This window comes from Mastacembelus armatus, chromosome 12, assembly GCF_900324485.2.
Source record: "Mastacembelus armatus chromosome 12, fMasArm1.2, whole genome shotgun sequence".
Lineage (NCBI taxonomy): Eukaryota > Metazoa > Chordata > Actinopteri > Synbranchiformes > Mastacembelidae > Mastacembelus > Mastacembelus armatus.
Genome location: NC_046644.1, coordinates 17181500 through 17320999, shown reverse-complemented (window position 1 = coordinate 17320999; position 139500 = coordinate 17181500). Strand labels below are relative to the sequence as shown.

Here is a 139500-nt window from a genome sequence, read left to right as displayed (position 1 = left end):
ATTGCATAGGTAATAAAATGTTGCACATCCTTTAAGCTTTGTCTAGAGAGGTGTCCAAGCCTAAACCTATGTGATTTTCTGTCAGGAGGATGCGGTTGATATATGAAGTGTCACCAGTAGGCCTCAGCCTCTCCAATCAATTTCCTAAAGCCCCAAGCTCTGCCGAGGCTCACTAAATCACCTGGCTGTCCTGTCCTCCAGGAGAAGAGTTGAGACGGCAGCACAGTCAGTCACTGTGTCTTTCTTACATATAAATAAGCCACCAAAAAAAGGCAGGAAGGTGTAGTGCATGTGCATAGTGTTAAACGATTGTCTTACCAAGTTTGATGAGCTTGTTGCAGCTGCGGAAACATAATTAGGAGAGAGACCCAGGTTTACTGTACGTCTGAGAGGGGAGAAAGGCTGCTTTCATTATGTAGCTATACAGCTGCAGTGCTGCTGTCATAGTCACTCTAAGGCCAAATGCAGAAAAGAGTCGATCCATGTGGCCTTGGAGGCCAAATGAATCTCTCAGGTTGATGAAACATCTGGACTCCTTGTCTCTGAGTGCAATACTTAACATTTCCAGTTTACAAATCTGCACAGTTACACTCCTGTAAACACTGTATTTATGTGAGCTTAGCAAAAGAGCCATATTTTCCATTTTCCATTCTTCCTCGACTTCATCTGCACTGGCTGATTGTGTTCAGATTTGTCAGACTGGTGTCAGTGGTCTCGTGTTCTATCATTTATCATTCAGTAATAAAAACTCCAGGCTACTGAAAAAGTATAAGAGCCAGAATTAAAACCAAGCTGCTTCACAGTGAAACATTGTTTTTTATATTCACAGATCTAATCTTAGCACATAGATGCATGTTTGTTTTTTTTCCTCATGCCTGTGAAATAGGGGCTTTCTTACAGTATGTGCTTATTTATGGATTTATTCTACTTTTCTTCTCAACCTTTTGCCCCAAAAAACAAAAATATACTACAGTACTTAGTTTTAGCAAGTAGTTTTTTTTGCTGACTGGATTATGTTCTGCAGCAATATATTTTTTAGTGGAGAAAGATCAAATGTGAATCATAGGGAGGTGGTTGAGGTGGAAAGTTGTTGGACTGAATGCACTGGAATTTGATACCAGAGACAGAAATTTGCATCCTAAGTCTCTTAGGGTTAGACTTAGTCAACAAAACCACTGTGGTTATCTTTAATATTAAGCAACCAGCTTCTAAACAAAACCATAATACAGATCTTTTATTTCCAGAGTGGAAATACTGTAGAGAAGATGAATTAAATACTTGGGGTTATTTACAGACAGGGTTGTTTATTTGTAGTGTTGTGCAAACCTGACCCTCACTGTGTATTGTCCTCCGTTCAGTGGCATAGAGAATCACATTTTGTGGATGGTGTGTATGAATATGCATAATTAAAACTGATTGCATTTCGCCAACTGATTCCAACTCTTCTGTCAGAGACGAAGAGCAGACACAGTTTGATCTACTTCTGAGGCGACGATCCACAGGACCCAAACAACAACAACACAGTACAAATGCTGTGAGGCAGTGTAGCTACCAAGGCTGTGAGACTGTAATGTTTTAGAATGAGTCACACTGTGCTGGGGGAGTTTTGGCTTAAGTAATGAATTAGCAATGCCTAATTAGAGTGGGCTATCTCAGATGGGCTTCATGAAATGAGAGTAAACAAAAGTTAAAATGTAATGGAGTGCCAAGAAACACAACAGCACAGACATGTCTGAAAAATATTCACACATTAATTGTGAAGGGTCATACTGGCGTTTAGTTTTGTGCTTTTCTTATTATGTGTAACACAACACAACTTGGCATGTGGTGCTCATTTGTACAGCCTTGATAGGTGGGTGTCAGGAAAGAAACAAAGCTTCAGGAAAATATGAAACTTTTTAAATCTAATTCATGCTGTAACTTCGGCTGAATTTTCTTAGTTAGTTATGCTTATAAAAAAGGTTTTGCCTCCATGGCTTTTAGTTTTACAGGTGCAAATTATCATATGCATTCCTGCTAATCTTAAAGAGACCACAACACCAAATTTTGTAAGGGGGTGATAACAGTGTATTTTTACTTTCCTAGGAAAAGTCCAATCCCATTCATGTGCTCACTGCAGATAGAACTTCCTGCTGTCTGATGTGCTTGACCTGCCGAGAGTCAGGCCATTAAAGTCAGAAATAGTTGAGAGGCTTACTGACAAAAGCAATCCATCATTTTTATCAAGACAGTATTCATTTCGCCTACCGTTTAATGGAACTATTTTCACTTGTACTGTCATCACGCATTATTCATTCTGGTGATGGTAAGGAGGCCAAACTAACCCTTCACTTCTGGGGAAGCAGTTGTCGACAGGACTGCAACAGCAGTCACTGTAGAGTTAAACTCTTTGAAAACATTACCACAAAGGTCATATCTGAAGTGATGGATTGCAGTTTCCTAGGCAGTAAGAAGTCTCAGCTATTTTGTGTTTTGAAATTAAAATTAGATTTCCAGCAAGTAAACTTCAGTAAATCAGACGGTGTCTTTTTAGGGGCGTTGGATTTTTTTTCTTTGTTGGATTTTTTTTAAGTCTGTGATGTTTTTGTTGATCTTTTGGTTTTGATCATATTTAGAAATCAAAAAATCAATGGAAAAAAAAAATGAAAGTGACTTTGTGGCATGGTGTGGTATGGTGACCCATACTTGGAATTTGTGCTCTGCATTTAACCAAAGTGCACACACACAGCAGTGCACACACACAGCAGTGCACACACACACACAGCAGTGAACACACACACACAGCAGTGCACACACACACAGCAGTGAACACACACACAGAGCAGTGGGAAGTCAATGCTGCGGCGCCCGGGGAGCAGTTGGGGGTTCGGTGCGTTGCTCAAGTGTCTCACCTCAGTCGTGGTATTGAAGGTGGAGAGAGTGCTGGCTATTCACTCGAGACTCGAACCCACAAATTTCAGGTTACAAGTCCATTAGGCCACGATTTGATATTGTCTGTGATGTGTGTGTTGGGCAGGCAGAGGAGATTTTCACATCACCACACATCAAAACAAAACATTGCATCCATCAAGAGCAGAAAAGCAGCAGAGGTTTAATTTTGTGTCCTCTGTTTTTTTACTCACACACACATACAGTTTCAGTCCTCTTCCTTATATCTTTGGCTTGTTGCAGTCTCATCTGGACATGTGTGTGACCTCAGTCCTAAGCTGCTCTGATTAGCACATTTGAGCCTTATGTGGGAAAAGAAACTACTCAGAAAACAAATTCATGAATGAACAATTGTCAAACTTATGGCTGAGGGTAAATAAAAAAAAGATTGTATGAGTTCACAGTGTTTGTGTGTGTTTTGTGCTTTGTAGGCTACAGACTTATAAGAAGCCTGAGCTCTGGTACAGTATGTATTGACACCCAGTGGTGTTACAACACCAGTGGCTCACAAGCTAATGTGTGAAATTTTGTGTGGAGGTGATGTGACAAAAAGCTGTGTTTTTACACCGTTTTATACTGAGAATTTTAATGATGGAAAAAGATTTTAGGAGCAGTGCCACAGTGGATGAAAAGAGGATTTTTTTTAATTTTTTTTTTTTCTGATTGCACACAGATCTTGTACAACTTTATTATTCTCAGCAGCCAGAAATGATTCTCCTTCAGAAGTCACAGTCTCCAGTTTGGATTGATTCTGTGAGCAGATCTAAATTGGGTTAGCAGATGAGAGCAACCCTCAGTCACTCTAGAGCACATCGGCAGTTCATGCCCATCACCACGAACCACAATCCTCATATCCACTAGCACTGTAGACCTCGTACAAAGCTTGTGAGGAAAAAAAAGTCCCTGTTTAGGATAGTGGTCATATAGACATAACGTTAGATCATCATAATGTGGCAGCAAACACAGTTGTGGTTCCAAATGAACCCTGATTCTGGTCTTATAGGCTCTGTGTTCGCTGTAGGGTCAGTTCAGTTTTTATGTGTTCAGTTTCAATACAGGAACATTAAAGTTTTATCTTATGTATTATTTGTTGTTTTGTTCTAATGGATTCTATTTACAAGCTGGTAGCCTGAGTGACAGACAAACGAAAAGGTTTACAACAAATTATTCATGATCTATCAGTAGGCTGGGTCCGATAAGAAGTGATTACTGTGGCAGAATGCTGAAGTAAAAGAAAATATAAGAAAGTCTTGTATGAGCCAAGACAACCTGGATGAGCCTCTGTGTCTCTCTTTGCCTCTCCCACATTAGTTTGATGAATAACACTGACACACACAAACATCAGGGGTCATCCATCAGTTTCCTACCAACTCACAGACAGAAAGGAGGACATCAAATATTAACGCCCACAATTCCTCCCTACGCACAACAGAACTCTGACACATATACTGCAGTGAATTATTGAAACTGTTCAGCAACTGTACATTTAAAACCACTGACGCAAACCCAGAGCAGTGGATGGACAGGTTAGGTAATCGGAGCTGTGGTCACACTCTGCACTGGCTTTGGGAATCCATCACAAAGTACAGTATGATGGTTAAAATACTGAGCAGTAAGTCAAGAATAAAAAAACTGTATTTTCCTACCAGGATAGTGGTAATTCTATTTTATTACAGCTTGTGTCTTACATAAGTTGTTTTGGCGACTTAATGTTTGTACTCGCTAAGATCTAGGAAAACAGTAACATCACTAAAATGAAGTTAGATGGCACAAAAACCTAAGTGGTCAGATGGTCAGGCAGGTTGAACGAGCCACCTGTTTCACCAGATTATCTAAAGCACTATATTTTTTGGTAGAACTAGAAAAAATATGTACACACATTTACAGATCACAGAAATGTACATGATCTAGAACATTTAGAAGAACGTTTTGGCACAGACGAAGAAACACATGCAGTTACTGGGAAAATGGGATGAAGTAGAGGGTCTGGCATCCCATCCCCTTGTGTTGTTCCCGTGAGCCCCCAAATGGTCACACAGCGGGGAACTAACAAGAAGATGACGGTGTGTCCCAGTGGGTGTCACCAGCAGCAACAAAGCCTGTGGGGTGAAGAGGTTAGGAGGAAGGGTGTGTCAGTGAGACGAGAGGTGAGAGAGCATGACGAGCATAACACTCTTCCAATTAAGTGGCAGCAGGTGGCAGAAGCTGTCACTGATGAAACTGGTTGTCTCATCAAAATGTGAGGCCAGTAAATTTGTTAGTTACTGCATCAACAACAAGCTTTAAAATGATATCCCATCATCCAGCACAATGACACACATGACCCCTGTGAGAAATCAGCACATGTATGAGTGTGCGTGATTACACTGCATTGTCTTGTATGTTTATTTTTATGAATGAACATTTGTTCAAGGTTAGAGGTGAGAGACATATTTCCAGTCTACACCAATCAAATGTCAGTGTTAAGCATCATATAGTGTGTCTGTTCTGTTCTGTTCTGTTCTGTTCTGTTCTGTTCTGTTCTGTTCTGTTCTGTTCTGTTCTGTTCTGTTCTGTTCTGTTCTGTTCTGTTCTGTTCTGTTCTATGGAGGATTCATCAGGAGAGCGTGGGTATGTTTGGGTGCCTTTAGAGGACGGCCTCAGGCCCTTTCCCAAAACATATGTGAGTGATTGTGACAGATGGGGCCCTTGACTGGGGCTGGAGGAGGGTGATGTAGGGCTTTAATGTCAGGTTGTAGAGGGCTTGCTTCAAGTGGGACTGTTGATGTTTTAGAACTGATGTATTGGTGTGACTAATTCAGCTCTGGAAGTCGCTTTTTCTCTGACAGTACATCAACTCTTGCGCTATATTTCTCTCCTGCCGCCCCCGTGCAAGCTTTTCTTTGTGACTGAGTGCTTTATGGTCTTATACATCTGGGCATATCTACAAGAGAGCGAGAGCAATGTTTTTCCAATGATAGCACTGCGGACAACTGTAATCCCATTAAAATACTGACTGCATTGTAACTCGCCTATATAATAATTATCATGATCTTTTTTTAATTATCTGGCCCAAATCACAGAAGAGAAACCAGCACAGTACGATATAATGTGCTTGTCCATCTACTACTTTTATAAACTACTTTTAAATGAATATTTTGACATATTGCAAAATGTGTTCATTTTATTTTATATATATACTTATATTTTGCTTTGTAGTCAAGTGTTAGATGAGAAAATCAGTCTGATTGTGTACTGAATGTGAAGTAGCTTTAGACATTGGTACTTGTCAACACAATTTGCTCTTGTTTGCTAGAATAGTCCCACTTTGTTCTTGTGTGTTTTAAAGAGATGTGCAGTATTGTTTTTCCTGTCATACATACAGCTTCAACCTGCCACCAGCATCTTTCTTTTTGCTGTCAGTCTGATGCACTGCACTGTAGTGTTGATGTATCTGCAGGGGATAACTCCTTATAATAATGACATTTAATTTGTGCTATTACTGATCCTCTGCTGCTTAATCACTGCAGCCCATCACCTACTCTGTCTTTAACCACATTTATTTAACATTACTGCTACTTAACTGTGTCGAGTAATATTTCCAAGACCAATCGAGGCATATAAACAACAAATGACTCTAAGCTAACCTGCCCACACTGCTGCACTGTGAGTCATTTTATCTCAGTGTTTAATAAGTAAACAAGGCATTATGTTACTGAGCCTTTTCTCGAAGCGTGAGATCCAGGCACAGAAGAATGATGCAAAACCAGCGGACAACCAACAGTACTTATTGTTATTCGCCATAAAGTTTTATTTTCTGGGGAATTGCTGTAGTTTTTCTCTATTCAAATATGGTGAGAATGGTTTCAAAGCTTTGGAGAAACGCAGTGGAAATCTCATTACTGTGTACACATGCTGGAAAAAATGTTGGCTCCAGGGCAAATTAAACGCCTTCTCCTGAATTGCAATAGGCTTGTTAGGATTTTAGTGTGGAAATGTAGCACAGAGGGGAAGAAATGGGCTGGCTAACTGTTTTGCTGCTACCTGACTGCTTTAACAAGCGATGTTAAAGTGTAACCCAGAGTCTGCTGTGCTCATCTCAACAGCAGCTACACAAAATGATTTGCATGTGATGTGACTACTGGAATTTGTTTCTCTGGACAGGCAGTATCGTGAAGCATGTTGGCAGATGTGTGTGTGTGTGTGTGTGAATGTATGTGTAGAACTGTTCTGCTCAACAGATAAACACCCAGTGATATTCGGGTCAATTCACATTCCAGTGTCATGTCCTCACATTCCTGTGATTCCCCCACCATGTTCAGACAAATAAGGGGAATATCATACATATCCAAACCTTTCACCAGATATATCAGCTATTACCGTGTGCTAACGAGAACAGTAGCGTAGTGACTGTATTCATGGTCTCAGATGGAGACACTCTTGGACAATTATTGAAAGTGTGTAACGATGCAAGAATAAATTATGAACAATGCCCCATTTAGTGGTGTCTATATTTTTTCCTAATATTTATACACAGGGGTTGCAGAATATTAAAAACATCTCTGAATACCACACAGTCCAGCGCAATACTTTTTTTTTACAATACTGTTTTTAACCTCCGAATACCAAAGATTTTTCTGAAAGGCTGAAACATTATGAGATTCATAAATATAGAAGTTGCATTCATTTAAACATTTTTATTAGCTGCAAAAGTCAAATGTAGGTGCAGTGAATATAGTGTATATGTATATATCTTCAAACAGAAAAACACCTGGTGATTTCTTGGTCAATTAACATTCCAGTGTCATTTCATAGAGGGTGACTTAGAGCCCCAGGGGCATTCTGGGATAACAGATGCTCATGACACAGAGCCATACTGTATCAAACTGGCTTCACAACCTGAAGATAAAACTTAGAAGAATGTCAGCCTTTGGCTCCAGGACATTTAATGACACTGAAAAAAATTCCAATTATCACAATGGCCAGGCAGGGAGACAGAAAAAAATTCACAGTATATGACTTACCTCAGGAAACAGAAATGCGAGTACTGAACGATGACCTTGAGTGAGCTTTGAAATGGCGAACACACTCCATCACACATGGACCAGTGCCAGGCCAGAGGCATCCGCGCTGGAACCAGTGGCCAAAGTGGGCTTATTTGAACTGGACCAGAGCCAAAGTGGTGCCTCAGTCAGCAGGTCAGCATTGCTTAGACATGGCCAAGAGACATAGGAAGAGAAGCAGCTGAAGTCTGACCCAACTGCTTTAGCACTAATGGTTTTATGATGCTGGAATAAAATTGGAGAAAGTTGTTCACTGTAGAAGTGCTCCATTAATCAGGACTTCTGCTCAGATAATACGTTTTTGTTCTCCATTGCGATACCTGAGACATTTGGGTTACAGTCCCAGATGGTGTGAGGTAAAGAAGTCAAGAGTTTGCAGTTTGTGGGAGGAGAGAGTTTGCAATGTTTTGGGACTAAAAGCTGTTCCAGCTGATTAGTCATGAGGGAGGAGTGGGCTTGTATGTCTCTCTGCATGTGATCTGATAGATGGAGAATTTCTGCTGCTGCGCTCACACAAAAGTCAAAAAGAGTTGAAAGGTGAAGGGGGTTGGCATCTCTTGAGAGGAGAAAATAGAAAATAGACAATGTCTGGCATTTTTTTGAAGTGGAGAGTAAAAATGGATAGTGAAAGAAAGGCGTTTGCTCAGTATGTCTAATACGTATTTGGTTTCTGTGAAACTGTGAAATGCTTAACAGTGAGTGCAAGAAGACGAGGTGTGAGACAAGTAAAACAAACTACAAACTGTCAGCGAGGAGATTGCAAATGAGCAACAACTAAGGAGCTTTACAAATTTTGCTGCCTTCCAGGATTTTTGATATAAGATGCTCTAGTTTCTAACTGCTGAGATTAATGGGTGTGAAGCTTTTGGGTAGGATTAGAATTGCAGGCTAAGGTGTTACACACCTTCAGACTGCAGACACACACCTACAGAAATACTGAAATTATTTACGTTCTTCTGATTCCCACTGCATCTAACCTAAGGCATAACCTATGGCTTCATCTTTTAAAGGATATCATAGACTACATGAACTTTGAAAGGCAATCATTTTGAGAATATGCTCATAACTATAATATGTTGTTTAGTGAACTCTATAGGTAGATGGAGGTGGATGTTTACCTTTGGACAGAGCCTGTTTCCTTATGCTAAAGTAGATGATCATCAGCTGACTGTAGTTTCATGTTTGGTGTACAGACAATTGTGTTGGTCTTTGACAAGAAAATGTATAAGTGTACTTTCAAAACTGTTGAACTATTCCTTTAAATAATTCCATTTTTGCTGTGGTGTGTTGACTCACAATGTCTTCGACAGGATTAAACATATCAAACATCAGGACACAGCTGAGAAATAGATGTTTGGGAGGACAGTGAGAAATGAGAAGCAGAGGGGTGGAAAGAGCTCTGGACAAGAGACAGTTTGTGGGGAAAAAAGAAAATAAGCAATATCAAAGACATTCTTTCAAGCACATTAACCCTGGCCAGCTACAGTATATCATGCTAAATCCCCCTCAGCTCTCCTGACCATTAGCCATTAGCACTGAGGGCCATGTGTTATCACACTCCAACACACTCTGACCAAGGTTATATCCCTACATGTTTATGACTGTGCATTTTCCAGCAGTTTAACCATGCAAGATTAAACCGAGTCCACTTTTCACCTTGGAACCATATGACAGTAGTCGCAAGGTAACGCCCTAAGGTGTGCATGTGAGATAACAGAAATAAAAAACTCTTATCTGCTTCTGTTTCAACCTGTGTGTGCTCGGTCTTAGATAGGCAGTGCTATTGACTGTTCACTTACTTTAATCTTTATCTTTGGTTCGTGGGCTGGAATATAAGATGGGAAAATGAATGCAAGTGCAATTTTATGATTTACAAACCTTTGCTGTTACATACAGAGAACTTCTTGGATTAGTTGAGAATCTGATGACACAGTAAATAACAAAACCTTCTGGTTTTACTGGGGAGTAATGTACTATTTCTTGGCTGAGGGCAGCTTTACAAGTAAATCACAATTGTTTCTTGAACATCAGTCACCAGGCAGGTAGAGAAGTCCGTCATTTAAATGCTTAATATATTTCCCTCTCCTTTCTTGGTATTATGTTTGTTGTTTCTCACTTCTCTCTGCTGACCATTTTTCATTCAGTAGTATTTTTCTGCTTATGATCTGACCCATTTCCGTCACCGCCTCAGGAATCCAGTGAAGGAATTGTGCCTGTGACTTTGTCAAAGGGCAAACTCATTTTGCACCATAATTGAAATTGTCTGTCATTTCTTTCTAGCTTAGGTTTTTTTTTCCCCAAGAAAAAAAAAACGAGAAAGATGGAGACTGAAGGAGAGAAGAGTCTCCTCAGCATTCCTCCAGTAGGTTCTCTTATTTTTTTTCTCTGCGTTGAGCATAAACAGATTTTCAGGCTTACACAGAGTACACACAGTCATGCCCACAGAGTGCTGCTAGCACCCTTTGCTGTCTGCCTCCCTGCAGACTCCGCAACTAAATCCTTCCACTAATCTCCAATTAAAATGGTGATAATAGGTGTTTGCCCAACTCAGTGCCCACCACTGCACCCCTGCTCCATCCTACCTCCTTGCAGCTTCCCATCAAATGTGTCATGGGGGACTCACACATAACACACACACACACACACACACACACACACACACATAAACCCTGTCACCCTCTTTCCAAAGTGCAAGAAGGATTGACCTACATTGAGCCCACTTCACAAACTAATTTCTGAAAACACAAAGGAGGATTAGCAGAGATTAAAATGACAAGGTCTGAGGACTGAGCTGTAGCTGGCATAGGCCAATTATAATTACTGCCCTGACAAAAAGTGGACTGTGGCTAATCCAGTCACCAGAGGCCTTGTGTTTGGATCTGCTCTGCTCCAAAACTGTTATTTAGCTAATACCTTTGCCACCAACTGTACCTTAAAAGCTATACATGACATAGTACTGCACAGTTTGTTCTGCCTAGACAGCAAAGGCACACATACACCGACTATCAGAAAATGAAATCCGGAGCAATCTAATGGTCCTGAATGGACTGAGATTTATCTTTTAATCATATTTTATGTTCTGAGCAATTTTCAGCAAAGCGTTAACTGATGAAGTCACATCACTTTGTTTTCCTGATTCTGTTCTTTTTGCTCACCCCTTGCAGTGTTGTGGCCCTCCCAGATGTTATGCATGTTTTTTGTACAGAGGGACCAGTTAATCACTATATTCGTCTGTTTGCTGTAATATACAACTGCTCTACAAGTGTGCTTCATTAAATCATTTGTCAGTACATTTTTGATATTACCAGTATTCCTGTAGACAAAAGTGAAATGAAAGAATTCTATTGAAGATGGGAAATTCAGTCCTCTCAGAATTACCTGAAAGCCGTAAATGTGTTATACCTCTAAGAGAGACTCTGACTCCTATTGCTGCTGGTGCTCAACTCTGGAAAGATTACTTTTTTCATGTAGATCCTCTTTTTTGCCAGTGCTGGGAGCACAAAAACACCCCAGCTCCACCTTTTTTTACTCACTACATGTAAAGCAAAATGTTAGAGAGGTGAAATGTCTGTAAGAGGCAGACAAGAATAAAAGTTTGATGTGGGTCACTTAAAGCCATCAGTCTGATAAAGCTCCTTTGAAATGCCAGGCACTTTTCATCATTTCTGACGCAGAGCTTTGGGTGTTTTGAAAAGTTTACACAGCATGTTGGGGACTGGGTGTCTGAGCGACTGTGGCTAACCGAGTGTGTCTGTGGGTGTTTGGAAGTGTGTTCAAGCACGTGTGCTGTGCAGTGTTTATGTACATGTGTGAGTGTGTGTGTGGTCCGGTGCAGAACAAAAGCGGACACTCATCAGCAGAGTTGGCGTGTGCACAGCACATTCGGAGCGGGAAGGAGAGGCAGACTTTCATCTGCACTCATGCTTGCTGAGACCCCAATGGGGACCACATGCCTGAGTCAGGCAAGGAATCCTTTTGTGTGATTAATACTAAAAGTTTAGGGGTCCCCTGCTGTTGAGGCCTGAGATGCGGCTTCGAAAGCCTCATCAGGGGGTCAGTGGAAGCCAATGAAATCTCTCTAAGGTACAGATAACAACCTGCCACGGGGGAAGGCAGGCAAAGGATAAAACAGTCAAAATCCTAAACAGCTGTCAGACGTCTTGCATTACTCTGCTAATTACAAACTCAGTGGGCTTCCTGACTCCCCCTCCTCATGCACTGCTGTCCCAGCCTTACCTCTGCTCCCCCAGTAAACCCTTCTTTAATTAAGGACCTCTTCTAATTGATGAAAGAGAGTGAGAAATGCAACTTCAAACCACAGTCTGACTTGAAGTGCTTATAAAAATGCCTGAGAAATTGGAGTTCTGCTCACCAATGGTGCTCATTCATTAGCTGCAGTGAGTCTCCCTTACATCAGCACACATCAGCTTCGTTGTGACCACGCTTCAGTAAACAGGATTTCCTTTCCTTCAGCAATGTGTTTTTTTTTGTTTTCTTTTTTTCTTGCTTTGGAGATTAAGGTCTTAGCCTGGGGTTGTTTGTACAGACATGCATGGCAGTGTGAAAGCAGAACTGACCTTTATCTGACAGGTAGTTTCAGGGGATCAGGGATGTTAGTCTGCTGTGCATGATGGGTAATAAACAAGTTGTAGCAATCCAGTCATTATTTAGAAAGTTAACAGAGAACATGTATTATTCTCAGTGTTAAAAGGTAACAATTTTGTACTACTTCTTACCTGTTTCCATTTTATGCTGTAGTTTGAGAAGGAAATACTGTACTTTTGTACACCAGTTACTCTTCACGTTAAGAGTTTCCATTTAAAAACTCAAGATAACCTACAGTATGTTCTAAAACAGTTTTTTTTCTTACAAATCAAGCCGTCTCTATTTGAGGTCCCATCAGGTTTTCTAAAAGACATTAGTAGCGTCACCAATCTTGGAAGGTTTCATTTAAATACAAGTTACTAATATTAAAAGTTTCCAGAATGTCAGAAAAATGTAAGAATTGGAAAAAAGTCCCCCAAAATGTGAATACAGATCTGTGTAGCAGATCTTTGTTGTTTATTTTCTACCCCATCAATAATCTCACAGTGCTTCCAGTTATCATATGACCTTCTAGGGCGATTCACTGGACAAAACTTAACACAGCAAGTGAAACTAGCTCCACCTCAACCAGCTAAGAGTGAAATGCTACTTATGCATGCATTAAAATGTAAGCTATATCAAAATACTACTCACAGGGGCCAGTTTTCGTATATTCTTTTGATACTGTTGCATATTGTTGGTACCAGTTTAGATCATTTGTCCCTTTCGTGGATAAAATCTCCAAGTAATCTTTCATAGCTGATTGTTTTGAAGTATTAAAAACATAGATCTTATTCGAATAACACACGTCAGCATGCTCAACTAGTTCCCCCCATTGTATTTTTAAAAGAGCTGACAAGAGTATGGAAGAAGACAACAGTGTTCACTTACACCCACCTCCTCTCTGGTAAATTCCCCTCTTTAATTAGAAGGCTGGAGTTAATTGGTTGTTTTGGCTTCCCCTTCAAGTCAATAGAGAATAAGGTTTATTGTTTAACAGACTTCACTCAAGCTGTTCTACTTTAAAGTGAAGTGAGTTTACCTCATCAACCCACCTAAACCACAGAGCCCTCCTCCTTCCCCAGCCTCATACCACACCCAAATGAAAATCCATATAACAGCAGAAATTGCAGGGCAAATGCCTTTGAGCCACGCTGATTAAAAGACCAAAATGGCCCATTTCAAAGAGAACGTAAACAGTGTTATGAGCATACCGCCTGCAGTGACTCACCCCAAACTGTTATTACATCTGCCTTATGAAGCTGTGCAGCGTTTTGTCTTTCTGCGGTTTTCAGCAGTGAGATAAGCCTGAGATTGCTGAGGTAAGCTAAGTGGCCTTAAAAGCAAACCTAAGCGGTTAATAAGTATGTACTAATGACCCTCAAACACATCTTATCAACATGAAAAAGCCTGATAAAGCTGTACCATACCCAAAGGCTGAAGTTGTGTTTTGATTCACAGGCTCATAAATCTGCAGCTGTCAGAAAAAACGAGTGTAGGTTTTCAGGACAGTTGCAACATGCAGGTATTGAGCCAGCTGTTGAACAAAACACATCAGCTTTCTCTTCTCCAGTCTTACCCCAGCACAACTTCATCCCTTGATCTGGCTCTTTTTGAAACCGTTAACCTCTGCATTAAGAAACCTCTGTTTTCTCTGCTCATCTAAACTGTTTTGGGTTAACATACCGTCTTCAGCTTTGAAGCAACATGACATGTCTGGATTCCAGCAGAGGAGGATTAAGCAGGATCCTCATGCTTCTCTCCAGTGATAACGTGTTTCAGCTCTGATAAGCAGAAGCATCAGATCTGTGCTGTTTTCTCCTCTCTGTTGCATGTCTACCCAAACCGACTGCATAAACAAATTATTTGAGCTTTTATATGTGTCACCTTTAGAAGCTGAATGAATAGTTTGCTATTGTGTGTTATTGTCTCTAATTATGTTGTTTTGTAAATTATAATTTCAGTCCGGATTGTGGTCTCAGCCAGTCTTTGAGAGGTGCTACATTTATGCATGGCACAAAAGGTGTAGGGAGGAGGTCAGTGTAGACCTGGGTCGGCTTTAGGCAAAAGCATTTGTTTGTTTTGTTTTTTTTACCACAGTGGAAGCATGTCAGTGTCCTGCTTTTTGGTTGAGACTGAAAAATCTCAACAGCCTAATGGATTGCCATGAAATTTTGGTTCCCAGAGGAAAAAGGCAGAATGACCTTGCTGGTCCACCTGTCTGTTCCTCTATAGTGGCAGTATCAGGGTTGCAGTTGTGCCTCTGAAGAAAATGCAAAAACTAATGACATTCTCAGCAGTCTCTTTATGTTTATGTTGAGTATTTATTAGCAAGTGTCAGCATACTTGTATTCACACAGACATCTGTCTTGTGTACAAAAAAATGTCTGAGGCCGTGGTGGAAGTGAGGTGCCGTTTCATGAAATACGATCCAAGAAGTCCCGTCGGAGGAATGATGTGGTGTCTGTCTCAAAGCAATCTAACTTGGTAAACTAACAAAAGAAAGGAAGCAACACCAGCACATCTAAAGCTCACTAAGTGAAATGTTTGTTGTACAGGTGTGAGTAGTATCAGTTCTCTTCATCTGTTTTCCAAAACAAACTTCTTTGTTCTTTTAAGTGAGTTTGTTGCCTTCAAAAGTTATTTCAAACAAGCAGGTAGTCAAGGTCAGTCACGTATTTGTGGCTCCCTGGTGTTCCATTAATTACACTGCTTTTCTAAATGTCCTCATCTGATGGGAAATCACTTCAGGTGATGTTCAAGCAGTAAATTAGCTCGTGGCCACAAAGCAACCCAATCAGCAGGGTACCTTTCTACAAATTTTAAAGATGTGGTCAACAGAATTGTCTAGGGAGGAGGCTGAACTAATGACACAAGTGAGAGACAAAGGCACAGGCAAAAAATGAAGAAGACAAAGAAAGCAGCCATTGTACATCTCAGCAGACCGCCCAGACTTAATTACCTCTTATTCATTTTCATTCAGCCGTCTCTCATTAATGCAAGAGGAAGAGGGCATGCTGTGGAGGATAAACAGAGGCCTAATGAAGATGTGTTAGTCATGGACAAAAGTACAAAATAGAACTAATTTAAAGAAATTTGAGACAACAGTAGGAATTTCACTTTCCGAACCCAGAAAACATCTGTGCTGTCACATATGTCTCTAGTGTATTGCAGGTCAAAGCACATTTAAGAAGAAAAGCTGGTATTCAGACGTTAGGGCAGGTTTTCTCTGGTATTAATAGAAGGTAGTTTTAGAAATTGTCAGGAAATTTAAAGGTAAATAAAAGATAACTTTGTCATAAGAAGGTGTTTGCTGTAAATTCCATTTCAGGACATCTGACAGCAACATGCTGGCCCCTGACAGTCCTCTTCCTGGAGGCAGCTTGGTCTTCAGCTCCCTGCCTGAATGCTAATGCAACTCAGAGGTCAGCGCGAGCACAGCCCAGTGGACTGCTTTCTTATTTTAAAAACATCCCTGACATGATCACAGTGTCTGTGAGTGCCTGGAATGGTTTAAACTAGCTCCACCCGGCATGGTATGAATATATTTTTTGTGGGTGGGTTCACCAGCCTTCTTCAGCTTTGTATCCATCTCACTGCACCTCCACCCATCTGATGAAATCCTCTGAAATCCTCAGGGAAGGTGGTGGATTTTGGATCTGAATGATCTGTGTGTGTAATCTTATGACAAAATATAAAAGCATGTAGTGTTTTTGTAGTACTGCATAATCACAAAGCTGCTAAGTAGTTTCAGCACGTATTGCTTGGCGTATATTTTCTAAATTAAGATGAATTGACTTATTCATACAGTATTACGAGACAAATGTTGCAACACTCGGTAATTGTATAAAAAAATAATTTGTTAAAGAAATATAAGACTCTCTTATTACAACTTTATTCACCAAGTGGTATCATTTTATATTTATAATCTGTGATTCTTTTTTTTTATAACACTGACTTTAATATTCTGTCGTCGTACCAGATATAGTTTAGTCGCCTGTGCCACAGAGCTCCAGAGGCGATTAAAAACACATCAGTGAGTCATATTATTACACTGGGTGACCTTCATTACCATGAACACCCACACTAGTTTATTTTGACTTAGTTCCACGTACCATCCTTCTTCTATTTGTAATGTGTTTTTAAGAGATTTAACAGTATGAATAATTGAGAATAACTTCAGTTATTCTGTATAATTTGGTCCGGAAACATTAATTATTGATTGGACTAATATTTTCTGGATCCTTTCTAGTTATTTCTCTTTCTTCTCAATGGTGGTAAACAGCTGGAAAACATCACTCCGTTTAGGTGTGTGTGTGTGTGTGTGTGTGTGCGCGTGCTTACAGGAGTTAGTTGTGGATAATGCCTGTGTTGCCAAGCGACTGGTGACATGTAGGTATATTGTTTTTATCGCACTCGGCCACACATGCAGACTGCCCACACAAAATAGTAGACTTTAGTCTGTTCAGCCCAGCTCTCCATAAGCTAACAGCACCCAAAGGATTCACAGCGGTGAAGGGTTGAGCCATCAGTGGTATGTTCTGGGATGGGGTCCAGGGGGGTTGGGGGACCTACTTCCTGGCTGACAGGAAATTCAACTTCCTGCCTTGATTAATGAGGGGACTGTTGGATCACAGAGGGGGCACTGAGGGGCCTCCCACACACAGATCTCCCACATTTCACCTACATGTCAACCTTTCTCTTCTTCCTGCTCCTCATTCATGAAGTGCTTGAGAAAAATGACTAACTTATGCTGAAAGACTATAGATGAGATCATCTCAGCGCTGTGGCAGTCAGAAGAATGTTTGTTTATTCCATTTGTTCCCCTTTCCCCTCACTGTATGGGCTTTTTTGCGAAAACATGAGGGTCAGGATCCAGTTAAACTGGTGTTTCTCAACCACATGTCACTGGTCAGGAATTGTGTCGGGGTGAAGAATGTAAACAGTGAACAGAACTAGACTCCTCAGAGCTGGAGCTGTAGTGCTGTGCAGTCTGCAATCACTCACTAATGGGATGTTAGACTTGTTACAAACAAGGGACCGTCAAACACAGGAGGGCTCCACCACTGGCGAGCTGCTTTGCAATGCATTTCACTGATGAAAAGTGTGAGACGGGGCGTAGGAAGTGAGGGGGGAGGCAGGCCAGGGAGAGAGGGAGGAGGAGACTAGAAGAGAGGTGCTTTTTAAGATTTCATGTTCTCCCCCAGCCCCCACAGTTTGCAGATAAAGGTTGCCGTTGCCAAGGTGACTTGACAGAGAAAGGGAAAGTATCTGGCTGTGTTTTGCTGTTCTTGTGCAGGAAGCTTAGAAGCCAGGGGCATAGATAAGATGATTTCAGTCCCTCCTCAACAGAACAAAAGCTGTACGCATGATATACTGCCTTAAATACCTCAGGACACTTTGGCCGCTGTATTCACTCCAAAGCTGCCTAAATATGTGAAACATGCAGTAATAAGAAAGGACTCTGTTCTGTGCTGAAGCTGCTTTTCCCTACTAAATCTGCACTATTACATTAATACATGTAGACAGACAAATTATCTCCACACAAAAAACTCCAAGGCCATGCTTTACAGTCAAGAGGAAAAAACTCTTATGTTTATTAGCCATGAATTTCACATTGTGAAAAAAATCACATGTACAAAATAATGCCATAAAAATAGAAATGAAATTCTTACATGACAAAAACAATGAAAGTGATGCACACTGACAGTGTTTTCTGTCTAATTTACATCATTATAGGAAGCAGGATATTGTGCTCCAGTTTGAGCCAGCTGAATTTCCAGATGCAACAGAAAATGAGAGGAGGCCAAGAGTAGAAATGGGAAATGCCACTCAGCAATTAGGTGCAAATTGAAGGGGCATTCATTACCCAGTGTTGCCAGGGAAACTTGTGTTCTATGGGAAAGAAATGCTCTTATCTGATTGGTGGGGCCAGAGGCTCTCTGTTCAGTGGTTGGAGGAGGTCAACGTGATGGAGCCACGAGGGTCTCCAGTGAAGTCCTGAAATTGCCAATAAAAGGCTGAACTTTGGGTGGTTTGAGGAGCTGAGCAGGAATTATGGGGCTGTTTGCAAGTTGGTTTCCACAGATTTGATTTGATTTATGAATACACATGGAAGGACATTTGAAAGAATACATACATATTCCACCAAAACATTACCTCTTACATTGAAATTCAATGTGTTCATTAATATTCAATTGTAAAACATTAATGTTCAGGTCACCTAGACAGGACACAGACAAAAACACTGATTAGAGTTACCAAATACCTCATATGCAAGCGGTGAAGACATTCTCTCTTTTTGGTCTTTAAGAACTTGCAGTATTTTTTCTTATGCGCATCGTTGACACTACGGTGAAAAGCACAGCGGTGTCTGCCCTTATCAGTGCACAGCTTTCTGGATTTAACTCTTTCTCAACCTAACACGAAGTAGACTGTAGTCCAACACAACCCACGCTAGCGCATGTGACCATCCTCCAGCTGTCCCAAGGACAGCTGCAAAGACAGTCACATTCTTAACCATGTCAGGGTTACTCTGTGATGTCCCTGATACTTACTGGGTCACGAACGGCACAATTCCAGGAACATTATCTGTTTTTTTAGCTTCTAGTTTTGATGGTACGACTTTGGCCACAAAGGGACGATTTAAGGCAAGTTTGGAGCCAGGTTGGAGCTTAAAGAGACACTTAGAGCTTCTTTTTTTTTTTTTTAGCTCCATTCAGTCTTCCTTGTGGCCTTAACTGCTTCATATCATCAGTACTATGAGCCATTGTTCTGCTTCACCCATACTCTGACAACTGAAAACCCTGGGAGAGGTTCACCCCTGTCTGTTTTAAAAGAACTGTGCAAAAAGCAGTCCAGCTGAGAGCAAATAAAACACCTGGCCTGACGTGCACAACATAACCCAAACGTACATTCACATATGAATGCAGGCAGAGAAGAAATAAATAGGATTTAGCATATTAACATAACAGAGTAATCATTGTCATATAAATTAAGACTACATTGCAGCAAGTTTAAAAGAGACTGATTAATTCTCAGTTTAGGTTAAGGTGAGAAGATTTCTGTGAACACAGAGAAGCGTTCATGCCAGTTTGAATGACTCGCTATGAGTGGACATGCTCTAAAAAGGCTTTAGCTATGACTCAGCGAGCGAGCTGCTGCTTTTACCAGAATAACAGAAGCACAGCCAGTCCTTTACAGCATTATGTGTACAGCTGAATGTGACAGTGTCTTTCTGAAGCGCTAATTCCAAACACTGAATACTGCCCCTGTGTACAGTGGGTTAGTTAACCGACACTCAACAGGCGTTAATGGGAGCTGTGAAACAGAAAGCATGTAGGGTTGTGACCCTAAGGTACCTTGACCATATACAGATGTCCTCCATCCTCCTCAACCTCAGCTGGTGTTGATCATCAACACCTTGTGGCTTGCAGTGACAGCAAACAGCCAAAGCCTTCATAAGAGGAACACTCAAAGGTTTCTGTGTTTCTGTGTCAGAGCTGATGGAAGCTTGTCTTTGACAGAAGGGAATAGGGTACAAGAGGTCAAACAAAAGAGCTTATTAGAGAGCAGAAGGGGGAGAGTTGCTCCTTCATTGTGCCTTTTATAAATCAGTCATTTTCATTCAAACTGAGTTGTTTTCTGTTCTTTAGCACACCAATCATTGCATTCTCCCCACAATCTAAATAGAGCATCCATCATGCTATGCATTGCAGTCTCAATGAAAAGAGTTTTTTTTTTTTCTTTTTGTTTTAATCGGAGAAAAACGTCTACTCAAATCCTCACAAGCTCATCGTGACTAAATGGGAAAAATGCAGGTTTTGTTTGCCGTCCTCATATGGCAGCATGGGAGCCTGGTATGCCAGATGTAGACAAGGTAGGAGTTTGTGCCTATTACAAGCAGCAGTTTGTTTGGTTTGTTTGTGTGAGCTACTGTATGTCTCAGCTTCTCAGAAAAGAGAGATGACACCCTTCCAGTAAAATGCCCAACTGTATGTGTCCTACGCCTCTTCACAACATTAAAATGAATGTGGCTGTCTGTACATCATTGCTCAGTGTCTCTTTTAGAGTTAGAGAATATGTGCTTCTTCACAGTTGGTGTCCAGTAGATGATGCAAAGCAGGGAAATCTGAGGAAGAAAAAAGAGTAACTTGTTAAACAGGATAAGACGTATGACAATACAGTTTAAAAGTGACTTTTTGAATTTTTCAATGCATTCAGGTACAAAGGAATCCAAAAGATTATACACGTTTCTAGGAAAACAAGGCTCAGGTATAAAACCCATAAAGAGCAGGGCTGTTCGGCGGGTGGATGAAATAAAATTAACACCTGTACAGTGTAATACAATCCAGTGCGCTGGTGGTTGACTGGACTCTTTTGGTGCTCTCATTTGTTAGCTCTGTTGTATTGGATTGCCGTGTATTCAACTCCTACAATATAATACAACACCAGTACAAAGTGCAGCTTCAAAAATCACCATAGAAATTAAACCGCCTCTCTCACACATTCTGAACAAGTCAAGCATCACAAAGTTTTTATTACAGAGCTACTATGTTACATCAGATTTACAGGTATTGCTAAAGTGCCCACTCTGTAGCTCCTGCTAGACTAATAGATTTGATAAATCCTCCTACTCTGTTTCCTCAGTACAGTCTGGCCTCTATCCAGCTTCTTATCCCTCCTACAACCTACTATACTTTTCACATCTGAGTGCATTTTACTCTCCAAATTTCTGACCTTTCCATTTTTAAAGCTTTTACTGAATATGTATATATCTGTATGGCACAGATGGTTAGATGAGAAGATTGACACCGCCCACTTAGCCAAACATTAAAAAGAGGAATCGGAAAAATCAGCTCCTTTAAAACTTACAAATGTAGCATTTATATGTAGAGTTTATAAGTTACTTTTTATGGACCTTAAAGAAGAAAAATGTGACTGCACAGTCAGCATCAAGGAACTCAGTCTAAATATATAAAGATTTTGCCAGTACTTTTTGCCTCCACTAAAAGCTTTGCAATGAAAAATTCAATCTAAAAAGGAGGATTGTGAAACAAGTTAGAATTGTTCCTCTGGGAAAAACTCAAAGAACATTTAATTTCTCTAAAAATACAATCTCATTCTGTGAGGCCTAACATATCTCTTTTACTCTTTTATTCCTAAACAGTGAGCTTTCATTTCTTTTCCTCCACATTTTGTCTTTTCGACACCTTAAATGAGTAGACTGTCAGTTGCCCTGACTGGCAGGCACACAAAAAGCAAATTCCGCATTAAATTAGGGGCAGGATTATGTCCTTCACTGAGTGCTACGTTGCACTGGCTTCAGAATAGTCTTCCGTTTTAGAGAAGAGTCAATGGAAAGAAAAGGAATAATAAGTCTTAAAAAAAATATTTCATCCTGTAGAGAGGAGGAACATCACATTATTGCAGTAGTAAAGCTGCTCTGAGCCTTTTCCTGGCATTGTCGAAAGATGCTGGTCAGCTGAGGATTTGCTCCTCTTCCTCACTACCTCTGGAGCTGAGGGCTGCCAGCCATTTCAACAAAATCAGCTAAACAAATACGACTGCCTGCTTGGGGTATGTGTGGGGTGTAGGGTCTGCGTGATATGATGTGATTGTGACCCTGCAGCTTCCAGGATACAGAAAGATAGGGTTTGTCAGCTGACTACCCATGCTCCACATACGTCTGGCCTGTTTATCGTCAGAGCAGGAGCGCAGAGTTAGATGGAGGTCAGGAAGACAAAGACAGATCCAGAAGAGACCGCCACGTTCAAGAGTAAATTTTCAGAGCGAGACCAGATCTATTAAGGATTATGTATGTGTCACTGAGCTAAGGGGGGAGAGCTGACACCTTCCAGCCCTGTAAGTCCTCCTCCTCACTTCTCCTGCTGCCACTATCAGTCACCTTTACATCTAACTGATGATGAATAGTTTCCGACACTCCATGAGTCGCTGGCTGCCTCCGTTTCTCCCAGTGTAAAGACCATAACCTCATCAAAGGAAGGCGACAGAGAGTGGATTAGCCTCGCCAGCCTGCTGTTGCCTGCTGGTGTGTGACTTGTCTAATTGGCAGACCCCCTTTTCCCTCTTAGAGAGATCTCCCCCACAGGAGCAATAAAAGTATCCTATTCTCTTTCAATTACCCTCTCTGTCCTTCGGCCCATCCCCACAGCTACATAACTCACTTAACTAACGCACACAAGGCCTTATCAATCCACCCCAATGGTTCGCCATCCTCCCTCTAAATCTTCCTCCTCTCTTGTGCTGAAAAGACTCTGCCTATATGGACAGTATTTCTTTCTAAAAACCCAATACTGGGTGTAAGGACTGTCAGCAGGCAGCATGTGTTGGCAGAGTTGCAGGTTTTTTAGGTTGCATTATTTCATTTTCCCCATTCCTTTTCTCAAGTCATGTTCACAATCACTTTGTATTTGTATGTTTATTTCTAATGAAATACTTGTATTAGTATTTGCCTCAAAAGTGTTTTAACTCATACAACTAAATATCAGTGTTTTATAGATGGTTTGACTGTAAAATGGTTCAATGGCTACTTCACCAATTATGGATTGCTCTCCATAACATTAACAGACTCGTTATATATGGTTTAGAAAACAAATCAGTATTGATGCTCAGAACCTGAGGCTTATTTTTTTATTCTATACAGTCTCCTTCCTGGCAAAAACTGGTGCCTGCATTACCTGCAGTGCAACTCAACCACCAGCAACTTGGACAGGGCGCAGACATGAGACATTAGAAATTAAAATTACCTTATGAAAGGGTGTAGGTGCAGGGTTTGTTGCTCAAGCAGGCAGATGTTTCCAGGTGCTGACGAAAGCAGTAGGAATGAGTGAGTATGGCACAGTAGTGATGCTGTTCCAAGCATCCAGTGTGGGGTCATAGCAGTCCAGAGTTTTACACCGTTGTGTACCAAAGTATCCACCCACCACATACAGTTTGTTACCAGATGCTACAGCCTGGCAGCTCATCCGCTTTGCTGTCACATCGCCCACTTTAGTCCACTGGTAGGTCTCACTGCTGAACTTATAGGCCGAACATGCTGAGAACTCTGTATCCCCACCCATGACAAAGATCTGGTTTCCTAGCACAGCAGCAGCTGTGTAGCGCCATGGCTGCGGGCAAGATGCTGGCACAGTCCATCGATTCTCCTGTGGATCATAGCACTGCACCTTAGGCAGCTTGTCATGGGTGACACTGGTTCCACCAAAGGCAAACAGCTTGAGCTTGACACTAACGACTGCTGCATTGCTCACACCTTCTCTTAGAGGAGCCACCATGGTCCACTTGTTTGCCACTGGATCAAACTGCTCCACCTGTTTGAGTGACACTGATGGAGAAGCTGGGAGACAACCAGTTGCTGCCGTGTGACCTCCCACCACATAGAGGCAATGCTTCAGCTCTGCAGAGCCATGGCCAAACCTGGCGATGAGCATGGGAGCAGCTTTGGACCATTCCTCGTGGACAGTGTCATAGACCCATACATCTTTGGACACGCCATTCTCTGAGCCTCTACCTCCAGTGATGTACACCTTACAGCCAATAGCACAGGCACTAAACTCCTTCCTGGGACTGGGGATATCAGCCTTGGGGATGATCTCTTTGGCCTTCTGGTCCACCAGGTACAACTTGTCACACATGAAAGTCTGCCCTCCTAGAAGAAAGAGGGCATGACTGGTTTTTCTTGGTCGAGCACACGGGCTGTTAACAACACCATCGTTCTGCAGGATCTTCAGCTTACAGCGGATAGCTTCATCCACCAGCTCCTTGCTCTTGGCCTGGGCGTTGATCAGCTCTTCTGTTGACACATTCTCCATGAGAAATATGGCAGGCAGTAGAGCGAGGCGGACTGTTCTCAGCAGTTCTGGAAGCTGGCAGTGCCTCCTTTCTAGGTCATAGTTGATCCAATTTAGGGCAGCTTCATAAACCAGTCTCTCATCTTCTGTCTCAAGCTCCTCATGTGATAAAAGCTTCACTACCATATCTTTGGGCAGTTGGAGGAAGTCATCCGTCTTGCAAATAGCAGGGAAGTTGCTGAGGCACATACCCCAGGAGAGCTCTGACAGCTTTGTACACTGGTGGGCATCAGACAACAACAACATGCCAAGGCAGTTGGATGGGTGGAGGTTTCTCTCTAAGAATTCGGCGCAGGCATCTCGAATGTCCTGAAACTCCAACATGTCTCCAGCCTCCAGCAGTGACTCTGCGTTCTCTTCATTGATGACCACACGTGATGAGTATGCGTAATCCAGCAGGAGCTCTAAAACCTCTGGGTGGATGGAGTCACGGAAGTCGACCTCGCTGGCCTGGCTCTCCCTCAGCCCACCACTGAACATGGCCTCGAAGTAGCGACTGCAGGCAGCCAGGACGGCACGGTGGCAGGGGAAGGAGCGGCTGCCAGCATGAAGCAGGACGTCCGTGAAAAGCCTTTGCTGCCGTAGTGAGTTGAGGTGCATGAGGACACTGTCAGCATAGGAGGACTTGTGGAACAGGTAGATGTTCATAGAGCCGGTGCTGGCTCGTGATTTTCGGTTCTCATGGACGCACACGGACATTTTCATTGAATCCTGAAAGAGAAAAGACAGGGAAAAAAAATCTCTCTTGAATGTGAGTCATGGTTTAAGTCCACGGTTTTTCTTTCAATTTGCACCCACAGAAATTCTTTGCTCAAAATTGCTCCTATCCTGAAACTATGACAGCCAACTGAAGAGGCATTCTCACTATCGCTCAAACTATAGACAGTCTAATCAACAGCCCCGTTCCTTCTCAACATCAATGAAAGAATTTGAAATAAATAGTTGAGATTCAATACAGGGCTGTCGTTGATGTGCCAGTAAGACAGAAAGAGAATCGCTCTCTGATTAAAAAGTGACTCATCAATTATTTCTGCTAACCAGAGAACATTTTGAAGTTCTCTTTACAAGCAGTTCATACCTGAATTTAGCATCATAATGAGTTTCCCATAGTGGAAACAGTCTTTCAGTAATAACATGGGAGGTTGTTGCTGTCAAGAGACAGCTTAAGGAAAAATATAGATCACTAGAGTGTCGTAAGAATTTATCTTCTATTGTTCAATCCCAATCTAAATTTATTCCAGTTCTCCAACCCTGTCGTCTCCTCTTCCAATACACAGCTTTCCAGGCATTTAGCCCAAAAGATAATAACTTCTGTGCTAAACATGCAAAGTCATTTTTATACAAAAAAAGGTATGTATGCAGCTTTCTGTAGTTTCTATAGTTCCAAATGGAAAGACAAGGGAGAAGTGCCTGCCCTCTAACATTTATCTTTAAATAGCCTCAAACAGATGTAGCCACTTTTCATCATCATGTTTTTATCATGTCCATAAATGTTCATGTTGGATACAGAATACACACAAAACACTTGTTACCCTGTGGCAAAACTGTATGTGGTTATTTTAAATCAGAGTAAATGATGTTGTTTATCAGAGAGACTGGGCAGTTTGTCTTTAATATTAGACACAGAAAGAGCAGATTTCCCTGTACTTTCTATAAAGTCGTAAAATGGGACTGTTTTGCCTGATTGAATTGCCTCCTGATGTCAGTGCTGAAATATTGCACTGTTTAGCCATAATTTCCATAATATGATCAATGAGATCCGTTTGGAGAGAATATCGCAGTCATTCTCACAAGACAGATAGACATTTAGTAAGAGGTTCTGTGATTACAAGTTGCAAAACAGCATACACCTGGGAGTTATGAGGGTCAAGTAGGGACAACAACTGTCTTTTCTGCGGACGGCAGGAGACCTCTGCTTTCAACTCCAAGCAGTAGTAATCCTCTTCTTGTAGAGATACTGTGATTTACAAGTAAATGTCCCTTTGTGAGGTTTTTAGTGAAAGAGGAGTGAAAGAGACAGCAGGACTCTTTTAAGCCTGTGAGAAATTCACAGAATTTACTTCTCTCCTTTTGAAAAGTCACATCTTCACTATTCTTGCCTGTCCTCGCTCAGAACTCACTTTCATTCCATCCCATTTCACCTGAATCCTTGTCAAGTGCCTCCTGCACTCTGTTTCCTAAGGTAATGAGTCCCTGTCTCTCCTAGTAAATCCACAGCTGACAGATTTCTCAATGACATTTACAGTTCACTGAAATGATTTAAGGAGTGTTGCTTAATGATGATCTTAAAAACCTTAAGGCCAATTATGTTCCTCCCAAAATCTGTCTCTTTAGTGTGGAAACAGGCTTGAGGTGGCTGTAGAATGTCTGTAATTTACTCATTGACAGCAAACAGCTGCAGCTAAAGTCAGATTCATTTTTGTCAATTCCAATGCTTCCAGTTTTCAAGAAAGAATAAGTATGAAAATATCCATCAAACATTTTCAAAACAGAGGATAAGCCACTACCATTCATATGAGCAGCATGTCACAAACACAGTGAAATAACTGACTTCCTACACTGCTCCATAGCTTTAAGTGGGTTTGTGGCCCAGCACGGACATTGTGTATTAAGGATATTTTTATTTTGGAAGAATTATGAGCGGTTTGATAGAAAAGTGACTACAGCTGCCATTGTTTCTCTGTCGGTGAGGAAATGTTTTAGTAGTGAGTGTTTCATACACAAAACACAGATTTCTACTTCACGACTTAGAGAGTTCAAAAGTTCCTGGGTGTCAGAAATGATTCCCCCACAGCACAGATATGTAGAGGACAGGGCAGTTACCATTTTCCCTATGTTGCATCATCTACTTCAAAATGCTCAGAATACTGTCTCATGAATAGACAATCAAGCTTGAACCCTGCAGGTATAGATAAAGGTCCAACAGGGCTTCCTTGTAAAGAAGCAGTACCACTTTCATATTTGCCTTCAGGAGAAATGCATTGTTCCTTGTCCTAAGCTCCAAGGACATGATTGAATTCCAATTGAACTAACTCACAGAACCAGCTGCTCTGTGATTTTGCTTTCAAAACCTGGACACCCAGGTCGCCCGCATGCTGCTGTAATAATGCACTTGTACTGGATTCATCCTTAGCTTTTAACACTGGAGCCAAGGCTGTGAATGAGAAAGACAGTGAGGATGAGAGATAACCTCTTTTAACTGGAAAATAATTGTGTGACTCCTTCATAACAGAATGTTATCCATTTGGTTTCAAGTCTCCCTGTAAGCCAGTATAATGGTTTAAAAGAAACAGTTCACAGCAAAGGTGTTCCTTCTCTTTGTTGTCAGGTTTTAGATGAGAAGATTAATACCATTCCCATATCTGCACGCCAGATATGAAGCTACAGCTAGTTAGCCCAGCTTGGCACAATTAATGGAAACAAGGAAACCACATGCTTGGCTCTGTCTAATCAAAACTGGCACCATAGTCCTTACGCTAAGATAAACTAGCTTTCTCATAACTCAGGCTTTATATTTATCAGTTATTTCCCTACAAAAGATCCCTACAAAATGTGACACACTGGACTAAGCAAAAACAATAAACAGGCATTATTTAAAAGACTATAAAATACATGTAAATCACTTACTGAGAAAACTCTTGCAACCTTTAGGAATGTATTCAGGAATTCTCTTTAAATCGTTGGATGATGACATTCATATAGATAAAGCTTTCTGAGTCATATTTCGTAATCCTAATAAGGGGAAGAAAGTCATTTATCACAAGTCAATGAAATGCAAAACCAACTGCAACCTTGGTTCAACAGGATTTATTGCATTCCAACACTGACAAAACTGGCAACCTGTCATCTCCTGGCCTGTGGCTCAGCTATAATGAGAATATCCTAGCCTGCTCTCTCACCTGTACATGTCACCTCCTACACACACACACAAAAGTGCCCACAGATACACACAGTACTTACACTGCAGCTCGTGTTTTCTAATTGGAATTTGTAAGGGGATGGATTTGAATAAGTGGTGCTAATAAATTGGCACTAAATTGAAGAGGTTTTGCAGATGCTGGTAATTACCATGTTAATAAATATAACTTTCAGTCATCCGTGCAACAGTAGATGACATGTAGATAAACACTGTCATTAGTGTAACAGAAACTTGGCTGAACATAATAAAGTAAGATGATTAAGAACAATTCACCATTTTTAATATATATATATATATATATATATATATATATATATATATAGTATAGTACTTCTCTGCTCATAGTGGAGATAGGGACAATGCAATCATTACTATATATCAAAAACAATTCCTCATTACTAATAACAGTTAACTGAAGCCATGATTAAAGGGTAACTCATCTTAATAGTGTCCAAATAAGAGTCTGAGTCAAGTGTCTAAAATGCTTTAACTCATAATAGTATCTACTCATCTTCACTTCACAAGTGTTTAATCTTATTATAATAACTGTACTTGAAATAAATATACTTGAAATGCCTCAGTGTCTAATGACAATTAGGAGTATTACAGTTTGTACATGTCTGATTTTTCCTACCATATTCCCTTTAAATGATATAATATACCCCATACAATTAACAGAAGGGACATCTCATATAATCAAAGTTTTGCATTTCATCAAACAAACTTTTTCATGGATGAATGAGCTCATTCCTCCATAGAGTGAGTCTCAGTTTAGCTGAACAAAGGGGAGAGCAATAAACCAGATACCTAAACCATTTGCATATTAAAGGATAAAGCCTGGATTACCAACCAGGCCTGCAGGTCCTGAAACTCCTATGTTCATACATTTGTAATTTAAATGGTAATTTCTCCTTTGTTTGCATCCAGCCAGTAAGCATATTTTATAACTGTATATCAAACCTAATCAGAAAGAATTATGTTGTTCTTGTAAATGTTATCTTCCACTTCACAATCCCCAGTTTACACCAGACTTGATGTCATTTTTAGATGTTTCTCGTAAACAGCCACACATCCCCCTGAAGATCAATCCAACACATGTAAACACATGTTATTAAGTCAGATTACTCCAAGCCATAAAACCACTTAAATCTATTACTATAATCTGGTTTTCACAGTAAACAGGTTACAGCAAGACTATAAACATCCTGACGTTACCGTGAAATTCTGGTGTTTATGTAGACATAAACACCTCACTTTTCAAAACTTTTTAACTTTTAAAAACTTGACAGAATACTGAAGATTAAAGGGATAGTGTGCAAAGAAAACTTTTGAAACATTAGGATATTCTTCTAATCTGGCAACTATAAATATTGTTTTGCTGTAAATGAGAATAATCAAATGTTTTTTTTCTGCCACAACTTTATAATCTTACCTATGTAACATTTTGTCCAATTCTCATTTGCTCATAAAAGCCTCTTATTTCAGTACAAACCAATTAAAGTATTAATCTGAAGAAAAATCAACAGCTGATACTTTTCTAATAAAAATAGTAAAAAGCAAAAAGATGCTACACGTTAGTTTATCAATTGTTGCTGTTCTATGTGAAAACCTTTTAGGTGTTGGGCTGTTGGGTCTGATAAAACAAGCAGATTAATAAATGAAACAAGAAAAAATATTAGCAGATGAATCATTAATATTAATAAGTGTTAATTGTAGCCTGCAAGTCACCCACTATAATTACCAGTAATCACTGCTCATGGCATTTCCACTTGTCCTTGGGCTTTGATTGATTTCACAGCCTAGTTTCTGCTTCAGTCCATTCACACCAGCGCGCCCTGAGAGGCAGGAACGATGCCAGCAGTGCGAGAGCGTGTGGTTGGCTGGATGACTGCGAGAGTTGTCATCCTCATCCCCTCACAGAAAACAGATTCACAGGCTCAGAACCAGAAAGCGCACGCTACACGCCACACTCACAAAGCACACAGTAAAAAAAAAAGGCATGCACACGCAGCCTCTGGACTCCATCTGAGGCCTGGCTGCCTGCAGCCTGTTTCAAATCATTGCCAGGTGCTCACAGTCAACCATGGACTCAGGAAGAGGGATGGGAGGGAGAGACTTCAAAAGTAAACACCAGGCTCCTATAAGCCCCGTATACACATCTCCATTAGGAAAAAATGCAACAATACGCAAAGCAAGAGGCGAGACCAGCAGCTATTGATCCATGTCTGCATCGATCTTCATCTCTAACAGAATCAAACGCATAGACTCACGCCAGCTGCCCACAGCTACATCTGTTAACTCTGTTTAAAACCAACATCTGCCACCAAAAACCTCTTTCTAACACTGAAGAGAAATGTCAGAGCTGAAAACATGTCGAGCCTGCAGGACTATGTTGGAACAAGAGGCTGAAGCCTGAAACACAAAGGAGTGAAAGGAAACCTTTGCACGTTTCAGGAAAATACAGAAACAACTCAGTGAATGAACTGAGTGAATCATAGCAGTGAAATAATATTGACAACATCTAGAAATGTCAACATTATCTTTGTCCATTTGCCTGTTTCTGTTGCGCTCTCTCTGCTACAGCCTGGAGTTTTCCATCATCAGGTGATAACAGAGGGACGCATCAGTTGTTCTAATGTAACAATGTGATCATCAGCTTTAATAACATGTGTGATTTGTTTTTTGAAGGTACCTCTTTGGGTGAAAGCAGGAGTTCAATCGCGCCTGCAGTTTCCCTCGAACATGCCACTTCTGAAAGAGCCACGATGCAAAGCGCTGCGCTCGGGGACTGGATGGCTCCTTGGTTATTTCCGAAACGCTGGCGGATACTCGGTCAGGGTGAGCTCGTTTTCCTCCTCTACCTCGGGTGGTCTTCAAATTCACGAAGTAATATGTATGTTTGTATCAAGGCTGTGCGCAAAACAAGCGGACTTTAACGTAAAGGATGAGCTGAGATGTTTGGAGGCGTCACTCCAGCGCCGCTGCTCTGCTCCTGTGTGACGGTCCTCCTCCTGCGCTCCCAGACCTCACTGGAATCAATGGGTGTGTTTACAATGAGAGGGGGAGGACCTGGAGTCCGAAACCCGAAATGGAGTGTGAGAGAGGGGGGAGTGTGAAAAAAAGATGTGGAGGAGAGTTGATCTAAGGCAGGAGGTTCCCGCTAAACAAATGTGAATTCTTTAGCTCCTCCAGGTTAGGCCCTTTAACCTTTTCTCATTTTAAGCCCCTTTGAGGTCCCGAGACCACGGTTTGGGAACCATTGCACCAACGGTGTGAAGAAGAAGAAGAAGCCATTAGGCCTTTAGCATCACGTGTAAAAGTCTTCTACAAAAGTATTATCAGCTCAATGTATTTGCAGTATTAAAAGTAGAAGTATTTGTTCTAGAGGAAACTAGACCCTGTAAATGATGCATCACTGTGTGTCTGATGCCACAACATTAAAGGCTTAGCTGGTTTTGGGTTTTACTCTAGTACTAGTTCAGTCCAGTGGTTCCCAACCCAACAAAGACACCAACTGACTAAATGATAAATGGGAGAGAAAAAAGGGAAATGAAGTTCATATAAATTTATATTCAATGTTGGACTTTAATCTTAGAACTGAAGGGAAATGTGTTTTTGGTAAAACTAACTCAGACATTTCACATATGACAAACATCTGACAGTGATTTTTGAAGCCAGTGTTGGAAAGTACTAGTATAATCTCTAACAATCAATGTGTTGTCTTTTCTAACATTATTCTCTTTTATTAGTAAAGTCTTAATCAGGAATTGGAAATCTTCAAGTAAAGTACAGGTACATTTTGCCTAATTATTTATATCCCAGCTATGTTTTCAGATTTTTCATGAAAAGCATATGATCAGTTTAAAAATATGACGTATTGCAGCTTCAAATTAACTTATTATTCATGGTTTATTGTTACTGTTTCTTCAATAGAGACAGACTGAGCGCAGATTGTTTACTTGTAATTGAGTACAGGTTACACTGTTATAGTGGCAAAATCAGGCCAAATAACATCCAGTGTAATGACCGAAGCACAAACAAAAGAACAGTTTGTAAAATGTTTGTGTAGAGTCACAACTTTTAAAAACTATGGTATGTACATTTAAAAAAAAACAAAAAAAAGGAAGAGGAAATACCAGGACTGAATCAAAGCAAACCCACCAATGAGGGCCGTAAACACAATGTACGTACTATAGGATTATAAAGACATTGTGGTTTTTGGTTGGGGGACTTGGAAACAGGAAATCCAATTTTATCCCTGGACATCTTGTGTGAGTCACATCTGTGGTCCCTGTTGACGATACTTCTGGCTGTGACCTAAGTCTCCAGTGGACCCTCGAGGCTGTAATGTTATTATTCTGTTGGTTTTTATGTGCAGTGTTGATGTGTTGTGGTGATCAGAGAGCTGTTACACACTCACATCCAGCCTCCTTTCCCATCAACTGTTTTTATGACAACACAATAATACTGTTACTATTACAGCTTCATATTTAGGATCATAGAGCACAGGGTTCCTTAGAGAACTGTACGTCGTGAAGAACAAACTCATTCGGGCAGATGTTTCATGTGTAAGACATGAGAGACACCTAGTGGACAAAGTGTTCATACATGCGTACATACATACATACATTCTGTAATATGGAACCGGCAAAACAGAGTAGTATACCCCGGCATAGAAGATATATAGTCTAACAAATGTCACATCAAAAATCCCCAAATCTAAGGTGATGACATGAAAAACGCTTTTTTTTGCACCTCAGAAAACCGAAATCCCAAATATATTCAGTTTCCCGTCAAAAAAACACAGAAAGCAAACAAAAAAGCAGAAATGCTTCATGCTTCACATGGATCTGAAGGCATTTTATCACCAAAATCATTTTAATGGCCAACTGATTGTCTTTCTCTCTAGACTTTCAGAATCAGGTAGAGCAGACTTGTACTCAGGTATGTTCCTGGGACGGTTCTCTAAAGAACAGTATTACATGTAGGGTTTTTTCTGCTCCTTGTTTTAGTCAGGAGAGTGTAGACCACATGCAACTGGCTGCGTTAACAATCTGTACTTTACACAGTATCACATTCCTCCCCTTAGAAAAGCTGCTGAGTATGTAAAGCACCTAAATACACTCAGGGATAATGTCAAGACAGTGTCCTCAACATTATTGAGTTAGCTGCAAGATAGCACTCTACATGCTACTGTTACTGCGTTTGAATGTGCTGTTAAGTCCTCATAAAACATGTAAAAACTGTGACAGTCAAATGAATCTTGACACTGTAAGAGAAGGAAGTGTCCATATTAGGCCTCTCACTTTTTATCTTTGATTTCACTGTTCATTAACCAGTTTTAGCTGTTTTCACAGAGATTGCATGTGTGTTACATTTATCTAGTTGTTACTTACTCTGACTTCTCTTAACAAAATGATCACAGAGTGAAATAACATTAAAAACAGCATTTATGAGATTGAAGGTCGATGTTATTTAATTTTATTTAAGCCACTTCTTACTAAGTACTTGGCTTTTTTTTCACTTATGATTTTTATTTATTTATTTTATCCAGTTGAGATACATTGGTTTGTTTTAACAATTCATTTAACCTTCACTTACTTTTTTTACCCATCCGCTGACGTCACACAGCCTTTTCAAAATAAGAGTTTGGCATGTTACTTCAATGTTTATAGGCAGATCATGGATGTATTATAAGTGTCCGTAGTGTTTTCACTGTCTCCGCTGACTCTTAATGGCTTTAATGTTTGTACTTAGAAAATAAACGATAGAATTTCAATTTAAATAGTATATAAAAACTTAAACCAGCAGGAAAACGCTGCAGTTCCCCTTTAAATCCTGCAGAAAGTAACTTCCGCATGAGAAGTGCCGCCCAGCTCTCTCCACATATTTCTGCTGAGACCGACGGGTCTTGTGATTTTTCTGTCTCCTTCCACAATGATCACTGCTCTAAAGTTGACATTTCTGCTGCTGGGCATCGGCTTTTGCTACCGGCTGCAGCACAGCGACACAAACGAAGAGACACGGGCCGCTCAGCCTTCAAAATACGGCTCTTTGTGGCCGCTGCCGCAGAAAGTGCAAATATCTGAAGTTTCATTCAAATTAAGTCGCGCCAGCTTCCAAATTATTGACGCCGAACAGTCATTTGCTGACCCGACCTGCAGACTCCTGCAGGATGCCTACAGGAGGTGAGAAACTCCTTTGCCCAATTTTTTCTGTGTGTGTGTTTTTCTCTTGGTGTTTTAGCTGCCGTGCTGCATTCACGGACCAGCCTGCGCATGACCAACTCCGTCTGTGTTTACAGGTATTATGAATATATTTTTGTCGGTGCTCAAACGCACAAGTCGAGCAGCAACAAGCGAGCAGGCCGAGCTGAGCTGACGGAGCTGCAGGTGCGGATCACTTCACCTGACACCGAGTGTGGTGGCTACCCCGAGGTCACATCTGACGAGTCATGTGAGTCTCTTCCTCATTTTTTCTCTCTTGTGTCATTGTGGTGCTTCTGCATAGAGGTTGACTCTAACTGCATTAAAATAACAGTGTTTGTTGAGTTTTGATCACTTTCATTGAAACAAAGTCAACTATTGATGATTTTGATCATCCCTCTGAATATATAGAAGCTTTCCCCACAGTATAAAAGTGCATGTAACGCTAATACACACCTGTGTGTGTGTGTGTGTCCACAGATGAACTGTCAGTGGATCAGCCATTTGCTGTCCTGAAAGCACCAAAGGTCTGGGGAGCCCTGCGTGGTAGGGATTTTTCTTTTTTTTTCCCCAGTCTATTATTGCAGCAAACCAGCATTATGGAAAGAACAAAGTGTAATGAGACTATTTGTGGTTTTATGTTGGGTCATTTGCCAATTTCTTGCTTTGGGACCAGTGATATCTGGGCGTTTCTGCCTGTCAGACTCAAGATGAGAAGATTATGTGGGTCAGGTTGATACTTCCTGCAACACGTACATATTGTTATCAGTTTATTGTTCCTGATTTCACAACAAACAAACAAAAAAAGAAGCTAAGACCAGCAGGGACTGCCACATCACTTCCGTAGGGTTTGATCAGATATTGTCCAGAGAGTGACATACATTGTTCCCAACATGGGTCAGTCTCAAAGAAAAGTTTGCTCCTCATTTTAGGGCTGACGAATGAGTTCTTCTTCTATGCAACAATTCATCTTCAGAAATATTCACCTCCAGTTGTTTTCCCCATTTTTGTTTTGTGTGTAATGTTGTATTAACTCTGCTGAGTGTTTGTTACTGTGGAACTTTGCTCACATATCTAGGACAGGTTATCCGTTAACACAAATAAACTTTATAGCATCATAAACAGTTTCAAGGACTTCACATGACCGACTATAACGAGTTAATGTTTTTTTGCATTGCAAAATTTCCTTACACTGTTTTTAGGTCTGGAAACCTTTAGCCAGCTGGTGTATGAAGATGAGTATGGAGCTGTAAGTGAAAGACAGACAGCCTTTCTAACCTCTATCATAATTAGGACAATTTGTTGCAGTTGACTCAAACTTATTTTACCTCTGCATCCTTTCAGAAAAGCATCAATTCCACAGTTATCAGTGACTTCCCCAGGTTTCGACACAGAGGCATCTTACTGGACAGCTCTCGGCACTTCCTGCCCCTTAAAGTCATCTTGGCTAATCTGGTACACCAGTGCGACCTTCTTACTTCTTATTTACTATCTGTCTATTTACCATCTAAATGAGTGATTTCCTTTTGTTTTTTTCATAAGGAAACGATGGCGATGAACAAGTTCAACGTTTTCCACTGGCACATCGTTGATGATCAGTCCTTCCCATACATGAGCCAAACATTCCCCCAGCTGAGCAAACAGGTCAGTAAGTGATTGTCTGTGTAAATCTAAAGACAATAAAGACGAGAAGAGTTTTTCTTTGTCCCAATTCACCAAGAGAAGTTGAACTGTTCACAGGGAGCCTACCACCCATACACACACGTGTATACACCCACCGATGTCAAGATAGTGATTGAATTTGCCCGTCTGAGAGGCATTCGCGTCATCCCAGAGTACGACACTCCAGGACACACACAGTCTTGGGGCAAAGGTGAGTTTGTCCCGTGTTGGTTGACAGAAATCTAATTATTTATTTATTTATTCTTTAAAATAGCCCCGTACTTTAAACAAAACAAAAAAAAAAAGGAAAATACTTCATCCACCACTTCTTTCCCTCTCAGGCCAGAAAGATCTGCTCACACCCTGTTACTCTGGCTCCGAACCTTCTGGCACCTTTGGGCCAGTGAACCCCATCCTGAACACCACATATGACTTCATGAAGCGGTTCTTCACAGAGACCAGCAGTGTGTTCCCTGATGCCTACATTCACCTGGGAGGTGATGAAGTGGACTTCACCTGCTGGTGAGACTGAACAGTAGACACCTTTCAGCCTGAAACCGTTAAACGTTAAAGGCAGCATTTAATATCGGATGATGATGATGATGATGATGATGATGATGTTCTGCCTGCAGGAAGTCCAACCCAGACATTCAGAAGTTCATGGTTCAGCAAGGCTTTGGAGACGATTACAAAAAACTGGAATCATACTACATCCAAAGGTGTGTCCTTAGGTTGCTTGTTGAACAGCAAAGAGATAAGAGATGTGAATTTTGTTTTTATTTTTTTGTCTGATAGACTTTTGGATATTGTCACTACTACAAAGAAGGGTTACATGATCTGGCAGGAGGTGTTTGACAATGGTGTTACGGTAAGTAAAGAAAAATATTGCGAAATGCTATTATTGATGTTATCACCATGCTTGAGCTAAGAATGCAGGATTTTTTAATGATAAGCAATATGTTTAGGGTGAAAACTGAATAAGTACTTAAATAGTACTTATCTTGTTACCAAAGGAATCGTTTGGTAATTTGGTAAATAATTAGATTTCTTGCCGAGAGTTAGAAGAAAAAAATTTAGTGCAGCTGTTTAGTTTAAGTGGAGTTTCAGATTAACTGGTGACATTATCCTTCATAAGTCAGATGTATCATAGGTGTTTTTCAGGTCCCACCAATGAAAAACCAGGGAATTAATATTGTCTTTATATCACATTCACATCTTTAAGTATAGAAACAGAATTGTCTGCTAAATCATCCATTTCAGTCTCAGCAAATACCTGAAAAAAAAAAAAAAAAATAGCTCTACTTATAAAAATCTACAGAAGCGTCTAATCTCTTTTTCTGAGAAAAAAGTAAGTTCTGATTTAATAAGATAAAGTTCAGCTTTTCTGAGAATAAAGTAATAATTTGTTTTTATGAGGAAAAGTTCTCAATTAACACGATATCTTATTAAAAAAACCCTTTTTCTCAGAAAAACAAAACTTTCTCGTAAAAACCAACCACAATCTAAAAATATAATAATTTAACAACTTTATTAAATAAGTTTTCATTCAGATTAGACCAAAAAATGACAGTTTACATATGTCAGAAAAAGAAAAAAAAATCCCCTTAAATAAAAGTTAAATAAAGATGCTAAAAAACAGTACAATTACAGTTTTTTATATTTTTTTTATTTATATTTGTCAGCAATTATTTCTCACATCCTCTATGGAAAATCAGGAAACAAGTATTTTTCTGTTTGTGAATTTACAGCTTTGAATATGAAATTTTGCCAAGAACAAGGTTTTCCCTTTACAATTTAAAGAAAAACAGAACTTTCTCATGAAAACCAACCACAATCAAAAAATATGCCTTTATATATTAAATAACGTTATTAAATATGTTTTCATTCAGATTGGACAAAAAAATTGACAGAATGTTTACATATGTCAAAAATAGAAAAAAATAAGTAAAAGAAAACAAAGTTACAGTTTGACATTAGATGTAAGCACATGATCAGAAAAAAAAACAGGTGGTACCGCTTAGCTTAGTATAGTGCAGAAAGTGGAAACCAATTTATTTTATTTATTTTGGTAACTATTTTCAGATTTAGCATACTAAAACCCTCTAACTCTTGGCAAGAAACATATTTATAGTTCATATGTTTTTACTATTCCTTCAACCATTACCATCAGCTCGTAGCATAACATAGTAGCTTGGCTTGTAACAATTCCAGCTAAAGCCAGACACAGTAGTGCATGTGTGGATCGGCGGAGAGTCTAATGAAGAGATGGGCAAAGTGACGGGAGCAGGATACACCACCATCCTCTCCGCCCCATGGTACCTAGATTATATTAGCTACGCACAAGACTGGCAGCGTTACTACAAGGTTGAGCCTCTCAACTTCAACGGTCAGTTCTTAAATAATTTTGTGTTTGTAACTAATCAGATTATGTGGTGGGTTAAAACATTTTTGGGGCTCAGTTAATTGGGGCAAAAATTCTCGATTCTGTTCAACAGGCTTATGCTTGAAAACTGCACAGTTGTGACAAGAGATATATGACGTGAACATGGGGCAGTGTGGTTGATGGTTGCACATTATATTAGTTCATTAATATGGAGGACCAATCCTGATTCATTTGAAACAAACTAAAAGTAAATAAAATGGGAAGCGGCCAAAGTTAGTGAGGTTTGGTCCTCCATGGACTAATTCTTTTAACATACCTGACAGTACTTTAAGATGTTCCTGTGCGCATTGACGGCATGTTCTGCAAAATATTTAAAAGCAGCATAAGTAGAAGGAGGAACTGAGCTGAAAGAGTAGAAGGCGCTGGCACTATTATCCATATTTATTTTCCCCCTTGCTGACACTTATAACTGTATTTGTGCTGTGTAGCTGAAACAAGACACAGTTATCCACGTTTGGAAAGGAAACCAGCAGCAATACCAGGATGAGATGGCTAATATTACATCATCAGGGTACCAGACCCTGCTGTCCACTCCCTGGTACCTGAACCGTATCTCCTACGGCCAGGACTGGCAGGGGTATTACAAGGCTGACCCGCAGGATTTCAAGGGTTTGTGTCCACATGATTGATTCTAACTGGTCACTTGCTATGTATCGAGTGTTCCTTTTTCATAAGAATTAGGATGTTGCCTGACTCATGCTAGTTCTCTTATTGATCTGACTGAGACTGTTTAGCTGTACTCTTTGACTTTTGACACAGACCTATCGGGAAGTTGTTTGTCCCTCCTGTGCAAATATGTGTAAGCCTGTTGAATGAACACAAAATAATCTCACTATGCTACTATCAAAGGGGAAGAAATCATAATTGTAATTCAGCAAATTAGGTATGTTATTTCCATTCAGCATTCTGAATAGACTATCTAATCAAATCCAATACTACATTTTAAAACAGGCACTGAAGCACAGAAGAAACTTGTAATTGGTGGAGAGGCCTGTTTGTGGGGGGAGTACGTGGACGCCACCAACCTGACACCCAGACTCTGGTATGGCTCAAGTGATTCCTTAATAGAAAATGCACTTTGACCCTTGACCCCTGTGAAAGATTTTTGCCTTATTTATTGAAATTGCAATTTAAGAATTCACTTTTAAATTAAGCTATTTAGTATGCAAAGTAACAATTCTATCCTCAATCCAGTTTAATTTAAAATGTTAGTATTTTTAAATAATTAAAAGGTAATTCAGTTGCTTTTCATACTGTCACATTTTTATGGTCCCTTTATTCAAATGTGCTGGTGAAACTGCCTCCAGTCCATTGCATTTACATTAACTTAATTTACAATAACTCAAGATTTAAATAGAAATGCATACTGGAGTTTGATCTTTATTCAAGAGCATGGCCTTTCATTTCTTTGATTTCATGTTCAGATATTGCAATGCTTTCTCAAGCACCGTGCTGACACTAAAATAGTTCCTGCCTCTAAACTACAAGTTTGCTCTCAGATTTAAAGCTGCCTGCATGTATATTCCTTCCTTGTAGTCTGGCTGCTTGCAGAACATCTGCTCTTGGATTTTTGTGCAATGCAACACTGACTGACATTCTATTGACTGGAATATTTTGACAGGGTTAATCTAAGAGCAAGAGCAGAAATCTGAGGGTAGTGAGCACGTAGCAGCAGCCTGAGTGCTATCAGAAGGAGATAACTGAGCACAGGACATTTGTGCAAGCAGATTTATATCTGCGAAAAATGGTTTGAGACAGAGCAGAGACAAGTATTTTGGGTTTTTGAAAGCATTACAATATCTGAACACCATAACAAGAAATTACATTCTCAAATTAAAAAGATCATGCTCCTTAATAAAGATATGAAATCTGTCATTCTGCTCATCAAGGCGGAGCCTCATCTGTATCTGTTGTCACCCACCCCTACTCGTCCTCTGATTGGCTAACTTTAACCCTAAGACAAACCAACCTAATCAGTGAGAGCCAATCACAAGTAAATCCACACTCCCTTATCAGTTGAAACTGGTGAGGGGTGTCGACGTGCAGAACAAATGTTAACACAGCTTTCCATGTCCAGATAGGCCTGTGTTGGGCACTGGGACACTGGCTCACGGAGCCATCAAGGTCGATGTAGCTGTGCTGTCTGCAGGATGATGTGCTTGTCTAGGTTCAGATTAAAGTCAGGTTCATAGTATAGTAATGCTGCCAATTTACGGAGCAGAACCTCTGTGTTAGCAGATTCTGTTATTTATCGATAAGCAGTTTAACAAGCATTAACTGAAATCCTACAGACAGGTTCTGATTTGTAAAGTGGCAGCATTACTGTACCTAAACATGATTAAGCTGCTGTTGTGTGCATATTATACTGCAGACAGCACGGCTACAGAAATCTTAATGTTACTTAACCCGAGTCGCACGCACTCAGTGAGCTGAAGCCCCAGTGCTTGGCACAGGCCCGTCTAGATGTGGAGGAATAACGTTAGCATTACTTCTATTCTGCTCATCAGCCTTGGTGGCGTGTCAGAGGAGTTGAGCTGCAGATTTCACCATATTGTCTGAATAGAGGGGGTGTCAAGTTTATGTAAATGCATTGAATGGGAACAGTTTCAATGGCACAGTAAAATAAAAAGACCCCCTGGATTGCTAGTTTTTCCCTTCCTTCCATCACACCAGGCCTCGTGCCAGCGCTGTGGCAGAGCGGCTGTGGAGTGCCATGAATGTGACTGACACCACTGATGCTTTCAATAGACTCTCTGTTCATCGCTGTCGTATGGTGGAGTAAGTATCTGAGACCTCTATATACCATTAATTTAATCCGCATTATCATTATCTTAACTGTTCTTTCACTTTATAACTTTTCCTAAGGCGTGGGATCCCAGCTCAGCCGCTGTTTTCCAGCTACTGTCCCAGCGAGTACAAAGGCATCTGAAAACAATGAAAAAGGTGGACTTAAAGGCAATCAAATCTATTTAATGGCAATGCCACACTTAATTTTAAATTAAGAAATCAAATTTTAAATTGCTTTTTAGAAATATATTGCCACTCTTGATACTGTGAGTCACATTACCTTTTTTAAATCTGCTTTGTATAATTTTAATCATGCCTAATTTGTGTAAAACTCCTGAATTTATAGGTGCAGTTTTTATGAATGTTTTTATTATGAATTGTGAATAAAATGTAATTATGAACTGTTCTTGCATTTTATCTTAAAAACAAAGGTAGGAAGTGGGAATGCAAATTTATTTTGCATCTAAATAAGGACATTATTTGTCTTGTGAATTTTCTTAGCACAAATTGCCTTTTAGTCTGGGTTCTGGTGAGTGATCAAACCCGATACCTGGAAAAGTCTCTGAAGGCCAGTGGTTCTTTTGCTGATCCGCTGCATATCGTTGAACAGGGGATCACGAAAGACCAGCCATCCTTTTAAGGAGGGTGTTCTGGTCATGTGGGTTCATGGCCTCGTAGGTGTCCAGCTCCAGGGAGAAGGTTGCGGTGCCAGATGTCAGTGTTCGCAGGATGGTGGAATAGCCCTGTACGCAAGAACAGATTTAAAAACAAGCTGAAAAGCCCACAGACAAACTGTCTTCATTGCATCTCAACTTACCATCATCTCAGCCAACGGCACAGTTGCCAGCAGCACCTTGTTGTCATGGCGACTCTGAATATCTCTGACGGTACCCCGTCTCTGGGCCAAGTCCCCCAGCACAGAACTAAGGTGTTCCTCCCCGACTGTCACCTCCAGTGACATTAGTGGCTCCAGGACCTGACCTCCTGCCAGCCTCAGGGCCTGTGTTCAGAGATAGAAATGACACACATCAATTGGCAATCCTGTAGTTTACAGTGAAGACAGGAGGCAATGTTTTACCTTAAGCATGCAACGGGACACACAGGCAGACACCATAGCAGGAGATGTTCCTGGCACCATGCTGACACTTTGGATCAGTGTAGATACGCCCTCTAAAGGGTACCCTAACAATGGCCCTGTGTGGAGAAAGGCAGTGAAATCAATTAGGTTATCAACGATGGGACAACACAAAAGCAGCAGGATGTGTTTACTCTAATATTCACTTCCTTCTTTAAAGACCCTAAAATGACACAGGATGTTCTTGATTCTCATGATCTTAATGGGACATTCTTATTAAATAAAACTTGCTAAAAACAGATTATTGATCAAAAATAGAAAAACAGTAACTAATGGTTTAAAAACCCTTCAGACCCTTTACATAAATAAAAGCCGCAAGTATAAATCCAGCATTCAAGCCCTGCTTCACTAAAAATGATTAGAAAAATGTACAAAAGTAAAAGTACTAATTATGTAGAAAATTGATTTCTCTGAAAGGTAATACATATGATGTTTTTGAAGTATTACTGCTGCACTAGTGTATGATGTATTGAACTTCGCTGCTGGAACAATTTTAAATACATAAACTGAATAATCTGTGGCACTGGGGAATATGACATTCTAAAAAACATGTTTGAGGTTTTCAGTGGATGGAAGTTATAACTTAAAAAAGTAATCTCAGCTTTCAGGCAGATGTAGATGTATGTAAGTTGCATAAAATGCAAATATGCATATTTGTACTAAATTGAGTAAATGTACTTACATTCCACCACTGTTAGAAATAAATATAGCATGATCTGGGGAACTATACATAAGGGTTTTGAGAAAGAGAATAAATGAGGCAGAATTACCTTGGAGGTATGAGCTGTGCACTCCGTTCTCCACTGCCTCTTTAATTTCTTGTGATAGTTGCTCCTCCAACTCTTCTGTAAAAGCTGTAAAACCACCTGCAGAAGAGAGCTCCACAGGTCTGACTGCCAGCTTCACTGTCACCACATGTCTTCTCTCTCCAACTGTCCGATCCAGTGTATCTACATAAGCAGGAAAATTCACACAGGAACATAAGCTGGGATTCTTCAACAAATTCACTGATCAATAAATGTTTGCTGCTTGTACCTGTGGTAGATGCTTCATGGAGAATGGTCTCCCTGTAAGCCACCTGAAGTGGTCCAAGGTGAGTCTCAATGCCATACTCTCTTCTGATTCGATCGTGGATGATCTCAATGTGCAGCTCTCCCATCCCACACAAAATGGTCTGTGAATGAGGAATAAAAGGTATTAAGCTGCTTCGTTGTGGCAGAAACTCTTGACTAAAGCTAATCCAATCACTTTTCAGGTACTACCTGCCCAGAATCAGGGTCAACTCTGACTTTAAGACTGGGGTCTTCTCTCTGGAGGCAGTTAAGTGCATTCTCAAGATCTTTCAGGAAAGAGACAACTGTGAGTGACTGAGGTTTCTAGAGCATGTATAGCAGAAGCATAATCATTGTCACTGACCGGACTGTTTGGCCAAGGTGGGTGGTTCTATAGTGCAGAAGAAGACGGGATCGGGGACCTCCACTCCGGAAAGTACCACGCTTGCATGCTCCCCCTTCTTCTTCCCAGTCTCGCTCTCGTTTTGGGCTCGGCGGGCTGCGGCTGCTGCTGAAGCCTTGGATGAAACGATGGTGTCCCCTGTGACTGTCTGCAGTAAAAGCAGAAAACATATAAAAATTGGGGGAGAAAACCTTTAATGCAGCAAATAAAGAATGTTGTATGATGCCCTACCTGCTTCAGTCCTACAGTTAGTGCAATGTTTCCTGCAGTCATTGAAGGGATTTCTACATGCTGATCAGCAAATGGCACCAGCAGCCTGCTCATCCTCTCACTACAGACATGATAGGAAAAATTAAAGGGTTAACATAAAGTAATGATTCGGAGCAAAACATATCAACAGGTCAGAGGTTAATCCAGGCTGCATCACTACGTACATGCTGTTCCTGTTGATGTTGTGAATGGCAGTCTGTGGTTTCAGAGTACCAGAGTAGATCCTCACAAACACCAGAGGCCCACGCTGCTTGTCATGGAGAACTTTGAAGGCCAGTGCACACAAATCATCTTTGTACCAACGCCTGTGGGATGAGAAATGTTGAACAGGGCTTCTGGTCTGACAGTGATCAAATAAAAAAACACATTTCATAATAGAATTGTGCAGTATAGTCACTGAAGTGCAGCATGTGACTGCACTCAGGACTGTAATAAAGACTGCCAACATCATCTGATATGAACAATAGCCAACAACATTTAGTTGTTAAATTCAAGATAAGCAATAAATTATTCCTCCGCAACAAACCATAAAATGACCAGCGTTCTTTATAGCTCATGGCTTTGGTTGCTGCGCTCCTTATTTTTGTAAATGAAAAAACAAAATACATATTATGCCTTAAAACATAACATTGTAAAAACACTATAAAACTATCCACAGCATTGGAATGCAGAGCCTGGCCAAATACACACATGGTGGAATCATTCTTTAACTCAGTTTTATGACAGTGTGAGTGAATTGAATGTTAAAGAGTTCACTCACACCACATCATGGTGCCTTTCACTAGGGGCTGGCAGATAAGCAGTGATGGCATCTAAAAGAGGCTGGACACCTTTGTTCCTCAAAGAGCTCCCGCAGAGTACTGGGACGCCTTTACGGGTCAGAGTCACCCGCCGCACAGCCTCTCGTAGCTGAGGACACATTACCACAGTTTGCTCTGTATTCACAAGTAACACAGCAGCTTTATAGACATATACCTTGGAATCATACATTACCCACTTTGACTGAAGGGACTGCATCAAAATTGTCACTGAAATCAGTTAGCAACAGTTCAGCAAACTCATCATCCAGATCAGCAATCTGTGATTTGGAGCAGAAAAACAAACTAGAAACCTGGAACACCTTCACATTTTATTATTTACCAGTGGCCAATGTTATTGCATGTACCTGTTCAATTAAAGCTGCCCTGGCCTCATTGACCTCCTGTGAGAGTTCTGGCTCATCCAAATGGTCGAGAGGTTTCATTTCAAACACACGTCCATCTTCTCCCATAGAGCTGAGCTTCCATATGAGCTTCTGTTTGCTTAGTAAGTCGACCACTCCTGTGAAGTTTTTCCCACTGCCAATAGGAATCTACGAAATATGAGACATTTAAAATCCAATAAAATCCATGGTGCTGTACTCTCAGATTTCCTCCCTAGTATAGCCAGAATAATAAAGCAGAGAGGATCTGTGGTTGTTGTCTTTCCTGCATCAATGTGGGCCATAATATTTGTCCTTCATCAAGAGATTCATTACTTTTCTCTTTGTATTTGCTGTCTAAAGCCCTACCTGCAGGAGGACTGGATTGGCCTTGAGTTTCTGTCTTATGCTCTCGATGGAAAACCCCAGGCTATAAAAAACAAAACAAAGACATAGAGTTAACATATCCAAATATCTTACATATAGTAGGAGAGTTGCATCACTCACTTGGCTGCAGGTTTATCCATCTTATTCAGGAAACAAACACAGGGAACATGATGCTTCTCTGCTTGTCGCCACACGGTCAGAGTCTGAGCCTGTTGGTGTTTTCAGTACAACAGAAGAGCTCAGAGTCCACACAATTACAGAAAACAACCATGTTTTAAATAAACAAGAAGATGCAGGTTGAAATCAGTGGGCTAACCTCAACACCAGCAGAGGCATCAAACACTGCAACAGCCCCATCGAGAACACGAAGGGCCCGCTCCACCTCCAGAGTGAAGTCAACATGTCCTGCAATCGCACATGCACACACACTCAGCCTGGAGGTCTGCTGCTTAGAATTTCCATTATAATTATTTTTTTCACGTAATAATACTACCTGGGGTATCTATGAGGTTTATTCTGTGACTTTTCCAATCAAATGTGACTGCTGCTGACTGTATGGTGATGCCACGCTCCCTCTCTTGAGCCATAAAATCTGTAACTGTATCCCCATCATCGACATCTAAAGCAACATTGAAATAAACTTAGAAACCGAGACAATAAGGCAATACGTGGCTAACAACTATTTAAATGAGAAATATTCTCATTTTGTTTTCCTACACACCTCCTAGTGCCCTTGTATAGCCAGAGTAATAAAGCATCCTCTCTGTGGTTGTCGTCTTTCCTGCATCAATGTGGGCCATAATACCAATGTTTCTGATCCTGCATGCACAGCACACAGGTTAACATGGAGCATGAATCCACAGACTCTTTCAAGGAACTGACACAGAAAGCGATTACTCACTTGGATATATCAGGGTTGACCACAGCCCGCAATGACTTGACATCATCTAGGATGAATCGTTTTAGATGTCAAAAATAATGGATAGCACCTGTGACAACTGCTTGTGTTGATCAAACACCACCACAAAAGAGTCTGTTTAGTTTCAAACCTCATTTTTGGCCTTTGAAACAGAAGCTGGACAAACAAATTCAAAAGTATCTATCTTAATCTTTCTTAAGTATCTAATCTAGTCTTCATTAGCAAATCATTTGTCTAATCACTGATATGACCCAACAGGTTCTTTGTCAGATGGACTTCTCAGAAGGAAAACACCAAATGCAAACTTGAGGCTGTGAGACTGTGATTCAATAAAATATAAAACCGACTTAAAATAGTGAGAACATACCTGGAAAAAAGCTGTAATGTCTTTTCACATGACAACTCGCTCTGCATCTGAGGCCCTGGAGACCTGCGCTCAATAAACACCTGCCCTGTGAACGACAACACTCGTGTCGTGAAGTCAACGTGATAAAACACTCACATACATCAGAACCAGCACATTACGAACTAAAGTTTAACTTACCCACACCATCCTGCTAACCTTCCTTAACGTTCTTCACCTATCAGCCCATTTTACGACACGATGAACAGTGAAGAGAAGGGAGACAAGTCAACACCGAACATATCTAAGTCAGGAAGCGCTAAAACGACATAAAAACAAGAAAAGGAACAGACTATTCTCTGAAATTGTTTGCTAAAAGTCACGCTTTCCTTGTGTACAGCACACAATACATCCCTAGGAACCAGCGTGCGAAGCATTTAGTTCCGGCCTTGAAAAAAAAATTATGAAAAAAAGTTCAATTGACAGTAACAACTGTAAACTTGCGTTACATATTTAGATAATTTCTGTAAACATCTGTAAATATCTATTTAAATAACAATATCTATTTAAATAAACATGCCATTATCGCTGCCCCGGTATTTTTCTACTAAACCGACGCTTTTCATATTTACACCAACGGACAACCCTTTACGTCACGGTGACGTATTTCCTCTAAGTACTGGCTTCGGGGAAAACAACATCTGAAAGACCCCAGCCTTGATTAAAAACACAAAATACCCTGGATCTGTCCTCTCGACACCGTCCACAGAGCATTCACTGTAACATATAAGTGCTCACAAACAAAATGGTGAGAAAGCTACGTTTTTTTAAATCGCGTTGTTTGACTTTTAGCGAACAGTTTAACGCGTTAGCATATTGTGTTAGCAGCGTTGGTTCACATGTGGCTGCTCTGCTCAGGTGTTTCTATGAAAATTTGTTTCAAATGTGATATTTACTTCTACTAAAGGTTGGCTCTTGTAAAAGGTAGATTTCTTGTTTACACTATGATGTGCTTGTCAGTCCTGGATGTCTGTAGTAGTGATTGATTTTTTTTACAACTTTGACTTAAAAACAAGGCAGATTTAAGGCTGCAGTTAAGTTATTTTCATTATTTATAGAATCTGCCAATATATATATATATATGTATATATATAATTCTTTTTGTCTAACTAACCTGCCTAAACACGTTAATTATGGTAAACCAAGAGGACCAAATAATATTACTTTATAGTCTAATTCTAGATATTTGTTTATAAGCACTGGGAATGCACCACTTTGAATAATAAAAGTTTGTAAGTTGTTTGTTTCATGAGACTGGTTTAATACAATATTCTATCCAGAATTTAAATATATATATATATATGTCAAATATGTTTTAGAACTACTTGGCTGAAAACTATCTCCTGTGCAAAGCTTTTCCTAGAATTAGAAACTGTGGGTTAAATTCAATTGTTTTGTAGCCCCAGAACGAGCATATTGAGTTGCACCGCAAGCGCCATGGGTACCGCCTGGACCACCATGAAAAGAAAAGGAAGAAGGAGAGCCGTGAGGCCCATGAGCGGTCCCACAAAGCAAGGAAGTTGATCGGTTTGAAGGCCAAACTGTACCACAAACAGAGACATGCAGAGAAAATTCAAATGAAGAAGACGTGAGTACAGAAGCAGGAAGAACTGGGTTTGTCTTTTATAAATGCTGGCTGTTCAAAAAATATAAAAATAGACCCAATAAATACCTATTTTTTTATCGTTACAGCATCAAGATGCATGAACAGAGGAAGACTAAGCAGAAGAACGATGACAAGACCCCAGAGGGAGCGGTGCCAGCCTACCTGTTGGACAGAGAGGGACAGTCTCGTGCCAAGGTCCTCTCCAACATGATCAAGCAGAAGAGGAAAGAAAAGGCTGTAAGTGTCAGCAGAAATGTGTTTATCTGCAGGATGTGTAGTAACATTTCACAGAAAAGCCTTCCCGGTTTAATGCTAGTGTGAGTTTTATGGTAGTGACCCAGATTTTGTAAATAACAGCACTTGTGTGTAAACACGCGTTTCCTTTAGGGCAAATGGGAAGTTCCCCTTCCAAAGGTGCGTGCCCAGGGAGAGACAGAGGTGCTCAAAGTCATCAGAACTGGAAAGAGACAAAAGAAAGCCTGGAAGAGAATGGTCACCAAAGTTTGCTTTGTTGGAGATGGCTTCACCCGCAAACCTCCAAAATATGAGCGTTTTATCAGACCCATGGTAAGTCTGCAGTCTAGATTGACTTTAAATGTTTTATGTTTCATGTGATAGATAAAGTTAAAATCTGCATAGAGAATTTCTGTTTTAAATTAAGCACGCCACTCACTCACATTGACTTTGGCTGTGTTCCGCTTTAGGGTTTACGTTTTAAGAAGGCTCATGTCACGCATCCAGAACTGAAGGCCACATTCTGCCTTCCCATCCTCGGCGTCAAAAAGAACCCCTCCTCACCTCTTTACACTTCTCTGGGAGTCATCACAAAAGGAACAGTCATAGAGGTTAATGTCAGCGAGCTGGGCCTGGTTACACAGGGAGGAAAGGTCATCTGGGGTGAGTTTATTCTACTATTTTGGGAATAATTCAACAACACTTGTGTAAGCTTTTGTTTTCAATTTAAATGGTTAACCTCACTATGAGACAACATTCTGGATGAACTTGGAGATGCATGTATCCTCAGCTGTCAAAATCTTGTAAATAACGTACTGTCCTGTTAAAACTGCGAGGTCACTATGTATATTCAAAGTCTGCAAACCTTCCGAAATGTGTTACTTAATGTAAATATTGTAGATATAAAGGTGGCATGTGATAGTGTTGAACTAAAATTATTTCATTTTCCAGGTAAATATGCCCAGGTGACAAACAACCCAGAGAATGACGGTTGCATTAACGCAGTACTGTTGGTATAAGACTCCTGACCTTTTACAGAATGTGCCTAGTAAATCTCAATTTACATGAGATCATGGAAATACGAGCAGCGGACTTCAAATCTCTGGACTGTCAGGAAGATGATGCAGATGATGCACTTCACAAAAAGTAAAGAAATACGGGGCAATTGTGATAAATTTGATATAAATAAACTCAATTTAACACCAGATAATTTTTTAAACTTTTGTCCTTTTTTTTTTTTTAAACCTAGTTATAAAATACTCCAAAGATGTTACTACAAACATGCTCTTTTTACCCTGCTACATCTAACTCCGTCAACCAGTTTCTTCCTCTGCTAAGCTAACTTAAAGTTGCACTTTGCACAGTTGTGTTTTGCAAGCTATTTGGTTATTACATAATTATTTAAGTCCAAATTTTCAGCTGCCCCTTAGGCTTGTTGCATTTCCTGAACCAAGGGAAGCCAAAGCTGATGATTTGGGTTAAAGGGAAAGATAAATGTTTTTAGGAATAACAGCAAATTATCTGATTAAAAAAAACAATTCATTAGGCAGAACTATGTACAACTTAACACACCCCCCTCTTAAAAAAAAAAAAAAAAAATACAGTGCAGACAGCACTGTGCTTTGCTGGATTGGGGAACAACTTTTTACGTTTTTTTTTTGTAAAATCAAAGTTATTTACCAACCAACCAATATTAAACCCAATAACACAAATGTGTATTCTGCATTTTATAACAATAAAAACAAAAAAAAAATCAAGTTTTAGTGATTTTTGTGCTGCAATCAGAGCTCATGCACAGTGCGCAAATATTCTATAAGGCAAATTTACATCAGGGTATTTCAGTATTTTACTGTGGCTTATGTGTATATAGCAGACTATTTGTGAGGTTCTATGAACCTGTTATACTGTATATGAAAAGCATGTGTCAGCACAGTACAGACAACACATCTTGCTAAAGTTGGGTTTTATATAAAATGTGTTCTGCTTCATGTATTGTTGTACTTAGACTTTTTATAAAACGGCTCAGCTGACTGTTTAGAAACTCATGTACAGTGGACATTCCAGTAGATTTTAAAAAACTGAAACCAAGAATAAAATTAAGTGTTTTTAGTAATCCATCTATATGGATTATACCTTAAAAATGCAAACAGTTTCAGTGACGACACACCCTTAGCCATTAAGGCTCTCAGGAAAACACCATCTTAGAGACTCTCACCATAGTGTGATATAAAAATGGAGATCAACCCCCTTAATCAGTTAAAAAGGATAACATTCCACATTCTTTTTTCTATTCAGCTGACACTGTGATTTTATCAGCCCTTCATTTTTACTTTTACCCTTCATTCAGTGTAAGCTCAATGCAACACAGGAGGACCTGTTGATATCTTCTCAGTGGCCACAATGTCAGACAGAAGTCTCACAAACCTCTTCAGAGTTCAGCTTCAATCCCTTGCTTAGTCATTTGGCTGAGAGGGTTTTTCTATATTTAAAAAGTGCACAAAGTGGTGTCCATTACACGCAGATATTATGTGTAGTAGTCCAACTTGCTCTCTATCGTCTTGCAGCCTTTGACGGAAAACACTCTCTCAGATTTGGGAAAATAGACTAAATCTTTGGCCACTATGTCAGCCACCTCCTGGTCTGGTTTGAGGCCTCTGGCTTCCATCTCAGCCAGCACACATTGCACGACATGTCGGTACTCCAGGGGCAGGAACGGAACAAAGAAGTCCACCAGATGCCTGTCAATCAAACTTGTATGATAAAAGCCACCTAAAGAAAGAGATTAACAGAATAGTAAGTAAAACCATCAAAGCTAGTTTCTGGCTGATAAAGACTCAAGAATACATTTATACCCACTTTCGTTGTTGTTGAACACCGATAGAGACACTAATGTTTCCAGGTCTCTAAGCTCGATCTCTTCTCGATTTCGTCCTGCTTTCCAGAACTCTAAAGCTGTCTTTATGATGCTGTCACCTCCAGCGTTACTATGAGGAAGATCAAACAAAGGCAATTTATAGGAATTTGCCTGAAATTACCTGCCACACTGCTTTCCCCCCCATCCCCAGTACATGTTATTAAGGTAACCTCAGTAACAGAGAGACAGATCATAACGACCTACAATTTTAACTGACTTACAATGAATCACATGAAAACATTACAGAAATAAGGGTTCAGGACAGACCATCAAAACTGCATGTGAAGAAGCTTAGGAACCACCCTTCCAACATCGGATTAGGGGGGTCCTGTGCCCAACCATTGCTGTAATTGTCCAAAACCAACAATCCAACTTTCATACCTACCTCATGCTGTGACTTCACTCTACCTTTGAGTGTGGCCCTTCAGAAAAAGCTATAAGTAATTTTGATTTACTATAAGGTAAGACAACATCAGCATATGGCAACCCTTAGGAGATTCTTTCAGCTTTTAACCTGAGGAAGATGAAGATGGCTTTCCGATAAGAAACTCCATCCAGCTTCTCATAGTAATCCAGGTACGGCTTAATGCTGTCAATCAAGCCAGGATGCATCTTGTCCATCTCATCAAAGATAAACATGGAGCGTTCACAGTTGGTGACGTTGCCTTTGATCCACTGTTGCAACTGAGTCTGAGGAGAAAAGGTAGCAAACTCAATTCAGTCACTGAACAGTCACTGTGTTTAAAATAGAAGTACAACAAATGTACTAAGTTCCCCATACCTTGTAGGTATCATATTGACTTGGATGTGGGAAGTGAAGTGTAGATGTGAAAACATGAACAAAACTGCTGTCCATTCCCTCCTTGTAAAGGTTTTCAGCAATCAGCTTACTAACAAAGTTCTTCCCGGTGCCTGTCCATCCATGCAGAGACAGCACCAGCGGCTTCTTTGGGTTGTCATTGCTCATGAAACCATTCACCGCTTTTAAGATAATGCGTGATGCAATGTGCTGCCCAAACAGTTTGCGCTGCAGGTCAGCCTCGAGACCTAAAGAGAGCACAGCAGGAAGTTGACAAAATTAGTGGGAGCAAACACCCGACTCAAACACTTTCTCAGCATTTGGCTCAGAAAATTGTTTAACTGACGTGGTAAGGCTCAAAAATATACTGATCAATTTATTACACAACAGGTCGAAATAAAAATATTAATTCAACATATCAAATCAAATTGTGTGAAAGTGCTTCATCGACGACTGACAAACTGATGAGAAGATGGTACAAATATATACTGTAAACATTCTGTAAGCTAATGCTTACAAAAGATGAATCTAATGTCACACATCTTATTGGCATACACTGATTCTTATTAGTGTCACATCTTGTCATTATATACCAATAACGTGTGTAACCTATGAACGGCTTACTATATTCCACTGTTCACTGTCATACCAGTTGTGCAATACTTCATTATTACTGCATTATTTCACTTATGTAGCCAATAGACACTGCAAAGCCCATCAGCAAAAGACATTTCAAACCTACACAAACTAAGGGAGCCAACATGTCCAACTTCTCAAGTCACCTCGCCGACAGACCTGCTGACTTGTATAAATCATTTAAAGAGCAACAGGGTAGTAACTAGTGAATGTGGTAGATAACATTCCCCAAGTCAAAGGAATGTGACAAGTGAACTTTACAAGTTTTACAAGGAAGGGAAACTGTCTTAATTTAACTTCTTAGCTGTCCTTGTGATGAACATGATTTACTTGTTTTATGAATTCACATTCCCCACGTTACTGACATTGTCAAAAATACGTGCGTGCGTGGGTTTTCTCCAGGTACTCTGGTTTCCTCCCACAGTCCAAAAACATGTATGTCAGGTTGATTGGTGACTCTAAATTGCCCATAGGAGTGAGTGTGAGTGTGTGAGGTTGTTTGTCTCTATGTGGCCCTGTGATGGACTGGGGACCTGTCCAGGGTGGACCCCTGCCTTTCACCCAAAGAGAGCTGGGATAGGCTCCAGCAGATCCCTGGGACCCTGGTTAGGACTAAGCAGGTATAGTTAGATAATGCATGGATGGAATATGTCAATAACATGAGTGACACACTGTTTTGCAGACAACACACCAACAGGACGAGGGTGGCAAACAGGGAGCACTATTTGATCAGGCCTGGCTTCAGACGGGTGCCTGAAGAGTACAAACGTGGTAGGATTGAACATCCTTAGATTTCGTTTTTGAAAAAAAACAATAAAAGACCCAGCCTTGTCACGTCTGTTGACTTTCAGATTAGATGGATCATAATGTAAACGGTCACCTGCGCGGATGTTTTTCCACTGAACGTCGGTGTAGTAAAAACAAGCTGCACAGGCTCACCTGTTGCATTGAAGCCAATCCACTTTGCATCGCAACTTTCATGGAAATAATTGTAGATGGTCCGACCAAGGGCCGCGCCGACACCGACGAATACTGTTGTTGTGATGGGGTCAAACGTGTTGACAAGCACACCGGCTGTCAAAAAAACGTGTAAAAACAAATGTAGGCGAACGGTTCTCATCGTCGAAACCACTTCATCCCAGACATGAGACGTTTTTTTTTGTGCAGAACCGCAGGGCGAGCACGCTAATTACAGCAGGATAGCTAGCTAGCAAAGCTAGTCTTTACAACGCGGAACTTCCGTATACGTCACGAACACGTGACAGAAAAGGCGTTATGTTCAACACAACCCCAGAAATGTTTGACAAAGAAAATGTGTGAAAATTAACAATATTCGACACCTTCATTCATGATTATACACTTTAGCTGCGTGTATAGGTAACTTTTGATGTCGCAAATACGGCCAACGTTAAACCAACTGCTGATTCGAGCTGGTTTAAGGTGGTAAAACAGGTCACACAATAATCAGATGCGGTGACTGGGCCAAAAACTCACCTGTTCTGTTGAAAGAAATCCACTCAGGTCGACAACACTCGTGGAAATAGTATAAAATGTTCTGGTAACTGGCTAAAAACGCGGTCAGAGTTGCAGCCATGCCGACAGCGATGGTGGTGCTGATGGGCTCAATAGCCTGCGTCACACCGGCGAACACCAGCACCCAAAGGAGCAGGACGTGCCGCTTCTTCGGTTTCATTTCGCACAAATACCTCCACTTTCTCAAACCAAGTTAACTAAAAGGAGTTTAAAAGGAGTCTAACGGTTTAGCAGACTGGACTGGGTCAACACGGCGCTGGCACAAGAGGCGTTACGGTGGTCGTGACGTCAGAGTCCAAAGGTTCTTCTTCGCTTAATCTGAATTTTGACTTCAGGATAAAAATCTTTTATTTTATAGTAAAATGTATATTCACAATTATTAAGACATGGAGAAACATTAAATATCCACAAACAAACAAGAGGCATCATATAAGAGAGAACTTCTGATAATATTTATCCATCCCTAAATAAATAAAAAGATATGGGTTCAAAAGGTCAACACACAGTCAGACAGTTCTTTGTCAGCTCTGAGGGGAGACTTTTTCTCTTCATAAACCCAGAGCAGTGAAATGATTACCCATAAGCTTCCAGAAATTTGGCTTTTATTTATTTTTGATTAAATTTTACTGAAATATGAAATGTGAATGCTGAATGGTGAAATGTTTAGTCAGAAGTAGTGGGTTATTCAATACCAAGCCACTTTCTGAGCCCTGTAATTGCACCAAAGACTATATTTGCTATTATGAGAGGAACAAGAAGGTGGGTTTTTCACCATGAACATAAAGTCCTCTTTTTTTTCAATTTCAATGAACAGTGAGAGACTGGTAAATACTAAATAAGAAATAAAGTACAAAAAAGTAAAACAAGTAAAAGCAATTATTTGAGGTGTATTCGCCAGAACAAATATTATGGGGATTAAAGTCAAGAACCAATAAACTAATCACTAACATAATGTTAATCAAACCAACTTTATTGTTCACCTTCGTTTGCACAAAAGTGGAAACTGAACTCCAGCTTGTATGACAAAATCAATCTTATCATAAGTCAAAACATTGAAATGCACTATAGTAGACCAATTTAAGAAATATTGTGTTTAAAGTACTTTGTTTATATTGTTTTGTTTATAGGAAACTGATTCTTCATCTGATTCACAGATGCAAATGTTTGTTATTCTTGTAAAGTTAAAAGACAACCACTAATAGCTGAAAGCTGCAAAGACCAACAACAAGATTTGAATTTATTTTTGCAGTTCAACCACTTCCACACTGAAATACAATAGTAAACTAAGAGATTTTAAAATTCCTTATGATGATGTTACAAGACACTTGAATCCTGGGATAGCATAAATTGTAGAGCGAAGAAGTAAATTTAACACCTTCAAACCCTAACACAATGAACATATTATAACTTAAAGAAAATCACTGGTCTGGTTATGCATTATAACTCAAATTCTTCCAATTATACAATACTGTGTTTCACGTCATAATTTTTAGTGCAAATAGTGTTTCAGTTTCCATCAGATGTTTATATCATGTATAGAACTCCAACCTTGCCTCTACTGTCTTGCAGCCTCTGACAGAGAATGCTCTCTCAAATTTGGGAAAAAAATCCAAATCTTCGGCCAACTTAATTGCTTTATTCTGGTCTGGCTTTTGTCCTCTGGCTTTCATTGCAGCTATGGCACATATGACAACATGTCTGTACTCCAGAGGCAGGAATGGGACAAAGAAGTCCACCAGGTGCCTGTCAATCAGACTTGAATGCCAGAAGCCACCTGCAATAAGAGATTCAGAGGTACTGTATGTAAAATTGCTGATTAAAAATAAAATAATAAAAAAAAGTAAATACGCACTGTTGTTGTTGTTAAATGCTGTTGCAGAGATCAAGGTTTCCAAGTCTTTGAGCTCAATCTCTTCTCGATCTTTTCCTTCTTTCCAGAACTTTAAGGCTGTTTCTGTGATGATCTCCCCTCCTGCATTGCTAAGTGGGAGATTAAGAACAAGAAACATTTGAATCAGCCTCTTTTTGTTGTCAGTGCTTAGATGTATTGGACATAAAACAAAACATAATGATTCAAATCATTTAAAAGTCTCTTAGGATTTTTTTCCATTCAAAATCAATGTTGTATTGATATTAAACACTGATGGAAAGTGTTGTTACTGAATATCAGCAGTAGCAGCTCTGTAGTGTGGCCTTGTTAGCAAAATCTCAGCTACCACATAAATCTTAATGCAAAATGTTGAACACACCCCTTAGTGCAACATACTTGTAAATCTTGAAAGAGACCATTTACTCCCAGTGCACCTCCCTCTATAAAGACTGGAATTAATGAAAGTTTGATTATTCCGAGAATGTTTGGCTTTTAACCTGAGGAAGATGAAGATGGCTTTTCGATAAGAAACTCCATCCAGCTTGTTGTGGTAACCCAGATAGGGCATAATGCTGTCAGTCAAGCCAGGATGCATCTTGTCCATCTCATCAAAAATGAACATGGAGCGTTCACAGTGAGTGATTTTGTCTTTGATCCACTGCTGCAACTGAGTCTGAGGAGAAACACTTGCATATTTAATTCACATTCATGGCCAAACAGGACTGTTTGAATTGGGTTTAGTGTTCATCATACCTTGTAACGGTCAATGTTTTCTTTATGTGGAAAGTGAAAAGTAGATGTAAAAACTTTAACAAAGCTGCTGTCCATTCCCTTCTTGTAAATGTTTCCAGCAATCAGCTTACTAACAAAGTTCTTCCCTGTGCCGCTCGGTCCGTGCAGAGAGAGAACCAGGGGCTTCTGTGGGTTATCGTCACTCATGAATCCTTCCACAGCTTTCAGGATGATGGATGATGCAATGTGTTGTCCTATTAGTTTACTTTCCACGTCAGCTCTGAGACCTACAGTGTGCACAGCAGTTTACTGAATAATGACAAGAAGTCATTTTACAGTCAGACTGAAATCCTGATCTGACACAGAAAGGCTATGAAGGACACCTTAAGAGTTCAAACACTTATTGTATCTCACCCCCATCAGCTTAATTTCAGTCTTGAAGGTAAAAATATCACTTAATCCACAACACCTCACACCTCGGAGTATATGTAAATTAATTAAATATGGATGTGTGTTAATTTGATTCAAAGCATTAACACAACATGTCTGTAGATATTTCCATTCCTCATATTCTTACCTTCTGCGTTGAAGGATATCCATTTTGAATCACAGCTTTCATGTGAATTGAAGATCTGCTGCCACTCATAGTTGATTGGATCCAACGATTTTACCACCACACTGGTTATAAAAATAATGTACAACAACAAATATTTATTTCCTGATTTCATTGTCAAAGCTGCTTAGTTCCTGACAACAGCAGGTAAAACAGTCTTTACACAGTAGAGTGTCAGTGATTCTGCAGACTAATAGTTGCTTCTGGCAGTGACTTCCCACAAAGCAAACCAGTCAAGCAACTTTATATCAACTGGTATTAATATGACAGCATAATTGCAGAAGTTTCGCCATAGGGAACAGGAATGTTAATACAGGCTCACAAGCTCTTTTTTGCACCCAGGCCTCCCAGCAGATCAGTCTGGACCTTAAGGTCGATTGAGGAGGAAAGTTTTTTATGACTAGCCAACAAAAACTTCAGCACCTATTAGCCTGCAATTCACTTGAGTGACCACACTGACTCAGTGTCTACATTATACCCAGGGAAAAAAACGGTCAGTAGGTATGGATTCTACAACAGATTACTTTATTTTGTATTTTATTCATGGAATAGTTCATGAATAATAAAAATTTCTTCTGATTAAAATGTGTGAAATTGTAATGTTTCTAACAATCTTATAAGAGAATGCAATAAGTATTGCAGAGGGCAAGAACAAATTTAATATCCTCAACTTGTCACAGAAGAAACAACAGTAAATGGTGAAGGAACTGGAATACTTTTAATTTATTTAGAATATTTACCTCGACTTGCTCTCTTTATTCATTTGCTTCAAAGCATTGTATTTGTTAGAGGTGCTCATAGTGACTGAACAGTTTCCATCAGATGTTGACATCATGTAGAACTCCAACCTTGCCTCTACTGTCTTGCAACCTCTGGCAGAGAAAACTTCCCAAAACTTAGGGAAATACTCCAAATCTTTGGCCAACTTATGTGCCTTATTCTGGTCTGGCTTTTGTCCTCTGGCTTTCATTGTAGCCATGGCACATATGATGACATGTCCATACTGCAGAGGCAGGAATGGGACAAAGAAGTCCACCAGGTTCCTGTCAATCAGACTTGAATGCCAGAAGCCACCTACAAGAAGAGATTCAGAGGTACTGTATGTAAAATTGCTGATTAAAAATAAAATAATAAAAAAAGGTAAAGACGCACTGTTGTTGTTGTTAAATGCTGTTGCAGAGATCAAGGTTTCCAAGTCTTTGAGCTCAATCTCTTCTCGATCTTTTCCTTCTTTCCAGAACTTTAAAGCTGTTTCTGTGATGATCTCCCCTCCTGCATTGCTAAGTGGGAGATTAAGAACAAGAAACATTTGAATCAGCCTCTTTTTGTTGTCAGTGCTTAGATGTATTGGACATAAAACAAAACATCATGAGTCAAATCATTTAAAAGTCTCTTATGATTTTTTTCTATTCAAAATCAATGTTGTATTGATATTAAACACTGATGGAAAGTGTTGTTACTGAATATCAGCAGTAGCAGCTCTGTAGTGTGGCCTTGTTAGCAAAATCTCAGCTACCACATAAAACTTAATGCAAAATGTTGAACACACCCCTTAGTGCAACATACTTCTACATCTTGAAAGAGACCATTTACTCCCAGTGCACCTCCCTCTATAAAGACTGGAATTAATGAAGGTTTGATTATTCCGAGTATGTTTGGCTTTTAACCTGAGGAAGATGAAGATGGCTTTTCGATAAGAAACTCCATCCAGCTTGTTGTGGTAACCCAGATAGGGCATAATGCTGTCCATTAAACCAGGAGGACACTTGTCCATCTCATCAAAGATGAACATGGAGTGTTCACAGTGAGTGATTTTGTCTTTGATCCACTGCTGCAACTGAGTCTGAGGAGAAACACTTGCATATTTAATTCAAACACATAGCCAAACAGGACTGTTTGAATTGGGTTTAGTGTTCATCCTACCTTGTAAAGGTCAACGTGGCCTTGATGTGGAAAGTGATATGTAGATATAAAAATATGAACAAAGCTGCTGTCCATTCCCTCCTTGTAAATGTTTCCAGCAATCAGCTTACTAACAAAGTTCTTCCCTGTGCCGCTCGGTCCGTGCAGAGAGAGAACCAGGGGCTTCTGTGGGTTGGTGTCACTCATGAATCCTTCCACAGCTTTCAGGATGATGGATGATGCAATGTGTTGTCCTATCAGTTTACTTTCCAGGTCAGCTCTGAGACCTACAGTGTGCACAGCAGTTTACTGAATAATGACAAGAAGTCATTTTACAGTCAGACTGAAATCCTGATCTGATACAGAAAGGCTATGAAGGACACCTTAAGAGTTCAAACACTTATTGTATCTCACCCCCATCAGCTTAATTTCAGTCTTGAAGGTAAAAATATCACTTAATCCACAACACCTCACACCTCGGAGTATATGTAAATTAATTAAATATGGATGTGTGTTAATTTGATTCAAAGCATTAACACAACATGTCTGTAGATATTTCCATTCCTCATATTCTTACCTTCTGCGTTGAAGGATATCCATTTTGAATCACAGCTTTCATGTGAATTGAAGATCTGCTGCCACTCATAGTTGATTGGATCCACCGATTTTACCACCACACTGGTTATAAAAATAATGTACAACAACAAATATTTATTTCCTGATTTCATTGTCAAAGCTGCTTAGTTCCTGACAACAGCAGGTAAAACAGTCTTTACACAGTAGAGTGTCAGTGATTCTGCAGACTAATAGTTGCTTCTGGCAGTGACTTCCCACAAAGAAAACCAGTCAAGCAACTTTATATCAACTGGTATTAATATGACAGCATAATTGCAGAAGTTTCGCCATAGGGAACAGGAATGTTAATACAGGCTCACAAGCTCTTTTTTGCACCCAGGCCTCCCAGCAGATCAGTCTGGACCTTAAGGCCGATTGAGGAGGAAAGTTTTTTATGACTAGCCAACAAAAACTTCAGCACCTATTAGCCTGCAATTCACTTGAGTGACCACACTGACTCAGTGTCTACATTATACCCAGGGAAAAAAACGGTCAGTAGGTATGGATTCTACAACAGATTACTTTATTTTGTATTTTATTCATGGAATAGTTCATGAATAATAAAAATTTCTTCTGATTAAAATGTGTGAAATTGTAATGTTTCTAACAATCTTATAAGAGAATGCAATAAGTATTGCAGAGGGCAAGAACAAATTTAATATCCTCAACTTGTCACAGAAGAAACAACAGTAAATGGTGAAGGAACTGGAATACTTTTAATTTATTTAGAATATTTACCTCGACTTGCTCTCTTTATTCATTTGCTTCAAAGCATTGTATTTGTTAGAGGTGCTCATAGTGACTGAACAGTTTCCATCAGATGTTGACATCATGTAGAACTCCAACCTTGCCTCTACTGTCTTGCAACCTCTGGCAGAGAAAACTTCCCAAAACTTAGGGAAATACTCCAAATCTTTGGCCAACTTATGTGCCTTATTCTGGTCTGGCTTTTGTCCTCTGGCTTTCATTGTAGCCATGGCACATATGATGACATGTCCATACTGCAGAGGCAGGAATGGGACAAAGAAGTCCACCAGGTGCCTGTCAATCAGACTTGAATGCCAGAAGCCACCTACAAGAAGAGATTCAGAGGTACTGTATGTAAAATTGCTGATTAAAAATAAAATAATACAAAAAGGTAAAGACGCACTGTTGTTGTTGTTAAATGCTGTTGCAGAGATCAAGGTTTCCAAGTCTTTGAGCTCAATCTCTTCTCGATCTTTTCCTTCTTTCCAGAACTTTAAAGCTGTTTCTGTGATGATCTCCCCTCCTGCATTGCTAAGTGGGAGATTAAGAACAAGAAACATTTGAATCAGCCTCTTTTTGTTGTCAGTGCTTAGATGTATTGGACATAAAACAAAACATCATGAGTCAAATCATTTAAAAGTCTCTTATGATTTTTTTCTATTCAAAATCAATGTTGTATTGATATTAAACACTGATGGAAAGTGTTGTTACTGAATATCAGCAGTAGCAGCTCTGTAGTGTGGCCTTGTTAGCAAAATCTCAGCTACCACATAAAACTTAATGCAAAATGTTGAACACACCCCTTAGTGCAACATACTTCTACATCTTGAAAGAGACCATTTACTCCCAGTGCACCTCCCTCTATAAAGACTGGAATTAATGAAGGTTTGATTATTCCGAGTATGTTTGGCTTTTAACCTGAGGAAGATGAAGATGGCTTTTCGATAAGAAACTCCATCCAGCTTGTTGTGGTAACCCAGATAGGGCATAATGCTGTCAGTCAAGCCAGGATGCATCTTGTCCATCTCATCAAAAATGAACATGGAGCGTTCACAGTGAGTGATTTTGTCTTTGATCCACTGCTGCAACTGAGTCTGAGGAGAAACACTTGCATATTTAATTCAAACACATAGCCAAACAGGACTGTTTGAATTGGGTTTAGTGTTCATCATACCTTGTAAAGGTCAACGTGGCCTTGATGTGGAAAGTGATATGTAGATATAAAAATATGAACAAAGCTGCTGTCCATTCCCTCCTTGTAAATGTTTCCAGCAATCAGCTTACTAACAAAGTTCTTCCCTGTGCCGCTCGGTCCGTGCAGAGAGAGAACCAGGGGCTTCTGTGGGTTGGTGTCACTCATGAATCCTTCCACAGCTTTCAGGATGATGGATGATGCAATGTGTTGTCCTATTAGTTTACTTTCCACGTCAGCTCTGAGACCTACAGTGTGCACAGCAGTTTACTGAATAATGACAAGAAGTCATTTTACAGTCAGACTGAAATCCTGATCTGATACAGAAAGGCTATGAAGGACACCTTAAGAGTTCAAACACTTATTGTATCTCACCCCCATCAGCTTAATTTCAGTCTTGAAGGTAAAAATATCACTTAATCCACAACACCTCACACCTCGGAGTATATGTAAATTAATTAAATATGGATGTGTGTTAATTTGATTCAAAGCATTAACACAACATGTCTGTAGATATTTCCATTCCTCATATTCTTACCTTCTGCGTTGAAGGATATCCATTTTGAATCACAGCTTTCATGTGAATTGAAGATCTGCTGCCACTCATAGTTGATTGGATCCAACGATTTTACCACCACACTGGTTATAAAAATAATGTACAACAACAAATATTTATTTCCTGATTTCATTGTCAAAGCTGCTTAGTTCCTGACAACAGCAGGTAAAACAGTCTTTACACAGTAGAGTGTCAGTGATTCTGCAGACTAATAGTTGCTTCTGGCAGTGACTTCCCACAAAGCAAACCAGTCAAGCAACTTTATATCAACTGGTATTAATATGACAGCATAATTGCAGAAGTTTCGCCATAGGGAACAGGAATGTTAATACAGGCTCACAAGCTCTTTTTTGCACCCAGGCCTCCCAGCAGATCAGTCTGGACCTTAAGGCCGATTGAGGAGGAAAGTTTTTTATGACTAGCCAACAAAAACTTCAGCACCTATTAGCCTGCAATTCACTTGAGTGACCACACTGACTCAGTGTCTACATTATACCCAGGGAAAAAAACGGTCAGTAGGTATGGATTCTACAACAGATTACTTTATTTTGTATTTTATTCATGGAATAGTTCATGAATAATAAAAATTTCTTCTGATTAAAATGTGTGAAATTGTAATGTTTCTAACAATCTTATAAGAGAATGCAATAAGTATTGCAGAGGGCAAGAACAAATTTAATATCCTCAACTTGTCACAGAAGAAACAACAGTAAATGGTGAAGGAACTGGAATACTTTTAATTTATTTAGAATATTTACCTCGACTTGCTCTCTTTATTCATTTGCTTCAAAGCATTGTATTTGTTAGAGGTGCTCATAGTGACTGAACAGTTTCCATCAGATGTTGACATCGTGTAGAACTCCAACCTTGCCTCTACTGTCTTGCAACCTCTGGTAGAGGAAGCTTCCCAAAACTTAGGGAAATACTCCAAATCTTTGGCCAACTTATGTGCCTTATTCTGGTCTGACTTTTGTCCTCTGGCTTTCATTGCAGCCGTGGCACATATGACAACATGTCCATACTGCAGAGGCAGGAACGGGACAAAGAAGTCCACCAGGTTCCTGTCAATCAGACTTGAATGCCACAAAGTCCTGACCCTCCTTCATCTGCAAAACCTGTTAGGCTGTGACATAAATATGACCAAACGTGAAATGAAGACAGAAAGTAACTTATGAAAGCATGTGTCCAATAGTTTCTGAACGAGTCGCATTAGCTGCTGCCGAATACCAACTTAATTTATTTTTTCTACATTTTGAGAAAAAAATGAATTTGCTGAGAGTGCAGTGTCTTCAAGAAGAAGGCAATGTTACAATTGCAAAATGTATTTTAAATATTTATTTAAAAAGCCACAACTGAATATATTGAATGAGCCACAGAGATAGAGACCTTCCCTAGTCAATCAGGAATAGGAAGCTGCAGTGGCAACTACAAAAATAAATGAATGAAATATTACTGTCATAAACTTTACAGGAATAAGGTGAATCAGGAATCAGAGATAAGTGTAAAATAAAAATTTCACTCTTAGAACTCTGTAAAAGCACATACTGTGCTTATATAGGTTTAGAGGAAATTTTCATTAGGGATACAACTACTGATCTGCTGGACAGGAGAGCAGTGGAAAGTATGGAATAAAAGACATTTACAACACAGAACACTTCAAATCAGAAAAAAGTCAAGTGCTAACACATTAAAATTATACATGTTGTGGTAGGACGATGTTTTAGTACTTTGGGCATCTGTGAAGAGAGAGCAGTTTGGCTATATAGGTTTCCAGTTTTAACAATCATATAATCAGTTACCAGTTTTCAATAATCTGTTGGTAAAACACATCACCACAAGTTCCCTCTATTGAGGGTCTTGAATGATGATGGTGACCTTTTGTTCTCTGCCACCTTATGACACAGGCTCAACACAATGTTGGACTGCAACACCTCAAGGGGCAGGCTAAATAAGATAAAAGGCATGAATGCTCACCTTCTCAGGCATCTCTGCTGCACAGGTTTATTTAGTCTGTCAAATGAGAATGGTGGACGTCTATATAACGTAGAGCTTCACTAAGAGGAAAAAACAGAGAGAGCGTTATTGGCAGAGTCGTACTGAATTGCATTATGGTAAGAGGTGACATTTTATTTTATCCCTACTTACACACATGAACAAGGTAAAACCTTAGGAACACATCTGAACTACAACATTAACCCCTTTATCTACAACCTTAGTAAAATATATAATGGAATTTACACATTTATAGCAATGTCAACACCAAATTAACATTATAGAGGTGTGTTTGTGTGTGTATGTATACAATCAATGCAAAACATCAGCCCTGGTAAATCCAGTTGAACTATCTGGCCCGGTTCCATACCCAAAGCCCACTCAACAGTGGAAATTGAGCTATCATAAGCCAGTTACTTTCTGCCCACTTAATGCGCAGCAGAGACACTGGAGCCAAAGCTGCGTCTCATGGGGCAACATTGACCCTAATGTTAGTTGCAAAGTAAATGTGCAACAAGACCTGTTACCATTCTCTGGAGTGCTGTCATCCCAGTAACAGAGATCAGCTGTTCTTACATGGCCAAAGCCGTGCCTCCTCTTGCTTTGTATGTACCTGCATGAACAGAAATACATCAGAGGAAACATATTACAGGCACTCCAGTACTTTGTACCCACAAGACCAATCTAAAGGCAGCATCTATGAATGAGAAATTAACTCCCCCATATTACATAGAGGAGCACAGCCACAGCAGATTGTACCATCTATGCAATATTATAATATGCAGTATTTGGGTTTTGGACTGCCATTCAGACAAAGGTATGTCTGTCACCATGTGGTCTAGAAACATGTGATGGAACAGTCCACATTTTGTTGATATTTTATTAACAATGATTGATAAAACTGATTAACATTAATTAAACATTACTTCTTAAAGCACCAAATTGCTAGCTGGAGCCCAATCTCTATTTAAGCCATCATATTATATCATGGCATATTTCAGCCAGTTTATTAAGTAGGAAGCTTGTTGACTGGGTCATTTTATTCATTGTACTATTTATATTTTTACATTTCTGTAAACGTCACCAAAACGTTTGACTACAGGGCTTTATACTACAGCGAGGATATATTTCTGCTATCAAATTATCTCATTGTTATATTTCTCACTGCTGACAGCCTAACGTCACAAATGCCTGCCCCACCCAATCCCACACCCAATGCAATAGGAAAAACCTGCTGCACCTATGAAGTACAGTGTGCAAGAATTTGCAAACGCCTTAGACTTAAAATAGCCTTTTGCATAAGACATGCAGGGCGAAACACCTACGGATTATTAACCCAACGCCATAAATTCACGCACTTGCTACGAAGGATTAACGTTAAACTTCGACAATAACAAAACTGTTTACATTGAGCGGAAATTTGCAATAAAAAGTTCTTAATAGTGACACTAAAATTACGCAACGCGTAATCTCGGGTCTTTGCGCAATACGTGAAAACATATTGTAAAATACAACTGTTATTAAGGTATATATCGATTATACAATCAGACAATTTCCACTTACCGTCTGGTCGTCGAAACACATTTTCTCTTATCAGCAAAGGTCACTGGAGAACTTGCACAACTACGGAAGCTGAGAGCGCTCAAAAGACACGTTACGCACGCAAAACTAATATTTAGTGACACTGCAGCACCTCACTCATTTATGCAACAGTCCGACAAGTGTTAGTTAATAAATCTGTAAGATGATCACAGATGTTGTATTAGATAGAGATGTGCATTGCTACAGTATAAGAATTAACACCGTGTCCCAAAACACTGATGCAGTTCAAAGCCACAGCTGATATGTAACAGCAATGTGATGGGACTGGAAAACAATATTGAGCAAAATAAACCAACAGTTGTTCTAATTTTACTTATTTCTTTAATGTACATCACATAAACATATCCTCCACTCCTTTTACACTAATAATACCTCTACTTCTAATGGGTCTATCACAGTTTAGCAGTAAAGTGTTTGAATAAATCACCTTCTGAAAATCAAGTGACTGAAGCTTCGCATGTCATAGATATATGACGTTCTTCATTTGAGACAAGTGCTAACACGTTTTGAAATAATACGCTTTGCAGACGTGAAACAAGTATCAGCACATCAGTCTTATCTGTCCATCTCTAGTCTCAACACAAGAGAGCGCTATTGCCAATTTAACTCAACCTGAGACAATACCAGATATATTCCAGTTGCACATGTATGATAAAGCAGAGCAGCACCCAGTCTTGACTTTTTAAAATGCATTTTTAATGTCTGATTTCAAAGTATACTATATCAGACCATGAAGTAGTTCCATCTGTTTCCTTTTGTCTTTGGCGCGGTTTATGGTCATTTTGAACAAGCGACAGTACAGTTCTACGGCAGCAGGAGTGTCGTCATTTCCGGGCACAGGATAAGTCACCAGGCTGGGATTGCAATTTGAGTCCACCACTCCCACTGTGGGAATGTTCATCTTGGCTGCATCTCTTATTCCCACATGCTGCTGAAATACATTGTTGAGAGTGGAAATGAATATGATGAGGTCTGGTAAGCGGACTCCTGAGCCATACTGGATAGGGGCATTGGTAAGGAGGCCGCCTTGCCAGTACCGTGTATGGGCATATTCCCCACAATCTTTAGCTGTGCTCTCCACCAGGTGGCTGAATTGACGGCGGCGGCTCACAAACAGTATGATGCCACCACGATACGCTACGTGGGCAGTAAAGTTTAGGGCTTGCTGAAGGTGTTCCACAGTCTGGTCAAGATCAATTATATCTTGGTCCAAACGGCAGCCATAGAGGTAAGGCTCCATAAGCCTTAAAAAAATATATAAAGAAGGAGAATATGTCAGCAGTCACCATCTTCAGTTCTGATCTGTTTCTTAATTGTGGTGAACTAATGTTAATGTAAACTTGACTTAAATGAACCCTTTTACATCATAAATAGCAAGTCACTTTTATCAAGTAACGACAAGTATGTATATCAGTATCAATATGAACAGTCTCTTTCTACCTTGCAGAAATGTACATGCACATGTACGGAGGATCTGTACTTTGCTCCACTGCATTGCTTTTGAAGTGCGACAACTCATCACCTATGATTTTAAAAGTGCTGACTCCCAGCTTTAAGGGTGGTATTGATATTAAAATTTAGACCTGAGGGTAAACAACATGTGTTGTATGTGTCGCACTATTTCTGACTGCAAATGCAAATTTGCAAACAAATCCTCCATATGGTGAAATGTTTATGTAAATTTGTCCAATCACACTTAGTCTCCTTTAATTGCAGGACCTGGTATTAAATTCATAGGCTCCAGCAGATCCCTGTGACCCTGGTTAAGGAATAAGTGGGTATAGATGAAGGATGGATGAGATGGTATTAAATTCTTAAGCTCAACACCCTCAAAATCAATATGCTGGATGAGAGAACTAGAACAACACAAAAGCACATATAAGTACAAAGTAGTTTATTTCTTATATTTCCTCGGTGGAGGATTTACAGCTACTAATCTTTTCTCACAGTAAACTAAATGTCTTTGGGGCTTGCTGTTTAGATGAAATGTGTGAATTTATGGACATCATACAGGGCTTTTGGAAATTATAATTGCAAAACAATCTTTTAGTCATTTCTGACATTTTAAACAAAAGTGAGTTGATAATTGAAAAATAAATAGAAGAAGCTTGATGATAATTAGTTTCAGTCTAATCCCTCACACTCAAATAGTGCTTACTGCTTGCAAACCCTGTTGTGTGATCAGTGTATTTACATAATCTGACAAATCTACTACTGATTGCAAACCGATCTGACTACATTTGAGCAACAATGCAAATAATTAGACATCTGGCAATTCATACAAACCTGTGCCTGCATCCTTTTTTGTGACCAAGGTGCACTGTGGCGTGGAACAGGTCTTTCAAAGAGAAGAGCTCTGACACACGGAAAAAGTCCGGCTTCTCAAGAGGCTGGTTTATTATGTTATCTGTGGAGAGTGGAAATAATATTATAGGAAGACGAGTGAAAACAGCACTGATTAACTTTATATCATCCACTTCCCTGTTACATTAGCTCACCTGCAACAGCGTCAATGTGGGGCTGAGCTGAATGGACGGACGCTGCTGTGGCAAACTGTAGTCCATCACAGGGGTATCGGGCTGTAACAGCCCGGGACTGTCGCAGCCCCAACAGTCCTGCACATGAGACAAATATGGATCAAAACACTGGAGTTTAACTTTTACCAAGTAGCCGATAATAGCTAATCTACTAGCTAGTGACGTTAGCTATAAGCTACATTGCTAGCTAGCCTGTTGGCTAAGATTACTAACATAAAACAAAGTGACGGCACAATTACACCGGTTAGCGCACTAAAAATGTTATACCATAAACTCCTAACATCTCGACGATAATGCCGATCTGTTAGAAAATTAAATTAAATAAATAAAAACAACTTGTGTTTCGGTACCTTTCACCAGCGACCGAGCTGCCATGCTTGCGTTAGTATCGCGGAAGGTCACCAGACTGCGACTGCGCTGTTTACTTAAAAGATGCCGTAAAGTAACAGTTCTGTCGTGAAGGTTTTCTAGTACTCTGCCCATGATGCAAAAAATAACCCTCATAATATGCAGCTAAAAAAAAAAAAAAAAAAAAAATTGAAACTTAGATTAAACGGGTAATTTAGTCACTGCCGTTAAATGGCATCACTTTATAAAGTGAGAGTTTGAAGAGTTTATAAAGTGATACTACGATACCTCCATAGTCCATATCACAACATTTGTTATCCACACTTTATTTTAGAACTGTCTCACCTGCGCACCTGCTTTACTTGCAAATTGCTGTTAAATGATCCTATTTCTGGTACTTAAAGCAGCTGATTCTAGGGACATATAGAACTTCATAGTTAATGTATCCTATATATTTTCAATGGTAATCAACTTTCCTCAAATGTAATCATAATAGGCTCTTGCATTTCTCCCCATTACTATTTGTCTTCAGATGTTTTGCTTCAGTAATAATAAAGGATAACTACTTTGAAAGCAGATGCATGTGGTTTTCACATTAAAAAAAAACACTACTGCAAAAAACATTATTACACTTTATACTTCATTTTCTTGTGACAAACTGAAAGAGCACAACTTAAGTATGATTTGAATTGATATATATATATATATATATAAAAAATTCCCGTCTCACCCCTATGGGTGGTGTGTCTTCCTCAATCTTGGGTCCTCTACCAGAGGCCTGGGAGTTTGAGGGTTCTTCGCAGTATCTTAGCTGTTCCTAGCACTGCGCTCTTCTGGACTGAGATCTCTGATGTTGTTCCTGGGATCTGTTGGAGCCACTCTCCCAGTTTGGGGGTCACAGCCCCGAGGGTGCCGATTACCACGGGGACCACTGTTGCCTTCACCTTCCACATCTTTTCTAGCTCTTCTTTAAGTCCTTGGTATTTCTCCAGCTTCTCATGTTCCTTCTTTCTGATGTTGCTGTCACTTGGGATCGCTACATCTACCACTACGGCTTTCTTCTGTTGTTTGTCCACCACTACTATGTCCGGTTGGTTAGCCATCACCTGTTTGTCGGTCTGTATCTGGAAGTCCCACAGGATCTTAGCTCGGTCATTCTCCCTCACCTTTGGAGGTGTGTCCCATTTTGACCTTGGGACCTCCAGCCCATACTCGGCACAGATGTTCCTGTACACTATGCTGGCCACTTGGTTATGGCGTTCCATGTATGCTCTGCCTGCTAGCATCTTACAACCTGCTGTTATGTGCTGGATTGTCTCAGGGGCATCTTTGCACAGCCTGCACCTGGGGTCCTGCCTGGTGTGGTAGATCCCGGCCTCTATCGATCTTGTGCTCAGGGCCTGTTCTTGTGCCGCTACGATCAGTGCCTCTGTGCTGTCTTTCAGTCCAGCTTTTTCCAGCCACCGGTAGGACTTTTCGATATCAGCCACTTCTTGTATCTGTCGGTGGTACATGCCGTGCAGGGGTTTGTCCTGCCATGATGGTTCTTGCTCTTCGTCCTCTGCATCGGGCTTCTGTTGCCTGAGATATTCACTAAGTATTCCATCGCTTGGGGCCATCTTCCTGATGTACTCATGGATCTTGGCCGCTTCATCTTGGATGGTGGCTCTGACACTCACCAGTCCCCGGCCTCCTTCCTTCCTCTTAGCGTACAGTCTCAGGATGCTGGATTTGGGGTGAAGTCCTCCATGCATTGTGAGGAGCTTCCTTGTCTTGACATCAGTGGCTTCTATGTCCTCTTTTGGCCAGCTTATTATGCCAGCGGGGTATCTGATGACCGGCAGGGCGTAGGTGTTGATGGCTTGGACCTTGTTCTTCCCATTTAGCTGAATGGGTTAGGGTTAGGGTTAGGGTGGACTAAAAATTTAAAAACAGTAGTAGTGCAGCTTGCAGTGGGAGCCTACACATTAAAAAAAAAAACAAAAAACAAAAAACAGCACAATTATTATTTATTTGTTTATTTATGTATATGACCAGTTGCTAATTATTCAGAAAGGTGGGAGGAAACCGGGGCACCCGGAATAAACCCATGTCACCACAGCAATCAACACTCACAGCCAGACAGGTTCAGGACTGAGAAATGACCCTTCACCTTCTCGCCATTAGGTTACACTGCTGACTGCTGAGGTGGCCCTGAGAGCTTCTGTCTGGAACTCTTTATTTATTATTGTTTTATTTAAAGGAGAAAAACTTGGAGATGGATTTGCCCACAGAGGAGAAGAATGTGGACATGGTGCTATGTTTTGGTCTTGCCACAAACCCTTTGATGGAGGAGGCGATGCATTCTTCAAGGTCAGGACACTTTGAGCATATGGAAAGTAGCATGTGCTCTGCACAACACCACTTCTTACGAAGGTCTTTGTAGATGAATTTTGTGAGGTTTTCATAGAAGCCTTGATTGATAGGAAATTCAATGTTCTGAACTTTAGCCCATATTTCTTCACACAGATGTTCACTGATGGTCTTTGGGATTATAATTTCATATGGTTTGGCCTTTTTAGAAATCTGTAAAATTAGCTTGTCCACGAGGAATCTGACTATGACTTTGTTTTCATCTGCTTGCAGTGTCAAAGCTGCTGTCTCCTCCACAGCGATGGACTCTGGAACCTGTGTTGCTGCCCGTGACTTTGTGCCCATTAAAAGACTTGTCACCCTGTCACAGTGGCTATGAGCCTGACTTTTCAACCACCAGCTCATCAGCTGCAGGAAATGGAGTGCTTTCTCCCTTATGTCAGCATACATAGCAGCATGTGACTGAGGGACAGACACATTTCTGTAAGTTTCATATGTTTCTGAATTATTCTCCATCCTCTTATCTGTAATGTGACTGTAGAGGAGATCACTAAGTTCTTCTGCAAAACTCACAGTACTGACAGTTGAAATGTTTTTGAATTTCCTGACCACATTAAGTTTTTTTCCTTTGGTGTTTTGTGCGTCCTCCTGTTTCAGAATTAGAGTGTCAATACCAGCCATGAGTGACTGGACTGACTCTCTGTTTTCAGTTTTGAAGTCCTGGTTGTATTTAGTCTTTACTTGTGCCACTAAGCGATGTATTAATGCTTTGGCAAACTGCTTTGCAAAAAAGTTCTTTATCCTGTTCTGAAGCCCTTTAAATGTAAGTTTGGGCCTCTGTTTAGGTTTGGAACCTGGTCCCACATCATCTGCCTGTTTCAAACTCCCAGCATCTTCAGTAAGTAACTGAGAAATGGCATCTGCAAAAACCTGAGTCTCTAAAGACATTTCTGATTGTAGCAGCTCATAATCTGAGTCTGCCACACCGTCCAAAAGAGATTTGGTGAGTCTCTTCACTTCCTTGCTAAGTGTTTCCTCCACAACAGAAGTGACTGTCCTCTCAAAGTCCTCCTCTGCTACTTTCAACTGGTTTTCGTTGTCAGTTTCCACACAGATTATTTCCTCTGTGGACTGGCTTCGGACTTTTGGCTGTCTAAATTTCTGTACACTGTTCATCTTAGCCATGGAGGTCTTGAGCAGATCACAGCTATGCCTAATCATGATATTAAGTCTGCGGGTGGGAGTAAAACGATTAACTCCAGGCTCAGTTGAGGACACAGAGCTGACACCTCCTCATAAATCAACTCTTATCAGCTGCTGTGCACTTTCACACTCAACTGGGTCCTTAATGTCCAGGACCCCAGCAATACTCTGAGTGAGTGTATCTGACAGACCGGCCTTAAGATCGTCACTACTGAGAAAACTAGACTGCTTCACAGCCTCTATAAAAATACTTGACAGCATTTTCACCATTTCCAAAACCAGCTCTGCCACCAGAAGTTTGGTGATCTCATCAGGCTGACCTTGTTTCAACAGCAGAATTTTTTGTGCTGTCAAGCCTGAAAAAAAAAGTCTCAACCAGCGGGAGAACAGTATCTACTGTAACTTCTGGTGTCTTCGCTGTCGCTGATGTTTGTCTTTCACCCATGATGATTGTTGTTGGTGTGTTACCTCGAGCTTTACAAACTCCTTGGTTTACTTTTCACGAACGTGTCTGTATCCAACACAGGCAGAAACGGAATGATAATCGAATGTACCCGGTTTATAACCCTAAGACTCTGACGTCATAGATCAAAGGAACCGCTAAACCCCGTCCCAAAGATTCCCTGGTTTGATGAGACAAAAACTGAACCCTTTGGGCAGAGCCTCAAGCACTATCTGGTGAACACCAGTCACTGCTGAACACCTGCTTACTACCATCTACCTTTACCATCAGTGCCTGGGCTGCCATGCTTTCTTGAGTACCACAGAAGATCAGGACCATGTTTGAGAGTTCTATCAAGACAGCTTTATATAATAAGCAAAAGGTTCTATATGCCAAATTGTTACGTTTTTCACCATTTTATTGAAATGCAACAGCACTGACAGTAACGCAATATAAAAATAATGAAAACTGGTGAAAAATAACTCCTGATACTAAATCCATGTGATAATAAGCATAAGACTTCCAACAAAAACAGCAGATTTAGTTTGAAGATGAAATATGCTATCTGGACCAACTCATCTTGCATTATATTTAAAGAATAGCAGCTAAATAAACCCTGAAACCAGAACATTTGAATTATTCAGGAACAATATGACAAATAAACAGAAACATTTTCCACTAATAAGATTTGGAATAACATTCTGCCACATTACCTTTTGGGGGAAATCGACTTAATACAAAACTTATAAATTGGGTATTTGTCAAAAATAAAATGTATTTTAAAATAAAAAGTCAAATACACAGAAAACCTGCAGAAGTATTCAATAACCCACCTAGTGTAAAAACAAACATCATCTACAATGCATCTTTCAAAGTCAGAATGAAGTTTCACTTTATTCTGAGGTGATGTGGTGTCAGCTAGGTCATTACTCTGCAAAAAGATGAAATTAGTCTGAGATGAACAGATTCTCATTTGACTGATCTTATACTGAAGACAAACCACATACCTGAACTGAAGCTTTCTTTTCACATGTTGCACTGCCTTGTTCTGTACAGGACCACTACTGAGATGGGCATCCCCCTAAAAACACCATGTAACACACAACACTATAGGTGTGGAGAACTTTTTACAAAGTACAAAATATTCTCAGGTTTTTCCTGATTGATTGGCCTAATGAGATCAACTAGCATAAGTAAGTGGTTTCATTGTACAGAGATACAATCAGTGGAGAGGTATGAACTGTACAAAAAACTGCCATCTTTCTGTACCTTTCTGTATCTCCTGTTGAACATCCGGCTTCTCTCTTCTGTGTTAAGAGCTATCAGAGATTTAAAAGTAATCCCAGGGTCAATGGCACTGGACAGAGACCTGTTCAAGGCAGAGAAGGAAAAACATGAAACCAGTTTCTTCCAATTACATAATTACTCTCTAAAAATTCATAAACTTCTTTGAGGCAGCGAACCTGAGCTGTAAAAATAAAACAAAGAGTTTAAGGAACAATACAATGATTCAAATATTGAATGTTATTAATGAAGAACAGCCAGTGCCAGTGTTGCTCCATTCTTTATTACACGGATGCACTTAAAAGACACAACAGAAGTTTTTATCTGAAAGAGTAGAACACAAAAAAAAAAAAACACTTCTTACAAAATATTTACAAAATCTGGCAATGCACAGCATGTTCAGTAACTTTCTGGACAAAAATAAATAGCCTTTCACATAGGAAAGTCAAGAAAACTTAAAAAACAAAAACACAACACTTGAGATGTAGAGGTAAATATGTCCAAGACTTTTTAAACTCAAATTTCTAAATTTGAAACATACAATGGACAATAAGCAAAGTGTTTGAAAAGCAAAACTTTCTTGGTATATGTAGTATAATAGTATTTGAAAAAAGATACAAGATTATTCCATTATCCACTGGAAGTTCCAAAGTGTATTCTGGTCTTTTCTCTTTATGTGCAAAAGTTACAAAGGCTTTCCTGAATCTCTGGGCAGATGATAAAGTAAAGACACATGTTCTGAAGTTAGAGCTGGCAAAATAGAGTGACTTTCTTCTAGAGTTCAGTGGGAAGGGACTACCATGGTGAGGAAAGAGACGAGAGTAGTCTGACGACACATGGATAAGGAAGAATTTGGGCAGTTAAAGTCATGGTAAACGATAATATGCTGGATTTGTTCCAGAGTCTGCATAGGACATCAAAAATTTTGGAAAATGTTTCATATAACATACATACGACATGAGTGCTCAGTGATACAAGTACTATCAATTTGTGTTTTTAATTAACTGTGTTTTCAATACTACTCTAAGGTTGTATAAAAACCTCTGACAGAAAAAATGAAATACAAGCACTTAGGAGAACAGCACGGAGATCAATGAATATAACTGCATGTCATAGAAAATGTCATAATCTTAGCAATATCACCCTGTTCATAATGAGATTTTTTTGTGTTTGGGACTGCTATTCATACTTATTTTTTATTACTGATTATTAAGTAAATTCTTATCTTTAGTAGATGTGTTTTTGTGATGAAGAAAAGCAGTAAATTTGAGAACGTGGAACCAGCAGATGTTTGGCATTTTTACCTGACAAATGCCTTCCACACTCACACATAACTAATCACTTATTTCAGCAGTGCTCTGCATGCACATGCCTCCCTTCTTCTTCTCTCTAACCACTCGAGTAATGGTACCAAGCTGACTATAATTTATCAGTTTGACACACTGGGCACCTGAACGTGAATAAATTTGATCATACAATATGTTTTTTTTCTGGCTTTTTTTTGAGATACCCCTGATGAGAACAGCGATTGAAACAATAACATCGACAATAATGCCTTTTTAACTTTTGCCCATAAAACATTTCTAAACATAAGGTCTAATATAATGCAATTACAGCATGTATTTTACCGATTAATGTTGCTAGTTTGTGCTGTCCCACTGATACATTAAATAAGGGACATCTTAATTCCAAGCATTTGGACGTTTTTCATATTGAGAGTAAATTTTTCATTGGACTTTTTTTTTTTCTTTACATAAAATGCGAGATATCTAAGATGATGTCATTTTCTGCATGGAAGTATTCTGCCTTATGATGGTGATACTAATCATGCAGTCTGCCTCTTGTACAGATTGCCAGTGAATGCAGCAGTGAATATTGCTTTTTAAAGGTTTAATCATATCGATAAACCACAAACTGTTTTCATGATTGGGGTATTGTGTTACATAGCTGTATAAATGTACAAACATTAAAAAATGCCTCTTTTGTTTTATTGTTTTAACATTCCCTTGGAGCCTAAAGGAATGAGCTTGATCATAACCTATATTATTTATTAGCAGGGACAATGAAGAAATAATTTCATAAAATTGGATCATGATGCTGTGGGACATAGTGACCTAAGGAAATACTTACAATGTGAAAAAGCCCTGCTTCTTGTCTGGATTTCTCCTGTTGCCTGACTTGCAATCTGCCTCATCTATAAATTCTTCCTCTGGTCTTTTTAGAAGTACTTCTTTTTCCTCTACCTTCATGCTCTCGCCTTTTCTTATTTTCTCACTTAGCAAGTCCACTGTCTCCTTTCCCTCGCTCCTTTCCCTGCTTCGAACCTGGACATGGTTGGTCCTATTAGATTCCAATTCCACAAACACACTCTTGTCTTTAGACATATGCACCATGCTTTCTGTCTCTCCTTCCATGGCGCACTGTGAACTGTGGTCAGGCAGCAGGCTCTGGGTAAAGGACATCCTTGGATGCTGCTGAGCAGTAGACAAATTCAAAACAGGGGGCCTGAATGCAGTATTTACAGTTTTCTCTGTAGAGCAGGAAAAGGGTACTCTGCTGGTCCTTGCAGATGACCAGACACTCACTGGAATCTGTGAATTGAGGCTGAACCTCCCACTTTGATACTGTGTAGTTGCTGATGGAGTCTCCGTGATTTTAGATGAGGTGATTTGGAATGGAGTTCGACTGATAGTCCTTGTGTCAGTAATGGGCAGTCCCAGGCTCTGGCGCCACTTGATTGATTCCGACCAAGAATGAGCAGTGTTACAACTCAAAACTGGTCTCCCCACAGTCTGCGGGGAGACATCTTGGCCGTCATCCCTTCCAGTGGTAGGCCTCCTTGGCTCAGTTCTAGCAGCCCCTGCCCCGTCTGCTGGTTCCATAAGACTGGGACTACAGGACTGGACTGAAGACAAGTGTGACTGTGCACCAACAGTAGAGACACCTGGCAGCAAACTCTGTGGTATCAGAAGAGGATGTCTGTTTTGAGGGGCACTACTCAGAGGAAACTGTCCAGAGAGAGGGGAGGGGGGACTTTCTCTTGAAATTTCAACCATCTCATTTTCTTGTTTAATGTCGTCTTCTTTAAGTGTAAGAGTACAAGCGTCAACAGTAGCATTCCGCGATGCATCTTCTTTGCTTTCCTCTGCAGTGGAAATTTTGGCCTTTTCAGCCAGAAACTTCCTGATCTCTTGCTCAATGCTATCATCACTGTCAACTGAACTGCTGTCCTCCTTGATCTGAAAAGCAGTCTGAGTATTGTACTGCAATGGCATTTCTCGACCTTCAGACTGTTTCACTGTCTCCGTTTCATCTGCTTGCATATCTTGTGTTTTACTTCTATCAGTTTGTTTATGTTGAGAAGTGTTATTTTTACTCAACCCACACTTGTCTTTCATATTATCCTTATTCTTATGTACTTTTTTCACAGTGCTGCGTTTGGAAAGATGGTCCAACTTAAACTTTTTAGTCTGTAAAGCATTTTGTAGGAGTGGTTCTTCATCCTGCAGGCACTTCCTTGATTTCCGCTTTAAGTCTTTTGTCTTTTTCTTTGACTTCTTTTTGGTCTTGAGCAGGTCTTTAATAGCTGTGTCTAGGTCCTCATCACTGTCGAGGGAGCTGCTTTTGTCACCACTTTGCTCATGTAATCCAGCTGTTGAATGTGTTGGACTTCTCTGGGAAAGAAACGATGGGCTAGAATCTTTTTTATGTTCAGTTAACGCCTTAGGGACTGTTTCTTTAACACTGTTATCCACCACTGTCATGTTGGAAATGCTACAGCTTTCCTCCTTGAGTTTTCTTCTTTTTGTCAATGACAGTCTTGGAGGATTCTTCTGGATTGCAACTTGTTTTGTTTTCACTTTCTCTGCTCCATTTATACTTTGATGCTCCTGAGCCAGACCAGAGCTGGGTAGCTGTTTGTTCATTTGGGCCTTCTGCTCAAGAAACTTTCTGATTTCTTGCTCAATACCGTCTTCACTATCAATGGAACTGTTGTCGCTTTCTCCATCTGGGCAGTTTTCAGGAAGTGAAGACTGCAAGGAAGATTCAATAGGGACACAACTGCTAAGGCCAGCACTATGATGGAAGGCACCAGGCATCACAGTTTTTGAAATGTCCAGTATTGCCTCAGCACACATAAGTTCTGCAGTTGTATTAACCTTTGGTGGTGCAGGAGTAGGTTGTTCATTAAAACTGTCAACTTTAAAAGTGAGCTGTGCATTTCCTTTACCTTTTTGGCTGTCTGTAAGTTCATTCTTGGGCATGAAAACAGGTGAAGGAAGAACAGATTTCACATCTTTCTCTGTTCTTGTCTTTTTCTTCTTCAGTTTGTGTTTCTTCATGTTTTCCATACTTGTACTTCCAACACTGTGTATTACTGACTTACTAAAGGGCTTTTGCTTGTGTAGGAATGGCTTCAGAGCACTCTTCTCCTTGAGTTGCTCAAGCTGATAGCAGCGAATAGCTTCTTCGATCCCATCATCACTAGTAGAGTCAGATTCCTCTTTGAATGCATGTGGACTAGAAGCCTCCTTTCTGTTCTGCTGCACCCTTTTCTCTAACTGGTATCTTTGAATGGCCTCCTCAATCCCATCATCACTACTGGAATCATTTGAGTCTTCCTCCACCTTAACTTGGGGCAGGCTTCTTGCTTTGTTGAGGAAGCTGACTGTTGTAGATGGGCTCTGTGTTTGCTCTTTGGGCAGATTTTTGTTTGTTGTACTTTTATTTGGGTCCACTTTTTTAACCATGTTATTGTTAAGGAAGGCTTTGTTTTTTATGTACTTTTTTATAGGTATAGCACTTGGTGCCGTAAGGGTCTTGGCTTTGACACTGTTTAGAAACTGGTTGCTTGTAACCAGAAATGTATTGCTATCAGAATTCTGTTTGGAAATCTCTGAAAAAGGTGGGGCTTTTCTAGAAATTTTAGATGACTGGGGAAAAGTGGAGCATGGTTCTGCCTTGCGTTTGTGATCATCCTTTTCCTTCAGGTATTCCAGTATTGCCTCCTCAATTCCCCTGTCCACGGAATCATCACTGTCGGAGTCACTGCTGTCATTGTTGACACCTGCCTGCTGGTTTTCAGAGGGACCTTTAATTTTGGACTTGGCTCCCACATAAGAACCCACTGCAACCTTGCAGACATGGGGATGACTGTCCTGTCCCGATAGCACATTTCCCTCAATCTCATCGCCCATCTCAATGGAGGACTGGGTGCTCCTTAGGCTCTCTATTATCATCTGGACCTTATCAGAGATAGGTGTACCTCTGGTGGACAACTCTGTGTCAGAGTCATTGAAGCATTGAAGGCTAAAGCCTCCAGGCGGGCTACATGTTCTCCATTCTGTTTGTGTCGCTGCGACAGGTGGTACATTCATCAGGTACATTCTAGTGAAGTAGGATGAGGTCCTCGACCACTGGAGCAGGGTTGCCTCCAATTGCAGTCACATTGTTCAATCTGAGAGGAAAACAGAAACAGAGAAGTAACAGGAATGTAATTTAAAACATGAAATTTCTCTGGGATTCATCTGTAAGAATATTCTGATACATGCATTGCTATTCATTCTGAGTCCATGTCACATCCTTTTGTTTTTGCGTTTTGTAGAACTCTGAATGTAGTCCATTTTATTACTAGAATATTGCTAACTGATCCACCCACAAATATGTCTAAATGTATACAGACTCTGTTACTCTACAGTCTGTCATATTTGTCAACATTGTTAGATGAACCATCTCTGAATACATATACAGCCTACTACACACATTAAAACGCCAGCTGAATAGACATGCTCAGCACTCTGCTGACATCCTGTGGAGGAACTGGATATGACAGCTCTGCAGCACTTAATGCAGGATCTATTTTAGCTTATAAATGAATTGATACTGTGTGGTTCTGCAAGATTTTCCCTGTAGCTCAGGGGTGCAAGAGCTGGTGCCTATCTGTGGGTCACTGAGGTTTTGGAGAACTTAAGTGACCAGTGCCTGTTGCATCTTCACAGAAAAAGCCCTCAGGTGGTTGCCTGTCATCAGTGTACCTGCCCTGTTCACCAAAAATCTCACAACTAAATGCTAAATCAATCAAATACATCCATCCATCCATCTTCTATACCCGCTTATTCCTTAACCAGGGTCACGGGGACCTGCTGGAGCCTATCCCAGCTCTCTTTGGGTGGAAGGCAGGGGTCCACCCTGGACAGGTCACCAGTCCATCACAGGGCCACATAGAGACAAACAACCTCACACACTCACACTCACTCCTATGGGCAATTTAGAGTCACCAATCAACCTGACATACATGTTTTTGGACTGTGGGAGGAAACCAGAGTACCTGGAGAAAACCCACACAAGCACAGGGAGAACATGCAAACTCCACACAGAAAGGCCCCTGACGGGTTTCAAACCAGGGACCTACTAGCTGTGAGGCAATAGTGCTAACCACTCATCCACCATGCTGCCCTCAAATACATAAAAGTGAAACTAAATTGGACCACAACACTGCAACACAACTTCATTATAATTCACACAACAAATTATGGCAAATAAGATCAGGCCTTAAAGCCAATACTGTACCTCTGGAGCAGACTAAAACATGCATTGCCAAAATGATCTGCTAGTGCACCTCAGGTCCATAAAGCTTCTGCCCATTTTGCCCCAGTAATCCAGCCTTCAAGAAGTGTTGGGAATGTTACATGTATTTATTCCACCACAAACTGCGTGAAAAACTCTAGAAAAGGCTCAGAATTAAGTGCAAGGAATCTCTTTTGGTGTAACTACCTAAAAATGTTCCAGCAGCCTCTAATTACTGAATCCACACCCTGAAATTAACAGTGTTAATTATCATGTTTATCCAACTGGTGTCTGTCCACACATTTTCTCCATGTTTTCTTGAAGCTCCTATAGTTTACTCTTTGATGGACAGCTTTGACTGTGCAGATGTCCTGCTGTTTAATTCAATACAGAAAAAATGATGAACGCTGTCAGGGACTAACATGCTGGGCTGCTGGGCTGTCAATGTAAAAATATTCAATATTGAGAACAAACCCTGCAGTCAAGTATCATCAACTAAATGCACGTTCATCATCACGTATTATGTAGGAAGAATGGCACCTGTTATACGATCATATATTATTGGATTATCATTACTGATGCATCAATGTCCATCTCATGTTTAATGTTGGAGCTAATTTTTTACTATTTTACCTGATATACTTTTAGGTAGTTTAATGCTGTTGTTTCCTGTCAAACAATGCACCACACTTTATATTCTTATTGTAGATTTTAGAAGGCAGATTGTAGAAGTTAGTTTATAAGTTAGATTATAAAAGTCTTAACCTGCACTGTAACCACCAACTTTTAATTGGAGACATTAACTACCAGTGAAGTAAAGCAAACAGGTTCATGCTCTCAAGTACTATACTATATACATGCATGAGTACTTTTACCTTTGGTACTTAAAAGTATATCTGCATCATAATACTTTATACTGTATGTAACTCTATTTATATTTAAGTGGGATTTGGGGATTTTGCACTGTTGTACTTGTACTCTGATCTAGTAAAGATGTAGTAGTGAGTATTGTATCATTGCTAAGTACTGAGTTAAATCTTTTTAACTTTCTCCCAAAGTCCAACTTGGACTTTGGGCTAGTATAGTTCAGGTCGCCACATCCTGTTTTGATAGATACTGCTGCTTCATGTGTTCTCATGAGAGGATCTATTAACTCCTTTTTTTTTATTCTCGGTGAGACTATGAGCCGGTCCCGTGAGTAACCCTGCAGAAAAAAGTACTGTGCATCTATGAACAAGCATGTTTTTGGACACGAACTCAGTCTGGGAGTCGCTGTGCAGGAGGCTCTGCTAGCCCACCTAGCCCAGATGCAGATGCCACCTCCCCGCCCAGTGTGCACCCCGTGGGGAGAATGGGGAGCCCGGCTACAGGCTGACACCAAGCGATGATGTCCCCAGCTCTTTAACCATCCTCACCCAACATTACGACCTGCTGAACGTGGTAGAAACGTGCGAATAACTAGACGAAACCATGGATGGGTCACCAGAGACGCCCCGCCAAAAATGCCCCAAATCACCCCAACCGAGCTAAACGTCAAGTTAGCATAACGCAGTCGTAACGTTTTATTACCAACTTTGATATATCGTGTGGAAAGTTTCCTTCAAACGTGCCAAACATTAGTGGGTAGCATTTTCTGTATTACATAACCAAAACGTGTCGTTGCGTGAATTTTCCCTTCCGGACGTTTTCCTGGTTGCAGCGCAGCAACCCCGCCTGTCCCCGTAACTCGCTAGCGGCACGGACTACACCGATGCCCGGCGTGCAGCGTTAGGAGACTCCGCAGAGCAACCATGTTTCTTGGTACCGGCCATGGTTGTCAAAACTCACGCTATTCGGTGGTTAACACCGCTAAACGTAAGTGTAACGTCCACCAATGCTGTTACACAAAACAGCAAGGTGACATTTTCGGGAGAAACGGAGGAGATGGCGTAAAACACCAGAGGGATAACCGTGGCTAGTCGGTGAATTCAAAGACACAGGCGGGCCTCCCGGCTGCTGCAGCCCCGGCATTTTCCCCGGCAAAGAAAGCCTTTGTATTGAGCCCCAGCTTACACTCCTAGCCTCGGCTATTTCCACACACACAAAGCGGCGAAACCGCGAGTGCACACGTTCAACTCACCTGAATATGCCACAAAACGAGCCCTACAGTAAGAGTGCGCTCATTGCTGCGTTGATTTAAGGTCTTAGGCAAAGCCGTCGTGGCGTTTTATCGGCGTCCGTCACCAGCTCACTCACACCGCCTGAAGCTCTCGCCGCCGAGTCGCTCTCCGCTCCGACTGCCGGGCGGGCAGGCTTCCTTAAACCCAGGTCCAGCCGAGCGTGGACCCTTTCAAATATGGCATCTGCATCCTCTCCCGGAAAATGTGTGCGGTTACACATTACAAGGCTAAATCATTACATTAAAAAAAACACACATATTTATAATTTAGTGCATGACAGAAAATTTAGTGTTTAATAAGCGTTTTAAAAATCTCCATATTATCCCAAAGATTCAGTGTAACTATTACAAACCTACATTGTGGAAAGTTTTATCTCCCCTGGCAGAATTGGACAACACCCCGTCAGGCTGAAAGTTAATACTGATATCAACTTTTTTTAAAAAATAAATAAATAAAATCCTACAATATGCCATGTCGACTTGATATTGCTTGATATTTGAAATTTTTACAGTAACAACTGGATTATGTGTGTTAAAAAGACCAGATGTGCCTGTGCCTCAGCCAAATAATTCCTTTTTTCATAAATACAAAATAACTTATCATTTCATTGCAATAACAATACAGACACTAAAGTAGCATTCATATAGCCTCCCTTTTTACAAACATTTGATTTAAAACGTAGTTTAAAGACTTTTCTTCTCTGTGACATTGGTAGTTTTACAAATTTCATCACTACAGAATATTTATCCTCAGGATAGAAAGGATATAACCCTTTGGAAAGGTTGTTCCATAGTTATGGACTTTATTGAAAAGTTGCATGTTGGCAGAATTTGTGCTTTTTGGTAATAAATATTCTTGGCAATGTATTTGCCAAGAGTAATTCACTGGGATCACTGCAACATGTTCCAAAAAGAAAAGGTGTTTACACAGATCCTGCCAGTTCAACCTCATGTTCCCATTCACCAACATTAAAATAGCAGTAGATCAAATCAATTTGAATGTACCACCATAATAAAAGCCAAATGTTTTTGGGGGATGCATTACCTTGCTTGACATAAGACGTATCACTATTGCGAAAAACCTCACTAAGTACTCTACAAAACAGCTTTTGAGCAAAAAGCCTCTTTTTCTATTTATACTGAGTGAGCAAACAAGGTATACAGTAGTATGAAACACTGTGCACATAGAATTGGGGAAGTTTTATAGAAATTTAGAAAGTCTAATGAGTCTTGAACGCACAGATTGCAACAGATTACATGATCTCTGACCGGAAACAAACATCTTATATTTTGACATATGCAATATCAAGAATTGTCAAAGGACAAATGTGTACCTCCAAACATGGCCAGCACATCTAAAACTGGGAAAGTATTTAAAATATTTATCAGAGGCTTTGGACCTCCAGGCAGTTATTTCCAAAACAGCAGAATCTGACTTCCTGTAGCAAGCACAGCTATTTTAGCTTGTCAATCATTGTCAGAGCTGGGACAAAAAGTCGCTTAATTGATTTGTTGATTGACAAAAATAATTGGTCACAATGTTGATAATTTATCATTCTGATTATTTTTTTTAAATAAAATATATTAAAAATGCATGGGTTTAGATTCTCAAATAGATTCATTCTTCTTCTATGTTAAAAATGTCTTTACTTTGTGTTTTTAAAGCTTATAAATTACTTTATGTGTCATTCTTTGGGCATTTATAGGAGCTCATGAGCCATGTTTCAGGAATATTCATAAATATAATGTGAGAAAGCATCTGTGTTTAGGAGGCAGTTGACCACAGTGCTTGACCATTTGCCTTCAGTAGGAAAGCACCCTGCTCTGGTTGCATGTGAATTGGCTTGTGGTCAGTCAGAGAAGTGTAGTTCATTATTTGATGCAAAGGTGGTGCTATAGGTTACACCGAGATTTTCCTTTAATTTTGAATTTAGAACAAATATGCATTGTTCCAAACAATTGATTTTTTATAAAATATCTCAACCTCCCTAAGCCCAAGGCAGCATCATCTAAGATGTTATTTTGTTTAAATAAAACTCCAAAACTGAAAAATATTCCATTAAAAGTAAATAATGACAATAAACATCAGAAAATGCTGTCGTTCAAAACCAGAGACTGTTTGGGTACTTTCTATTTCAGCTTAAAAATAATTTAAATTACTATCCAAATAGCCTTAACTACTTACTTCAACCCTACAGTGCTTCTGTCTGCTGTTATTCTGAAACATTCATCTATATCTTCCCCTGCTCGGTATTCTGGCTGGTCCAGTTTGTGCTTCTGTTCATTTGATCTATTCAAGTTTTGACAGGATGCCACATCGAATGTACTATGCAATCTGGGAAGCTGAAGGCTTGTTACTTTAGCTCAGCCCAAGTTATTCTTGGTGGCAGACAATAAAAAAGTATCTCCAGTATTTTTTTGGCACATGTTTATATTTCATGAAATTGAAGAATACACTGCATAATGTTCACACTCTTTCAATGTACAGCGGCGTTAAAAGCTTTCAAAACCCTTCACTTTTGGCACGCTAGAGGTCTAGAGATTTGGAATAAATGGGCAGTTTTGCCCTTCAGTCTACTCACAATAACCCATAGCGACAAAAGGAAATTATGTTTAAAAAACCCTGAAATTATTCATTTACAAAATTATGCAGCAATTTTGGCAGCAATTCTAGGTTTGGGTCTTTTTGGGTAGGTCTCTTCAAGCTTTGCATGATCCATCATTCTGGTAGGTTCTCCCATCTTTGTACAAGGCTTCAGAAGCTGCGTTAGTGACTGATGCATTCTTGGTCACCTCTCTGACCAAGGCCTTTCTTGCCCAGTTACTCAGTTTAACTGGACAGCCAACTCAAGGAAAGAGCCCGAGTGGTCCCAAACTTACATGTCATAATTACTGATGCTGCTGTGAACATTCAAACCATTAGAAAAGCTTTTCTAACATTAGCCTGAACTCTGCTTTATCACAGTTTTATTTCATTGGTTGACATAGAGGTCATCGGATTTCATGTTTCACTTTTAGTCCTGGCATGTAGTATGATGTGTGAGAACCTATATACACAGGTGTGTGTCTTTCTCAACTATGTCCACTCAATTCAGTTTGCTACATGTGGACTCCAATCAAGTTGTAGACACGTCAAGGATAATTAAAGCAAACATGATGTCCCTGATCATAATTTGGAGGACCACAGCAAAGGGTCTGGATTCTTTTATAACAGAGAAATTTTTAATAGATTTACTGGCAATTCTAAAAACATTTTCATTTTGTCATAATGGGGTAGGTTGATGAATTTAATTGGTTTAAATAATATCCACAACACAATAAAGTGAGCAAAAAGTGAAGGGGTCTGTATACTTTCTGAAACAACAGTGTATCAATTCTCTAAAGATAAGATCGGTGGTTCAAAACAAGATAGTCATTGTGAGATTTAAAGTTGGCATTAATCTGAATATATCAACAATATATAACAACAGGAAAAACTCTGGCAGGTCAACCACTGAATATACTTGTGAATCTGTGTATATGAAGTTGTGTTTGATATGATTTTTAAACAGCCATTTACAGTCTAATTATTTTTATACTGTACTGTCTGGAAAGAGAATTATGTCAGACATCCCAGTTTTGTAAATACTGTATCAAGTTGTATGCCCTGTATTAACTTTTTTCATAATTACCATAGGGCTTAAACAGATATTGGCTGTGTGAATTTTGCACTTACAAAGTGAATTACTGATTTTACTAGTATGTCTACTGAAATTTTAATGAGTAATAAACCCTTTATGTTGCATCTGTAGCAACTGACTGAATACAAACAAAAATAAACAAGTAAATCATATAAAATATTGTACATCTAGAAACATTAAACTCTGAGCTAAGTTCAATAAAATGACGTGTTGAATAAGTAGTTTTATAAAGTGATTTAAAGGATCACTAAAATCCCAGTTAAGACATGTTGAAGGATTCAAATAGTCTAATCAGAGATGTTTTTAAAAAAGCATTCTGACCCCATTAAAACAGTTTCTTTCTTTTTTCTATTCAATGCAAGCAGTGATTATCCGACTTGCACCAAATGTAATGCGACTGAACCAACTGGGCCTGTTTTCATACTGCCACAAAAGCTGAAACAAACACCAGTATATACCTATTGGTGTGTTACTGACCTTGACACATTGTGCCTGCTCATGTGTTGCCATTTGCATTGCAAATGGTGAAGCAGTGTTCTAGTTCTTGGTACCTGGTGAAAAGTGAGTGTGACGTTGCATGGAGAACAGACTTCAGACCAACATCACAGCCGTTCAGCCCTGCAGGCACAGAAGTTAGCAAAGTGAGAAAGGAGGTTCAGCACCATGGACAGCAACATTGCTCAGGAAGGGAAAACAATAGGAGCAATGGATACAACCCGAGTAGTTAAATTGAAGTTTTACTTCCAAAGTACATGGTATGTATCCTCTAAACCTTATAAGCACATTGTTGGCAATTAACATTACAGTTGAGCATGCTAAGTGTATAAACAAGGCTATACCATCTAGTTTTTGAAAGAGAAATGATGAAGGAAGGGGATCAAACATGGTTCCCTGAAGTAGCTACAGCTTGAAATTGCTGATAGCTTTTGCTCTTTTTCTGGGTTTTTATCGTGATTATGGAATAAAGATGAACACATGGAGCAGCCATGGAAAATGACCATAGCTAAAATGCATGTTGCTATTATTTTACCAGAGTCTCAATGTGTATTTTAAAGTATGGTCATTTAGTTAAAGTTAAGTGCAGTCATTTCCTATAATGAGAGTAATTCTGCTAAGCTAAAAGTCTAGAACTGGTTAAAGTAAATAAATCATCAATCTCAATATAAATACTTAAATCTGTCATAAGAAGTCGAGCTTTGACATTATACTTGGATTATTTACTTGCTGCGTAAGGAACTTAGAAAAAGCTTAACTATATTTATTTCTACCACCCTTCTATATGAGCCTGGTGAGTGCTCATTAAAACTGGTCCATGGTATACGTATACATGGAGTCTATAATTGGGTGAAACTGAATGAGTAAAAACAGACATGTAATGTAAAGTGCAAAAATTATAAAAATAGTAAAATGTACCTAATATCTGAAGATAAATATATTTGTGTTGTTGAATTTGAGGAGTGATAAAAGTAGCATCACTTCACTGGTTATTTTACTCAAAGTATCAACCACAACTCATTCCTCAGTGGTTATATTAAAACATGACAATCACCCTTAAAAAGGCCAATGTTATGTGATGTTTAAGGTGGGTGTGGAACACCAAAACTCAATGAAATGTTCTATTTATTTCTCATTGTTCTCCAAAAAAGAGAAAATAAAACTGGGATTAACCTAAGAAATGGTAGAAGTGGTCTGAATAAAGCTTGAACAGTGATGCGGTAGATAAAAACCACTTTAAAGCCATGTCAAATTGAAAGCTGCCTGAAGACAGCTCATGGGTGACAGAATTAAATGCCTTAGGCAGAGCTGCTAACAGGACAGCACCAGCACTGGTGGCATAATTTGTTTCGAACACTGTAGCAGCTGTTGGGATAATCCACACTGACTCACTGCATGACACTTAGCAGTGCCAAATTACTGTCAGTTGTTTTCAAATGCATAACTGCTGCCAATTTTAGTGTTTCATAACTTCTTGTAGTCCAAAAAGCAAATCATGTTATTATCCCTATGTAATACAATTACATTTGTCTGTTTTTTCATATATATCACCAGATGGCAGTGTAGCCCTGTGTAAAAATAGACACAATGTACTGTTGTTAGGCCATTTAGTGTTAAAAACAAACAGTAGTGCAGAATAAAGGGAGTTTTAAACTGAACTGCAGCTGAAATGATGAACTGAAATTGACAAAAACGAATAAAAATACAATGCAACAGTATGAAAATGTTATAAATCTTAAACTTATAATACTATACAATAAATAGTTCATGCTCTCTAGGTCTGGGTTCTGGTGAACATGTACATATAACACAATGTGAGAAGGACTGCTCCTTATTTTTTCTTCAAGTCACGATTCAGTGTTTATTTTTATAGTATGACTAGAGGGCCTTATGGAGATTTACATCCTACCTCCTTGCTTTGTTTGCAACTAGTCAGCCATGATGCATTGGATTGACAAGTAAATTGACAAATAGATTGTATCTGTATCTGTACATATATTGGATACAGTGTGTGTGAGACACTGGTATAAAACCACACACCACGCACTGAAAACCAGCATGCTCTTTGTGTTCTGCACTGTCGTCACCTGTCATCAGTAACTTTTCATTCACTCTTGCCATGTTCAGTATATTTTTTAAAACATGCAATGTGAAGTTTGAGCTTATGTGAAATATGTAGTGTTATAGTAACCAAAACTCACGTAGTGTACTGTAGCTGCTACAGGGGGCAGCAGAGACACACAGCAGAGCTTCCATTTTTTGTTTGCAGTATTTGTAGTATTGAAAGGTAGTATAGTAACAGCCTTAATTACACCCCAAAGTTCCATGGTAATTTGTCTATTTTCATTCTGCATCATCTTGTTACCAGAACTTGAGGGTGTGATATGATGGCTGATGTTTGTTAACCAAAATGAAACTCCGTCAGAGCTTAAAATGCCACTTGGCAGAGTCATTACTTTTCTTAATAGGCCTGTCAAATATCAGAAGTGCACATCTTGGTAGTGTGCATATGAAATCGGAGTTTTTGGTCTAGGAAAAGATGCAGGTTCAGCGACAGACAGCCAAGTTTACCTGTACAGATGAGGCTACAGTAGGCAGGGGAATAATTCATTATCTCAGTTTCTGTTGTTTCCAATATGGGGTTGACTCTTGCTAGGCAATAATCACAGAGGAAGCAGAGGGAGGGCATATTACACTGTAGAAGAAATTAGGAGTTGCACATAGGTTTTACAATGAGATGTAAAAAGGCTTGAATATAGTGTTAAGAAAAGAAACCAAAAGAAAAGACCCTAATTGTGCTCTGACTCCCACACATATACACATATACAGGTCCACCCCCACACAAACACAGTGGGGGTGGGATTTGTGGAAAAAAACTGCATATCTAAACCAACCAGATATACAAGTAAATAATTCTAGGAGTATATTGACAACATAGTTCATATTTATGCAAAATACTAAATGTCTTCACAATTTACTGTAGATACACAGAATATAGATGTTGTGCAGGCAAACGAAGAAATACTAAAGGTACCTGAAGGCACCACAGTTTTTGTTTTCTCAGAGTTCAATCACTGCATAATATTGTTTTTGATTGATTTATATCCCGTCAGGTTATTTCAAGTTTTGCTATTCTTAGAGTCTAAGCCTCTCAGAAAGAGATCAATATTTCTTCCTGTCAGGTTTGACATGTAGCATAATTCAGTTATTTGTTGATCTCTGGCATCCGATTCATGCACACACTTCCAAGCATGCACAATACGAGTGAAGCCTAGTGGCACAGCTGTGGCATCAGCCTTACTGTTATCTCAGGGAATTAAACGTCTTTTTATCCACATTTAGGAACATTTTTTTGTATTTGTAAAAATTCAAGATAATCAGAGAGAGAAATCTGTTTAATTTAACTCTGACATTGTGCTGCGTTTAATTTATTCAGGCATCTCACTCAAGGGAAAGTAGTGCTTGTCAGCATGTTTGTTATTGACCAACAAGTGAACATGAGCAGCTGCCCTAATGTATCTATCTCTCCTGCTATTGCACATTTCTCAGGCTTTCACAGTAGCAGACATGTTTACGTTTACACCATTTGTTTTTCAGTCAAATTTCATTTTTAGTGAATTTTACACTGCATTACATTTCAAACAGCATGAAAAGATAAATGATAGGAGGAGCTCCACAGGATACATATTATTAATTCAATAAAGAAACCACCAATAAATTTGTGAATGTGCTGCAGGGAGTGAATGCATTTATTGTAGGCCATCCAGAGACAGATGAGGCAAAGGCTGATTTAGCAGGCCTATTATGCTTTTTAGCTAAAGTTTGCAGAATCAGAGTATATGTTGACCCTCAGAGCTCTAAGGACAATGTCATGTAAGATAAACACTCGTATTTCTAACCTCAACAAGCCTCTATCATGGACACACAGTGGGGCATTGATTGGTGAATAGTACATTTAATTTCTCTCAGCAGGTTGGCTGAGCCCAGCTGTCCTCTAGACCCCCTTTTTCTCTGCTTAATGGAATATTCCAAAGAGAGAGAGAGAGACAAACATACAGAGAGAGAAAGAGACAGTAGACATGTGCCTCCACACCTCCACTCTGTCACAAATGATTTAATGACTTCCTCTACACTTCATTGATTTATTCTGTCTTTAGAATATGATGAATCTTTTTTATAGGATAGTGCTTATAGATATAATCTGCATTAGTGTGTATGAAGTGTTCTCTCCACCTCACAATGGAAATTATTTAAAATGCTGAATAAAAATATTTGGGGTTTTTCCTACAGTATGTATAATCCTTTCTCTGTGAGACAATAGCATATCTTTGACATTTCAAGGTGTTTTCCATGCAAAAAGACGAAAATGCATAATTTCTTACTGTATATAGATTTTGCCCATAAAAATAGTTGTTAGTTGTTTGCAGTTGATAAAATGTATTGTGTATTATGTATAGTAAAATATATATTCATAAGTTAATCATGCATTTTTATCAAGCAATGATTTATTCCAAAAAAGACATATATTTTGTATTTATACACTTTTTTATTCTGTTGCATCTATTTAGTTATATTATACATAACACTGCTAAATACAAAATCTTTACGTTTTATTAAGTTTCTAATTTCAAAATGATCTCAGCACAAACCCAGCACAAGCCCCAGGATCCACCACCTTCCACCAAAATGTAGTCTTCGTCTGGCTTGCAATAAAAGTCGCCCAAGTTGTGCATTATGAGGACTTATGGCCTTGTTTTTGCTTTTGCTCTGGAACTCAGGCACATTCATTTTCCCTAATGTAACTGGTACTGAATTGTTAAAAAGAGTGGCACTCACCTTTATAATCAGAAAGTTTTTTCCCCTGAAGTGAAAACAGAGCAAGTGGTTGACACATTGTGCCTTTGGGAGTGTTTGTGAATTTCAAAGTACAACCATATGTCTAGTAAAGGGACAGTATCCCCATGTGTCCTGTATTTTTCCTGGTAACCCTTCCTCTGGGGTTTTTACTAACAGATCCAACCTCATTATAAGCATGGATCACATCATGTGCAGCTCTTCCCCTCTCCCTGTTGACTCAATGTAGTACTGTGTTGCTCAGATTACTCAAACACAGGGGAGTTGGCAGCATAAGACAACCTATAAACATATGTGGGCCTACATCTGTTTTGATGGAAAGAATGCACTGTGTAACCTGAAGCTGCCCTCAGGATGCTAATTTGTCATCACTCAATGAAGTATATTGACCAAAACTGATATAATGCAACACCTGCTGTTTCATCATTCACAATTAGATTCAAACTGTCTAAACCAATATCAACCCTATGTAAGAAATACGTCAATGTGAATTTTAACGCTCCCTCAGGTTTAGGCCTGGGATTGTAGTGAAAGGTTGTTTATAAAATATACATATCACACTGGGTGCTAGTGTGTGTGTGTGTGTCTCTGTGATGCTAAGGGATTACTTGACAACCAGAAAGGTGTGGAGGTGTAGTTTAAAATACACTCTCTTTCTGTGAGTAGATTTATCCTTGTAATTATAATACAACCATAATTCACATGAAAATGCAAATGCACAGTAGTATTTTGTTTTCAGTGTGCACAAAAATGATGTTAAAACCCATTTTACATTTTCATGTTCAAATGCATCTAATCTGTCAGTTTTAAAATGCAAATTTAAAGTTAATGTCATATTGAGTATTCTCACATCGCTGTCATACTTTCTGCAGGAGACAGGCACCATCTAACCAGAATCTTAAAATCTGATTTTATTCATTCTGTCAATCATGTGTTCACACACAAGCACAAAAGCACAGAAAAATATGCATCTATTAATGTATAGAGGTTTACATAAAACATGTTGCATGTATACTGAACTTATTTTTGCAGCATTTACAGTTCAACGCCCATGGAGGTCTCTTTTAAACCATCTCCATGGCAGCTTTTAATTTAGCATTATTTTGAATGAGATAGCTATGAGCCAGTGACTGAGATAGTTTCACAGACAATATTGTTGAATTATTACTTTAAATTTAGAATAAAGTAGTATTAACAAAGAGCTAGACAAAACCAACAAATCCAGAGATGAACCAGAAATAATTAGCTACACAACCTTTCTCAACAACAGCAATTCTCAGTGGTTGGTCTTCAGGTGAGGTGGCTTGACATGATGGTCACTAAGGCCCCTACAAATCTGCTTCATGGTGCCAAGTCCAGTTCATGTGGCTATATACACTAAAGACCTAAAGACCTATAGGAAGTTCAGTGTGTCTGATGGCAGGAAAAAGGTCGGGTACCTTTGTGGATTAATCACTGGATTAAAAACTGACTGATGGGACACAAAAAATCCTGTCAGAGGAAGTGCAGGATGCCGAGTCATACATATTTGAGCTTGCTTCTACAGACAACTACTGTTACAATACAACCAGGTGTTCCGAATGAGAGGCGACTTGTGATAGATACAAGAGCTACACTGCCCTGCATTGTTTCCATATTTATCCTACCGCATAACACCATCAAGCCAACACATCCTTTCTAAAAGGCAAAAAGGAAATGTAAAGTCAGTGCTGTATTGCCGATACAGTGAAAATATGAAATCTCCACAGCAGAGATTTCCTGTAGCTCCACAGCAATGCAGCTGCCATGAAATATAAATTCAGCTTCTCAAGCAGGTAGAAATATTTGTTCTTGTGTGCTCTATGCTGCGCCTATATCCGGACATGTATTTATCTGCTGTAGTTCCAGGATGAAAGCTTATCTACCTTTGTGCATTCATAATGACTGAAGGACAATATAACCACACTGACGATGCACTTACAAGAATTATGTTCATCTTATCATATGAGCTATAATGTACCACCTGTTTCAGGCGAAACAGACATTTATTGTAGTTATGAACTTTTTTTTTAACCCAGTATAATGCTCTATTATTGAACCATTTTTTTCACGTTGTAAAGCCATTCCCATGGAAGTCATACCAATCTGACCACATCATAAACTGAAAAACGGCTCCCCTGTGGCCATAAACCACATATTCCTTTCAATAAAACATGGACATGCAAGAACTCCACTGTACAGATGGAATGACTGGATGGTGGTTTGGGATATATGTCACCTCTCGCTGCACTGCCAACCCTTTTTGTTGGTTGCTAGGAGACAACACTGTAGTGCCTAAAGGTTTTCAGAGATGGTGTAATTTCAGAGCCCTAGTTTTACAGCTAAAGTGTGAGAAACATATTTGCAGAGATGGAGGGATTTTCAGTGTGTCAGCCCAAAGAAACCTCCAACCACCTGAAAATGCTAAATGCAGGGAAATACTGAAGGATGACACAGAACTACTGTTCGACTAAAGCTATGACCTGTTACAGTAGTGTCACCAGAAACCTTATATAATAGGGCAATGATAGTAGAAGACATTATGATTACATAAACGACATGATGTGCAGGAATAACTGCAACAAAGGCTCAGTTTTTCTGATTGTCAATCACTTGAATGCCTCCACCAGTGGAGGGCAGTAAAGGTCTATATCTTTCCTTGGCAATTTTGTTCCTTTCCTTTTGCCTTTCTCTTCATGGAATTTCAATTTTGTGTCAATCCACTACAAAATAATGTCTCACAACAGAGAGACTGGACAGTCTATTGGAAAACTGCAGGAAGCCTTTTTCTTCATGTCCTTTCTTCTAAAAATTATGCACACAAAAAGACTGTTTATCCATCATAAAGGAAGGTTTCTCAAAGGAAATAACATGCCAATCTGAAAAATAATAATTTAAAAAGGTTTAAGGCAACACTATCACTTCACCAATTATATCTGTTCACCACCACCTTTAGAAAAAACAGGTGCCTTTAAAGCAGAACTGATGAAGTCCATATGAGCATGTGATTAGGATTTAGGGTTTAGGCAAAGGATTAGCAATGGTTGTGTTTAAACTGTAGATGGTTAGGTAAGGGTTTAATGTAGTGAAGAATCTGCAGTATATAGCACTATAACCATGGTGGGATCCATAAAAACATGTCTTTTGGTTGTGAACTCTCATGAGATGAGGAACAGAAACGTGAGCTTTTCTTGATGATGTAATTGGTGGGTAAATCCTTGACCTTATCCACTGAGCTTGGTTCATCTCAGTTTTGAGCAGCCAGCTGTGATTCACAAAGTGTTTTTGGACAGATTTAATTGGAATTAAGTTGAACTCACCTGGGATTACAAGGTACAACTTTCTTAGAATTCAAATAATTAAAAGATCTACAAGCAATGCTTAAAAAGTGCAGACCACAAAAAATCCTAATGTGCTTCAGCATGTCAGCTGACCTCTACTGAAACTACACTGAGGTTCATGTGAAAACTCCACACCACAGACGTTTTTGCCTAAAGATCAGCTATAACCAACATCATGGTTGCATAGTAATGAGAATGATTTAATGTACCTTGTGCAGCAAAAAGCCTTCTTTATATGCACATATATCACCGCACTGAAATCCTTCCAATGGTTACACTGCTTCAGAAACTAAAGGATGCCTCAAAGAAAGATGGTGTGTGAAACACTAGAAGCACAATTTAATATCAGCTCTGTAAACTGACGAATTTGTGTGGAAGGAGGACGCAGTGAACCAGCACTGTAAGCAGGTAGCAGTAAGCTTCTGAGACTGACAAACCAGCCTAAAACAGAGTTTGCACACAGAGTCAGATTAGAAAGATTAATTGTTCTGATACTGTGATCACATAATAGAACCTAAAAATTTACATTTATTCATTTGGCCTGCTAAAAAATAGCCTTTCTATATCAGGCTAATGACTCATCACCCCAAGCTGTCTCATTAATACATCCATCAACTTTTAACTGATAATGCAAGAGTCCTTTTACTGAGGAGAGCGCTCCTTTAAAATTAGTCTTTTATAATTTCTAAAGTTCAGTTGTAAGAACTCTCAGGTAAGTGCAACTGCAACTTATATTTATTTACCTGCACAGTGTATCTAAAGGCAAACAGCATGAAGCTGTGTTTAGTTACTCAGGTCAGGCCAGTACTAACATGCTCACAGTGACAATACTAAAGTGCTGTTGTGTAGCAGATATAGTGTTTACTATGCTTAGCATCTCAGTATTAAAACATCACTACACACAAAGCACATCTACAGTGTGAGAATATAGTTTTGCAGATATTTGGCCAGAAACCAAAGAACTGGACCAACTGAACTGAACAAATGGCAGCCTAATAGGAGCCAGAAAATACTGAGGGTTCATTATCTGGGAACCATAAATATCTGCATACAATTTGTTCCAATCCAACTGTAGGGTATTTCACTGAAGATTTGATGGCATTAGCAAAAAAAAAAAAAAATCATAGCAATCAAACCAATAGTTGTTGAGATATTTTAGTGTGGACCAAAGTGTTGGACTGACCCGCAGACCAACTTTCCTCCCCTAGAGCCATGCTGCAGACATGGATAAAAAACTGGAGGAAACCTTGACAGCACACCACACATTAAAGAAGCAGGAAGTAATTGCTCAACTCCTCATTCAAAAAAATGCTTATAAAATGCTTATATAAATGCTCCATAGTTTTTGTAAATACAACTCAACTGACACAAATCCCTATGTCAGACGATTGCTTGCTGTGGCAAACAGAGTGAGAACACTCTTTAACTACTTTTATCTTGTCTTGGATTACCTGTTGAGGTCTTAGTTTTCAAAGGTGCTAAACAAGTGGTTTGTGAAGACAGTTGAACATCTACCAAGCCAGGAAAACCAAGATATCCAAGAGTTGGTGGGTCAAACCGGAGATACAAAGCAAGTGAAAATGAGCATTCAGTACTAAAGAATAACAGCACAGTAGCCATCAAAGCTGCCTTTGCCACAAAGACTTCAAAATTAGACTAACAAATAGACAAACAAACCCATAAACCAATACCTTTGACTGGTGCAGAATTATAGCCCTGTCTGTTTTTTTATTTGTTTGTAAAGTTTACTATCTGTCTTGAATTTCTATTAGTGGAGCTGAGACATACAGACTGTTAATGACATCAAATTGTTTAAAGTATTCATAGTTTTCTACTCGTCATTTAGTGAACAGAACTATTTTAGAAAGGGTGAATGACAGATTCATTTAATGCGATATGTCATGTTGGACAAATACCAAAGAAAATGTTGTTTTTTTTTTTTGTTCTTTTAAATTGGAATTTCTTCTATATTCTCGGAGAATACAGGGTGTTTCTCCCCTCAGCTCTGCAACCCACTATGCTCCCTGTGATATGATCTTCAGCCGAGAAAGTCTTAGAGTTTCCTGGCATGCCTGGAGGCCCACGTACCTGAGGTGATTTGGGATTTGTTGTGAGAGACTTTGCTGCAGTGGCAGCGTATGGAAGGTGAAGAAGTGCCAGTGAACTAATGGCCGATTCATTTCTGTTGACAGGATGCTGCTGAATCTGGACTTAGGCCACACTTCCAGGAAGCAGAGTTTAATCCCCAGTGGATCAAGGGCTGAAAACGTATTTGTTGAAAAAGAGCAATTTGTTTAGTGATGTGCTGGCTCTCCAGAGGAAACTCAATTGAAAAAGTGTAATGGAAGTCTGCACTCTGAATAAAGGAGCGAGAGCAGGTAAATTACAACTGGCAACAGGTAGCAGGAATCACTCCCAAAGGATTCTTGCCAATTTAAGTCACATAATTGAAAATTTATCAGTCAGATATAATCAAGACACAACCACCCTGAGCATTTTAAGTATAATAGATCACAGTATTTATGATTTCTTAGTGATAAGCAAGAGCTAGCTCAATAACAAAAGATATAATAGTTTGAACAAATCTGCTTCCCTGTTAGCAAGTAACAAAATACATATGAAGTCGACTGAAATAATGAAATAATTTCATCCACCGGTTTTATGCTAATTTTCATGGCAGTGGCAACAGATTAAAACATCAAGACTGTTATTCTCTTCAAATTAGTAAACATGAGTAAATGTAAATTGTGCCCTTTTCTTCTTTAATAGTTTATGACACCTCATTAGAGAATCAGCAGCATGTCGATACACGCAAGAGCAGTGGATGGAAACATGCGTTAATTTATATAAATGCTTTTGCTAGTTTTCTGGGAATTTGGTGAGAATTCAAACTACATTTGGATGGAAACTTTTCTGAGAACCACTTGTGCTGAAATATGTCATATAATGTCACTCTTCTCATTCATTCAGGCTCTGTCAATTCATTTAGCTGCATATGTTGAGACTGTAGTGACAACTTAATAAGCAAAGTAGACAAAAGTCTACTCTTTCCACTAATGAAAACCTAACAGTAAATAGAACCTTACAAATTAACTCAAGACAGATACCGACAGACTGGAATTTGTTCATAATTAGGAACTGAACATCTCAGAATATTAATGTCAAGTGATGTTCTAAACAAATGTTGAAATGCAGATATGCACCTGGCATATTGTTGGTTTGTATCAGTGCTTCTGTAATGGTACTATTCAGGTTACAGTGATCCTTATGACAGTATCAGTTTGATTCTCCAAAGTTAGATTTGGCATGTGGAATAGATGCCTTGGAGGGTTGTGTGTAGGAGACGTCGTTGGCAGCATCCAGATGTACTGCACAGCTTGAAACTGAACAAAACTGCAGCTGAATTATTAATGTACATTTGTACATTTGAGCAGCCTCTCTAACTGTGATTATACCTTCTCCTAATGCTCTAATGTCTTCCTAACATGCAGTTTTCATACCTAGCTCATGAGTTACGCCTTAATGAACTGCTTGACCTTGTGTGTATGTAGCCACGGTATATTCAGACTGTTGCCTGTATCATGTAGTTGTGTGTACTGGGGGTTGGTTTTCATGGCAGGGTGCTGATGAAGGTGGTCAGGTGGAGGCTAAGCTGCCAAACACAGAAGCACTTTACCAGGCTGAATCTGTCATGGTTGAGTCAGAGCACTCAATGCACAGCAGGTGAAAGGGAAATAGGTGCAAGGAGCCATTTTACAGCACAATGCCCCACTGTTTATACGCTACTCAGCGGCTGTTCAACTGGAATGTCAATTTATACTTTGACAAAGATATTGAGGTCCACAGTCTGGAGCTCTGAGAATTTATTATAACCTTCACTCCCACCAGTGCCAGGAGTAACTGAGCTGAAAGGTGGAACAATAAATCAAAGGCTACTGAGACTTGTTTGTAGCTTTTATGTGAACTTACAGGGGTGCTCCCCTGGCTGTAAGCCTCAGCCTGTTTACAGGTCTTGGGGAGTTCTACTACAGATGTGGGAAATTCTGTATAAACTCTTTTGTATGCATGAAATCTACTAAATTAGCTGATGGAAAAAATCTCTGACTTCTGTAGCCCACTGTTGAAGCTAGCAGCTTAAGGCTGCTGCCAGCATAACACTGACCAAAGTGTTGCTGAGTTTCAGCATTGTGGCAAACTAGGGGCCAGATTTTGATAAGCAGAATGTGTGGAATAAGTAAATAAAACAATATCTCTGGTTTTGCCAAAATGATTCGATATGTCTTGCTCCTCTGGGCCTACAGCACCAACTATAACACATCAATTAGCCAGACTGTCTAACTGCCCGCCATATTCCTTCATTATCACAAACACAGGCACTGCAGTTCATTTTGAGTCAATCCCACATAGACAGTCTTTCTGCTGTAAATATTTAATAGAACACCAAGTATGCAGTAATCCACAGCTGAAAAGACCTCCTTAAAATACATGAATATCCTTTGCCAAACGCTACAGTGCTCAGGTGTTTTAGAAAAGTATTTATCCTTTTAGAAAAATGGAATATATATTTACGACATGGTTTTAATGATTTCCATTTTGTGTGAAAATGATGACAGTGGGATGACAGGGCAGAGAAGATAGAAAGCATTGCGGATTTTATACAGTTCGATGCCAGTAACATAATATCAGCAGCCTTATCCAGGAATAAATATGAATACAAATATAATATGATTACAAGCATTTCCACATACAATATTTGTGCCACACACACACACACACACACACACACACACACACACACAGACTCAATCTATGACCAGTTCTCTTTGTTTTCCAAAATTCATTCACTCTGGATCCACAGATGTGCTGTTAAAATCTGGTGGTTTTTATTCCCATTACACTGATTCATATGAAACTTTAATGATCTCTGTATAGAAACTGGGTCATTGCAGCAACTTTGAATATGGTAAAGAATAAGACAAACAGAGAATATTGAGAATAGTATAAAAAGTAACCCGACTTAAACATATTCAAAATAATATAAATAATAAGTCAAATATAGTGTAATGTGCACATTACATAACATGTATATACAGTATAAAACATTTCTTCCTTGTACAAATTGAAGATGTAAATGTAGATGGAGTCATGGTTCTGATTGTCTGTATTTCCAAGTATTTCACTTTGCCGTAGATTATTTTACAGTCAGATTCTGAAGCACAGTAACAAGGTTTTTGTCTCACCAGCTTCCTTGTTCCACAGTGCTGCAAAAGCTAAGGTCAAAACATCAGTCTAACAGTTTTCTGTCAATTCTTCCATTTCCTAATGTTTTGTACCTTTCAAACATTATCTTCCCCTCTCTAGGAGCTGCATCTGCAGTAAGTTCTCCCACACTCCATCCATCCATCCCTGCATTTTGCTTTGTTACTTCTCTTTGTTTTTATTCAGTGCATCCTACGCCTCCACACTGCTCAGTCCTGGAGGCCCTATGGTTCTGCAGATGGACTCAGCTCAGCCCTCGGGAAAAGAAACAGAGGGGTCTCTCTTCTGGGGGTAATAGAATAATGACACTGTGGACGGGTTGTGCCCTGCAGCTTGACTGTGGCATCCAAGTCTATGGTGGACAGTGAAAATGAACTGCCTGAGTGGGTTTCCTTATTTCTAACCCACAGTCAGTTCATGTGCAAATTGAACACTATGAGAGTACAGATTGGATATGACATGCTTTGAATATAATGAATGTTCTGATACAATAATGATAATGCATACACACAGGCATAGTCTTTCAAAGCAAAAACAAGGGGGTCCAGTCCCAGTTTAACTCCCTGCACATAAAATATGTAGAACCCGTCAGTTTCCCCTTGCATCTCAAACTGTAAAATGGAGTCAGTTGCACCAACTGTATATAAGTTCAAACTTAGCCTAGTTCTAATGTAAGTTTTTACTCAATAAACTTTTATTCACTGTTGACTGTTTAGGGTGAAGAGCTCAAGTGGTAATATAGAATAGAGTTGACAAATGTGACCTGAAGCTTTGCAAAGACTGTCTGATAATAAAAATTCAAAATGACATTTCACAAAAATAACAAAATATCATGCTGATAACACTTCTCTAAAGAGTACATAAGTTAGGTTAGCATACTATGGCACAATATGGAAGCAAGCAATGTTGATTATCTCGTAACAGTGCCACGTGTCAAGGTTTGGCATATGGAATGGTAAATGGTCAGTTCTTGAATTGTTGGATGCTGGGAAATGGGCAGCAATAGAGATCTGAGTGGGGCAAAATCACTATGGTCAGAACAACTCTGAAATGTTAAGGGTTGCAGGCAAGCAGTCTTAAGCACCTACAAAGTGTGGTCCAAGGGCCGAGGACATTATTGATGCATAAGGGAAACTGAGGTGTTTTGGCTCATCGACGGTATAAGCAACTTAAACTCTTGGTCTGTGCGTTTTGTTTATTATGCCTCTTTTACTGGAGCTGGAGTAATTAGATTTCATGGAATTTTTAAACTGTAGAACTTAATTGCTACAACTTTAGAAACTAGCAAGTAACACAACTTATATAACAGTGCCATTGCTGGTCTAGAGACCTGCACAATCTGACCCACTGCAGAGAAATTAAAGACTTATTTTCTGCATCTCTGAGTACATTGTGTCTTTACCAGTTAAATATAGGTGCAATACAGACTAATGTTATTTTCTAAGGATGTACTATGCACCTTTTCTCTTATATTTGGCCTCTCATCTCCGCTTTCTGTTTTTAGACAGCATTATTTGCTTTCTACATCGCAGAGCTAAGTGCTTCGACTTTTGCAGTCTCATACTGGGCCACGTGTATTCTGTCATTTCTATAGTACATCCTGCTGCTGCTGTTGTGCAGTAGTAATGGAAACATACTGGTATAGCTACTCCAGTCAGTCCCCACTGGCTACAAGCCTCATTAAAGCTATGGAGGACTCAATGGCCTGTCACACCACATCTCTTTGCCCATTTATCTCAGGGTAACCACTGTTGCATGGGTGTGTGTGCACCCCCAGTGTGTCAGTGTGGAAAAAAGTCATGATGGGTCCTAGAGTATCAGTAGGTCACTGTGTTAGAGATGTTGATTGTCTGTATCTATTTGCAGCTTTCATGTCACCACAGGCAGCGTGTATCAGTTAGTTTGGCCTATTAAATCACCCACAGACACACAAACACTAGAACAACTGTGTCTCATTGATGATATATATTTTAACATTAGGGAATAAAAGCTTAAGAGTAAAGTGGCCAAAAAGTAATTTCCCAAAAAGCCCCATTAAACAATAAAGGTTGCAATAAAGAGCATTTATTCAGTACCATGTACACCCCCCTTTCCACATATTCAAAGGCAGTCGTTGCTTCTAATAGCCAGTAATGTATGAACTGGATAAATTGTGTTTTTCTGTTTTTTTTCTGTTGTTCTTTGCAGGCTATCTAAAAGCCTTTGCACTTTTGGCATTTTTTTTAGCTTATTAGAATTCCCTGCAGGCATAATCCAAGGACATTCCTATTCTCAAGGTGGATAATTTCAGCTGTCAGGCCACATTTCTACAGAAAGCACTGTAAACAATACATGAGGGTAGTGACAGAATTGCTTCCATGACACCCTGCATAAGAAAGAAGAATGCCTTGGTGCACTGTATTGGCATAGTAAACAGGTCATGCTCTGATTTAGACAGTATGTAGTGTTGCCAAATAGCTTTTTTTTTTTTCTACTGATTTTGAATCAATCTTTATACCCATGTCTGATGTCATAGAGTTACAAGCTTTCTTTCTGGGTGAAACTTTCCATTTTCTCCACCTTAACTCCACCCTGCACCTCGACCTCCAGCATATCCTCATCTCCTGTATATTCCCCACTACACTGCTTAAGTGAGTGAGTAACATGCTGCTAAACTTGAACACTCATATCTTTAAAACCCCCACACCCCAGTTTGTAAGGCATGCTCTCTGCTGAAATGTGTAGTCTCCAAAACCAGATAGCTCTGATAACATCAGCAGGGGTTATCTTGGCTTTCCTCAGACTTGCCATATCTCCTCCTGAATCACCGAAAATGTGACACAACAGCCACAGCTGTCTTTCAATATGTTTAAATTCTCGTGGCTTGGCCAGTAGATCAGTGTCTAATTGTGTCTAGGAAGGAAAATAACATACACTGCTTGGACAATCTGCTACAAAAAATACCAACCAATAATTTGGGGTAGTTGAAAATAAAGAGTATATTCAGACTATGGTCTTGACTATTTATCAGTCAGGTTAGGTGGTAAGGAAAAAAGAAAAGATGATAAAAGAAATGGAGTTCCTCTTGAGAGTGTAGATGCAGTGAAACAACAGAGAAAAAGAAGTGAGATATGATGAGATGCAAGACATTTCTAATAGGTCTGAATTAAAAAACTACACTGCTCTGATATATGTTTGAATTAGGAAACAAATGAAGACAAGCTGTTGAGCCAGGGAATTATCTAATATAATGAATTAGATGTGTAATTTGCACTAAAATGCATCTAATAAGCCACATCTGCAGCTCTAAAGATAATTGCAAACTTACAGTGGACAAAAAAGCAATGAAGCAATATGCAGTTCGATTTCTTGGCACAGAGTGCAAATTTGTGGCATACTGACCCTATAAATTGGTGTTTCTGTCAAACCGATTTAAGAGGGTGTATTGAAATTGGAGGCTTTGTTTGGTGCTGGGGTTATAAAATGTATGCTGCCATTGTGTGACCATTCACCCCCCACCCCCCCAACTTGAAGGTAAAGTGTTTTAATGCATTTATATTTCAATTGTCTGCTAGCTGCTTCATTCCAAGATTCATGAAAGCTGGTACCTCGCACAAAGCTCATGTCTCAGGCATCTGCAACAGTATTTATCATACTTCTGAAGACTTAATATAAAGTTGGATCTTGTTTTTAAAAATACTATACATCAATGCTGTAGCTCATAAAGAATCAGCGAAACAACACTGTTCTCCCAGCACTATCTATTTTAATCCCGATTGTTCCCTGATCAAGTTGTTTTTGTGCCTAAACTTATCCAAATCCTAAAGGAGCTCTTTTTGAAACACGATGACCCTCTAACCCTCCCCACAAACGTGATAAAACACATTTAGTTTTCAACAGTGGTTTGTAATGTTTTTAAAGGACACAGGTAAATAAGATAATATCATCCTGCTGAAGTGTTTAGTTTAGCTTGAAACATGCAACAATTTGCTTCAGTGTTTCCCTTGAAGTCGTGCTGCATTGGTCAAAGTAGGAACTGTAGATGATTAAGCACTTAAAGAGGAAGTTTGCTGATTTTACACATCTGTTTATAGGTCTCGGGGAGTACTACTGCATAACTGAAAAACGTTGCATGAAAGTTTTTCTGGCTCCAGAGGGAGCTACGCAAAGTCTGATAAACTGCCTTAAGTTTGGACTCCAAGAAGTACAAGTTAAAAAAAAAAAATAAAAAAATCTGATGGTGTGGAGTCAGAATTAAGAAAGAAGTGAGCTTAGCAGACATCTACAGCATGTGCCTCATCGCTAATAGCAGCCCGAGGCAACATCAGCATAAGACACTGGAATTAACTGCTGGCAGTGGAGTTGCATTGTGAGCTTTGACAAGGAATTAAGACCACTTATTTTCTAAACTGTCTACAGTGAGAATGACAGTGTTAGAAGAGTGTAATCCTAACTGGTGGACTACTATTTTAATGCTGTACACATTGTGTGCATCTGGCTGATGCACTCAGTGCCACAGCTTGCTGAATCTTGCCATGTGAAAGAATTCTTCCTATGTATGTGGCTGTAACAGCTGTTTTTAATTTAACACAGCTCTCTCGATTGGGAAAAGCAATGATGCAATGGTGTGTGCAAAACATTTAAAAATATTATTTTATAATAAAGTTGAACACAACACTCATACATATGGTGTTAAAAAAGGTGTTAGAGCAATTCCTGCTGCTGAGGCAGATGTGTTCTGTATGTAGGTCACGAGGAGAGCAGACTGTTGGTAAACAGTAAACCACAACATGGCTTTTCTCCTACCTGTGAATTTTAAGAAGTCTGTGCTTTCAGGTTTTACCACGGACTGCCAAGTTCTCTGGATGTCAAGATTTCTCATGTCTGACCGGCATTTACTGACCTCACAAAATGTCACAATGTCTGATTGGGAGGACACAAAAAAATTCCTAAATGTGACCATCATTTAAAATCCAGTGTGTCACATTTAGAGTGGGCACACATTTGCTATATATAATATCTATATAGGCAATCATTTTAGAAGATTTATTTCTAACCTGTGTTGAATGTTAAATGTGCATTACTGTGGGAAGATACTGCCTGGCATGATTCTGCGTATGGATGAATCTATTTTTACCTGGCTATTTTCCACAGGTATGCATGGTTATTTCCAGCCACACTTTTCATTTGGGAATGATTGCCATGAATTAGTAATAGCAGATGTCTGAGTTAGAGAGAGAAAGTTCTAGAAGTTAGTGTGGTCTCAACCATTACTCTAAAAACTTGTCTCCAACATGTCTCCCCAGGAAACATTCACCGGATCAATTCAACCCCATCTGATTTTCTAATAAAAAAATATTGCTTTTAATCAAAATCAGCATTTGACTCGAGGCACAATGGCAGCAACACTGGTCAACACTTGGATCTTGGACTTTACTTGAGTACTTGATACTTCTTCCATAGATTGCAGAGGTAAATAAACTCTATATTTATGAGACCGTACTCCGCTAAAAACAACCCTGATTATTTGTGCAGGCTTTATTACCATAGCTTTGTTTTAGTGTTTAGTGTTTTGTGTTAGGTGAGCTCTAATGATCGCAGCAATTATAACAGGGGCAACGGAGGAAGTCAGGTGTCATTGTATAAAGAGCAATAAAGTAGGCTTGATGGATGGGTCAACAAAACATTGGATTTTAATACATGAAACTGCTGTTTGTTCCTTGTTTCGAAACCATGCTCATTTAAAAACCGTTTTCCCTAAATAAATGAATGAATTACCTGAATTAATGACTGTTAAGTCTATGGCACCATGTCAAATTGAAAACAATTGACCAAGACACTGATTTCTCTGCTAATTGATCACTGGTCTCAACCTGGACTCACATACTATGAAAATGATCAGCAAACAGCTGATTAGGGGGTCTCTCTCAGACTAACTCAGGCAGGGCACATATTTGGTGCACTATGTTCACCTTAGAGCATTAATTAACAATATTAACCCAAGACAAAAATATCACGCAGTACAACAACACACCGATGAATCTGCTGGAGAGAGTGGCATTCCCAGTTTGGCTATCTGACTTGCCCACAGTTTAACACAGAATTTACTTCCTAAATTTGGCACTAAAGTTGCACACACTGCTTTTTTAATGCATTGACACATGAAAAAGTTTTACTGAAAGTGTGGGTGGTGCTGTTGAAAAAATGTTGAACTACTTTAAGTTACCTCAGGGCTTTATATACAGAAATCATTCAAAGTTGAATTCCAAGTTTGTATATCTTCATGAGGCCATCTTTATGCTACATGGAAATCCAGAAGCATTCATCCCTAATGTGTTCACCTTAGGAAGACAAAAGTACAATAACACAGATGACATATATTAGCATTAACAAATGTGCACTTTGCTCTCACTATGCCTTTTATAAATTACATCTGAATATCACAGCTGCCTATTTTTCTTATTAAGCACCTTTGTATCCATAGTAGTCATTAGTAGACCAAGTCCATCCACAGACATAGCTGGAAAAGAAATGTAGAAATTTCATTCAGTGGAGAGGTGCAATGAGATCATGAAGGTACATGCTTCCCTGGCACATAGCTGCTTTGAACAAATACCTAAAATTAGAGAGTGAATAAGCAGCCTGGATAAATGTCGAAAGAAAATACTGAAGGGTTTTGCAACAGTGGAACGATGAAAGATTATGACAGCACGTCACGGATAGAGAAAGGATCAGGAATCCATGTGACACAGAAAAAAAACTCTTGCAGGTTCCTTCCTATCTGTCTCAGGTTGAGTGCGGCTATGGATCTGAATCTAGTTAACCCCAACAGAGACCTCCTGTCAGAGAGGCCACTGTGTTTGAGAGAGCCATGCAGCCACTGCTGCTGTGCTGACAAAGTCTGTGCCAACAATCACCTGGACACCTTGTGGCTGTGTGACTCCTCAGCTGTGAAGGGCCCCTACTGCTCACTGATCAGCCTTTCCATATATAGCTTTCCACCTTACGAGAGACGACTTTGCTCACAAGTCCCAGTCTGTCTCATTATCTAATCATGCATACATTTTTCATGAGAACCTCCACCAACAGATAAAACCTGAAGGTCTTATGATCTATTAAGCTTTTGTGATAGTACCATGTTATTAGAGGCCTCAAAGCTCTGCTGTCATTTTGACTGTGACAAATTTCCTGGTGGAAAAAGCTGAAACTAAGACACCTGGTTAGGACAAATGTGGTGCAATTTGTTCAGTGGCTCATTTTTGTTTCATTACATTCCTGCAAAAAGATCTCTTGATTAAAAAATGTGGTCCCTTTTTTATGCATCTTTTTTTTTTTTTTTTTTTTTAACAAAAGCTGCAGTCGTGGCCTGTGGCTGTTTCTCAGTTAAATCCAACCTGTGTTTGCCAGGTGAAAACTTCTAATGTGATTCAGCAGCAGCTACACTATGAGGTAAAGAGTGTGAACAGTAAATAGGCTGTTATCACTGACACGAAGTTACTCTGGATTCATGTTTACATGGCATCAGTAAACAATCTGCATCCATTGCAGGTAAAGCAGACACTGCTGCCGCCAATACAGCTGCTGTCTATAGGGATCCATACTAAATGGAAGTACATTGTTGGTCTAAGTCAGAAAAGTTCCAACCATACACTGTATCATAAATGGACCGTATGGAATATCACTTCATAGGATTACATTTTTAAGAATATGCACCATGTTTTTGTTACTGCTGCTCTCATGTCTGTATAGTAAATCGTAAGCTATGGACAGCAGGCAGCATAAAGACTGGAAATGGGATAAAGCAGGTCCGGCGCTGCCCAGAGATAATGAAAACTCACTAATTAACATGTTATATTTGTTTTTTTAATCAGTGCAAAACCACAGCTCATCGTTTTGGTGCTGGTACGTTGATTTTATCACCGCTGGACAGAAGCAGCCCAACTGTTTCTTCCTGTTTCCATATGAGAGTGCTCTCAGTTATTTAACTCTTGGCAAGGAAATGTCAAAATGACTCCTTTAATGACTGCTCTTTAAATCTGTTTCTGTGATGTTGTGTATTCTAACAATCTGATCTCATTTTCCCCCTCACTGTTTACCAAAAAAATCGAAATCTCCCTGTTCCATCTCCCTGTGCTCGTGACTCTTTATGCCCTCCGTTCTTTGTTTCACTTACCTTATCCCTCTATCTTTTCTATTCTGTATGGGCTAAATTAGAGTGTAATGATAGTTGCCAGCTCTTGGCTGTGTCGCTCTAATTCAACAGAGCCTCTCCATATACCTTGGTAATAGTCTGACAGAATCTAAATGAGAGGAGCTCACGCTCCCTAAAGCGAGGCAGATTCTCTGCACACACCGTGTACAGATACCTCACACCAAGCAGGGCTGGAATTGGTACAAATTAGATTTGGAGAAGATGACATGGCTGATAGCTGTAACATTTGCAATGATTGTCATTGTTGGAACAGCAGCTGTTGTCGCTGCATTTGTTCATACTGTGATGTTTGTGTCTGACTGCACCCTAGACCGAGTGTGCGCCTTGTGGCACTGCTTTGAATAATGAACTAGTTAGAAAAGTTCATGATGAATTTTTGTTGTCACTGGAGTGAATTTTGTTTTGGGTCATTAGAAGTATAGTTTTCATAAATAATGCCAGTCATGCATACACACACACACACGCACACGCACACACACACACACACACACACGCACACACACACACGCACACACACACACACACACACACACACACACACACACACAGTGATGCTCATTATCTCCTCAGAGTTGTCCCCGTTTTCATTCCTCCAGCAGCACAGAAGAGGTTTATGAAATCTCTCATGGAAAACACGGCACCACCGAGGCCAATCCTGACCCAGATTTATTTCCTCATTGTTTAAAGCTTTGGAGCTGCAGGTGCACTGTACTGTAGGTACGCAAAATATTTCCCCTTGTTAAATATGCACTGACATCTATGTCTTCATACATTTACTTTGCAGGAACAGAAGCACTGCAATTACATAAACCGTTTACTGGGTTGATTTAATATTGTGGGGCAACAGTAATGAAGGTAACGTAGAAAGGCAGCGCCAGGTGTTGGTTAAGATTCAGAGGAGAAGAGAAATAAGGGCTTGAATAAATTAAGAAGGCATCCGTGGTCGGTAGGTGATAAACTTTGGGGTGCGGTGCATGAATGAATAGCTGAAGTGGAGCAGGGGCTTGTTTAGATGTCATTTATCTGATACACTTAGATGTTCTAACAAAACATCCCACTGTCATCCCCAAACAGCCAAATCCCAGGAGACACTTTACTGGCACAGAAAAAAAACCCGCTGTAACAGTGTAATTGCCCTTCTCCTACAGCTTTTTACCACCACAGAAAAGAAAGAAGAGAATGACAGAGAGACAGCAAGTACGTTCACACACAAAGCCACACAGAGAAATTACCACCAATTTTTATCAACACCACAAGCAAATTCTTCCATCAAGCAAACACCAAGCTGTTAAAGTGCACCTTAATAATGCCTCACTCCTGGATCATTATAGTTTTAATTCACCATATGGCTCTTTGTATCTCCTAAGAGATGTCCACAGTGGGGCTATAAACTCTAGACTGTGCTGCAGATGAAGTGATAGTGTCGCTGTTCCCAGCAGTACGGCAACTACATCAGCTTCTGATGGAATATTTAATGGAAGAGACTCTAGGAATGGACAGCACTTCTCATTTCTCTCATCTCCTCTCCACATATGCGCTCTCATTTCCACTTTATACCTCCCTCTCTTTTCACGAGTGGCCATAAAAGGCACACAGAACAGATGCAAACATATTTTTTAAAAAAGCACCAGCTTTTTGCATAGCTATGATTCTATTTTCCTGTTCATCTATCCATAACTGTATCATAGAAATGTGTAGATGAACAGATGCCTGTAAAGGATACCACTAAACACTGTGATACAGAAGAAATATGCTTTGAAATGAAATGCAGGAGCAAGAGAAGCAGAGGGGAGGGGTCTTACAGGAGCATGAACCAGGTCATCATAAATTATAAACCGCTGAAATAGTTCCAACTCCCATTGTTCTTCCAAAAGAGCTACAGCTCTCTGCGGGGGACAACCCCTCACTCTTCATCAGCAGATAAAAGATTCACAGGCAATGAGGAAAAGAGGGAAACGGAGGAATTCAGACAGGCAGATGGAGGGCAATTAGACAGGGAGAGAACTTATTAGCTAGAGTGACATTTTGTAATATGTAAGGAATAATTTAAATTAGGGTCTGTGGAGCAAACAGAAGGTAGGTGGAGGAGAATGGTAAGATAAAGGCAAACTAGAGAAATGGGGACGAATGGCAGGTAAAGAAACAGAAAGATGTGGACAAAGCTGAAAGGTTTTACTGGAAACCTGTTTCGAGATGTACTGGGGATAGAATGATGGATGGTAAGAGAGGGAGCTCCATTAGATTATGGCAACCTGTTTCCTAATGCCTTTTGCCGCTCTCCTTCTCACTGACACACACATTACTGATGGGAAAAATGCACTTTACATGGGAATTTTGTATGGGTATTTCTTTTTACTATCAATATTAATTGTGTAACAGCAAATTACAGCAAAGAACCCAAATAGTCTTATTAATAGGAGGCTGTTATTTCAACCATGTCTCATACAAAATATGTTTCTCTACGACTGATTTGTTTTGCCAATTTGCTTTGGCAGATTCATTTTCGAGGAAACCTAATTCCTGCCTGATTATGTTTACTAGCAATGTTTTTACCAGTCCAGGGAGTGAGCCATGTTTACTGCACAAAAATAATATTAAGGAGAATCATCAGGTCTGTATATAAACTACCAGATCAAATATGCTTCGAGAGAAATGTAACGCCACCCTAAATTACATTTTTATCAACGTAATGAGAAACATTTTAAATATTTATATGTGCAGTTGCAAAATGTTCAGACATAACATACTGTATGTGACCGCTGTCAGAACAGACAGAATTCATGTTATCTTTCCAGTGAAGTGGTTATCACTGCTGCCTCGCAGCTAGAAGGTTTCAGGTTTGAATCCCATTCAGTTTGGGATTAGGTTAACTGATTGGCCATAGGTGTGAATGTGACTGTTTGTCTCTATGTGACAGACTGGCAATCTCTCCAGGGTGTACCCCACCTCTCACCCAGTGTCAGCTGGGAATGGCTTACAAATTAAATTTTGTGATAAGAACGAACACGGAGGAAGATGAGGATTGTTGTAGACAGATAGAAGCATGTTTTCAGTTTCTCTGATAAGTGCCTTCAGAACAGCAAAACTAGCACTGCACTCTGGAGCCATTTTTGGAAAAAGGTTGTGCTTTCACCTGTCACTTTCTCAAACACTTTGCCTGTTCTATTTTCTTGCTCAACAGCAAGCAATTCCATTTTTTTGGGACTTCAGGTGCAATCACGAGAATCAGTGTGAGCACACATCAAATTACTGTGCAGCAACCACATCAGTCAGTACCAAATCAAATATTAATGCAGAGGTTTCCCAAATACCTATTTTCCATTACTGCTTTGATCTTACCAAACTTCAATTTAAAAAATATTTAGTTAGGTGAACTACTAACAGGTAACAGACGTGCAGCCCTGTACATGCATTTATGCACTGATGCACCACAACAAAGGATCACACACAGTGTAGCTACCTGTTTATTGCTTCACTGTTGATTCAAAGTAGTGGGACCCAAGCTACACAGAATGATTTGCTTCCATTGCAACAAGTGTTTTTAATGCTGGGGAAGCCAAAGGTGGCAATAAGCCAAAAGTAAAAACATAGTCTTCTCATTCCTTTAACTGCCAAAACAGATACAACAATATATTTCGTATTTGGTTTGATTTATTTTGCAGCAAAGACTTTTTTCATAGCTTTGTTTTCATGGAGGTTCAGTCATAAATCATATACCAGAAAAAAGAAGTGATTTTAAAGTGGTCCCACTAAAAGAATATTTTGTTAGCCGAAAACATCTTAGAGCAATTCAGAGCACATCTGAAAATACCACCTCCCAGAATTCTGCACTGCATGAACAGAGGAAACACATTACCTTAAGGCACTGCCATGCAGAGTGCTGTAGTCATCTGGCACACTGCCACTCTATAACCTCGCCATGTTGTGTTATCCACAACACAAACCTTTGGTAATGAATTCAAAATACGGACTGGAAAAAAGCAGGATCAATGATTTGGGTTTGCAAAAATATGCACTAACTCAGAAGAGAAAGTGAGATGAATCTATTGCAGCTAGTTAGATAATAATCATTCGATGGTTTATTCCAATATATGGTGATAGTTCTGGCTTAGAAGATGAAATTATAGGGTAAAGAAGGTGACTGAAAACATACAATTTGCAATAGCACATAGCTCAGCTCAGTTCTCACTTATTTCAAAATGCCAAACATGATTTAACATGATTTATAATTTCATTTTTGTCTCACGCTATTAATAAACCTGTGGAATTATCAGTGAGCAGAACAGACAAACAGCAAAAGACATGCAGCATCTGAAGATAAGAACCTACCAGGAATATGGCACCTCAAACTTCAAACCTCACAAGTAACTTAAGAAAGCAATGTCCAGCAAGCTGCCAAGAAAAGCCGTCAACAAACATCCAACTGACACACAACTTTTCATAGTTACACAAGCCATGTGCTGTTTAATTTACAGGAGATAAACAGGAGATAAATACTAGAACATCCAGTCAGCAGCATTTTACTGATAAAAACTAAAAATAGAGGCACTAGCCAAAACATTTTTCTGGGGAATGATTGTGAATTAAAATATCAGATCCTAATCACAGCTGAACTATAAATTCCAGTCTATATACATAATCAATTTTCTGAGATCCATTTCCTTAAAGGAGATTACTTAAAAGTCAACAGATTCATAGATTAAAAATATGTAGTAATATTCTGCTTTATCTAAGCCAGTAGCTGATCTGCACAACTGACTTACATGAATGCCAAATCATAGCAGCTCTGCATCTTATCCTTCTGTTTAAGACTAGGAAGAGCAGCTGTAGAGGAAACAATTCACACTGTACGATGGCTGAGAAATACTGAACCCACTCACCTCAGCACCGGCCCCATGAGGTAGAGTCTCTCTCTGTGTTTGTCTATTTCATGAAGCCACAATAATGTAGGCTCTAAAAGATAAATGACACATATTTGTCTGCATGTGTTTTTTTTTTTGTTTTGTTTTTTTACTTTGTGCATTCGAAAAGGGATGTCATGGTTACCAGCTCACAAGAATACCAGTTTGTGTGTGTGCAGCAAATCATCCACCAACTATTGGTTTATTTTAACTTGCTGTCCTACTAATTTGTTTTCCAGTATTATAATTATCATTGAATGTAAATTGGAATGCACTGCTGCTAATTAGGACCTAAAGCGGTGGAACATCTTGGTTGATTTTTACAAATGTGTTGATTAGAAAAGGAGGTTGCACCTTGTTCTCCCTCCATCTTTCTCTCTATGCTTTGCTGATGCTTTCTGTATATGTTATTTGGCAGGTGTGAGCTTTTTCCTTCCCACGTACCCCCACCTTGGGTGTAAGATCATCTATACCGCTAAATTACCAACCCAAACTCTACCACCTTAACATTGTCTTTTTTTTGAATCAAAGACACATGCAAAGCCTGCACCAAATATCAAAACACTGACAGATCCAATTCATCCTCCCACATTTACCGGTAATATACTGGAACCATCCAAAATACATATTTTATTTAACCAAACACGTCATTTTAATGTTGTTCTGTTTGTGCAAAGAGATGAAGCCCTATTCTAAATATTGACAAACAATATTTAATGCATTAGCATCTATATAGGTTTTACAAATCCTTAGTAAATCAATATTTAATTTCTTTATCACAGCAAGCAGTTAGTCTCTTTGTAATGTTTAGATTTCCTGCCACATAAAGGGAACAGATGCTTTACGATACCTGCTTTTTGTACAATCCTTAGTTCACATACGTTTTAATGTCTTAAAAGGTAAATCTAGCCCTGATAATTGAGAAGAATAATGACACCAGCCTAATATTTTATGCTGGCAGTAATCTTTTGCCTGGCCGGTTTTTTCCATCATCTTGCTGGACCAGGAGTAAAGATGGGCTGTTTGCACTCATCCCAAATCTGATTTGCCATATTGTGAGTGACATGCTGTGCTGTGGAGACCAAGCTCACAGGACACGAGAAGTCAGTACAGATGACTCAGCACCTTCATGTGGGCAGATACTGTCAGTCATACAATGAGGCATGTAAAAACATGCATGTCACTACACTACACTACTGACCTCATTCTTTAGTGACTAAATATCAGGTGTGGACTCCATAATTTAATTGTGGTTTATTGCTCCAGTTACTGCTTAGACTTAAATATCACCATCTTCCAAGTGCTAGTTAAGAAATGCTAGTATGCTAACACACAAAGGTTAGATAGTGAAGATGATTAGCATCATACCTTATACTATTAGACAATGCTGAACTGTAGTTTTGCTTACTCTGCTAAATCTAATTGTAGACAAAGATCACGGCACACAAATGGTTCTGACTATTGCATTCTGAACACTCGAGCGAAAAAGAGAAAAATTACACCCTTCGTGTTTGTTGGCATCCATGAAGAAGTATTTTCTCTCTTTCGTTCTTTTCCTCCCTCATTTGCTTTCACTTTCTCTTCTACAGAATCACACATTCCTCCTCCCTCCTCTTTCCCTCTCCATCTCTGTCTCACTCTCATTTTCGTTTGCTCCCTCACTCTCTCATGTTTATTTCATGGGGCCCTCCAGCATCTCAGAATAAATAAATTATACATTTCATTATGCACCCATTTCAAATCTCCTTTCAGGAAAGGGACTAAGCTCATTTGTCCCTGAGCTTCTGTTTATCCTAAATGACTGCATCAGACATGATCATGAGCGTCTGGGAGACCTGGCTGTCCACGCTTGTTTGTCATGTACCAGACCTAATTCCATACAGTCCACATTCCTCTTTGTAATGCCACAGCCTTGCACTCCTCGGATTAGATTCACAGAGTAGAAAATACGTAGAAGTGCACATCAAAGGAATGCTCAAATAAATTACATACAGTCGGCGCTTCAAGTTGATGCTCATACTGTACCTGAAACAGGTAGGTTTGAAAGTATTATTGTGAAACTGTTCATACTTAATACTATATACTCCTGTATATTCCACTTATAAATGACAAACTTTTGCTTGAGGAATCGCTGAAAATCCAGGTTTGTGTTTTTCTTCAGTTCCTTCAAGCAGCTCAAATTGGTCCTACTGTGTCAGGCTCTATCTAATCGTGATTATGTGCTTGAGGTTGCTGCTGTGCCATGTTGGTGGACCGTGTGTGCTGGTGTACTGCTGACCGACTGACGTTAGTAAATGTCGTGTTCTTGGCCCTTCTCCTGCAGAGGAGCCACTCATGCTGAGGGTCAGTTTGACCCATGGTGGTGGTAATGTTAAGGTCAGTGGATTGTCCAAAAAGTAGCTTATGCCTTTCATACACAGACACACACAATTTATCTGTACACAGCTGTGAGGTGCACAAACCATAGGTGCATATATTGTGCTAAATCATGCATATTGGCACATGCACATGCAGAAAAAAACACACATTCGTGTTCATGTAGATACACAATGCCCATAAAAAGCTTGGACACACTCTCCGTCCCATATGGACCCTCACGGCCATCTGTCCTACTGTCTACATGCCAGGAGCTACCCGTTGCATCTCCTCTCCCTCTTTCTCTACTGGACCACAGTGCTGCCCAGTCAGTGGGCCTCAGCATTGTAGCTCTTTAAACATGAACTGCGGTACCCCAACATAAATACTATGTACACTTCAACAAGCAGCATACCAGAGGAGCAGATCCTATAAATACAATACTATTATATTAAAAGACAGCACCAGAATAAGCAATTAGCCTACACTATTAAAGGATAAAGCAACAATATTGTATATTTTTGTCACTGTCAACAAATACACACTAGAGAAAAACTGTTCATTAATCCACAGATAAAAATAGTTCCTATGAAATGTACTTTTTACTCTTAAAGTTTATACAAAACTGCACAACTCAATAAAATATTGTAACTATTTTAAGGTTTATGTTTTCTGTATGATGAAATGGGCTTAGGTCTGAGAGCAACAGAGGTTTACAGTGACAAAGCACTGACAAACAGAGAAACGCACTGTTGGTTTTGGTGTTTTCCTGGGATTTGTTGACAAAATGAAAAATATACACCACCAGCCTTATCCTTTAAATTAAAACCCAAACCTACAGTACAAACAGTGGTCTGGATACATAAATATAGACTTTTTTCATGTACATCTCTTTCTTCTAAACACAATCCAGTTGTTTGTCCTAATTACCAGACTGCAAAAGTGTAATAACCTTTGTACACATGCTCTATTCAGTCTAGACCCCACTTTAAATTTCCTTTCTCGCACCACTTGTATCCTTGTGTGTTATCTACCTGCTCTCATCCTGAAAGCATCTTGGTTGCTGAACCAATGATATCCTAGGAAGAGTATGACTCACACTTCTAACCCTGAGACTGTGGAGCAGGAGCACCCAGGGGAGCCAGTCTGTTAAGACGGCTGTTCCAAAGAGCTGATAGGCTCACCTTAAAGGTGTGATGCTATCCTCAGACATGTCACTTCATCCAAAAAAAGAAACCTTTTCACTGCCTGGTAGTGCCTTTTCAGACAGAAAACAAGTGAGAAAACCCAGGGTTATTTTGGAGTTATTTGTTCTCTGTCTCCCCTTTGATCACACGTCTCTTTCTTGTGTAAATTACAAACAGTCCTCAAGGAATATAACAACAGTGGCAATAGTGAGTGAGAGAGAAAATGATGTGTTTAAAGGGACCTCATGAGCCATATTGTTATATATATATATATATATATATTGTCATGTTACTAAGTAGGAAAGTGGTGAGTTGTTTTTAGCTCATCTATCAACCAAGACCAAGGAAACATCCAGTATATGAGTCCACCACACATTATCTTTAACATTGTTGTCCACAAATTCAGTTTAATTATCTATCACTGCTTCCCTTTACAGGGTCGAGGGGACCTGGGGCCTCTCCCAAGGCATGTGGATGAACTTTATCTTCAATATATTTAATATTTCTGAGACACAACAGCATCTACATCCAAAATTTACACAATCTAAATAAAAACACACACTACATTAGTGAGGGAGTGAAAACTGAATTCAGTTATGGTTGTACTGCACTAAGAGAGTTATGATTCTGTGTTGTTTGCCAGGAGAGGGGACACACACACACACACACACACACACACACACACACACACACACTGAATTAGAGCAGATCCCAGATGTTGTTAGTAAATATCTCTCTTTTTCTGGAAATTTTTAATTGAAAGATTCTTGGCATTGTACCTGGCCTGCTCTGACAGGGAGTTAGAGTCATTAACCAAGTTTGATAATAGTTTTCTGGACCTGACAACAGTACATGGCTGTTTTCCTTAGTCTGAATTATAAAAGATGAGTCTGTTCATTTGTATTTTGAATTTTGTCACAGAAGATCCTTGTTGATCAAACCTCCCAGGTCTGATCTGTTTTAGCCTCTTTGCCACCAAAGTCCTAACAAATAGATAAGATATATTTCTTTTCTACTGTAGATTGAAATGGCAAATGTGCTAGCAAAGAGTTTCCTATTTACAGTTCAACATCACAGTTCACATCACAATTTACAGTTCCCGGAAATCTTCTAGTTAATTCTAATATGGCTATTTTGAGGAAGGTGGCAGTGTGTCTATAATTAATAGGAAATTGTTTGTATGCATGTCTATAGGAAATACATCTACAGTTGATCTGAACATCTGTGTGATGCTGTTCTCCTGGTGCACATTAAGAAGTGAAGTGAAGTGAATGACAAATAGACAATGTACAAAATCTACAGTAAAAACATGATGGAAATATTGTGTTACAGTAGGTCATCTATACGTGTCCTCTGCAGAGGAATAACAACACTTGTGCTGTAAAGTTGCACAGTAGATGATTAGTCTCCCAGCACATCAATGACCTCAACTGTGCATCAAAGATAAGCCAGGATGGTTTGAAGTCCAGGAAAGAGCAAACAGCGTTGCCTTGGAGCCAGCACCTCCACAGTCACCACATACCCTCGGTCTCATACATATCACAGTGTATCATTCAGGACATACTTCAAAGATTACTGAATGAGAATCTGAAAATATGGCAGAGATTCATAAACACTGGAGCTATCTGGTCCCCAGAACTTTCCCAAGTGCACAGAAAGACCTTCACCTTCTTTACTTACCTACCTACAGACGACCTTACCCTCACACATCAAAACCAGATACCTCATATTTGAAATCCTTCAGCCATAAGGATGCGGACCGTGATCCAAACTGCTTCACGCTCAGCAGACTCCAGAAATCACAAAATAGGTTACAGCATGATGAACAATATTATCATCAGATTCCAAAGGCATAATCCGGAAGTTACCAAACTGCAACCTGTCTCACAATTCTTATATATCAAAAACAGCACTGGTGACAAGGACATGGTGAAATATTCAGTAACTGGAACTTCCAGACAACCTGTTTCCTACAACTAGTTACAGTCCACATTGCACCTTTAAGTCTTGTCTGACATTCAATATATTTGTGTTAATCCAGATAATTAATATATTTTCTTTAAGCTTCAGATATCTCCAGAGCACAGGAGCCCTCCTCAGCATCATTCTATAGACGTCAACCATCTTGCCAAATAAGACAAGACTTGGTAAGAGAGGTGAACAGAACCAAATTATTATTCCAGCAGACCTTCCTGTCTTGCCGAGGTCCTCTGCACAGACAGGAGAAACAGCAAAAAAGGACAACCATGTCTGCAACACATGGAGAGTGGGTTAAAGAAAGTCAGACAAACACAGTAACAAGACAAAAGAGCCCACTTGGAATTTGCTAAATGCCACTTAGGGGCATCCCAGAGTACAAAAAAAACTTTCAATCAGCAACAAAATGTTATGTAACTCTTGCCCATCTGGTGAAAACCGTCCCATCACTCCAGAGAGGGATGGTTAGGGACTGGGAGACTGATGAGGATAAAGCAAACAATGAACTGAGCCAAATTCAAATCAACATTTAAAGTCCTGTTTTAGAGCGCAGAAGCCCAGACAATGCTGGAATGGCTTCTGAATAAATCCCTGAAAGTCCTTCAGTGGTCCAGTCACAGTCTGGACTTAAATCTGTGATCTCAGTCAAGATCATAGTTGACCGAGATGCCTCATCCCATCTGTGAGGGAACAAGCTGCGACAAAATGCCTCAAATCAGGAGGGATAGAAACGAAGGACAAATCTGTGCTCCTGGTGCCATTACAAAGTCCTCAAAACAAAAAAGGACCAAAACAGGAAAGTCAAACCAGTAAAACAATAGGATGCATACTATTAATGCCATGTTACCATATCTCCATTATTGTGACACTCACGACATCCTTCTGTGTGAGGTACTATACCATGTTGGCTTATGCGTGCAATGCTAGATGTGCGTTAGTCTGGCTTTTAGCTTGTAGACTTGCAAAAAAACTGTCACTGCCTTTAGTGAGTTACAGATGCAGTGTGGCAGGAAAAGGTACCAGTCAGACACGTTGTGAATTCAAAGAGTGACATATCAGCAAATCCCAGACCCACTTTACTGACTTGTATCAGGCAGATTTCCTATATAGTCATGTTCAGACATGCTACTCTGCTTTGATACCTGTCATAGCTTTGCATATCACAGGAAGCAGGGAAGTGTGTAGTAACTAGGGCAGGAAGGAGGAAAAATGAGACAAAAAGTAGACGATCAAATATCAGCTGTGTCGCTAAATCTTTGGGCAACAGCTCAAATTTTCATCCTCAAACAATTTGCAGTACATCTAATAAAAATCTCACTAGTGAAGAAAGAAAATTAACTCAGTTTGAGAGAGTAGCTTATATTTTGGCAAACGTTTCTGTAATATTTTTTTTACCTGGATATATGTAAAGGATGTATCTTCCAGTAGGGATAAGTCCCCCTCATTTTTGTAGTTTGATTCTTTCATTTAATAATCTAAACTGTGTCATTTCTAACTCGTCCAACTACCAAAACTCAGATGAAAAAAACCCTTGTTATATTTTTTGCCCCAACTTTTGCATCTCAGGCAACTTTCAAGCTGCCCCACTTTCTTGGCAGTTGTTTCCATAGACCATAGACATTACCGTGGACTGGAAAAGATCCTACAAATAATTTCACATTGATTTCAAGGGTTAATTGCTGACATGAAATGGGTTGCCTTTTTATCAAATATAATATTTGTTAGATATAACAAATCAGGTCTTTGTTTGTGATTTTAAATGCAGCAAGTTCCAGAGAATGTACTTTCTTTAAAATTGTGTAATTATTGGCTACACGGTTACATAAACATTACAAAATGTTTACATTTGTAAATTACAGTTCAAACCATTAATTCCTTTAAAAAAGTCCAATGGATGAAAACAGTGGACAAAAAAGGTGAAGGGCTTATATAAATGCCCACAAAGGGTAATAAAATATAAAAGACATTTTGTGGTTACAATATGCAGGCAAGCATAAGTAAAAATGATGTCTCTGATGTCTGTGCTACTTCTATTCCTGCCTCCAGCACCAGCCACACATGATCAATTTTTCATAAGCCCTGACTAAAGAACAAGACACACAATAAATAAATATATAACTAAGAAAATATGTACAAATCCTTTTTCTCCAGGCCAGGTCAATAACTTAAGTGGCTCAGGCAACGTTGACTTTGATGTACAAAAACACTTTTCAGGCTAGATTTGTTTATTTGACTGAAGTGTTGTTTGTAGCTGAATTGCAGAGAAGGTCATGATGAATGATAATAGTCGTGTCAGAGGATTAATGTGGAGAACTAAGTTTTGCAGGTCTCAACCTTGTGACCACATGCTGATGCTGTGTACCCGTGTTTGTATGCTGGTTATCTGGAAAGTTTAGATGCTTTGACTCAGGTGAGAGCTAATTCATGGGGGAACTGTCTTACTGCATCACGCTGATTGCTTTACACACCAAAGTTTGGTGTCCTAATTTGCCTGTTCTGTACTTGTATTTTTATTTTTTATGTATTTATTTATTTTTTTGACCTGGTGTTTGGAAAAGGAAAAACAATCATTAAACATTTTAGATCGTAGCTATCTTCCTCTCCAGTATTTATTCAGAAATTCAAGTCTTAAGATTTAATCATGCACATTAAGCACAAGCACATTATAACCAAGGTGTTGGCATGTGGTTGATCTCAATCTGTGTAATGAAATTTCACATCTCCTTTCTGTTAATGGGACCTTATTTACACCAAACAAGGCTTTTATCAGACTGACATAAATGTTACACCTCAGGGCACTTTCAGAGCTCTAAGTAATGAGACCATAAGAATACATAATATAGAGTATAAAGTACAAAGTACAAGTGATATAGTTTAATAGAAAATGCTGTGCAGGGCAGAAGAACATGGTCCATCTGTTACCTGATTTGCTATAATGAAACAGTAACATGAAGTCAGTCAACTGTGAAAACATTTAATTCTAAATGGCTCTTGCAAGATATTATGGCTAATAACACGTGTTTATGTAGCACACACATTCGATTATTAAATGCATAAATTAACAGAATGATTAATAATATCAAATGATTTTACAGAACTTAAATCAACCATAAATGAAAAATGACATACACAAAATTGAGAAGAGCAGAGCATGTGCAGCTATACACAACTGTTTATAATAACGCATGTTCATTGTTGCAGTTTGTGGAAAAATGTACCTAGGCGTTTATATTTGTGTTTAATTGCTCATCTCTCCCTCGTACTGAGACGTGTCATTGATTTCCACCCACACTGAGAGCCGGATTCACAAACACAATCACAACATGTAATTGGTAGAAGAAGAAACTAACAAAAAATGCTTCTTAACTCGTAAAAATATTTGCCAGCTAAGGTGCTGAAACATGGATGGTATATGTCTTTCTCCTCCCCTGTTACTTGAATTGATGCATGCTGGACTGCTGGTGTGATTTCCAATTACATGGAGCTCTGTGGGACGGCTTCACATTACACGACGGGACCTGCTGTCATGAAGAACTGAATGCAGGATTAACAACTAGTGCTCCGGTTTCTTATTCAGTAGCATAAAGTATTTGCTCAATTGTGACACATTTTGTACAGCTCTCTTACAGTATGAGAGAAAATGCTGTTATTACGCAATGTTGGGCTTTTTTTTCACTAATGAGCAGTGAAATTAGTACTTTTATCAGAAATGCTCCTTTAATCTGACAGTTTAGAGAACAACTTGTTTATTGTCCAAAAAGGACTTTGATAGGGATTTGCATCAGTGAGGACAGTGCACTGTGGGATGGATTAGCTTGGTGCAGAGGTAGAAATGATGAGGTAGTCAGACTAACAAAAAAACTAGTAATATGCCTCCTGGAAACTCAAAATCTGTTTCATTTACTTGTGATTTCTTCGCCTATTCTGGCAAACCCTGAGATGATGATGATGGGGTTCAGATGGGGATTCTGTGGAAAATGTGGTGTGGTCTCTCAGGCTAAATACACAGGGGTTAATATATTAACCACAAAATATTACAAAAACTGTAGTGCAGCTTTGCCGGGAAAGTCAGAGGTAAAACTCCCACTGCAGAAACTGGTGCTGTTTAAAAATCAAGGATCAGGATGACTGCAAACAAAAAAAGAAAATACAAGGCATTCAAGTTAAAAAGCCTTTAAAATTACATGGCTGGCACCAATGCACATCAGCTAGAAGTCAAGGTGTTGAACTAAAATAAAAGCACAGACACACATCCTGACACACAATGAGCTGCAGGTGTGTGGATTTAAAGGAGGCAGAGCCAAAAACACTGAACCTCCACCATGGCAAACCAACTGTTCCCACAAGAACCAGCAACAGCAAGCATTCAAAGTACAAAAAGTTACAGAAAGAAAATACACAGAAATTGTGCAACACAAACAACTCTTTGTAATATCACATCTACATCAATGACACAAAACCAACAGACTCATCAATTCTTGGCAATGTTTCCCTCTGAAATCACTTTTTCAGGTCAGTCTCCCCTTCTGATCGATTCAGGCATGACCTTACTACCAAATGCCCTTAAATATCATTGCTGTGTAATCTTATAATGTCTGGCCATGAAATACTGCTCATTGCATTACAAAAGTCTTGCATTGAAAATGAGAGAATATAACCGCAAGGCTCCCATGACTGCTTGAGACTGATGTTCTTTCAAAGTGTTTGTTGCCATCACATCCTGAGCCATTTCCACCACCTGAGTGTTTATCGTCTATTACAAAAATGTCAAAGTTAAAGCCCCAGTGGAGTTGGTTCAGCAGCTAATCCGACTCACCACAAGACAAACACATACTATCTCTTACCCTCTATTTGCTCTTTTTTTTCTTTTCTTCTCTGTCTGTCTCCTTTGCAATGACTCATCTTTTTACAGACACATATTTTCACAACTCAGGGTGAAACTCACATTTTTACACACCTCTTGCAGTCACACCTAACAATAGAAGTGTCAGATTCTGTTTTATTTTCTTCACTGAAGTTGAATCTTTTTCAACAGTGAGAGTTGGCCTTGGTGTGAGTTACCACTACTGTGCAACACAGAAGAAAGGAGAATACACATTTCCTGAAAATACACACAGAGTGAAAATAAGAATATATGGCACAATTGAATAGAAAAGAAATCTTAAGTGTATGTAGTTCTAAAGTGCATTTTTTATTTGTTTTAGTCTTGGACGTGGCTGCAAATTCAAAGCCCCCCCCCCCCCCTTTGAAGCACTTGCTGTGTTTACTCTCAAAGCTTCTGAACAGTCTCATCTATTGCAGTCAGACAGCAACGCAGGCAGTTTGCTCATTAGTGTCTTTATCGAGAGAAAAGCCAGCAGTAATGATGACAGTATACCATTAAGACAAACAAACTTGAGGAAGAATGTGTTCCATTGACCAGAAACAAAACAAAAATATGGTGCATTTACTGAAAGAATGAGTAAAAATTCTAAAAACGGACATTGATATGAAGATTTACAATGAAGAAGGTCTGTTCTGCTGATTGTGGTGGTGAAAAACGTCCACAAACCCACAAAGGTGTTTTCATTCACAATACACTGTCTATTCGGACCAAAACTGGGTGAATCTGTGTTGGGAGTTATGTAATGTGATTATCATCACACCTTAATAGATACAACAAACTAACAAGAGAATAAACAATACACACCCACATGCAGTATATTGAGAGAATTTCTAATCATGAGTGAAAACACCTGTAGTGTAGTATGGTGGGTTTTTATTTTCAAAAGAGTTTTTTTATTTCTAGGACAATCACCCAATGTCTGTTTTTCTGTTCACCACTTGTTTCTGAATGTCTAGATTCACGCAGATGTAAATGTCAGAACTGACAAGTGTACTAAGCTGCAACACACCAGACAATGCTCAGGCAATTAATGCTCAGGTTCATTGTTGCAGATAACAATGAAATCACACTTTCAGCTCCCCTGTGCAATGGCAATACACTAATGATCTTTAGTCTTGTGTTTCCGGCAGCAGTTACTAATGAGGATATGTGTTTTAACTACTATGTGTTAAGCTCCAGATATTTTGGAACATCTTGGGTGTTTGTGATGTGTACACACACAGATTCTCTATTATCATAGAAAATAAGCTGCTGATTTTTTTTTTTTTTTTTTGTTTGTTTTGAGCCAAGGTACAGTAGTTCAGAGGCAAACTGACCAGCTGAACTGCTGGGACTTTTACAGCAGGCTGGCAAACTTGTTCGCTGGCAAGAAGACAAAACGCTCTGGGCTCTTTAGTATTCATGCTGAAGAGATTTTTAGTGAACACATCAAAATAAAATAAAATAAAAATCCACCTTGAAAGAATCTTCACTTCTCTGGCCACTGATGAAATCAAAGGTATGTGTGTGTGTGTTCGTAGTTTGTACTCTTATGCTATCAAATGCTCGATGGTACACAAGGATAAAAATGAAGTGTGACAGGGCTTAATAAATGTTTACTGCCCAGCAGGTCACATTGAGCTATGAAGCAGCCCAAGCAGTACCCTTCATAACAGAACAAGGAACTACAGCTGACTTCACATGACCTGGACAAAATGCATCACAACAGAGGGCTGTATTGGATTACTTAGTGAGTGTGTGTGTGTGTGTGTGTGTGTATACGAGTATGTGCCTGCAAAAGGTTGACAGAGTTTGTGTCTTTGAACCTATCCCTCACCACATTGTGATAAAGGCTAACGTTGGATGGCACGGTGAGTCGAGGCCTGTGCAGAAACACATCTCTCTTAGTGTCGCTTAAAAACAGGCTATTGGGTATTGTCATGAATAGTATCTGAGTGAATCTTCGTCTGACCTCGGCCGGTCTCTGCATTTACAGCCACCCTGAGACAACCTTCAGCAAGAATCTGCCTCTATGGCAGCAACTTCCCTAACACAATGACAGTCTGACATGAATCTTCTGGCTACATGTCAGAGAGATACATAAAGAGGGTGAGAGAAAGAGGAAAGGTTGACGAGAAAGTGAAAAAAAAAGATGGTAATAGAATATGGATGGAGAGATGTACACTACACCACAGTATCATATGTTATAAAATATCCAAATTGGACTATATTTTTTAATGAAAAGTTCAGTATTTGAAGAAATTAGAAAAGAGACACCACTTTAAACCTATAAGCTAAATCCAAGCTAGATCTAAAAGGCTATAGTCAGCAGATGATACGTAAATGCAGCTGGGATCAGCTGTGTGTAAAGGTCACAGGGGGGCTGCAGTACAGATGATGGATGGATGTTTAGACAGGACCAAGCCCTTTTTCCCCATAAATTAATTTGCTCCTGGATGAAGTTTTATATTTAACATACAGCTATGAAATTGTTATCGATTTGCCTTTGTTACTCTTGCCAATAATTATGATAAACATTTCGCCCAAAATGGTTAACAATTCCCTTAAAGGTGGTTGGAGGACAAACACACGGGAAACAGAAATTAAGAATCTTTTCACTGAATTTGACTTAAAACACGAGTCAGTTTTTGTTTGAGAATATTCATATACATGTTTTTTTTTAATTTCAAATTATTATTATGGTTATGTCTTTTTGCATTTCAGCCACAAATGTCTGCATGGATACTGGTATTAATAATTTAATATTTGCAATCAGCTTTCAAGGTCAAAACCATTTTCATTTGCAGATCTATTACATTGACAACTCTCTCTTCATTAGAATGATAGGGAGTGAGATGATAGTGATTGAGTCATAACCACCCAGCTCATAGCCTCAAGCTGGCTTTCCAGCTTATTGCTGTCTGTGTTTGGACCTCCTATCCACCAGCCAGTCACTGATGGAGGGCAGTGTGATCTCTGAGCAGAGCTATCATGGTCCTTGACTTTTCATGAAATGGGGCCAGATGAGTGATGGCTGATGAGGAAATAGACGTGTGACGGGCTTTGATAGCACAGGCTTTGCTGTGAGAAACACACTTTGCCTGAAAAGACATTCTGCAGATTTGTGATCTGGCCAATGGTAACGCATATGTGGCCTAATGTAATCAAAGTTAATTTAAAAGCATCTGGAGTTTTCCTTGTTATGAGGCACATGATATATCTAGTGTTTATCATTAATTAAGTTAAAAATAAAATAATTACAGTCAATATTCTCAGGCTAGCAAATGACTTCAGAGATAGACAACTGGCCTGCTCCACATTTGTATTTGTAGCTACGAGCTAATGTTATTACATTATAACTTGTGAATTTCCCTGCAAGGCAGTAGATGGCTGAACACAGTTCTCTGCCTAGAGCTAATGAGGTCCCGCCAGAGTCAGTGTAATCAACATTAAGACATAAAGCAGCTGCATTACAATGCTCTCTGTGGAGGTATGAGCTCTGCTCTCCATCTTCACTTTCTTCAGGTCTCCACTGATACTCCGTCCTCCCTTTGTGTTTTTCCTCATGTCCTCCTTTTTTGCTTGAGCTTAATCAGCAAGCCTTGTTTAGCTCTTCTTGTCATTGTTGCACTCTGTCTCTGTCGTGGGAGCCATTTGATGTAGTTAGGCACAATGCCTGTGAGATTCAACTACATCTGGGTCAATTTTCTGTCTAAAGATTAATTTTACATGAACCTATTTCTAGAGCTTCCCCACACACTTGTATGTGCATGCATGCACACACACCAGCTACACAACAGCTATTCATCACTAAACCAATTCAAACATCCCCCTATCCAGGAAAATGAAACAAGACAAATATCCTGGGAGCCATACACACACACACACACACACACACACACAGAGGACATTCTTATTTTGCCGTTTTAACATGCAGCCAAAGAACGAGGCAAAAGGCATCATGGTTATGATCCTCCAGGAGCAGAATAATCTGCTGAGAAGGGGGAAGCGGACGATTTGGATGTGTAGATAATTAAATCCTGGCCTGTGAGAGGACTAATGATGAGATTTTCTCAAAGCTGCCCGACCTTATCGTTTTCATCTGAGCCATGAAAACAGCACTGACTGCGAATCATGCTGGCGTTTTTATTCATCACTCAGCAGTTCACTCCCTGGGAGGAAGTTTTCTGAGACCAGGGAGATTCTCAATATTACCCAGTATGAACCTGATGGTCTGTCCCAGAGCCAAGGATAGAGATGGAACAGATAGAAAAATCCCACTTGAACCAGACTGCACATGTGAGCATATGGGTTGTAGGCACATTTGACAGATTCCTCAAAATTGTAAAAAAAATTAAAGTTGGTTTGTTGGCATTTGTGGACTGGAATATCTTCAACACATATGCAGTAATATTGCCTTCTGTCTTTAAGTGCTTGCGTTTGTACATGTCTCAGTCTCAGTCCTCTGCTAACCGACATCTGATGAAACAAATCGTTATTTTCAGTTTTTGGTCTTTTTTCAGCTTTAAAGACATATTTGTTGAAGGATTTACCATGCCCAAAATAAAGGACTTGTTTGATTATGTAACTTAAAGATTTACAAAAAAACAAAAAACAAAAACACCATTTATCTCTAATAGAACCTTTTTAGTAGATTAAACATTATGTCTCTGCTACATGCTGGCATTTCTTTGGGGACAAGATCCTAACCCTCTTAGAAAGACTACTTCAAATCTGTTGCCTGTTTGTAGCTCAGTGCAGCATTACATCTTTGTGCTTTATTTTAGCCACAGGGAATGCCCCGTTGCCATTTCCTCACAACATTTTTAGACTGTGCTCAGTTTAGCAATGTGATATTGTAAGCTATCTTTATCTAGTTCTTCAGGACTATTGATCTCCAGCTAGAGTAGGGGCATGGTGAAATGGTAATCTCGAACTGGCTGATCGATATCACAGTATTACAGGAGTCTTGTTGAAATTGTTTTTGGAAACATTTTCAGTCTCCCCTGTTTTTCCAGGTGTTAGAGTACATAAGTCTCGATGATGGCTGACAGATTCTTAGACAAGTCTACATCCACAGCAGCTGTGGGTCTGTATATAGCCACAGCATAAGTCGTAACATGCTCATGTTTTGCATTTACCATCTTAGTTTTGTGTGGTTGTAAGCAATCAGCAAAAACGTAATTATAGCTGGGAAGGTCATTAGCTTGGCAGCTATCAGGTCATTATTTTACGATGGCAACAGATAAAAAGTCAGGGGTTCACCAATGTTATTACAAATCATTGTTAGCTGGACATAATGTGTGATCAAGTCTATCCACTGTCAAGACATTTCACTGAAAACCATAAATGTCACACTCATGGCGGCATTACAGGGACAGACGAGAGATTACCAAAGTCATTAGGATTCATCCCCTAGGAACCATGTATGTCTGTGAAAAATTTAAATCCACCCAGTAGCTGTTCAGAGCAATGGGCTGAGCTGATAGACATTGTCAGCCCTCGATCCACACTAGTAATGTGGATGAGAAAATAACGTGTTTGATTTGAGCTAAAACTGAATAATAACATACAAACATTATTAACCTTTTCAGGGATTAACCCAATGAGATTTGTGCCAGTAAATTAAATTGGGTGAGTGGCCGAGCAAACTAATGAGAAAACACAATAACCTACTAAATGAGTGATGTCAGAAAAATAACTGTTCAACAGAGAAATTAACAGATAGTAAGTTCATTGACCGCAAACCAGCAACTCACAGCTTTGAAAAGTGAATGAGTTCAACTCTAACTGAACAGAAGATAATACAATCCAGCTATACACTGCTCCATCTGTCAGGCTTGAATGTTGAATAAATAACTTCACCTTGTGGTTGACCTATGGAACGATGTTCGGTTTAAAGCTACTATGTTATAAATCACTTTGAAACAGCAACATCATTCATTATTTGCTGATTGCTTTACTATTGATTTATCAGTGACAAGGAAGAGAGAGAGAAAAAAATCCCTGGAAAATGCACATGGGTTTGGTTTGTGCATGATGAAATGCCCATATGGAAAATGACTCTTCTCTTGAAACAGAAGCTCGAGATGTAAATTGGCATGGTGTCCACTCCACAATGGAACTATTTTTATCACTTCCTAAACTCTCTGTTCTTGTCTGAACGACTATAATTTAGCCATTTATCAGCACCCTGCTCTTCTGCTGCCTGGTTAAATAAGGTCCAAGGGTACAGTGTTAAATTTAGAGACAACTGGCCTTTCAGACATATTGTGACTGTGAAAGAGACAGTGCTCTAGTTAATAGCAGTGAATCCCGTTAATGGAAAATAATTACCTGACATGCTACACTGATTAACTTGAATGACACAGGGTGTGGATTTGTGTGTAGTCAGAGGTGCCATTAATGCAGTGTGATGATTTATAGTCCAGCTGAGCTTCTGTCCAGACACTGTCCCACCACCACAAAACTAAATGGCATTTACACTTCATCACATCACTTTTTAGCTTAGTAGGTGGAAAGACGTTTCTAAAGAAAACAGCTCAGGAGTAGGAGTAGGAAGAAGAAGCTGTCACAACATCAAAATAGCAAAACACTCTGCATGATACTTTATTGACAACAAACAAACAAAGTGCTGGAAACAAATAGAAAGTTTTTTTGCAGTATAAACTCTTTTAAAACTCTTAACTAAACTCTAAATGCTGGTGGAGGACATAATATAAATTCATTTATGGTACATTTTAATAAGCTCGATTTTGTTTACATATTTCCACCACTATGCAATTACATTAATTTTCCATTGCAGTCAACAACTGAATACAAATTATGCCGAACAAATTAGCTTGAAATTATACTGACGAAGAAACTCAAACACAAGTTTTTAATACAAGACAAAAATAATTAACTTGCACAACCTCTGCAGAAATAAAACACAAAAGGTACTAAAGAGAAATTACTAAAACAAATAGAGTCAAACCTGACTCGAGGATATCTGATAAACAGGCAGTACTAATTTCATTCTAAAATTAGGCAATTGTGACCACAAATTCATTTCTTTGCTTGGTGTGCCTTCTAGCATTCCCCTGTCTATATGAATAAATACATAAATGGAAAAAGTTGTTTTTAAAATGCCAGCTAAGATTCGGATTTTCTGCAAACCTGCGGGTTGGTGGTTGTTGATTGTGATGTTATAACGTCCTTTCTGAAATAAACTTCATGCAATGTGAGGCTACATGTTTACACTAATTACTGCCCGGACACTGACATGCAAGACATTCATTATGTCTTATGACAGTGGGTGTTCAGGGGGAGACGAGATAAACAGAGGTATTAGGGTGATTGTAATATGTGCAATGAGAAACCTCACAATTCAAGATTAGTATTACCGTCATGAAAAGAAGCAAATAAAACTGACTGACAAATGTCTAATACTCTCTGGTCATCAGTTACAGCTGAGATGTGCTCTGTGTAGCAAAGGCGTTAGCTGGGACATCCATCAATGACTCTATTAGCATGGAAAGGGTGATTGTGGTACTGGCACTATATGAATGTGATGCTGCATATTATAACTGAAACTTTGTCAAAGAGGTCTCGCCCTAGATTCTGTCCTCATATATATTTCTTCTTAATCTATCTTATTAAAATATAATGAGAATAAATTTTGAGCAGGGAGTGGCACCAAAGATAATATAAAAAGAGAACAAGTGAAATTTGTATAAAGAGCAGGTGGATAATTTGTGGGAGATGATGTAGAACTGGTTAAACAAGAAGAGGACACAGTGACTTTCTATATCTGTCCTGCTCTGTTGTGGTCCGATGCCACTGTCTGATGAAGGATTTCTGTTAGATCCACAGTGTGAGGGATGAATGGGGGGAAAAAAGGAGAAAACTGCAACAGTTAAAAAGGGAAATAGATGCAGAGAGCAGAGGGTGTGAGGCAGAGAGAAGAATGGAGACGGGCTGGATTTATGATTTGTTCCAGCTGCACTTCAATCGATCTGTTCCAATAGCCAGTTGGTCTGTGTACAGTCAGGCATGTTTAAACACGGGGCTGTTGTCTTCACAAGCCCTTAAGAGCTGGAAATGTCCAATCAGTGCTACTGTGTTTCTCTGCACTTGTACTTGTACTATACAAGTCGCAAGTGCCAATAAGGGCAGGGTAGGTTCAGGAGACTGGAGCCAGTCTCAGCTGTCACTGAGGCAGTGTGCACTATAGTCAGGTCAACCAGTATCTCACAGAACTGACACATAAGACGAATCTCAATTCCCTTATTTTATCACTTGACACTCCTCAGTTATTCCTGTCCGTCATGGTGAAGGATGTCCTAAAACTCTTATTTCTGCTCTGAGGAGCGAGGAGGCTGCCTGGAGGAGCAATAACTGAAGATACATGAGTGCATCCTTTGAGGAAGTCTGTTACAGATTGACACCCCTATTTATCGAAAAACACTTTGTGATAGGTTGATTCATATTAAGGACTGGGGGGGCAGGATGTCCTATGTGTCTTTAAACATTTTTCCCCAGCTCCTTCTTCCTTGCTTCTTACATGAGTGGGACTAAAACACAAGTGAGAGAAATGCGGATGCACTGAGTGGAATTTATCAACAGAGATTCAGGCTCATATTCACACATTTAGAGTTGCCAATCTGCAAATCCTTGTACCTGCAGGGAAGTGATGCAGACATGAGTAATAGGTGCAAACTGCTCACAGAAAGATGGCCTGCCTGTTTGAACCCAGAGCCTGTTTGCTCCGAGACCACGGTGCTAATCACTGCACGGCCAGTCACAAGGATAGGAGTTTCCTGTGCATGATGCAATCTCCAAAATCAATGTGAAAAGATGCAATGAATCTTGAACGTTTGATTAATGTGGCTGTCTATTTACGTGGCTCACTTGTGGTCAGATATTTTGTGGGTTTCACTGGATTTGCACATAAACAAATGATGGAGGAACAACCATATATCATTTCAGTTACTATCAGATGACAATAAAAAAAACATTCAGGATGTGAGGAGTAGCTTAATAAAATTAATCGGTTTAGCCACAAACATGTTTTTTTCAAAAGTATATTAGTGGAGGACGCTGGATGCATAAGACAATGAGAGTTAGTAAATAAGACCTTAACATGTATGCAAAGCATATTTATACATGAGAAGAAGAGTCTTTTAGATGTTGTCCTGCTCCTGAACTTCAGCTGTAATATCTCCATTTAATGCGTCTGTGTACACTGCACCACATACACATGGTCACTGCTTTGATACTAGATTTCTGTGATTTGTTTTTCCTCCAAATGTTCAGCATCAAAGCTTCCTGAAGCAGAATAAAACACGGTATGACTTTCATGTACTGTAATTGACCTTACAGTAGGTCCCACTTGGTAATAAATGTTTGGATTGTGGCTTTGTTCTTCCTTGCCAGCTATTATAAACACATTACTAGAGATACTGCCCAAGAGCTAGCTCTGCAGAAATTGTTGTTTTGCTGTCTTGAAGAAGCAAATGGAGATAACAGCAGCGTATGCCCTGTCAGTCTGTGACAATATATTAGAAACGTAGTGTTATATTTTAAAAATGAAAGATGTAGGAAGTGGTGGCTCATCAGATTTATAACATGGATTGAGTTTTCAGACAGGTAAATGAAAAATATAAGACACACCCCATATCGCCTTTTCCATATTGAATAAGGTTTATTTTAAGCTTTTTCACGTCTGCAGTGGCTGCTTGCCGTATTAAAACATTATTTCAATAAGTAATTAAAGCCAAGTCATTCATCAGCTGCATAAACAAGCAGGTATTTCAGATTGGCGATTTATCATAATTACAATAAAGTAATGTGGTGGTGAGGCTTGTACCTCACCAGTTCTCGGTTGCCCAGAACATTTTTTGCTATCAGCACAACACCTTTGCTCTGTAAACGACAAATGCGTGCTGATAGCTGTGGTGTAGATATGGGGGATTGTTGCCAGTGTTGCCAAGCTCAGACATGATAAATTGAATGAGTGATTTTCTGCACACCTACCTGTCAAGAGAATGTGGCTTTTGGGGAGTAACAAGAAAATAGCTGATGCACACAGTCTGAGCCTTTTTTCAAACTGAGGATAGTCAGTCATTCAGAACAGGAGTTCCACATGGTTCTTTCTTGATTCCTTCTTGTCAGCAATACATTTCTTATGTACTTTATTTATGTGGTTGCAGCAAACAAACATATGATCCACTAGATTTACAGCCTATTGAGGTTTCATTGTAAGCTGATTTTTTTTTAGACTTTTAGACTAATAAACAAAAAAAATACAGTGATACACTCTCATATTCTGAACCTTGGATTTATGTTGATTATGTTCGTTGCTTATATCATCTAATAGAATCTCTTGAGTTTATCTAATGTAGATTTAAAGGTAACAGTTCTTCTTGACTTCCTGACCTTTCCAACATGCAGTCTTCCAGGATGAGTGGGTGCAGTCAGGGGAGGCGAAAGCCAGGTCAGGAAAGAGATACAGCTGGATTGCTGCATTGCCCATGGTGCTCTCTGCATCGATCAGAAAACAGCTATAATAACCTTTTGAAAACATGCTCCTGGCAAGGGAGAGTGTGGAAAAAAAACACCTGCCTGAGTCTGTCAATAGGCATCTAAATTATACTGCAGCAGCCATGAACTGACACACAGTAGGTTTTATGGCTTTTGTTAGAAACCAGTTTTGCAGTGAGATGAGTTAAATCTTTGTCTACTGAGAAGTTAATCACATTTTTATTTTCAGTGTACTGAAGTCTGAATTTTTGCTTCTGAACCTCACTCTAGGGGTGGAGCAGCAGCTAAGATCCATTTAAGGGAATTTACCTCTAAAATTGGAGAAGCAAAGGAAATAAGGAAGAACTGAATTAGGATATGGAGAGCTCATAGGTTCCTCTTTACTGAACATTTTGTGAAAAAAGAAGAAGAGGAAGGTTTAAGAGTTAGAACAGAGATGCACTTAAGTCCCTTTAACTGACATAGTGCTTTTGGATTACTGGGCTGCCAGTGGGAAAGACCATGTGCACAGTGACTTGCCCAAGGAAAGTTCAACATGTGGATGGGTTTAAACTAGGACTCTGATGGAGGACTCCACAGCCACCAGTCTCTTGGTCCATAAATGTTTGAAATTATATTCAGATGTGAAAAAATAAAAAAACAAAAGAACTTAGTATTTTCTTAATTAGTGCGAACAGCAGCAGTGTCTTTATATATCTGTCCTGCTTTGTTGTGGACAGATGCCACTGTCTGATGAAGGATTTCTGTTAGATCCAGACATTGCTCTATAAAATTTGCTGAAAGTTGTCAACACAGTGGGTGGAGCACTTATTTGACTTTTGCCTTATGTCTGTAATAAAATATCCTGCTGTCTGATAGGCATCTGTTACTCACCACCTAGAAAGTCAGCGTCAAGTTGTACAGTGACACTTTTTGTTTTAAGTGCAGCAACTATGGGAATCTAAAAGTAAGAATCTTGTAATAAAATCTGATACTATTTGTAAATCAAAGAAGATTGGTTTTGGATGTGCTGAGAGCGACAGGTTGAATGTGAGACAAGAAAACATTACGGCAGTAGCCACATTTCAAAGTATGAGATATTGATCATATGGGTGTTAAAACAAGCTTAAGTATATGGAGGAGACATAATTTAGTCAAAGATAAGATCATCTATAGAATCTTACATTCCTCTGGGAAACTGAAATGACAACAATATGTGTACAACGACAAGGACAATACATTCAAATATAGTTCTAAGGCAGCAGCTGATTTATAAGTTCATTATGAAAGGCTATGTTTCACATCCATCTTTGTTGCTTCAATATGCATGAACTGTTGCTCCCCAGTTGTGCGCTTTCAATCAGGCCTGCCTGCTCCGGTATGTGGCTAGTCAGGATGTTTACAGATGGTGTCAAAGCAGAAAAGGCAGCAAGAGAAACCGAGAGAGGGGGAAAGGAGAGAGACATAATGGGACGAATGTAAAACACAAAGGCGATGTTGGAGGAACTAAGAGGATATTAACAAAACAAATGCAACAGTACAAAAGCTAAAGACTGAAGCGATAAATACCTCTTTGGTGTGATATAGCACAGATTATCACTTGAATAAAAATAGGCAACAGAGAGAGACTGGTGTGAATTATCAAACACTACTGGAGCTAATATCCTCTGTAACTGTACTACAGTTAATTTCTCAAGAAAGTCAAACAAAAACAGAAGAAAACTCAGTAAAAAAGTGAAGCATGAGCAGAAATTGGCTAAATTGTTTGGAAGATTCCAGGAAGAATCATTACTTTTCATTTACAGGAAACTAATGGTCAATGGATCACGTACAAATGGACCCTGCCAACACACAAACACAGAAGAGGGGGGTGGGGAAACACATTTTCATTTATTTCAGCGCTTTTCCACTGGCCAGCCAACCCTGTTTGGGGAGACACAGAGCTGTTTGGCATGTCTCAGCTCCCACTAAAGAAATAACCCAGGATGTTGTATGTGCAGTGTTGTTCCTACAGACCCTACAGGGAAATTTCCAAAATTGTCCCAGGGTAGATATACATAAATGTGGAAAAGGTATAGTAAACACTGCAGGTCTTGTTACACTTCTGTCCAAGCTCTCACATGACACTGTACACATGAGAAATAAGAAAAGCAAGAAAAATATGAAGCAATTTGCATTACTAGAAATAAATTCCCCCTGTGCTTGCAGAGTTCTCGCACTTGCTCAGGCACTGTCAAAACAGCTAATTTGCTAATCAAGCAGTTTGCCGTGTGATTAAAAATGAAATGTGATTAGATGCTGCTGAGAAAATGATATGTTTGCGAATGCATGCCTACGCACTCACACAGCCTGTGCTGCTGTACATGTGCAATCTCTTCAATAGCAGCTGTCGTCATTGGGATGATGATCAAGAAGAGGCTGATAAGCAGCTATAGCTCTGTGTGTGTGTGTGTGTGTGTGTGTGTGTGTGTGTGTGTGTGTGTGTGTGTGTTTACGTGTGCAGCCAGGGTCATGGCTGAACTACACTCTACACACAAGATCGTGTTGAATTTGAATATTTATAATAGCAATGACAAAGGTGAAGTAAAACAAATCCATCCATCCATCCATTTTCTATACCCGCTTTTCCTGGCTCAGGGTCACGGGGATCTGCTGGAGCCTATCCCAGCTCTCTCTCGGGTGGAAGGCAGGGGTACACCCTGGACAGGTCACCAGTCCATCACAGGGCCACACATATAGACACACAAAGACAGACAACCTCACACACTCACACTCACTCCTACGGGCAATTTTAGAGTCACCAATCAACCTGACATACATGTTTTTGGACTGTGGGAGGAAACCAGAGTACCTGGAGAAAACCCACACAAGCACAGGAAGAACATGCAAACTCCACACAGAAAGGCCGGGAACCCACGACCTTCTTGCTGTGAGGCAACAGTGCTAACCACTCAGCCACCATGCTGCCCCGTAAAACAAATCAATTAAGTTATTACACATTAAACAGAACAAAAATACATTTTAGTTATTACATAGCAGCAAAAGTTATTTCTTGTTACTTGGCTGTACCATTGTGACTACTCACAGCTCCATCAAAGGTGCCTTTAAATAATGTTAAATCCTCCACACCAACAAAATAAATCTTTTCCTGCTCATGTCAAAAAAAAAAAAAAAAAAAAGAAGACATCATGGTTTAACAAGCAGAAATCCTTGCACTTTGGAAGAGTTTACTTGTTATTCACCAGCTACTGTGGCTTAGCCTCACTGACTGCATACAGTTCACCATAAAGTCCAGACCTCTACTGCACAGTTTGCAAAGTCTAAACAAAACAATTGCTGCGCTATTTGCTATTAGTTGTATTTTTTGCATTTCGTGTCTTTGTAGCTAATATTTACTGTGTATATGTGTGTGTGTATTAGTGTGTGTGTGTATTTTGAAATGCCCAAAAGTTTTGATAACTGAATTAGAAATTTTCTGGTTTTGAGGACTGGATACTACTCAATGGATGTTTTTCTTTTTTTCTGCTTGCTTCTGAATGAAAGCTTAACATTGTCTACTCCTTCATTGTACAAGTGATACAAAATTTGAAAAGATTTTCAAAAACAGAGACGACATGGAGTTGGCAGCTGCAGCCCAGCCTGTGCACCGCGTCTCGTCTAAACATGAGTTGTCTTGTTGGCCAGCAGGTGGTCTGCTTGTTTGGCGGGGTCTAGTGACGACTAATGAACACTGACAGACTGGCACCTCCAGATGGAAGTGACATCTAACAAGTCCTTACTTGATTTGCTCTATTGGCCCCAGCACACTCTATATTCTCTCCCTCATGCTTCCATTCCTGCATTTATCCTGTTTATATCTGTTATATATATATATATATATATATATTTGAAGATATATATATATATATATATATATACTTGAAATGCACCTGTATGTATCTGTAGTATCCACTCCTTATACTGTATGTACTGTAGGTGTCAGGCATGCTAACAACATAGTTTGTCATTTTGACAGATATACTGAAGCTGTGTGTTTATGGGCTAAACTAATGAGGTAATGTGTCACTGAGCTTTAGCAGCACCAGATTCTTTTCATTTGTACAGAGTCAGGCTGGTTGGGGTCTTTATGCTATGCTGAGCTAACCAGCTTTATACTGAACAGACACACATGACATTGATATCGATCTTCTGATGTGCTTGCTTGGTCTTGGGAAGAAAGTAAGTATATTTCCAAATTGTCAGGCTATT

At 39.5% G+C, this 139500-nt stretch overlaps 8 protein-coding genes and 1 non-coding gene across 17 annotated transcripts; 2 read left to right on the top strand and 7 right to left on the bottom strand.

Moving 5' to 3' along the window:
- Positions 1 to 18120: 18120 nt before the first annotated feature.
- enc1 (ectodermal-neural cortex 1) lies at positions 18121 to 31328 on the bottom strand. The gene is made up of 3 exons (XM_026298209.1): positions 31039 to 31328; positions 23324 to 25138; positions 18121 to 20685 (listed from the first exon to the last, which is right to left on the bottom strand). Exon 2 carries the CDS (start codon positions 25130 to 25132, stop codon positions 23357 to 23359), a length of 1776 nt encoding a protein of 591 aa, XP_026153994.1. The 5' UTR covers positions 25133 to 25138; positions 31039 to 31328; the 3' UTR covers positions 18121 to 20685; positions 23324 to 23356.
- Positions 31329 to 34210: 2882 nt separating this feature from the next.
- Positions 34211 to 41845, top strand: hexb (hexosaminidase B (beta polypeptide)). Of its 3 annotated transcripts, none has more exons than XM_026297301.1 (14): positions 34211 to 34534; positions 34651 to 34802; positions 35033 to 35098; positions 35755 to 35801; positions 35897 to 36007; positions 36095 to 36196; positions 36293 to 36425; positions 36556 to 36736; positions 36847 to 36933; positions 37010 to 37082; positions 39086 to 39266; positions 39609 to 39699; positions 41331 to 41435; positions 41523 to 41845. In XM_026297301.1, exons 1-14 carry the CDS (start codon positions 34284 to 34286, stop codon positions 41584 to 41586), a joined length of 1644 nt encoding a protein of 547 aa, XP_026153086.1. In that variant the 5' UTR covers positions 34211 to 34283; the 3' UTR covers positions 41587 to 41845. The 3 variants fall into 3 exon arrangements, 2 of the variants coding, with proteins under 2 accessions (XP_026153086.1, XP_026153087.1); XM_026297302.1 differs by lacking the exon at positions 39086 to 39266 and adding an exon at positions 38426 to 38600; XR_003295051.1 differs by lacking the exons at positions 41331 to 41435; positions 41523 to 41845 and adding an exon at positions 38426 to 38600.
- On the bottom strand, positions 39261 to 47537 carry gfm2 (GTP dependent ribosome recycling factor mitochondrial 2). The gene is made up of 21 exons (XM_026297300.2): positions 47335 to 47537; positions 47158 to 47242; positions 46773 to 46818; positions 46593 to 46690; positions 46365 to 46490; positions 46188 to 46276; positions 45992 to 46080; positions 45854 to 45914; positions 45470 to 45655; positions 45302 to 45382; positions 45065 to 45213; positions 44469 to 44609; positions 44266 to 44365; positions 43996 to 44182; positions 43842 to 43918; positions 43615 to 43753; positions 43350 to 43529; positions 42523 to 42638; positions 42262 to 42444; positions 41995 to 42187; positions 39261 to 41582 (listed from the first exon to the last, which is right to left on the bottom strand). Exons 1-20 carry the CDS (start codon positions 47341 to 47343, stop codon positions 42059 to 42061), a joined length of 2271 nt encoding a protein of 756 aa, XP_026153085.1. The 5' UTR covers positions 47344 to 47537; the 3' UTR covers positions 39261 to 41582; positions 41995 to 42058.
- Positions 47538 to 47797: 260 nt separating this feature from the next.
- Positions 47798 to 50560, top strand: nsa2 (NSA2 ribosome biogenesis homolog (S. cerevisiae)). Its single transcript, XM_026297974.1, has 6 exons — positions 47798 to 47941; positions 48594 to 48781; positions 48886 to 49036; positions 49187 to 49366; positions 49504 to 49696; positions 49985 to 50560. Exons 1-6 carry the CDS (start codon positions 47939 to 47941, stop codon positions 50050 to 50052), a joined length of 783 nt encoding a protein of 260 aa, XP_026153759.1. The 5' UTR covers positions 47798 to 47938; the 3' UTR covers positions 50053 to 50560.
- Positions 50561 to 51329: 769 nt separating this feature from the next.
- On the bottom strand, positions 51330 to 55208 carry LOC113124842 (torsin-1A-like). Of its 2 annotated transcripts, none has more exons than XM_026297972.2 (5): positions 54877 to 55208; positions 52729 to 52994; positions 52462 to 52637; positions 51890 to 52017; positions 51330 to 51802 (listed from the first exon to the last, which is right to left on the bottom strand). In XM_026297972.2, exons 1-5 carry the CDS (start codon positions 55073 to 55075, stop codon positions 51558 to 51560), a joined length of 1014 nt encoding a protein of 337 aa, XP_026153757.1. In that variant the 5' UTR covers positions 55076 to 55208; the 3' UTR covers positions 51330 to 51557. The 2 variants fall into 2 exon arrangements, with proteins under 2 accessions (XP_026153757.1, XP_026153758.1); XM_026297973.1 differs by lacking the exon at positions 54877 to 55208 and adding an exon at positions 54322 to 54619.
- Positions 55209 to 55864: 656 nt separating this feature from the next.
- LOC113124556 (uncharacterized) lies at positions 55865 to 66813 on the bottom strand. 4 transcript variants are annotated; one of them, XM_026297528.1, is made up of 19 exons: positions 66698 to 66813; positions 65662 to 65747; positions 65117 to 65196; positions 63901 to 64265; positions 63125 to 63225; positions 62569 to 62834; positions 62313 to 62488; positions 61798 to 61925; positions 61386 to 61719; positions 60610 to 60710; positions 60054 to 60319; positions 59798 to 59973; positions 59283 to 59410; positions 58871 to 59204; positions 58095 to 58195; positions 57539 to 57804; positions 57283 to 57458; positions 56768 to 56895; positions 55865 to 56689 (listed from the first exon to the last, which is right to left on the bottom strand). In XM_026297528.1, the coding sequence occupies exons 4-19, from the start codon at positions 64128 to 64130 to the stop codon at positions 56445 to 56447; spliced, it is 3156 nt and encodes a 1051-aa protein (XP_026153313.1). In that variant the 5' UTR covers positions 64131 to 64265; positions 65117 to 65196; positions 65662 to 65747; positions 66698 to 66813; the 3' UTR covers positions 55865 to 56444. The 4 variants fall into 4 exon arrangements, 3 of the variants coding, with proteins under 3 accessions (XP_026153313.1, XP_026153315.1, XP_026153314.1); XR_003295063.1 differs by having other exon boundaries at positions 56548 to 56689; positions 56768 to 56887; XM_026297530.1 differs by lacking the exon at positions 63901 to 64265 and having other exon boundaries at positions 62569 to 62856.
- LOC113125134 (small nucleolar RNA SNORA17) lies at positions 64959 to 65086 on the bottom strand. The gene has a single exon (XR_003295109.1). It is a non-coding gene; the product is annotated as a small nucleolar RNA SNORA17 (small nucleolar RNA).
- Positions 66814 to 67037: 224 nt separating the features above from the next.
- On the bottom strand, positions 67038 to 69677 carry mrps2 (mitochondrial ribosomal protein S2). Its single transcript, XM_026297527.1, has 4 exons — positions 69624 to 69677; positions 69235 to 69351; positions 69023 to 69143; positions 67038 to 67980 (listed from the first exon to the last, which is right to left on the bottom strand). The coding sequence occupies exons 1-4, from the start codon at positions 69646 to 69648 to the stop codon at positions 67455 to 67457; spliced, it is 789 nt and encodes a 262-aa protein (XP_026153312.1). The 5' UTR covers positions 69649 to 69677; the 3' UTR covers positions 67038 to 67454.
- A 1855-nt stretch (positions 69678 to 71532) lies between these two features.
- ppp1r26 (protein phosphatase 1, regulatory subunit 26) lies at positions 71533 to 83855 on the bottom strand. 3 transcript variants are annotated; one of them, XM_026297623.1, is made up of 5 exons: positions 83589 to 83855; positions 77033 to 80360; positions 74888 to 74987; positions 74626 to 74699; positions 71533 to 71581 (listed from the first exon to the last, which is right to left on the bottom strand). In XM_026297623.1, exons 2-5 carry the CDS (start codon positions 80287 to 80289, stop codon positions 71539 to 71541), a joined length of 3474 nt encoding a protein of 1157 aa, XP_026153408.1. In that variant the 5' UTR covers positions 80290 to 80360; positions 83589 to 83855; the 3' UTR covers positions 71533 to 71538. The 3 variants fall into 3 exon arrangements, with proteins under 3 accessions (XP_026153408.1, XP_026153407.1, XP_026153409.1); XM_026297624.1 differs by lacking the exon at positions 71533 to 71581 and adding an exon at positions 74394 to 74549; XM_026297622.1 differs by lacking the exon at positions 71533 to 71581 and having other exon boundaries at positions 74098 to 74699.
- Positions 83856 to 139500: the final 55645 nt, after the last annotated feature.

Bases quoted from the DNA above. Each gene is read 5' to 3' on its own strand.
- hexb (XM_026297301.1), top strand. From the start codon at position 34,284: ATGATCACTGCTCTAAAGTTGACATTTCTGCTGCTGGGCATCGGCTTT. The intron at 35,099-35,754 runs GTAGGGATTTTT...CACTGTTTTTAG, and splicing joins GGTCTGGGGAGCCCTGCGTG to GTCTGGAAACCTTTAGCCAG. The intron at 36,197-36,292 runs GTCAGTAAGTGA...AACTGTTCACAG, and splicing joins TCCCCCAGCTGAGCAAACAG to GGAGCCTACCACCCATACAC.
- mrps2 (XM_026297527.1), bottom strand. From the start codon at position 69,648: ATGGCAGCTCGGTCGCTGGTGAAAG. The intron at 69,352-69,623 runs GTACCGAAACAC...TCTCATGTGCAG, and splicing joins AGCTCGGTCGCTGGTGAAAG to GACTGTTGGGGCTGCGACAG. The intron at 67,981-69,022 runs GTTTGTATGAAT...TATTTTTTTAAG, and splicing joins AAAAAAGGATGCAGGCACAG to GCTTATGGAGCCTTACCTCT.
- LOC113124556 (XM_026297528.1), bottom strand. From the start codon at position 64,130: ATGAAAGCCAGAGGACAAAAGTCAGACCAGAATAAGGCACATAAGTTG. The intron at 62,489-62,568 runs GTATGATGAACA...GTTTCTCCTCAG, and splicing joins GCCACGTTGACCTTTACAAG to ACTCAGTTGCAGCAGTGGAT. The intron at 57,459-57,538 runs GTATGATGAACA...GTTTCTCCTCAG, and splicing joins AAAACATTGACCGTTACAAG to ACTCAGTTGCAGCAGTGGAT.
- gfm2 (XM_026297300.2), bottom strand. The intron at 46,691-46,772 runs GTGAGTAATCGC...CTGTGCATGCAG, and splicing joins GTCAACCCTGATATATCCAA to GATCAGAAACATTGGTATTA. The intron at 45,915-45,991 runs GTGAGTGATGCA...TGTTTTTTATAG, and splicing joins ATGGATAAACCTGCAGCCAA to CCTGGGGTTTTCCATCGAGA.
- nsa2 (XM_026297974.1), top strand. The intron at 48,782-48,885 runs GTGAGTACAGAA...TTATCGTTACAG, and splicing joins AAAATTCAAATGAAGAAGAC to CATCAAGATGCATGAACAGA. The intron at 49,367-49,503 runs GTAAGTCTGCAG...GTTCCGCTTTAG, and splicing joins AGCGTTTTATCAGACCCATG to GGTTTACGTTTTAAGAAGGC.
- ppp1r26 (XM_026297622.1), bottom strand. From the start codon at position 80,289: ATGTACCTGATGAATGTACCACCTGTCGCAGCGACACAAACAGAATGG. The intron at 74,988-77,032 runs GTAAGTATTTCC...TGCCTTGAACAG, and splicing joins AAGCAGGGCTTTTTCACATT to GTCTCTGTCCAGTGCCATTG. The intron at 74,700-74,887 runs GTACAGAAAGAT...TGGTGTTTTTAG, and splicing joins TCAACAGGAGATACAGAAAG to GGGGATGCCCATCTCAGTAG.
- LOC113124842 (XM_026297972.2), bottom strand. From the start codon at position 55,075: ATGAAACCGAAGAAGCGGCACGTCCTGCTCCTTTGGGTGCTGGTGTTC. The intron at 52,638-52,728 runs GTATGGGGAACT...TTTTCTCCTCAG, and splicing joins GTCAATATGATACCTACAAG to ACTCAGTTGCAACAGTGGAT. The intron at 52,018-52,461 runs GTTAAAAGCTGA...TCTTCCTCATAG, and splicing joins GCCATCTTCATCTTCCTCAG to TAACGCTGGAGGTGACAGCA.
- enc1 (XM_026298209.1), bottom strand. From the start codon at position 25,132: ATGAAAATGTCCGTGTGCGTCCATGAGAACCGAAAATCACGAGCCAGC.